Source organism: Cervus canadensis, chromosome 11, assembly GCF_019320065.1.
Source record: "Cervus canadensis isolate Bull #8, Minnesota chromosome 11, ASM1932006v1, whole genome shotgun sequence".
Classification (NCBI taxonomy): Eukaryota; Metazoa; Chordata; class Mammalia; order Artiodactyla; family Cervidae; genus Cervus; species Cervus canadensis.
The window spans coordinates 26,238,085-26,378,877 of NC_057396.1; the positions used below are offsets into that span (position 1 = coordinate 26,238,085).

At 48.9% G+C, this 140,793-nt stretch overlaps 4 protein-coding genes and 1 non-coding gene across 17 annotated transcripts in view; 2 read left to right on the forward strand and 3 right to left on the reverse strand.

The window, feature by feature from the left end:
* The window catches only part of IFT46 (intraflagellar transport 46), a 14,362-nt gene extending 7,318 nt beyond the window's left edge, over positions 1–7,044 (reverse strand). For both annotated transcript variants that reach the window (XM_043480755.1, XM_043480754.1), the window contains exons 1-5: positions 6,887–7,044; positions 5,839–5,935; positions 5,125–5,204; positions 2,055–2,191; positions 46–120 (exon numbers count right to left, since the gene is read on the reverse strand). In XM_043480755.1, coding sequence (XP_043336690.1) covers positions 46–120; positions 2,055–2,191; positions 5,125–5,169 — 257 coding nt within the window. In that variant the 5' untranslated portion in view covers positions 5,170–5,204; positions 5,839–5,935; positions 6,887–7,044. The remainder of the gene's footprint in view (positions 1–45; positions 121–2,054; positions 2,192–5,124; positions 5,205–5,838; positions 5,936–6,886) is intronic.
* An 8,846-nt stretch (positions 7,045–15,890) lies between these two features.
* ARCN1 (archain 1) lies at positions 15,891–44,618 on the forward strand. The gene is made up of 10 exons (XM_043480745.1): positions 15,891–16,051; positions 28,102–28,365; positions 28,839–29,018; positions 29,148–29,353; positions 30,173–30,337; positions 36,538–36,703; positions 39,161–39,308; positions 39,623–39,731; positions 42,288–42,492; positions 44,176–44,618. The coding sequence occupies exons 1-10, from the start codon at positions 16,049–16,051 to the stop codon at positions 44,263–44,265; spliced, it is 1,536 nt and encodes a 511-aa protein (XP_043336680.1). The 5' UTR covers positions 15,891–16,048; the 3' UTR covers positions 44,266–44,618.
* On the reverse strand, positions 39,848–39,970 carry LOC122450685. Its single transcript, XR_006272184.1, has one exon. It is a non-coding gene; the product is annotated as a small nucleolar RNA SNORA54 (small nucleolar RNA).
* A 5,909-nt stretch (positions 44,619–50,527) lies between the features above and the next one.
* On the forward strand, positions 50,528–98,371 carry PHLDB1 (pleckstrin homology like domain family B member 1). Of its 12 annotated transcripts, XM_043480731.1 has the most exons (26): positions 50,528–50,796; positions 56,499–56,579; positions 57,232–57,355; positions 58,276–58,446; positions 66,645–66,770; positions 68,458–69,803; positions 72,303–72,584; positions 73,036–73,176; positions 73,285–73,422; positions 75,962–76,090; positions 76,453–76,608; positions 78,983–79,093; positions 79,264–79,353; positions 79,892–80,035; positions 81,660–81,833; positions 82,293–82,433; positions 83,811–83,951; positions 84,117–84,219; positions 84,654–84,698; positions 85,325–85,619; positions 85,718–85,808; positions 87,205–87,351; positions 88,885–89,001; positions 89,261–89,363; positions 95,996–96,081; positions 97,001–98,371. In XM_043480731.1, the coding sequence occupies exons 2-26, from the start codon at positions 56,520–56,522 to the stop codon at positions 97,139–97,141; spliced, it is 4,602 nt and encodes a 1,533-aa protein (XP_043336666.1). In that variant the 5' UTR covers positions 50,528–50,796; positions 56,499–56,519; the 3' UTR covers positions 97,142–98,371. The 12 variants fall into 12 exon arrangements, with proteins under 12 accessions (XP_043336666.1, XP_043336668.1, XP_043336670.1 ...); XM_043480733.1 differs by lacking the exon at positions 84,654–84,698; XM_043480735.1 differs by lacking the exon at positions 81,660–81,833 and having other exon boundaries at positions 50,529–50,796.
* A 235-nt stretch (positions 98,372–98,606) lies between these two features.
* On the reverse strand, positions 98,607–110,414 carry TREH (trehalase). Its single transcript, XM_043481916.1, has 15 exons — positions 110,265–110,414; positions 103,888–103,988; positions 103,608–103,752; positions 103,439–103,526; positions 102,168–102,268; positions 101,941–102,033; positions 101,708–101,824; positions 101,491–101,613; positions 101,203–101,252; positions 100,919–101,113; positions 100,196–100,413; positions 99,830–99,941; positions 99,371–99,483; positions 99,059–99,112; positions 98,607–98,813 (listed from the first exon to the last, which is right to left on the reverse strand). The coding sequence occupies exons 1-15, from the start codon at positions 110,351–110,353 to the stop codon at positions 98,673–98,675; spliced, it is 1,740 nt and encodes a 579-aa protein (XP_043337851.1). The 5' UTR covers positions 110,354–110,414; the 3' UTR covers positions 98,607–98,672.
* Between the last annotated feature and the right edge of the window lie 30,379 nt (positions 110,415–140,793).

Genomic DNA, 140,793 nt, shown 5'->3' on the forward strand with positions numbered 1-140,793 from the left:
GGCAAGGCAGGGCTGGGGGTTATGGTGGGAGGTCCTGGTACTCACCTGCTGATGTACTGGAAGAGCTCCTTAATCTCAGCAGAAACTGGCAAATGCTCATAGTCTGCAGGATCGTACGCCCTGGGGAAAGGAAACCGCGGCTCAAGGTGGCCAGAGAAAAGTGGGGGTTGCTGAGCCCTGGGTCAGCCACAGAGCACATGACTCTAAACCTACTTTCTGCTCCACCCACATCTGCCTCTTCTGAGTGACTTGCAAGGCAACTTTAAAACTGATTATAAGTAGCTCTCAGTTATCTCTGACAAAGAAGAAAAACAGTTACAAAAAATCCAAAACATAATTTTGAAAAATTTTAGAGTGTAGCAGAAATTGTTTTCCTTTTTTCTTTTTAAATGAAGGGGATAAAGAGACAAGATAAAATGAGATCTTAATTTCTGACATGAAAATGGTTTGTCCCAAGAAAAAAAGGAGTTGCTACAAAGATGTTTTTCAGTGCTATTTATAAAAGTAAAAAATTAGAAACAAATAAAATGTCTAACACTTGATAGGTCAAGCTAAACACTGCAGTTATTGAAAGGTACTTGCATTAATACATGAAATGTATACAGTTAAAAAAAAATAGTAGAGCACATATTAATGACTATAATTAAGTAAAATGTAATGAATTGATAGGGCTTCCCAGATGGCTCAATGGGAAAGAATCCACCTGCCAATGCAGGAGATGCAGGTTCGATCCTTGGGTAAGGAAGATCCCCTGGGGAAGGAAATGGCAACCCACTCCAGTGTTCCTTCCTGGAAAATCCTATGGACAGAGGAGCCTGGAGTCCATGGGGTCACAAAAGAGTTGGACATGAATGAGTGACTAAACAACAATGAATTGACAAAGTATATAAGTGACTTGGAAAGTTATTTAAGGTTCTTCTGGGGAGAGTTGCTTAAGAAAAAAACTAAATAGATAACTTAAAGTTTACCTTTCCCCAGATTATAATTTATGGAAGCAGGATCATGAGGTAAACTGCGAAGCATGAAAAGTCAGACTGGTATTAAATACTTGCCTAATTTACTTAGTGTCTACCTGCATGTGGTTAATTAAAATGTAAATATTTTTATTTTTATTAAACTACTTCATTGAATAAGTGATGCATGCACATGATAGGAAGTAAAAGGTACAAAATGTATACAGTGGAAAGTTGTGCTCCCCTCCCAAGAGTAATCACTATTATGAGTTCCTAGTGTAGCCTAGACATAACTTGTGTAATATCTGTTTGATACACATGCTAGCACAATACAAAGACTTCTATACCTTTTTAAAATGTAACAATGTCCCTTGAAGATTGTTCTTTACCACCACATCAGAGTGTTGGCTCATACTTTTTAATGGCTAGGAAGAATTCTACTGATTTGGCTACACCATCATTTATTTAACTAGTAATTGTATTTTAAATAAATGGGCCTTAGAATTTACTTTGATTAAAACCTACCAGGGTAGGTTATGATTAATCTAGCACTAGGCCTGGAACAGGGTGAGAAGAATTTTTACTGAAGCATCATCCAGGAATATTTTGCTTCAACATGGGAGAATAGAGCCCCTATTCTCTACCTGTCCTAAAAGGATCTGAGCCTAAAATACAAATGCTCCTGCACATGGATGTTTTTCTCGATAAATAAAACTACTTTGATGTATCATTTTATCTTCTCATATATATTTAATATACAATTTATAATATAAATTTATATTTATAAATTTGTCTTCTCTTCCCTAAAATGTAAACTCCCTGGAGTCAGAGACCATCAGTTAAATTGACTCAGCAAACCCTCATGAAATCCCTGAGCCCATAGATGTTTCAGACAGTGCAAGTGACATCATAGTGACATCACAGGACTCAGGCAGTGGAGCCAGAAAAGAAGGAAAACTCATTATGTTGGGTTTCTGAGCATCTGATAACCCTAAGAAGAGGATATCAAAAGAGCTGCTAGAAGTTCACTTCTCAATGACATCCTCCTGTCCAGTGTTTTGAAGGAGGAGTTTCCCTCCTTCGCTAGGGTGCTCTCCTTACCCTTCCAGAGGGGCCCCGTGCTCTTCATCATCATCATCATCATCAGAATCAGTTTCAGATGAGTCATCATCATCATCATCATCATCATTCTCACTAAAGCCCCGCTGAGGCGTCAGCTGTGAGGTCTTCTTCTTCTCCTGAGACAAAGCAGGGTAGGCATAGAAAGCTCTCGGTTAGGAGAAATTTGGGAGAAGGAAATGGCAACCCACTCCAGTATTCTTGCCCGGAAAATCCCATTGACAGAGGAGCCTGGTGGGCCACAGTCCATGGGGTCACACGAGTCAGACATGACTTAGTGACTAAACCACCACCACCAGTGTACTTTTGCCCAATTCTCTCCTAGCGCTCTAACCAGAACCCTCCCACTTGGCACCAATTCACTGGAAAGAGAAGGAAGCCCTCCCCAGAAGGGCCATGAGAACCTTCTTCACTCCTTCTTAGCTACTGAGTCCCCACTTTCTATATCCATAGTCTAACCATCTGTGTGTGGCTTGTGTATACTTTATTTAGTACATATCTCTTTTACCTCTCACTTAGGAGATCCTGAGAACTCTGCATAAACTTTATCCGGTCAGCTTCAACTCTAAAACTGAGGGACTTCTGAAGAAGAAAGCGCCTCTAAATAGTTATTTTGGGAGGAAATAGGGGGAAGATGAAGTGGGGAAGACACATTTTAGGGGATCTTAATACTCACAAAGATCACAGGGAGGAAATCAATACTCAAAAAGATCACAGGGAGGAAATCTAGTATTTAATTTGCAAGACTGCCCAGGGTAAGCTGCTTATAACTAACGAAGAAAAATCGTACTCAACACTGTGTCTGGATTCTGACCAGCAGTTCCAGAGACTGTGGGTTTTCCTTTGCATTCAATGGGTATCTTACCTATTCATGGTCTCCCTTCCTTCCCCCACAAGTTAAATAAAATAACTGTACCTTATATCTCAAGATAGTCATGTATGGATGTGAGAGTTGGACTATAAAGAAAGCTGAGCGCTGAAGAATTGATGCTTTTGAACTGTGGTGTTGGAGAAGACTCTTGAGAGAGTCCCTTGGACTGCAAGGAGATCCAACCAGTTCATCCTAAAGGAAATCATCCTGAATATTCATTGGAAGGACTGATGCTGAAGCTGAAACTCCAATACGTTGGCCACCTGATGTGAAGATCTGACTCATTGGAAAAGACCCTGATGCTGGGAAAGACTGAAGGCAGGAGAAGGGGACGACAGAGGATGAGATGGTTGTATGGCATCACTGACTCGATGGACATGAGTTTGAGCAAACTTTGGGAGTTGGTGATGGACAGGGAAATCTGGCGTGCTGCAGTCCATGGGGTCACAAAGTCAGACACGACTGAGTGACTGAACCGAACTGAACTGATATCTCAAGATAAAAGATTCTTCTGTTCTTGGCATTTTGACCTACCTTTCTGAGCTTCTGGTTCTCAATGTAACATCCCACCCCCTCAAGCCCATGAGAAGGGGTCTGGTGGTACTTGGGCTTGCCAGGGCAGTTGGGATGGGGGTCTGTGTCTTTGCCTCTAGGGCCTGGAGCCTGTGGTATGCCTTCACTTAGGATCTGAAAGGTGGCCAACTGGCTCCCTTTAAAAATGGGTTTTCAAGCTCAGTTTCCACATGGCTTATACTGAGGTTAAGAGATATTTGATTCTAGTTTTAAAAATTATTTAATGATTCTTTTACATTAAAGTGGCTTCTGACATATAAAACTGTGTCACAGGACATCAAAAAAAACCCATACTTTTTGTTACATTTTCCTCTAAGCATAACACAGATTTATTATACATCAACAAAAATGTATTTTAACTAATATGTAACATGTGGTATAGATGACAGTTGCAGAAATTGTCTTACTGGTATACAGTTGGTAAGGATCTCCCAGTGTTCTTTACTAACTCAAAATCTGCCCAAATTATTCTTGGGTCACATGGGAAGCAGTCTGGCAAGGGAAACTTTTTAAGAATATTGTCAGCTTAAAGATTATTCAAAAGTGGATCCTTTTTGCTGATTCTGGGTGCATATTAAATTGGAAAGTGAGCCTTTAATATTGACTGTATCATGTGAAGATGAAAAAATCAGGATGAATACACAAAATTAGGAGGTCAATTTAGGAAAATTGTTCACTTTTGTCTGCTTCTTCAAAGTAGTGCTTTGCAAAATCTCTGACCAAAGGCAGAAGACTTTATATACCAGATAAAAGGTCAAAAAATTACTTTGTAGGTGAGATGTCAAACGGCACATAGTCACAAAGCAGAGCTATCTCAAAACATTACCTTTTAGACTTCCTATGAAATCCATCTCTCTCACTGTAGCTTCCTGCATTATTTCAAATATTCTCCTTCACTTGAGTCCTCAAAACTCCTATTCTTGGAGGATAATTAAAGCATAGGCATTGGACAATGTGCTAAGGCTAACCACAAGGGCTATTAAGCAGTGCACATGTGCAAATTCAAGGCCCCATCCATCTAGAGCTGTAGGCATTTTCTCATCTTTCTCTCAGAAATGGTGATTCTCTTGGTTCATAAAATAACAAGTGACATCTAGGCCTTAAGACTTTAAAATTAAAGTCTGTTTCACAAAATACTGGCAGTATCACAAGTGTTGACAATGAACAAATACCAGGACCAGTCATTTCAAACTTGCTTTATCATAAGAATTATTTGCAGTGCTTGCTCAAATATATTTACATTTTCAGGTTTTTATCTTCAAGATTCCAATTAGGTAGTGCTGGGTGGGGACTGGTAATTTTTCTTTTTTTTTTTTTTTAAGTTAAGTACCACAGTTGATTAACATGACCAGAAAAGTTTGAGAAATCCTGGACGGTGTTATATGAAATTTCTTGCCAAAAAGTCAGCTATAACAATAACCTTTATTCCTGAAGGAGAATCACAATCTTAAGGCTCTTGGCCCTTGACTGTTCTCCATGAGCTTAAAGGCACCTAACCGGTAGTGGTGAGTATTCAAGAAATATTTGCTACTGAATTGGTGTCACTTTAAATTAGCTACAAAAAATACAAAGCAGCAATTTCACAAGAAGCTTTGGATTATACTGCACCTTGTTATTTTCATCTTCATACTCATCACTGCTGTTATCAGCCATAGTCTTGTTAGAAAGATGGGAGGAACAAGGAACTCCTTAGAAGAAAAGTTTTCCAATTAGGTTATTGTTAAAATTATTTTTAAAGATATTTTTCATTTATAATATTTTATGCTCTAACCATTTTATGGAACAGAATTGATAAGAATAGCTAACTGAAAGATAGGAAACTGAATTCTAGCATGGCTCTGTCAATTCAAGATACACTTACTAATTATTATTATGCTTAAGGCATTGGGTTAGACATTATATTAATACTAACTGATTATCTGCCATTACACAAATAGCATAAAATCTGCCCTTAGTTTATTGTTGAAATAAAGTCAGTAACTAGTGAAGCAAAAGGAGTGCTGGATTTATAGTCAGAAGACTCGGTTTAAAGGACAACTCTATCATGTGGACAAAACGATTCAACCTCTCTGGGTGTCAGTAGTCCCACCTCTCAATCGGGTCAGTAATATTTGTCACTCAGGACTGTTGCAAGGATCAGTCGAAAGAACTTTATGTGGAAGAATAGGACCTAGGTCCTGGTAAATAATAGTCACCAATATGAATCTGAATCAGTTTTTTACTTTACAAGTTTTGGTTTATTTTTAATAACCAGTGATTTACAATTGCAAAACAAAACAAAAAACAACCATTTCTCTTCTTTCCTCTTTAAGCCTCTCTTACCTTTGTGTTTCGTGGTTGGAGTATAAATACTTGCAACCTCTTCAGAGTCGTTAATCTCTAAACGCTCATCATACGTCTGGTTTTCAACAATCTTGGTCTAAGCAAAAGGAAGTATGACTACATAGCTCCTATCACAGGACATTAAGCACTCTCTGGAGAGGTGGATTCCAAACAAGCAATGGTTCCTCTTCCTTACCCAAGACATCAGTTTTACCTGAAACCTCTACCCCACAGGTGGCTTAGACATAAAGAATCTGCCTGCCAATGCAGGAGACACCAGGTTCGATCCCTGGGTCAGGAAGCTCCCCCGGAGGAAGGCATGGCAACCCACTCCAGTATTCTTGCCTGGAGAATCCCATGGACAGAGAAGCCCAGCGGGCCACAGTCCACGGGGTCGCGAAGAGTCGGACACGACTGAGCGACTAACACTTCCACTTCCACTTTAATCCCCATTCAAACTCTCAAGGCTTCTTGGCCCCAAGTCACGCAGTTAAATCACTTTGCTGCAGCCCTTATTTAGGGACTGCTGGCAGGCTGCCTGAGGAACCAGGGAATCGAGGAGAGAAACGACAGCTAGTGTCTGCAGCAGGTACCCAAAGCTGCTAAATACGCGCGCGAGGGTAATACAGCATCCCTCTGTAGATAATGGCTCTCTCCTCGGGTCCGGTCAGTGTCCCAATGCTGCCGGCGTTTCTCAGGGGAGCCTGTGGAGGCTCTAGAAACAGTTCTGTCTCTCGGGTTACCTGAGGGGGAGAGGCGTTCCGCGAAGCGAGGGTAAACTCGGCTCTTGGTCCCATCCAAAAATCCCGAAAGCCATCACCCTTATCCCCACCATCCCACCCTTGTCTTGTAGGTCGGATCCCACTGAAGTTTGTCGGGGAGTAAAGGAAACAAAGATTGGCGAAGGCGAGAAGGAAGAGGAGAGAGAATACTTGTCAAGAAGACGGGAAGAGGTACAGGAGGTTGGGGAGAGGGAACGGGAGTCCTTCCTATTCCTCTTGGGAAGGAGAAAGAGAGTTCTCTTTCTACTAGAGTGAGTACGAATTACCTGTAGCCCCTCTGAATCCGTCTCCTCTATATGGAAAGAACCCCAGCCTAGGACTGGGGTCTCACTCTAATCTGAGGCCTTGCCACTTCTGCTTGCGAGAGAGCCACGGCTTCTACTCGGAGCAACTGGCCTGTTGTCAGTTGCTAACGAAAAAAAATAAAGAAAAGAAAAATCGCGAGACTTTCCTCCACTCTCGTGAGATCTTCTCCACTCCAGCGCGTTACGTCTCTTCCAGCGAAGGCTCCAAGGAGGATCCAGAGGGGTTCGGATCCTGTTTGGCTCGAGTTTCAAAAAATACGTCTGTGGCGGCATCTAGCGTCCGGGAGCGGCAAAGCTGACGGATGAATTTCGGTTCGTTTAGAGTTAGCCTTCCCATCCGGAGATAAGGTGTGTATTTTCTTCCCAGATCAAGGATCACTGGGCTGCAATTCCTACTAAATCAGTTCAGCCAGAGTTTAGGCAAACTCGGAAGTTTGCTTAAATTCCCACGACACTTTGTACGACCTTTTATAGCATTTGTATTACATAATAGTCCTTTCTTTCCCTCCATTGTTTCCCATGGCATGGGACATACTTAGAGTACTAACAAATTATTTATCTGAGACTCAAATTTAACTCATTCTCTTTCATTTTTATCTCACGAAGACTGGACTTCATTAGGGCAGGTCTGTGTCTAATTACTTTTTAAGCTTTTCATAGCGTCAGTGCATTGCCTAGATTCAGTTCAGTCAGTTCAGTCGCTCAGCCGCGTCTGACTCTTTGAGACCCCATGAACTGCAGTACGCCAGGCCTCCCTGTCCATCACCAACTCCCTGAATTGACCCAAACTCATGTCCGTTGAATCGGTAATGCAGTCCAAACATCTATCCTCTGTCTTCCCCTTCTCCTCCTGCCCTCAATCTTTCCCAGCATCAAGGTCTTTTTCAATGAGTCAGCTCTTCATCAGACAGCCAAAGTATTGGAGTTTCAGCTTCCACATCAGTCCGTTCAATGAAGGAAGGACTGATCTCCTTTAGGATGGACTGGTTGGATCTCCTCACAGTCCAAGGGACTCTCAAGAGTCTTCTCCAACACCACAGTTCAAAAGTACCAATTTTTCGGCACTCAGCTTTCTTTATAGTCCAACTCTCACATCCATACATGGCTACTGGAAGAACCATAGCCTTGACTAGACGGACCTTTGCTGACAAAGTAATGTCTCTGTTTTTTAATATGCTACCTAGCTTGGTCATAACTTTTCTTCCAAGGAGTAAGTGTCTTTTAATTTCATGGCTGCAATCACCATCTGCAGTGATTTTGGAGCGGCCAAAAATAAAATCAGCCACTGTTTCCACTGTTTCTCCATCTATTTGCCATGAAGTGATGGGACCAGATGCCATGATCTTAGTTTTCTGCATGTTGAGCTTTAAGCCAACTTTTTCACTCTCCTCTTTCACTTTCATCAAGAAGCTCTTTAGTTCTTTGCTTTCTGCCAGAAGGGTGTTGTCATCTGCATATCTGAGGTTATTGATATTTCTCCCAGCAATCTTGATTTCACCTTGTGCATCATCCAACCCAGCATCTCTCATGATGTACTCTGCATAGAAGTTAAATAAGCAGGGTGACAATATCCAGCCTTGATGTACTCCTTTTCCTATTTGGAACCAGTCTGTTGTTCCATGTCCAGTTCTAACTGTTGCTTCCTGACCTGCATACAGGTTTCTCAACAGGCAGTTCAGGTGGTCTGGTAGTCCCATCTCTTTCAGAATTTTCCGCAGTTTATTGTGATCCACACAGTCAAAGGCTTTGGCGTAGTCAATAAAGCAGGAATAGATGTTTTTCTGGAACTCTCTTGCTTTTTTGATTAGGTTCTTTCAAAATGCTCATTGAGTGGATGAATGAAGGAATGAGTGAATGAAAATGTAAGGAACAAGTATTTTAAAATTACAGACATAGTTAATTTGGGGAGTCAGGGGGAGAGAAACAATAATTTTGGAAATTTTTTCATGAAAACTTGCCAGAGAAAAGCAAAAGGTGATTTTCCTTTGAAAAGGAAAACCAGAGACACCTCTTCTGAGACACTTCTGGTTAAAAAACAAACTGCAAAACAAAGAAATATTTTGTCATGTTATGGCTAACAATAATGGGTATGTATTGTTGAGCACTTAGTATATAGGAACACTTAGAGTAGATAATCTTATTTATTAAGATGTTCTCTAACTTCATAACTTTATGAGGTAAGTGTTACTGCCAATATATAGATCAGGTAATTGAAGCTTAGGAGAATTTATTTATTTATTTATTTTAGCTTAGGAGAATTTAAAAAACTTGCCTGAAGTCACCCAGGCTGTAAGGGTGAAAATGGATCAGTCTCATTCCCAAGTCTCTGCCTTTAATCATTGTGGTGTACTGCCTCTGAGCTGCTCCTCAGGATGCATGCTTACACAGGTGCTTCTATTCTGCAGTTTCAGCTAATTTCATATTTTCAAAGAACCAGGATCTATTGATTTTTGTGAACTTCAGCGGTCTATATTAAAGGCCCCTGGAAGTTGCCATTTAAAGCAATAATTCTAGGCAGAATTTTTACTTTTTTAAGTTAAGAATTGGTTCACCTTTTTTAGTCACAGACATAGAGAAAGGACTTGTGGTTGCCAAGGGGAAGGAGAGTGGAGAAGGGATGAATTGGGAGTCTGGGATTAGCAGATGCAAACTATTTTATATAGAATGGAAAAATAGCAAAGTCTACTCCGTAACACAGTGACCTGTATTCAATGTCCTGTAATAAGCCGTAATGAAAAAGAATATATATACATATCTGTGTCACTTTGGTGTACATTGGAAATTAAAACATTGTCTATCAACTATACTTCAATAAAATAAAATAAAGTTTTTTAAAGAATGTGCTCATCTTTAAAAAAAAATCATGTGCTTTTACCTAAAGATTACTGTTTGATATAGTTTTCACTCCAATCCCAAAGAAAAGCAATGGCAAAGAATGCTCGAACTACCGCACAATTGCACTCATCTCACACGCTAGTAAAGTAATGCTCAAAATTCTCCAAGCCAGGCTTCAGCAATACGTGAACCATGAACTTCCAGATGTTCAAGTTGGTTTTAGAAAAGGCAGAGGAACCAGAGATCAAATTGCCAACATTCGCTGGATCATCAAAAGAGCAAGGGAGTTCCAGAAAAACATCTGCTTTATTGATTATGCCAAAGCCTTTGACTGTGTGGATCACAATAAACTGTGGAAAATTCTGAAGGAGATGGGAATACCAGACCACCTGACCTGCCTCTTGAGAAACCTGTATGCAGGTCGGGAAGCAACAGTTAGAACTGGACGTGTAAAGTGCTTATAGTGCAGGTAATAAAAAAAAAAAAAGAACTGGACAAGGAACAACAGACTGGTTCCAAATAGGAAAAGGAGTACGTCAAGGCTGGATATTGTCACCCTGCTTATTTAACTTCTATGCAGAGTACATCATGAGAGATGCTGGGTTGGATGATGCACAAGGTGAAATCAAGATTGCTGGGAGAAATATCAATAACCTCAGATATGCAGATGACAACACCCTTCTGGCAGAAAGCAAAGAACTAAGCTTCTTGATGAAAGTGAAAGAGGAGAGTGAAAAAGTTAGCTTAAAGCTCAACACACAGAAAACTAAGATCATGGCATCTGGTCCCGTCACTTCATGGCAAATAGATGGAGAAACAGTGGAAACAGTGGCTGATTTTATTTTTGGCCGCTCCAAAATCACTGCAGATGGTGATTGCAGCCATGAAATTAAAAGACACTCCTTGGAAGGAAAGTAATGACCAAGCTAGGTAGCATATTAAAAAACAGAGACATTACTTTGTCAACAAAGGTCTGTCTAGTCAAGGCTATGATTTTTCCAGTAGTCATGTATGGATGTGATAGTTGGACTGTGAAGAAAGCTGAGTGCCGAAAAATTGGTACTTTTGAACTGTGGTGTTGGAGAAGACTCTTGAGAGTCCCTTGGACTGTGAGGAGATCCAACCAGTCCATCGTAAAGGAGATCAGTCCTGACTGTTCACTGGAAGGACTGATGTTGAAGCTGAAACTCCAATACTTTGGCTGTCTGATGAAGAGCTGACTCATTGAAAAAGACCCTGATGCTGGGAAAGATTGAGGGCAGGAAGAGAAGGGGAAGACAGAGGATGAGATGGTTGGATGGCATCACCGACTCAATGGACATGGGTTTGGGTAAATTCCAGGAGTTGATGATGGACAGGGAGACCTGGCGTACTGCAGTTCATGGGGTCTCAAAGAGTCGGACATGACTGAGCGACTGAACTGAACTGATATACCCTGCCAGACATTTAAAGTTTAAAAGTTTTTGTTTTGTGCTCACTTCGGCAGCACATATACTAAAAAATAAAAGTTTTTGTTTTGTTAAGATTCTACTAGAAAGCCATTGGAAATGGAATTGAAATGAGTAAGAGTGAGAATTCTGAAATGTAGTATTCAAGGGTGCAGGCTGTGAAGATGAGCACCCTTCGTTGGAATCCTGGCTTGGCTACTTTCTAGTCCTGAGACCTGTGGTAAAATGTACCTCTCTGTACCTTGGTTTCCCCACTTGCAAAAGGGAAGTATTAAATGGTACATATCTCAGAGAATTCTTGTGAGGATTAAGTGAGATAATCTGTGTGAAGATTTTGAAGTAAGCCTGGTACATTGTAAGTGTTCAATAAACATTAAGGAATACACAGGAGATGTAGAGAGACCGTGTGACATAATGAGAAAAATTGAGTTTGAATCCTGGCTCTACCACTTGCTGGCTGAATGAATTTGGGCAGATGCTTAACTTCTTTGATCCTCAGTGTCCTTATCGGGATTGTTGTTTACAAGGCTTAGAGATAATTCGTGTAAAGTACCTGATACAAAATAAACATCCAATAAAATTATTGTAGCAATAATGAATAAAGAGTTAAGCTACTAACATGGTGCAAAATAATACAGGGAAGAACCACTGAATCACTTATACTCTGTAAAGTATGGCATTTGTCATGGAAGAACACCAATACAATCAGAAGGCCAGATTTGAATCTTGTTTCTTTTATAGAACTAGAACTTTAGGTAGTTTCTTAAACTTGTCATTTTCTTCATTTATAAAATGGACATAAGCACAGTAACTGCCCTGCTTTCTACACATTTTTTTAAAAAAGATATAATTTACCATAAAAATCACCTTTTTAATGTGAACAATTCAGTTGTGTTTAGCGTATTCTCAAAGTTGTGTCACCACCACTTCTATCTAATTCTTGAAATTTTTCATCACTCTAAAAAACAAACCTTGGGACTTCACTGGCAGCCCAGTGGTTAAGACTCCATGCCTCCAAAGCAGGGGACACAGGTTCTATCCCTGGTGGGGGAACTAAGATCCTCCATGCCTCTCAGTTCAGTTCAGTCGCTCAGTCGTGTCCGACTCTTTGCGACCCCATGAATTGCAGCACGCCAGGCCTCCCTGTCCATCACCAACTCCAGGAGTTTACTCAAACTCATGCCCATCGAGTCGGTGATGCCATCCAGCCATCTCATTCTCTGTCGTCCCCTTCTCCTCCTGCTCCCAATCCCTCCCAGCATCAGGGTCTTTTCCAATGAGTCAGCTCTTCACATGAGGTGGCTAAAGTACTGGAGTTTCAGCTTCAGCATCAGTCCTTCCAATGAACACCCAGGACTGATCTCCTTTAGGATGGACTGGTTGGATCTCCTTGCAGTCCAAGGGACTCTCAAGAGTCTTCTCCAATACCACAGTTCAAAAGCATCAATTTTTTGGCGCTCAGCTTTCTTCACAGTCCAACGCTCACATCCATACATGACCACTGGAAAAACCATAGCCCTGACCAGATGGACCTTGGTTGGCAAAGTAATGTCTCTGCTTTTTAATATGCTATCGAGGTTGGTCATAACTTTCTTCCCAAGGAGTAAGCATCTTTTAATTTCATGGCTGCAATCACCATCTGCAGTGATTTTGGAGCCCCCCAAAATAGTCTGACACTGTTTCCACTGTCTCCCCATCTATTTGCCATGAGGTGATGGGACCACATGCCATGATCTTAGTTTTCTGAATGTTAAGCTTTAAGCCAACTTTTTCACTCTCCTCTTTCACTTTCATCAAGAGGCTTTTTAGTTCCTCTTCACTTTCTGCCATAAAGGTGGTGTCATCTGCATATCTGAGGTTATTGATATTTCTCCCGGCAATCTTGATTCCAGTTTGTGCTTCTTCCCGCTCAGCATTTCTCATGATGTACTCTGCATATAAGTTAAATAAGCAGAGTGACAATATTCAGCCTTGACGTACTCCTTTTCCTATTTGGAACCAGTCTGTTGTTCCATGTCCAGTTCTAACTGTTGCTTCCTGACCTGCATACAGGTTTCTCAAGAGGCAGGTCAGGTGGTCTGGTATTCCCATCTCTTTCAGAATTTTCCACAGTTTATTATGATCCACACAGTCGAAGGCTTTGGCATAGTCAATAAAGCAAAAATAGATGTTTTTCTGGAACTCTCTTGCTTTTTCAATGATCCAGTGGATATTGGCAATTTGATCTCTGGTTCCTCTGCCTTTTCTAAATCCAGCTTGAACATCTGAAAGTTCTAGGTTCACATACTGCTGAAGCCTGGCTTGGAGAATTTTGAGCATTACTTTACTAGCGTGTGAGATGAGTGCAATTGTGTGGTAGTTTGAGCATTCTTTGGGATTGCCTTTCTTAGGGATTGGAATGAAAACTGACCTTTTCCAGTCCTGTGGCCACTGCTGAGTTTTCCAAATTTGCTGGCATATTGAGTGCAGCACTTTCACAGCGTCATCTTTCAGGATTTGAGATAGCTCAACTGGAATTCCATCACCTCCACTAGCTTTGTTCGTAGTGATGCTTTCTAAGGCCCACTTGACTTCACATTCCAGGATGTCTGGCTTTAGGTGAGTGATCACACCACTGTGATTATCTGGGTCGTGAAGATCTTTTTTGTACAGTTCTTCTGTGTATTCTTGCTTCTTCTGTGTGTTCTATACCTCTTCTTAATATCTTCTGCTTCTGTTAGGTCCACACCATTTCTGTCCTTTATCGAACCCATCTTTGCATGAAATGTTCCCTTGGTATCTCTAATTTTCTTCAAGAGATCTCTAGTCTTTCCCATTCTGTTGTTTTCCTCTATTTCTTTGCATTGATTGCTGAGGAAGGCTTTCTTATCTCTCCTTGCTATTCTTTGGAACTCTGCATTCAAATGGGAATATCTTTCCTTTTCTCCTTTGCCTTTAGCTTCTCTTCTTTTCACAGCTCTTTGTAAGGCCTCCTCAGACAACCATTTTGCCTTTTTGCATTTCTTTTCCATGGGGATGGTCTTGATCCCTGTCTCCTGTACAATGCCAGGAACCTCCATCCATAGTTCATCAGGCTCTCTGTCTATCAGATCTAGTCCCTTAAATCTATTTCTCACTTCCACTGTATAGTCATAAGGGATTTTATTTAGGTCATACCTGAATGGTCTAGTGGTTTTCCCTACTTTCTTCAATTTAAGTCTGAATTTGGCAATAAGGAGTTCATGATCTGAGCCACAGTCAGCTCCTGGTCTTGTTTTTGCTGACTGTATAGAGCTTCTCCATCTTTGGCTGCAAAGAATATAATCAGTCTGATTTCGGTGTTGACCATCTGGTGATGTCCATGTGTAGTCTTCTCTTGTGTTGTTGGAAGAGGGTGTTTGCTATGACCAGTGCGTGCGTTCTCCCATGCCTCTAGGCACAGTCAAAAAAAAAAAAAAAAGGAGCAAAAACCAAATCTCATTCTCTGTTTGTCTCCTTCTCCAGTACCTTGCAGCCCTACTTTCTGTCTCTATGTATTTCTATGTTCTGAAGAATTCATATAAACTGAGTCATGTAAGATGTGGTTTTTTGTAACTGGCATTTTTCACTTAACATGATATTTTCTATGTTCATCCATGTTGTTCCATATATCAATACTTCATTCCTTTTTTTGACTAACATTCCATTGTGTAGATATACTACATTTTGTATTCACTCATCAATTGATGGGACTGTCTCCATTTTTTTTACTACTATGAATAATGCTTGTATGAACATTAGAGTACAAATTTGTGTGTGGACATATACTTTTTTTTTTTTTTGGTTGTGCTGGGTGTTCATTGCTGCTGTGAGTGGGCTTTCTCTAGCTGTGGAAAGCAGGGGCTACTCTTTGTTGGAGTGCCCAGGCTTCTCATTGCAGTGCTTCTCTTATTCTGGAGCACAGGCTGTAGTTGCCCTATGGGGGCTCTAGAGAAGGCTCAGGAGTTGCAGTGCATGGGCTTAGTTGCTCTGCAGCTTGTGGTATCTTTCTGGACCAGGTATCAAACCCATGTCCCCTGCATTGACAGGTGAATTCTTTGGATATGTGCTTTTAATTTTCTTGGATATATACCTAGGAGTGGTATTGCTGGATCCCACAGTAACACTATGTTTAATTTTTTGAGGAACTGCCAAACTGTTTCTCAAAGCAGCAGCACTAGTTCATGCTTCCACCAGCAGTGTATAAGGGTTTAATTTTCCCACATTCTCATCAACACTTATTATTGCAACCATCCTAATGGATGTGAAGTGGGGTTCTCTAAAGATTAAAAATGTTGAGAATCTTTTTACGTGCCTACTGGTCATTTATATACCTTTTTTAGAGAAATGGTTATTTTAGCCATTTAAAAATCGGATTAGTTGTCTTTCCATTGTTGAATTTTATGAGTTCTTTGTATATTCTGGCTACTAGTCCCTTATGAACACCAGTTATCGTGTATATCAAATGATACGGTCTCTTTGAGAGGTTTATAAACTGCAAGAGATGTCGCAAATTAACCAAAAGCGCTGACGAACACGGAAGGAAGAGAAGCCTACGGCTCCACGCAGGAGGTCGAGCCCCCAAGCCGCCCGGGCACAACCTGCGTTGCAACCCGGCGCCCACAGTCTCTCCACCCCACGGCGCCCCGCCCCCCGCCCTTTGACCCGCGCCGTTTCCGGTTGGAGACGTGGCTCGAGGCCGCCATCTTGGTAAGAGGCGAGTCGGCGGCGCTCCTGTCAGGGGGCAGCAGGTCCGGAGCGGCCGGTCCTCCCCTTCCCCCGATCCCAGCCCTAGCCGCAGTGGAGCCGGAGCGCGCGGGTGCGCCCCACCACCGCCGTCACCATGGTAAGACCCGAGCCGGGCTTAACTCCCGCGCCCGGCCTTGCTCGACCGTTCTCCCTGCCGCCGGCCTGTGCTGGGGCTAGAGGAGCCCCGCCCCAAGGGCCGGGAGCCGGATACTTCCTCGGGGCTCTGGGGGCTTCTCTACCCTGTGCTCGACTCCCCAGGAGATCCGAGGGACCTGACTGCAGTCCCTCTATCGTCGCGCCCACACCCCTCCCCCGCCATCTGCTAGGCACCCTCCACTGCCGGGTTCCGGGCCCCAAAGTGGGCCCGGGGTTTTTGCTCTGCAAGAACCTACCTTTTAGTGATGTGTCTTGGACCCCACGCTGCGGACCTGGCCTCTGGTGTCCAGCAGGTTCAGTGGGTGCCTCGGCGCCCCAAGCTGGGCTTCTGTCAGGGGTTCGCTTCGTTCTGTAATCAACTCATCTCTCATCCCCGGTGTTCCGTAGGCCGTGGATGTTTGAAATCTAAATCATTAGTGTTGAGGACTTTTTCTTTAGTTTGTTCGAAAAAGAGAAATAGAGGAAAGTGCATAGGGAGGCACAGAACAGGAAAGAGTAACTTCTGACAGTGATCTGGCACTAATTGTGGGACCCTGCTACCCGCATCTGTAGATCTTAGGTGTGTCCATTTGTCGGTGTGATTGGGTATACTCCGTGTATACAGCACTGGGAAGATGCGAGCCAGTTACGCACACAGGTTTTCTGTCTTCTAGGAGCTTATAGCTCAGGTGAAGTGCGGATGTGGCATATCGGAATCAGACGTCTCAGAGGAGTGAGAAGGGGGTTATTCTTTGGGACCTGTTACTTGCCTTCACTTGAATTATCTCCGTTCTCGTCTGTGGTGGTGGTGGTTTAGTGGCTGAGTTGACTCTTTTGTGATCACATGGACTACTGGGTTCCTCTATCCAGGCAAGAATACTGGAATGGGTTGCCATTTTCTTATCCCATCCCATCTGTTGTAGAGAAGGTTAAAATTAATGTTTGTGAGAGATGAAACAAAACATAGTGCTTACTCCACTGCATCTGGCTTCATCGCTATGATTTGTGAATATTTATGAAAGCATCTTCCTACACACTTCAGAGATGACAATATAATTTGGTGCCAGTTATACTAAGTTCTGTTCACAGCCTTTTTAGATGAAAACTTGGTTGGTGAGGAGATTCAGGCTTGGGCTTTAAATCGCTGAACAGTTTTCTTCAGCTTCAGGCGTATAAATTGCATCAAGCAGGTTTGTCTCATAAAACTTTTATGTTGGACATAAAATTTCCAAAATCTCCTTTCTTTATTTCCACTAGGAGGCTTAGTATTCGGGTAGTGATTTTAAAACGACTTTCTTTTTACATCTTGGATGTACATGTAATGGATTTCAGAGTATATTATAACATTAAAAGCAAAATTAAAGGCTTTATTATATAAACCAAATGTAGATAATCTTAACAAATACCTAGTTTGTTGAAAAGTTCTTGGGAACGTCATGCTGTTTTTTTTCCCTAGTAATATTTTTAATTCATCAATAAGCAGAGAGCCCATAGGGCCCTAGGTGTTGAGTGGTAAACATGAAAACATAAATTTTGCATATTATTTGGACACTGCATATGCATACAGTTGTGTCGCATTTAAATATGCCTATAGTTCTGAATTATTTGGAACTTGGCAGGATCCAGATACCTACAGATTTGTGTACTCTGGAGAACAGCTTATCTCAGTACATTCTGCACTGTTGAGTCTTAAAGGCATTATTAAGTATTTTTCTGTGTGATATTTATGGGTTCCGTTCCTTTACAAAGAGATCCCTGGACAAAGAAATGTCCAAATAGGGTAACATTTTGCAAAGATTTCTTGAATCTAAAAGCTGTATCCAAAGTTCTAAAAGTTGATCTATAATAAAATTTTCAAACATGCAGGAAAGTTGAGAGCTTTACAGTGAACACCCATGTAACCACCAGCTAGTCTGTAATTAACATTTCACTATTTTTGCTTTATCACACATCTAATTATTCATCCATCCTGTGGTCATCATTTTTTTTTTTTAATGCATTTTAGGGGCTTCTCTGGTGGTCCAGTGGCTAAGACTCCACACACCCAATGCAGGGGGCCTGGGTTTGATCCCTGGTCAAGGAACTCGATCCCACATGCTGCAATTAAGAGCTCATACAGCCAAATAAATAAATACATACATTTTAAATGCACTTTAAAATAAATTGTAGATATCAGTATGTAAATGTTAGTTTTTGAATAGTAAATTTCCTTTAGCTTTAGTGACTGAACTTGGTGCAAAATGTCCTACACTGCAAAGTCCTAGTAGAGAAATAAAATGAACAAATGGAAAAACAAATGATTTATGATGACTTTGTTATAAAATCAAGTACAAAAAAAGATATTTTTTAAAAATCTTTTTTCTAGTTTTCATCAAGTTAATGAGAACGTGTTCTTATTTTCTTAACATTTGTCAGGTATCGTCAGTTTTTTTCCTTAATAAACTTATATTTGAATGAACTTGATATTAAGTCTCATTGTAGCCCTAATCTGTGAAGACTTTACTTATCTACAGAGTGCTATTCTTTTCTTATTTACTAAGTATGGGGAGTGAGTAAATTTATTGTAGTGATCTCATTAAATATCAGTGATCCCAGTATGTTCAGTTCCCAAGAATCATTAGTTATTAGAAAGCTAGTTTTGGGTTTCTATGTCTGAGATTGGGGCCTGGGACAGCGGGCACTGAAATCCTACATAGTAATAACAGTTCCCAGTTAGGGGGTTATTTTTTTCTTTTTCATATGCAATACAGCAGCTGCACACCTGTTGTATTCTTCATGTATCTTTTTGATTGTTGTTTCAGAGGAGAACAAAGAATGAAAATAATGTCTTGAGTTTCTGTTGATTTGCCACCTTGTTTATTGTCCAAATAGGAAGTACACTGCAGAAACTGAGAACAATGTCCCTTTATTTTTATACTCTACTACAAGTTTTTTGTTTTAGAACAGGAACTTGGTGATGAGCTTAAAACTCTCACTGAGTAACTTCAAGTTTTGGTTCTATTTTGTGCTCTATGTTTTATTGTAATCTCCCCCGATTTGATATTATCTGTAATCACTTCATGCAAGCAAGAAAGACAAAATGATCCTGTATGACAGTTGTAGAAACTAGCCATAATATGATCATAAATTATATAGAGATCATCATTACAGTGAATTACAAAGAACAGAGTTACCGGCTAATTGTGAAAGTGAGGAATACTGAAGCATTTAAGGGTTCAAGGAAGTCTTTGACTTTTTTCTTTAGGGAATTGTTCATATTTTTCCTGTTATTTTTGGACCTCTATTGCTAGTGGAGATGAAGGGATGATATGGCAGCTATCTGACACACATATTCTATAAACATATATATGATTTGTTTTGGTTAGGCAGTTTGCCTTTTGGCAGCTTAATATTAATGCAAAACATGGTTCCAAAGTAGTTATCACTGGAGTGGTGGGTGTGAAATGGAGGCATTGCAAATTTTCTGTTGCTATAATTTTCAGATGCTTAGAGTTACAGTATCATAAAGATGCAAAGGCACTTTCACATAAACTAACCTTTATTTTGGGCTTCCCTGGTGGTTCAGAAGGCCGATAATCCACCTGCAATGCGGGAGACCTGGATTCGATCCCCAGGTTTGGGAAGATACCCTGGAGAAGGGAATGGCTACCCACTCCAGTATTCTGGCCTGGAGAATTCCATGGACAGAGAAGCCTGGCAGGCTACAGTCCATGGGGTCACAAAAAGTTGGACACGACTGAGTGACTTTCACTTCACTTCACTTCAACCTCTATTTTAGGTGTATTTCAAGAAGCAATTAAGTGACATCCAACGTAATATAATTAGTGGTAGAGGCAGAACAGAAATCTAATTATCCAGCTTTCTTTACTCAAAGAACTTGGATAGGAGAGTGTTGTTATTTAATCCAAAAACAAATGATGATATATTCAAAGTATTTTAAGTATATTAAGAGAAAAGTTGTCTAACAAAGTTTAACCTATTGGGGAATTCTATTTTTTAAAACAATCCTGAGGAGATCATCTCCAAAACTCTGGGCCCAGAGGGACTCCCTTGGTGATCCAGTGGCTAAAACTCTGTGCTCTGGATGCAGGGGGCCTGGGTTTGATCCCTAGTCAGGGAACTAGATCCCACATGTTGCAACTAAGATCTCGCATGTTGCAAGGAAAATTAAAAAAAAAAAAAATCCCTTGTCAGCTAAGACTTGGCACAGGCAAATAAATAAATACTAAAAAAAAAAAAAAAAAAAAGCAAGAACTCTTGAAAGTTTGTTTTAGGTCTAGATGCTCTTTTCCAAAAATGTAAAAAACGAGTAAAATAACTGTATAGAGAATCATACTATTCACTGTTTCCCAAAGAAAATCAGGTCAAATTACAGTAGGAAAAATTAACCTACCTTTTAGTATATACTGTTTTAATAATTGGTAAACACTGATGTGAAGAGAAAATTATTTCAAGGCATTTAAGAAGATGAATGTTGACTTAGAATAGGTTCAATTTATCTTGTTGACCATACCTTCCAACCAAGTTATTAACTGCTGCGTTAACATGAATAATAGTGAATAGAAACCTATGTCAACTTTGTGGAAACTGTGATTGTGATGTCATGTGTGTTTTGAAGTTGAGAGTCATACTCAGTCTTGGGCACTTGGGTCCTGCTTTGGGAGCCTTATTTGCTGTGTCTGAACAATGGAATGACTCAAAGAGAGGACCTACTATTTTACCCTACTGTTCCTTCATCTTTACATACTCAAGTTTCCTGATTGATCAAAGCATAATTTAAGTAGTGTTTCTTCCATCAAATCTTCATGATCTTGTGAGCTAGAAGTAATCTCTTCTTCCTCTGAATTCCCATAGTGCATTATTTTACACATTCTGCCTAGTTTGTGTCTTATCCCTGCTAGGCTTCTGCTGCCCTTTTTTCCGAGGTGTAATTACATAGAGCATATTTTCATGTTTACAGTATAATAATTTGATATTTGTATGTATTGTGAAATGATCATCAAAATAAGTCTAGTTAATACCACCATACATAGTTAGAAAATAACTTATTTTTCTTGAGATAAGAACTTTTGAGATCTTACTAGATTTCTTAAGAATGCTAGTCCTACTGATTTCCTCACTGTATTCCCAGAGAGCATCTAGTAAGTATAGTAGGTATCCAATAAATAATTTTTTAGTTAATTCTTATAGTAATATAGCCAAAATGGAGATTGCCAGTACCTGTAATTAGCCTTTGACCATGCCCAGTTGATAAAGCAAAGTGAATGGATTGCCACCCTCCATAGCATACATCTTTCTGGTCATAGGTTGTCTTTAATTTCTTTTTCCCTTTAATGTTGCCTTGATGTTAATTTTTACCTAAACTCTTATCTGTATGGTATGGAGGTCTTTTGAATTCTAGCTGCCTGAGAACTACCCTGAAGCCTATAAACATTGTTTCTAATAGAGTTACTGTTATTAGATATATTAGATATGGGCTTTGCAGTTAAGCAGCATATTTATATAGGTCTGAAGGTTTGGTCTGAGCAATCCTTCTCTGGGTAGATTTTTTACTTCAAGTGTTTAAATTGTGCTGTGCTTAGTATTTCTACTGTGGCTTATTTTATTCTTCAAAACATTGTAAAATTCTCGGGTGGGGGAATCATACTTTCTAGGACTGTGATTCTCAGCCTTTTTTTGGTGAGGAGGGCCTTTGTAAGTATTAAATTTATAATGTGCTCCCATTTATTAGTAGTATTTCTCACTGCATAAAGTGATTTCTCTATGGATCATCTGAGAATTACTACTCTAGAGGTTCTATGAATTTTCTGACATTAAAGGTAAAATTTTTTAGGGAATGTGTGTCCATTTTTAATCTGTTAAAATATTGCCAAATCCATAAAGGTAAAAATCCATTGCTTTGAAATGACAAAGTTTTTAATAAGATTACTTTCTTGGCAAGTTTATTATTAATAATGATGCTGCTTTACCTTTTGAGTATATGTGGTATAAGTTGTATAGTGCTCTGGCTTACAGTTTTATTATACTCATTTGGTCCTCATAATAACTTGTGAGATTGTCAGATGATGCTCCATTTTCTAAGGGAAGAAACTGAGGCTGAGAGGTTGAAACATAACTTAAATCAGACAGATAGTAAACTAGGATCCAGATCGTCTCACTTCTACTCTTTTAACTTTCCTGGTATATTAACTTGATTCTTTGCAAATTTAGAACACTATTTCTAATTCACATAGTCTTTGGGAAAAGAAGAAACCAATGTGAGATCATCTCAAATATAAGGAAATTCTTCATTTTCCTGATGAGAATATTAAGGAAACCTTTTTGGAGTATATAAACTTTTAGGACTGTAGCACAAATATTTAAAGTATTTAAAAATTTACTGATGTTCTTAAAGTATTTAATAATTTACTTAAATATACTGTTAATTTTTTAATTATTTTTTTGTCTTTTGTTTTTGTTTTTTTCCGTTTATTTTTATTAGTTGGAGGCTAATTACTTTACAGTATTGTAGTGGTTTTTGCCATACATTGACATGAATCAGCCATGGATTTACATGTGTTCCCCATCCTGAACCCCCCTCCCACCTCCCTCCCCATCCCATCCCTCTGGGTCATCCCAGTGCACCAGCCCCGAGCACTTGTCTCATGCATCCAACCTGGACTGGCGATCTGTTTCACAACTGTTGATTTTTTTTTTTTTTTTTTACAACTGTTGATTTTTAAATTGAAAAATAATTCATTTTTTTCTGTTCTTATGTTCATGAAACTGTTTATCCAAATTCTTCACAGGCATCATTGTCACTAGGTGTGCTTTTTGAATTACAGTTTTCTATAACTTTTATACATACAATTTTTAATATTAGCACTTTTTTAATCCATATATCATATTGATACTTTTGGAAACTTTATTATGAGTCATAAAAACCCATTTGTATTACAGTAGAGCAGTTGATTTTAAAAGAAATATTTATTGGGAATTCCTTAGCAGTCCAGTGGCTGGGACTCTGAGCTTTCACTGCCAAGAGCCCAGGTTCAGTCCCTGATTGGTGAACTATTTTAAAATCCCGCAAACCACATAGTACAGAAAAAGAAAAAAAAAATCATTACTGACATCCAGCACATGAAATTGTGAGTTCTGATCCTCAGGATAATTTATAAATCAGATGACCTTTTATTAGTACATGTAAAACTAGCACAGTTTGAGACGGAGGATAAAATCTACCCTACACAATTCATTTAGATGTTCAATGTAAACTAATTGAGAGAAAATTTTTAATATGAAAGACTGCAGAAGAATTTGAATCTATACAGCTGTTTTTTTTTATGATAAATATTCCTTGTTTAAAAAATACTTTTAATGGATATGTCATACCTTAAATTTATCAATAGTTTCTTAATGTCATTAACTGTTCATTCCCTGTTCGTATTTTCCCATTTGTCTTATAATTTTTTTAAACAGTTGTTTGAATCAGGATTCAAATAAGATTATACATTGTGATTGGTTAACATGTCTCTTAAGTCTCTTTTAATCTATGGGTTTGCCCTCCATTCCTTTTTTTATTGAGATATAATTCACATACCATAAAATTCAGCCTTTTTAAGTGTATAATTAATTGATTTTTAGTATACTCACATAGGTTTTGCAGCCATCATCCATAAGGTTAGAATATTTTCATAATCCCCCCCAAAAATCCCATACTAATTATCAGTCACTTTCCATTTCCCCTTTCCCAGCCCCTGGTAACCATTGATCTACTTTCTTTCTCTGAATTTGTTTATTCTGAATGTTTCATGTAAATGGAATCATGTGAGATGCCTTTTGTATCTGGTTTCTTTCATTTAGTGTAATATTTTCAAAGTTCATCCATACTATAGCATATTCTTCATTCCTTTTTATAGCTGAATAATAGTCCATTGTTTAGATGTATCACATTCTGTTTATCCATTCATAGGTTGGTGGATATTTGGGTTTTCACTGTTTATTTACTTATTTAAATACACAGATTTTTAGTTTTTTTGGCTCTGCCTTGTGACTTCCAGGATCTTTGTTCCCTGACCAGGGATGGAACATGGGTCATGGCAGTGAAAGTGCCAAATCCTAACCACTGGACTGCTGGGGAATTCCTGGTTTTCACTTTTTATTATGTATTAGGTATTTTGAATAATGCTGCTATGAACATGTGTACAAATTTTTATGTGACATAGCTCTTTTATGAGGGCTCATATTGGGACAGAAATCTTACTTTATTTGGATATATGTGTCATATAAATAAAATATGACACAATCAAAGACATACCTGCTTATCACTCATAAACTAAAGCAGCAACTACCTTTTCTTTTTTCTTTTTCTGCCAGAAATATGCAGATGGTTGAAACATGAACCTCATGTGATAAAAACTAATGTGAAAGCAAATTTTTGAGTATATTTGGTTTTATTCTTCTAAACAAGTCTAAGTCTCTTGCCTGGTGATAATTTTAGGTCAGTTTCTTCTCCTTCAAGATTAAGGTATTACTATGTGTATACCAGGGCTTCCCTGGTAGCTCAGCTGGTAAAGAATCCGCCTGCAATGCAGGAGACCCCGGTTCAATTCCTGGGTCAGGAGGATCCCTTAGAGAAGGCTATCCACTTCAGTATTCTTGGGCTTCCCTGGGGGCTCAGATGGTAAAGACTCTGCCTGCAATGCAGGAGAACTGGGTTCTATCCCTGGATCAGGAAGATCCCCTGAGGAGGACATGGCAACCCACTCCAGTATTCTTGCCTGGAGAATCCCTGTAGACAGAGGAGCCCGGTGGGCTACAGTCCATGGGGTTACAAGGAGTCGGACATGACTGAACGACTAAGCACACGTGTGTACCAAGAATTAGAGGAGTCCTTGCCCTTTTTTGAAGAAATCTTTCTTTATTTCACACTATTAAAGACATGAATGGGGACAGTGTGGGGAATATAGTCTATAATTATGTAATATTTTTGTATGGTAACAGATGGTGACTAGGTTATCATGGTGAACATTTTAAAATGTATAGAAATATGGAAGAACTATGTTGTATACGAGAAATCAGCGTAGTGTTGTAGGTCAGTTATACTTTAAAAATAGCCAATACAATATTGTAAAGCAATTATCCTCCAATTAAAAATAAATAAATTTAATCTTATTGTTAAAAAAACAAACTCATAGAAAAGAGATCAGATTTGTGGTCACCAGTGGCAGGGACTGGTTGGCGGCGGGGGGTGGGGAGGGAGATTGGATGAAGGTAGTCAAAAAAAGTGCAAACTTCCAGTTATAAGCTAAGTAAGTACTGGACATGCAGTGTACAATATGATCAATATAACTAACAGTGCTGTATCTTATATATATGAAAGTTGTTAAAAGAATAACATCACAAGGGAAAAAAGTTTTTTTTCTATTTGTTTTTGGCCATGCCAGGCAGCTTACAGGATCTTAGTTCCCTGAGTAGGGATCAATTTGGGTCCTTCACGGTGAAAGTGCCGAGTTCTAACCACTGGACCATGAGGGAATTCCCTTTTTTATATTTTTTTAATGTTGTACCTGTATGAGATGATGGATGTTCACCAAACTTATGATGTGTATAAGTCAAATCATTATGCTGTACACCTTAAACTTTCAGTGCTGTATGTCAATTATATTTCAGTTAAACTGGAAGAAAAAAGTAAAATTAAAGGCATGAAATCACCATATACACTTAAAATACCTTGTAACTTTATATGTGAATTCTACCTCAATAAAGCTGAATTTAAAAAAAAATTCTATAGCAACAACAGCAACAAAATAATAAAGACATGGAGTGGAAGATTTCTTTGAAAAGAATGGGTCATAACCTTGTTGCATTTTTATTCTTTTTGGGGAATCTTTTACTCCCCTCAGTATATCTTCTTGCCTCTTGCCTGGGTGGTAACAGCAACCTCCCAAGTAGTTGTGATGGTGAATGATACATTTCTTAAGTACAAAACTATTTATTTATTTTAAAAGATTATAAGTATTTTGGGGAAAGATGACTGTTCTGGGACTTTTAAGCTAGCTTATTTACCACTTTTGAAGTAATCAACTGTAATTTTTATACTCTACTTTTCCATATGTCTAAAATATCATCTTATATTTTTAAATATAAGATATAAAATATATTTTTTATATTTTACAGATATAAAAATATATTTTAGACATACAGGGGCTATTTTAGGGGCTTCCCCGGTTATCTCAGCTGGTAAAGAATCCACCTGTGATGCAGAAAACCCTAGTTCGATTCCTGGGTGGGGCAGATCCCCTGGGGAAGGGACAGACTATGCACTCCAGTATTCTTGGGCTTCCCTGGTGGCTCAGACAGTAAAGAATCCGCCTGCAATGTGGGAGACACTCCAGTATTCTTGCCTAGAGAATTCCCATGGACAGAGGAGCCTGGCGGACTGCAGTTCCTGGGGTCGCAAAGAGTCAGGCGTGGCTGAGTGACTAAGCACACGTATTTTTAAAGGGATATAGTTTACAAAGCAAGATTCTTCCTGAAAGTATTTATTTATGAGGTAGAACTACTTAAAAAAAAAAAACAAACTTTTGAATTCTATACTACATAACTTTATGCCAGCATAATTAAGGTAAGTTTCAACATAGAATTGATAGATTCAGTAGCATAAAATTGTATTACTCTCTTATATGTGTGTCTTTCTAAACTTGCAGTTGTTATTTGGGAAATAGAGCAGTTGATAGGATTTATTCTTGAGATTTCATGTGAGAAAATTTGCACAGTGTTCATGGGAAGTAAATCAATCAGTAAAAATAAAGATCTGTTTGGTAGAGGAAAGTTATTTGTGCAAGATATAGGTCAAACAGTTTTCACTATAAATTGTTTTTACCTAACTGCTTGGACATTAAGTGTGATGGTAATTATCTCCCAAATACCCTGATGACCTATTCTTGATGAATAAGGACATTATGTTCTCCTGTAATCACTGTAAAATATATTCATGTTTTGAAACTAAAAGAATATCTACTCAAATTGACTAACTTGTGTTTTTTCGAGCTGCTCACCTGTAGAGGAAAGATTTCTGTAAAACTGAGGAGCCTGACCAATAGAATGTTGGTATTTCAGAAGTTGTATCCTACTTTTGAGGCTTCCAATATGTGTAAATAGTCTTTCTATTACTTGTCCTTATAAACTTCTGGGTTCCTGCAATGAAGAGACTGTTAACACTGCACTTAATTTTCTTAATACTCTGCTAATGACGTTTGGTTGTATCTTCTTTGGTGCTTTGTTTTGTTTAACGAAATGCCAGACTCTGAAAAAAAGGCTGTTGGTCTTGATCATTGCCCAGTGTCAAAACCTGTGTGAAACATTGAGCCACTTAGTTTTTCATTTTACAGATTGTGTGTCTGTAGGTAAGTTAGTGTGGGTTAATCAAAGAGCAGAAGATAAATTTAAACTCACTAGATTGGTTCCGTATTTTAGGTAAAAATGAAAGGAAAGTTTTGGGGCCTTGTATAAGTATTCAGCCTGCCTGATCAGACCTCTGTAGAAATTTCTGTTTTTCCTTGAAAAAGTTTAAGCTATTTATGGGTCTGCCAAAGCAGAGAGCAACCCAGTTTTGAGTCACAAGTGAGTGAAGTTGCTTAGTCGTGTCCAACTCTTTGCGACCCCATGGACTGTTGCCTACCAGGCTCCTCTGTCTGTGGAATTTTCCAGGCAAGAATACTGGAGTGGGTTGCCATTTCACAGAGGACCCATTAATAATGTGTGTAGACTTAGAAAAAATTATTTCTTTACTAAGTTTTTCTCTAGGTGTGTTACTGAAAAATAGGAGTAATAGCTTCATTTTCCTATACTTCACCTTTATCTTATGAATGACATAGTATAATTAAAAGAGCAATGAAGTAGAGTCTGAAAGTCAGCATTCTAGTAGTAGTTATATCACTAAATAACTGAGAGTGGCATCCTGCGGATCTGAGGATGTTGAGAAAACACATGTAATAAAATGATTAGTACCTATTTACATATTCCTTGCAGGTGCTGTTGGCAGCAGCGGTCTGTACAAAAGCAGGAAAAGCTATTGTTTCTCGACAGTTTGTAGAGATGACTCGAACTCGGATTGAGGGCTTGTTAGCAGCTTTTCCAAAGCTCATGAACACTGGAAAACAGCATACATTTGTGGAAACAGAGAGTGTCAGATATGTTTACCAGCCTATGGAGAAATTGTACATGGTACTGATCACTACCAAAAACAGCAACATCTTAGAAGATCTGGAGACCCTAAGGCTCTTCTCAAGAGTGGTAAGAGTCCTGTAATACTGGGTTAAGGTTTTTGGATTTTAAGTTTTTTGTGTGAAACTATTTTCCCCCAAAGCATCTGATGCTTATTATTTTGCGTGTTCTATGCACCTAGTCCCTGTCCCAGCATCTTATGTCACATCTCCTTTTACTGGATTCCTAAGACTGTAAATACTACAAAGGAGAGTATGAAAATTGCTCTTTTGTTTCCCAGTTCTCTAGCAGTGACTATAACCTGCCCTTGTGGTTCTGACACTTGTTTGGCCATATTTTTAGATAATAATCTTCTGATGAGATTTGTTGATGTAGCCACAAACATACAAAGGCTTATGCCAAAGACTTGCTTAAAGAGTAGTGAAAGGAGCTAGTAAAGCGATTCAGGCATACTGAAATTTATGTATTTTACAGGATAAGAATTGGAAAGCATAACTGCTGACACATTCTAAATATTTCTTTTCCATTGTTCCCATGATTAGATTCCTGAATATTGCCGAGCCTTAGAAGAGAATGAAATATCTGAGCACTGTTTTGATCTGATTTTTGCATTTGATGAAATTGTTGCCTTGGGATACCGGGAGAATGTTAACCTGGCACAGATCAGAACCTTCACAGAAATGGATTCCCATGAGGAGAAGGTGTTCAGAGCAGTCAGAGAGGTAAACAGGGTCTTCTTTGAGACTGCTGGTTTGTGTCTTTCTTTTAGGCTTCTCTGTTTGACTTTCCTTTTTTTATTTGCTAGTCTGGTCTGAACTCAAAGCTGCATCCAAGTATGTCTCTTTTTGTAGACTCAAGAGCGTGAAGCCAAGGCTGAGATGCGGCGTAAAGCAAAAGAATTGCAGCAGGCCCGAAGAGATGCAGAGAGACAGGGCAAAAAAGCACCAGGATTTGGGGGCTTTGGAAGCTCCACAGTGTCTGGAGGCAGCACGACTTCTATGATCACAGAGACCATCATTGAAACTGATAAACCAAAAGTGGCACCCGCACCAGCCAGGTATAATCTAGTGTAATCACCTAGAATACAGTTCTAGAATGGCAGATGAAGGCTATATGTGTGTATCTCAGAGCAATCTGATTTCTAGGCAAACTATAAATAACGAGTGCCTTGATAAAGTAAGAGTAATATTAAATTTGGCTGCATATTGATAATATGGGGATAAGGGAGAAATCTGATTGTGGTGTTTTTCCTTTTGTGTGAAAGAGAGTTCTTTTACAGATTTTACCATGAAGCTCAGTTTCCTATGAGAGTTGCCTTATATTGGAAGAGAAGTTATTTAACTGTTTAAGGGACACATACTTTTAATCTAGTGTTCATAAATGGATTTCAGGGAGAATCTAAACTACCTAAAATTATATGAAAAAGTTTGTTTGTACATATTTATCTGGATAGAAGGTACAAAGTTTTCCTCAGGTCACACATGCTTATCAAAGTATACCTTTGGTCTTTGGTTACTTGAACCTTATGTGGTTCTTCTCTTTGTTTGTTTTTTGGTCATGCCCCTATAGCATGCAAGATCTTAGTTTCCCAACTAGGGAGTGAACCTGTGCCTTGCACTGGAAGCACAGAATCCTAACCACTGGACCACCAGAGAATCTCTGAAACTTACATGTTAATAGTAATCCATCTGCCAGTTCGAACAAGAAATAGTTTAGTGGTCCACTAAACACTAGGAAACTTTAGTTTTTCCCTTGAGGTATTCACATTTCTCTTAAAGAACAGCTTTAGGGAAAGCTTTAGTGATAGGGAACTATTAGTTTTTAACTGTTTAAATCATATGTGTATTTTTTCTTATTTTTGCATTCTTCCACTTAGACCTTCAGGCCCTAGCAAGGCTCTGAAACTGGGAGCTAAAGGAAAGGAAGTAGATAACTTCGTTGACAAATTGAAATCTGAAGGTGAAAATATCATATCCTCCAATATGGGCAAGCGTACCTCTGAAGCAACCAAAGTGCATGCTCCACCCATTAATATGGAGAGGTGAGTGGTAACTTTTTCAGTAGGAACAGACCACATGGTGTTAAAAATTTTTTTATCTCAATACTTTATAAATTCTTTTTGTGTTTTTTAATCTTTCCAGATTTAAAAGACTTAAGAGTATATTCTAAACAGCAGGGTTCTACTGTATATTATCACACAGGGAACTACATTCAGTATCCTTTGATAAACCATAATGGAAAGGAATATGAAAGAATAAATACATATGTATACCTGAGTCACTTTGCTGTACAGTAGACATTAAACACAACATTGTAAATCAGCTACACTTCAGTAAAATTTTAGGTGTTAACATGAGCTATTCCCCCTCTGCCCTCTTCGAACCATAATGGGGGACTCTTAGCCATCTGTTTTCTGTTTAGAACTTAACCTTTCTACCAACTCTGTGGTGGTTAAATTAAACAAAAAATAATTTTTCTTCATGCTTAGTTTATACTTTGTCTCTTAAAATGGACTTGAATTAGAATACTAGAACAATGATTAGCTCTGTACTATATTTTGGCATGTCTTTCTCTAATTAGGACAAAAATTATAAATATCTTTAGTAGCAAATTAATGTGTTATTTTTGCTTTTTTGTTTGTTTTGTTATTTTTCTTTTTAAGTATTTAAAGCCAGTATAGAATATTTTGATTTGTCTCTTATCTCAGGACTATGGTACTGGTTGGTAACATTTTTTTTTCCCCAATTATTTTTATTAGTTGGAGGCTAATTACTTTACAGTATTGTAGTGGTTTTTGCCATACATTGACATGAATCAGCCATGGATTTACATGTATTCCCCGTCCTGAACCCCCTTCCCACCTCCCTCCCCATCCCATCCCTCTGGGTCATCCCAGTGCACCAGCCCTGAGCACTTGTCTCATGCATCCAACCTGGACTGGTGATCTGTTTCACACTTGATAATGGTTGGTAACAGTTTTAAGTGGTAGTTACCAAGTTCACATTTTCATGACTCAGATTTCTTGTCTTGAAGCCCAGACTTTCTACTGTTACTGATGGTTTTGAGGTCAGGTGAAAAATGAGTCTCGGAGGATACCTCTATCACGTGTGCTTCAAAGAGGAGTGTTTTGTGTGTCTTATTTTATATGAAATGAACAGGGTTTTGTTGGGATAAATCTTTTAAATCACTAAAGCTCCTGTGTTATTCCTAGTGGTTGCTCTGAGGGAGACAGGTTTGATACTATTTTAATAAGATATTGGAGACTATCGTGTACTAGACAGAGCTTGAAACTCTTTTCTGAATGTTGGAATACTTCTTGAGCAAATGCTTATGAAGGTAAATGACACCATGCATTGTCTTTAAGATACAGGTCTCTGTGGTCTTGAGTCTCATGCTTTTGTTTCTGGGAAGACTTAGAGGTTGGAACAGAATAAAGTAGGACGCCAGCATAGTGTTTTAAACCACTGCAGTTCACCCAGCTAAAAACTGTTTTAGTGAGGAATATGGATAGATTGTACTTAAAAATGGCTCTTAGCAGCAGTACCTTTTATTTTATTTATTTTAAAAACTAGATTATACTATGGCTGATTCATATCAATGTATGACAAAACCCACTGAAAAAAAATAAATAAATAAAAAATAAATAAATAAAGGAGAAATTGAAAAAAAAACAACAAAAAGAAAAAAAAAAAAAAACTAGATTATACATTCATGTAGTTGTTCAAAATTCAAAAGGTTCAAAGGATGTTACACTAAAACTTCTTCCCACCCAGCCATTCACGGTTCTCTCTTCAGATGCAACTAGCATTAACTGGTTTTTGTGTGTATCTTCCAAGAGAGATAGTGTATGTATAGATGAATAAAAATATGGTGTAATTCTGTTTTTCTCTTGTTATATATAAGTGGTGATGTACTTGACACATTTCCACTTGCTTTTTTCACTGCAGTTCAGTCGCTCAGTTGTGTCCAATTCTTTGTGACCCCATGGACAGCAGCACACCAGGGCTCCCTGTCTATCACCAGCTCCCGGAGTTTACTCACACTCACGTCCATTGAGTCGGTGGCCCCATCCAATCGTCTCATCCTCTGTCGTCAACTTCTCCCTTCAGTCTTTGCCAGCATCAGGGTCTTTTAAAATGAGTCACTTCTTTGCATCATGTGGCCAAAGTATTGGAGTTTCAGCTTCAGCATCAGTCCTTCCAATGAATATTCAGGACTGATTTCTTTTAGGAATGACTGGTTGGATCTCCTTGCAGTCCAAGGGACTCTCAAGAGTCTTCTCCAACACCACAGTTCAAAAGCATCAATTCTTCAGTGGTTAGCTTTCTTTATGGTCCAACTCTCACATCCATACATGACTACTGGAAGAACCATAGCCTTGACCAGACGGACCTTTGCTGACAAAGTAATGTCTCTGCTTTTTAATATGCTGCCTAGCTTGGTCATAACTTTTCTTCCAGAGAGTAAGCATCTTTTAATTTCATGGCTGCAGTCACCATCTGCAGTGATTTTGGAGCCACCAAAAATAAAGTCAGCCACTGTTTCCACTGTTTCTCCATCTATTTGCCATGAAGTGATGGGACTGGATGTCATGATCTTAGTTTTCTGCATGTTGAGCTTTAAGCCAACTTTTTCACTCTCCTCTTTCACTTTCATCAAGAGGCTCTTTAGTTCTTTGCTTTCTGCCATAAGGGTGGTTTCATCTGCATATCTGAGGTTATTGATATTTCTCCCAGCAATCTTGATTTCACCTTGTGCATCATCCAACCCAGCATCTCTCATGATGTACTCTGCATAGAAGTTAAATAAGCAGGGTGACAATATCCAGCCTTGACGTACTCCTTTCCTTATTTGTAACCAGTCTGTTGTTCTATGTCTGGTTCTAACTGTTGCTTCTTGACCTACATACAGATTTCTCAGGAGGCAGGTAAAGTGCTCTGGTATTCCCATCTTTTGAAGAATTTTCCAGTTTGTTATGATCTACACAGTCAAAGGCTTTGGCATAATCAATAAAGCAGAAGTAGATTTTTTTCTGGTATTCTCTTGCCTTTTCTATGATCCAACTGATGTTGGCAGTTTGATCTCTGGTTCCTCTGCCTTTTCTAAATCTAGCTTGAACATCTGGAAGTTCATGGTTCACATACTGTTGAATCCTGGCTTGGAGAATTTTGAACATTATTTTACTAACATGTGAGATGAGTGCAGTTGTGCGGTAGTTTGAACATTCTTTGGCATTGCCTTTCTTTGGGGCTGGAATGAAAACTGACCTTTTCCAGTCCCGCGGCCACTGCTGAGTTTTCCAAATTTGCTGGCATATTGAGTGCAGCACTTTCACAGCATCATCTCATCTTTTAGGATTTTAAATAGCTCAGCTGGAATTCCATCACCTCCACTAGCTTTGTTTGTAGTGATGCTTCCTAAGGCTCACTTGACTTCACATTCCAGCATGTCTGGTTCTAGGTGAGTGATCACACCATCGTGGTTATCTGGATCATGAAGATATTTTTTGTATAGTTCTTTTGTGTATTCTTGCCATCTCTTCTTAATATCTTCTGCTTCTGTTAGGTCCATACCATTTCTGTCCTTTATTGTGTCCATCTTTGCATGAAATGTTCCCTTGGTACCTCTAATTTTCTTGAGGAGATCTCTAGTCTTTCCCATTCTATTGTTTTCCTCTATTCCTTTGCACTGATCACGGAGGAAGGTTTCCTGTCTCTCCTGGCTGTTCTTTGGAACTCTACATTCAAATGGGTATAGCTTTCCTTTTCTCCTTTGCCTTTAGCTTCTCTTCTTTTCACAGCTATTTGTAAGGCCTCCTCAGACAACCATTTTGCCTTTTTGAATTTCTTTTTCTTGGGGATGGTCTTGATCCCTGCCTCCTGTACAATGTCACAAACCTCCATCCATAGTTCTTCAGGCTCTCTATCAGATCTAATGCCTTGAATCTATTTGTCACTTCCACTGTATAATTGTAAGGGATTTGGTTTAGGTCATACCTGAATGGTCTAGTGGTTTGCCCTACTTTCTTCAATTTAAGTCCAAATTTGGCAATAAGGAGTTCATGATTGGAGCCACAGTCAGCGGCCAGTCTTGTTTTTGCTGATTGTATAAAGCTTCTCCATCTTTGGCTGCAAAGAATATAATCAGTCTGATTTCGGTGTTGACTATCTGGTGATGTCCATGTGTAGATCTTCTCTTGTGTTGTTGGAAGAGGGTGCTTGCTATGACCAGTGTGCTCTCTTGGCAAAACTCTGTCAGCCTTTGCCCTGCTTCATTTTGTACTCCAAGGCCAAATTTGCCTGTTACTCCAGGTTTCTCTTGACTTCCTACTTTTGCATTCCAGTCCCCTATGATGAAAAGGACATCTTTTTTGGGTGTTAATAAGGAAATTTTTGTCTTCAGTTAAGTGAAAAATTAATTGATTGCTGGGAGAAATATCAATAACAGATATGCAGATGACACCACCCTTGTGGCAGAAAGCAAAGAAGAACTAAAGAGCCTCTTGATGAAAGTGAAAGAGGAGAGTGAAAAAGCTGGCTTAAAACACTGTGTTCAGAAAACCAAGATCATGGCATCCAGTCCCATCACTTCATGGCAAATAGATAGGTAAACGATGGAAACAGTGACAGACTTTATTTTTGGGGGCTCCAAAATCATTGCAGATGGTGACTGCAGCCATGAAATTAAAAGATGCTTGCTCCTTGGAAGAAAAGCTATGACCAAGCTAGGCAGCATATTAAAAAGCAGAGACATTACTTTGCCGAAAAGGTCCGTCTAGTCAAAGCTATGGTTTTTCCAGTAGTCATATGGATGTGAGAGTTGAACTGGAAAGAAAGCTGGGCACTGAAGAATTGATGCTTTTGAACTGTGGTGTTGGAGAAGACTCTTGAGAGTCCCTTGGACTGCAAGGAGATCCAACCAGTCAGTCCTAAAGGAAATTAGTCCTGAATATTCATTGAAAGGACTGATGCTGAAACTCCAATACTTTGGCCACATGATGGAAAGAAGTGACTCATTTTAAAAGACCCTGATGCTGGGAAAGATTGAAGGCAGGAGGAGAAGTGGATGGCAGAGGATGAGATGGTTGGATGGCATATCCGACTCAATGGACATGAGTTTGAGCAAGCTCCGGGAGTTGGTGTTGGACAGGGAAGCCTGTTGTGCTGCAGTCAAGAGTTGGACACGACTGAGCAACTGAACTGAACTGATAAATTTATGAAGTTATTAACAGAACTGTGGTTATGTGAGAGAATATCCTATTCTCACAAAGTATATTCTGAAAAATGTTTAGGGGTAAGGGGCCATGATGTATATGATCTGTGTGTAAATGGTTCAGGAGAAAAAGTAAAATATAGTTATATAGAGCATGCAAATGATCAAACAAAGGGGATAAAATGTTAGCAATAGAAAAAAAGGATATACATATATTTGTGTTACCATTTTATTTTATTTTTTTCTTTTTTGGCCACACCGTGTAACATGTGAGAACTTAGTTCCCTGATCAGGGATCGAACTCCCACTCTATAGTGGAAGTGCAGCGTCTTAACCAGTGGACCACCAGAAAAGTCCCTGATTTTTAAATTTTTGACATTATTTTCAAATAAAGAATTTTGTCAGTTTCTCTTTTTCTTGTAATTTCCCAGTATTCATTTTTGTTGACATACTTTTATGTATTTAAGTTGTCCTAGTGATAGACATTTGTTTCTAAACTTTTGCTATTGCAGTTTTTCAGTGAATAACATACAACATTGTTTTTCACAGGTGTAGACTTATATGTTGGATGAAGAATCACTAAACCAAAGGATATAATGCTTTATTTTATTTTCTATAGTGATAAAGTATTCTTTTCCTTTTTTAAAAAATTGAAATGTAGTTGATTTACAGTGTTGTATTCACTTCTGTTGTACAGCGGAGTGACTCAGTTATGCATATACAGATATAGGAATTCTTTTCCATTATGGTTTATCCTGGGAGATTGGATATAGTTCCCTGTGCTATACAGCAAGATCTTGCTTTTTATCCATTCTAAATGTAATAGTTTGGCATACAGCAACAAAGACCCAAAGCAATCAGAAACAAATTTTTTAAAAAATGTAATAGTTTGTATAATGCTGTACATTTTGATACATATGGCCACAACACCTTAAAATAAGTTGCTGATGGCTAATGAGCATTAAACCCCAGAGAAAGGGAATTCTGGTTTTTACCTTTCTGAACAAATTTATTTTTCTTTCTCTACAGTGTGCACATGAAGATTGAGGAAAAGATCACATTAACCTGTGGCCGAGATGGAGGATTACAGAACATGGAGCTGCACGGCATGATCATGCTTAGAATCTCAGATGATAAGTTTGGCCGAATTCGTCTTCATGTGGAAAATGAAGACAAGAAAGGAGTACAGCTACAGGTGCCTAGAGGCTTTTAATAAGGGATTATTAAGGCTTTTGTCTACTTAGCACAGTCTTTTTCAGCTGGAGCTCCTGTATGAGCCATAGAACACAGATGATTATTTATTTTATGTAACTAGTACCGTTCTAGATGCATAGAAAGAAAGTTAATCTGTTATCTACAGTGGATGCCTTGAGTCAATAAATGCCTTCCCAAGCCAGTTGTGAGTGACTGACAGCAACTGTATTAGTATGGCCTTTTAATATTGAAAATGAGTGAAAGGTCATTTTGAAATCTAATAAATGACTTCATACTCACTAACAGAGGTACAGAGAGATGCTTATCTGTTACTATTATGCAAAAGTAAATTCATTTAGGATTTTGCTTGAAGTATAGTTAAAGAAACAACAAGTTTTGAAACTTAATGGGCAGGTATTTTATTAAAACAAATTATGACACTGTTTACGCATTCTGCTACTCTATAAACTGCCAGTGCTTGTTTTGTTAGCTGAAGGACAGTATCTAATGGTATATTCGAAATGTACATAAAATTCTTAAAAATAAGTATGTTCTATCTATGTGACTTCTTTCTAAGAAATCTTTATAACACTTGTTCTTGTTACATTTTATTTACTTATTTTCAAACATTTTATTTACTGATTGATGGTTTGGCTGAGTCTTTGTTGCTGCATAGGCTACTCTCAGCTATGGTGTGCAGGCTTCTCACTGCAGGGGCTTCTTTTGCTTCAGAGCACAGGCTCTAGGCCCACTGGCTTCAGTAGTTGAGGCTTCCAGACTCTAGAAAACAGGCTCAGTAGTTGTAGCTCATGGGCTTAGTTGCTTCATGGCATGTGGGATCTTCCCAAATCAGGGACTGATCACCTGAATTCGCAGGTGGATTCTTTACCACTGAGCCACGGGAAGTCCTGTCTTATTTTATGTTTAAAAATTTTTGGCTTTGCTGTGTGGCACATGGGATCTTAGTTCCCGGACCAGGGATCAAACCCACCTCCTCTCCATTAGAAGTGTGGAGTCTTAACCACTGGACCACCAAAGAAGATTGTTGTATTTTATTTAGATAGTTGATCTTACATCTCTTGTCACAAGAACAAAACCTTTTTAGAGAAGAAGGTGATTTTGTCTACTTTTTTCCCTCCCTCATAGTTCAGTTCAGCTCAGCTCAGTTGTGTCCGACTCTTTGCGACCCCATGGACTGCAGCACACCAGGCTTCCCTGTCCATCACCAACTCCCGGAGCTTGTCCAGACTCATGTCCATCAAGTCAGTGATGCCATCCAACCATCTCATCCTCTGCCGTCCACTTCTCCTCCTGCCTTTAGTCTTTCCCAGCATCAGGGTCTTTTCAAATGAGTCACTTCTTCAAATCAGGTGGCCAAAGTATTGGAGTTTCAGCATCAATCCTTCCAGTGAATATTCAGGACTGATTTCCTTTAGGAATGACTGGTTTGATCTCCTTGCAGTCCAAGAGACTCTCAAGAGTCTTTTCCAACACCACAGTTCAAAAGCATAACCAACACACAGTTGTCTTTTGGAAGTAGTGCTTATATTATTTGACAGTAGCATTGCTGGCTCGTAAAGTGTATGTAGTCGTCAATCCAGAAGTTTCTTCTTTTTCCTTTTTTCCCCTGAATATGATTTCTTTAATAAAGATTAGTCCATCTTATTTGGCCTGAGTTTGAACAACTTTAGCTCTCTACACAAAATTGCAAGTAAACTTTGCACAGAGCTTTCTTGACTGAGTGACTTCACTTTCACTTTTCACTTTTATGCGTTGGAGAAGGAAGTGGCAACCCACTCCAGTGTTCTTGTCTGGAGAATCCCAGGGATGGGGTTGCACAGTCTTGGACACGACTGAAGTGACTTAGCACCTCACCGTAAGGTGAGGACTGCTGTGTGACACAGACAGCTGATCAACCTCTGACTCTGCTCTTCTATTTGGCACGCTTGGCCCCACCATGACGCTGCTCCCCTTGAAATATTTTTTTTTTTCCCTTGAAGTATTTTTGTAAAGGACTTGGCTGATGGTCTTTTGACTTTTTCAGTTACAAAATTACTAACTTGTTACAAACAAAATGGGTTAGAGTAAAAATTACTTTATTGCTATTTTTAAAATGTCTTAAATCTTTAAAAGTCATTCAGGGACCTCCCTGGTGGTTCAGTAGTTAAGATTGCACCTTCCAACCAGGGGATGTGGGTTTAATCCCTGGTCGAGGAACTAAGATCCCATATGCTGTGGGGTTGCTAAACCTGCTCACCAAAGTGAAGACCCAGAGCAGACAAAATTTTTTAAAAGTCTTTGAAGAAGGGAAATCTTTCTTCAAAATCAAAAATAATTGGAATTTTTTAGGCACCCTATTTTAGATGTTTAGATTATGGGCCATGTAAGACCAAAAGGAATTTATTTCCTGTCTTGTCATGTCTGAACCTCAGAAATTTTCTTTCCTTTATCATTTCAGACCCATCCAAATGTGGATAAAAAACTTTTCACTGCAGAATCTCTAATTGGTTTGAAGAATCCAGAGAAGTCATTTCCAGTCAACAGTGATGTAGGGGTGCTAAAGTGGAGACTACAGACCACAGAAGAATCTTTTATTCCACTGACAAGTAAGTGCCTCTGGCCAGTCCTACTAAGCTAGCTTGCATTGAGAATTAGAAATAGCCCTGACTTGGGCACTCTTACCCTTATTGCCATAATTCTTTTTGACAAAATGACCTTTTAAAATGGACTGTATTTTAATGATTAGATTTAATTTTTAATATCTTTAATTTTGAAACCATTTTTTTTTTTTTTGAAACCATTGTTTTTAATAGTTTACATTAGAAAGTTTTAAGGCTGGTATCAGTTTTGATTTGCTGTCTTAACTTTGCTTCATTCTTTTCCTAATGTTCTAGTATACTTGCTTTGCTTTTGTCTTCAGTTAATTGCTGGCCCTCAGAAAGTGGAAATGGTTGTGATGTCAACATAGAATATGAGCTACAAGAAGATAATTTAGAACTGAATGATGTGGTGATCACCATTCCACTCCCGTAAGTTCCCCACATAATTGCTTTTTCTATAGTGAGCTTATAAAACTAGTCTTTTTTTTTTTTTTTTTTTTTTTTTTTTTTCTTTTTTTTTTTTTTTTTCTTTTTTTTATTTTTCACTTTGTCTCCAAGACCTTAAACCGAGAGCCTCCAGGCAGTCAGTCACATGGTGCTGGAGCTGCTATGGCACTGGAATGGAACCCACCAGCCACAGGCAGACCAGAAGGTCACGAACAGTGCTCAAAACTAGTCTTTTAGAACTCAATTTTGGAGGCAACACTTAGCTGACTATCCCTGCTAAGATATATAAGATACAAAGGCCAGTTGTGAAAGAAACCTGGTAGAAAAGACTGCATACTTACTGTGTGATTCCATGTATAAGACATTCTGAAAAGGTAATACTCTTGAGACAGAGATCAGGCACTTGATTGCAGAGGAGCACAAGGAAACTTTGGAGATGATGGAAATGTTCTGTGACTTGATTGTAATGTGCTTACAAGATAGATTTGTCAAGATGCATCCAGCTGTGCACTTTTAAAGGAGTGCATATTACTGACTTTAAAGCCAAACATACAAAGCTGGTTGTAGTTCTGAAGATGTTTTCAGATGTTGGTCTTCAGTTTGTTCCTGTAGTAATGAAGGTTTCCAGAAGGAGGAGCCAGTTCTCTGTTTTGTTTTGCAGCTCTTAAATAAGAAATTGAGTCTGTCAGACAGAGTTCTTCTTTTTATCACCTTCTTTGCTAAGTTACCAGCTAAAGATGAGAGTATGATTTCAGGGTACTATTCTTGGTGAAATAAGGTATTTGCATTCGTTTCCGGAAATTTTCTAACAACTTCATTGAGGTATGGTTGACATGCAATAAACTACATATGTTTAAATTGTACAGTCGGTTAAGTATTGACCTATATGCACCTGTGAAACCATGATCACAATTAAAATAACAAAAATCCATCACCCCCAGAAGTTTAGTTCCAGTAAGCTTTTGATGTGTGTTTAAATGGCATACTTTCTAGGATCACCTAGAAATACCCTACTTTATCTCCTCACTAGCATTTCCAGTTACTGAACTATTATTATTTCACCATTGAATCCCTGCTCCTCTCCTCTGCCTCTCAGCATCCCCATGATTAAGTATAGGGCTTAATAATGAATACCTAGTAAGTATATTCTTAGTGTGTTTTTACTATTAAGTTGCTCAGTTATTATTACAGAGAAGATGGTTCTAATTTAATATGCAGTTTGGTCAAATTAATTTGAATTAAAATTAAATTGTAGTTTGATTCAGGTTTTAACATGGCCAGGTCTGGTTTTAGTCATTCTTATTTCCATTTTTTAAAACATTTATTACCAGTGTCCCCTTTAATGGGCTAATCATCTTAATTCTTCACAGCTTGGTTGTTATTTCAGAACAATAGATGTCTGCCTTGAACCATCCTGAGACTTGGGCGTTGGTGACAGGTGTGGGTTTTATTTTGTCAAGATTTATTTTGCTAGACTATTTTTAGGATGCCACAAGTTTTAGGCCTCTCCATCTACCCTATAATTGTGGTTATGGTGGTTTCCTGTGTCTTAGTTCAATTTTGCAACAGTCTCCAGAAGAGACCCTTGGACAGCACTTTACCCTTTTGTCTAGAACTGATCAAATTAGAGCTCAGAACCAGAATGGGAACAAGGGCAAAGGGAAGAAACATATATACAACTGGGAGCATAAAAGAGTTAATGCTGTTATCTCACCCTTATCAAAAGTCTTTTTGGTCTCCCTTATTTACCGAACCCCTAATGCAAACATTGGATGTCACTGGTGAATTAAAAGGTGGTAAATTTAGAACCTGTAGGAGTAGGTGACACCGCCTGTCAGCCGTGTGTGGGGGTGTGAAACACATCCTAACTAGCCCTGCTTCTCCTGCAGATTTAGGACAGCTGTGTGTCTCTCTTTCCCATCATGCTCACGTTTTGCCCAGGGGCAATTGTTCTTTCACTTACCGAATAAAAGTTCACTTCCTGGATTGTAAATCAAATAAACCCGCTGGCATCAACTACAGTAAGTTTTGAAACATTCTGAAATCTTTTGAAAATATTCTCTCAGAGGTCCAAATTCATTTCCATTCTAAATAACCATAGGCATTTTAAGTTCTCCTCCACTGTTATTATCAACCTGTTTTCCCCCTCATTGGCATCTGTAAAGAGAACAACACTATTAAAATTCTTTCTTGACAATGCAGCAAACCATTAGTGCAGGATTTTTTGAAATATATCCCACTTCACACATTTGTCAGTCTCAGTTCCCTGCCAGCTCCAGATCTAGTCCGTAAGTTGAAACGGCTCATGACTGTGTGCCAATTACTTACGGTTGTATATATCTGTACCTACAAAAAGGGATGAGTGAAACCCTTAGCCAATGTAAGGGTCCTTGAGGTTATTAAGGAGTCTAATTTTTTCTAGGACTGTATAAAAGCAGGCAGAATTTGAGAAGCATAATCAAATTTGGGGCTAGTTTTCCTTGGCAGAGTTTTTCTAACTCTGGACAGCTAACTTGACATGGGTGTTTCTTGTGGCAGATCTGGTGTTGGTGCTCCAGTGATCGGTGAGATTGATGGCGAGTATCGACATGACAGTCGACGAAATACCTTGGAGTGGTGCCTGCCAGTGATTGATGCCAAAAATAAGAGTGGCAGCCTTGAGTTCAGCATTGCTGGGCAGCCCAATGACTTCTTCCCTGTTCAAGTTTCCTTCATCTCCAAAAAAAATTACTGTAACATACAGGTATTCCCTTTTAATAGAGATCTTACACGGGGAAGGTGGTAGAACAGATGACTTCAGAGACAGAGCAGAAAAATCAGAAAAAACTATGTCCCCCATGGATTCCATTGCTGTCTCATTTTATTGCATACATGCTCAGTTGCTTCAGTCATGTCCAACTCTTTGCAGCCCTTTGGACTATAGCCCACCAGGCTCTTCTGTCCATGGGATTCTCCAGGCAGGAATACTGGAGTGGGTTGCTGTGCCCTCCTTCATGAGATCTTCCCGACCCAGGGATCAAACACAAGTCTCCTGCATTGCAGGCAGATTCTTTAATGCTGAGCCACAGTCTTGGTCAAATTCTTCACCTGCTTTATTTCAGTTTTTTTCTCTAGATCAGATAAAGAAATTGAATGTGACTATGTATAAAAGTATTATGGGTGTGCAGGAGTCATATCTCCTAGTTGCCTGTTTTTTCAGTAATCCCATGTTATCTTAGAATCCATTTACCAAAGCATTCAGCACATGACTTAGTAATGCCTTTTGTAGTATTGTCACTTGATTTGAACCCAAAGACAGCTTCCCATCATTAATATGGATCATTATAAGCCATTTCTGCTGTAAACTTTGTCCTTTAGGTAGACAAAACAGTGGAAATTTGTGAACTGTTCTTTATTTATTTGTTTAGGCTGCACCACATGGCTTGCAGGATGTTAGTTTCTCAACCAGGGATTGAACCCAGGCCCGTGGCAGTGAAAGTGCCGAATCCTAACCACAGGACTGCCAGGGAATTCCCTTTAAACTGTTTAGGTCATTATTTTTAACTCTTAGGTCATCATTTTTAACTCCTTGTTTTTCTAGTTTTTGAAATTGCATTACAAGCACTGAGTTTATATTGTCATCTTCACCTCTGACTTGTTGATTTGCACTCTTACCTTTCCAGATGGTCTCTGTCTCGCCTCTAAGTGCTTGGGAAGTTATAATTTCCTCTGTCAGATGTTTTCCTCTGTCAGTTTTCTCTCTCCCCTGCCCCCACTCAGTTATTGGCTCAACCCCATCAGTATTGGAGCACATTGTTGAACCCGAGACATTTTCCTCCTAGGGACCGTTTGAAGAACAGGACAGTATAAATTGCTCTATCAGAACTTCATTAGAAAATGTGAGTCAGTGGTTCAAGTTTTGTGTTGGTGCCATTACAGGCACCATTGTTACAGGTAATTCATTAAACTGGATGTTTATTATTAATAAAAAGAAATCTCATTAGAACGACCCAGCCATATCTGGAAAATAAGTATGATAGAGTAGCTTAGTGAGACTTTGAGAGCACTTTTAACAAGTAATGTTGAGTTGTTAAAATATTGCCTTTTGGGTCAAAATGTTAATTGATCATCCTTATAGAATTTCTGTGACCTAATGGGTTTTATAGGGCAGGGCCTGGGCAGTGGCGGCTTACTCTGGACCTTTTACTTAATGCCATTCTACATGTCATCCCAAGAGTTGTGTTTTCTGTCAAAGAACAGATTAATCATGTTGATGGGGAGGAGTGATGGTGTGAGCTGCAGTTGTGAATTGAACTTTTTAGTATTTCTGAGTTAAACTTTTAATATTGCTTTTGTGAATTTGATCTGTTCTGTACTGAGAATTTAGCCAGCACCTTGAAGACCCGCTGTTCTTCTGCTTTACCTTACTCTTTCTTTGTTTTCCTAGGTTACCAAAGTGACCCAGGTAGATGGAAACAGCCCTGTAAGGTTTTCCACAGAGACCACTTTCCTAGTGGATAAGTATGAAATTCTGTAATACCAAGAAGGAACCGAAAAGGAAAATTTTCAAATGAAGAAGCCAGCAGTGGCTGAAGAGTTTTTCCAAACCCACAAGCCATTGGAGACCCTTTTTTTTTCCAAATACAGTGCACGATTCTCTGAGCGCAAGGACCCTCAGCTCCCCCTCAGTGTTTCAGTGTCACAGAGACATTCTTTGGCAAAGCAATGGCACACCATACAGGGAAAGGCTGCTGATTTCTTTGGCAGATTTCCTGGCCAGCAGGAAAGCAAGCTCTCCAGAGAATGCCCCCAGTTAATCGTTCTTTCCCTTTGCCTAAGTTGTTCTTTTATTTGAATCCTTAAATATATTATATTTCATACTTTGTTTTTTTTTTTTTTTTCATACTTTGTTTTTAAAAAGTATTCTCTGCGGAAGATTTTAATCTTTCATACTTCTTTACCTTCAGTTTTTTTCTTTTGTATATCCAATCAAGCCCTGGGGTCATCTGCATATAGGCATTGTATCTGGCACTCCCGTAACAGGTTGATCTAATCCAGTCTTGATTTTTGGACTATACAAGTGAACTGCTTGAGGGGTATGAGGTCTGCACATTAAAAGATAAGGTTGTCTTATGTCCTCTTCCTATATCTAGTCATCCCTCCATTCCTTTGCCAAGCCATTTTCCTTTCAGGTTTGTCGCTCTGCTTTAGAACACTACTGTGAATCCTATTGTGTCAATAATAAAGACAGCTGAGAAGCAGCTTTCAGATGGCATAGCCCCCCACTTCAAAGTGTCCTGGAGGAGAACGGTCATGTCCAGTTAGGGATTTCACACCCGCAGGTAATCATGTCTGCTGCTGGTGCTACCCATCCTTCCGTTCTCCACATTTTGGGTACTTCAGCTAATACATGATAGCTCATGGTCTTTGTAATCCATTCACATTCCTGAGATTCACCACCTCCCTCTTCCTGAATGTTCTCTATATGTCATCAGTTTTTTCCTTTCCATCTGAAATAAGGTTATGATTTTGGAGGCTGAACCCTCAGTGAGTCTTTGTGCCAGTGCCGTTGGCCCTAAACTGTCAAGGAGACTCCAGTTTCACCACCAGATTTTTAGCCTTTCAAGATGCAGCTGATTATATTGCTGTATAGGAATTGTTGATAATACTCCTTTCTAGCCTCCTCAACATTTTTTTCAGCAGCCTATCCTTCCCATCTCTGAAATCCTTCCTTTTTCTCCCCTAAGCCTTTTCTGTTGAGTGTCATCATGTAGCGGTTGTTTCTCAGCCCCCCATCCATTATTTCTTCAGTGGAGAAGACTGCATCAGCCAGCCTTGCGTTGTCTTTTAATCTAGTATTGCACTGGGGATCGGTAGAGTTGTTGCCAGGCTGCAGCCACAGGCGGGGGTGGGTGGGTGGGAGAGATGGATGACAGTAGACGCCCTCCTGCACTCTCAGCTGGTTGGAGAGTACCACTCCACTCTGAACATTTGGCCTTCCCTGCAAAGAGTGTACTGTACTTGAAGAAAGCAGTCACACACAAATGGCCATGGATGGAATTGTTTGCCAAAGAAATTTCTGGCCTTTCCCTTCCCCTTAATCGCATCAGGGAAGAATCCTTATTTCTAGCTTGGTTTCCACATAAGGTTTTTTGAGGAAGGGGACTGGGACAAGAAATCTGTCATGTAGTTACGTAGACAAGGAATCTTATGAATTCAGTTTTGTTTGAGAGTTGCTTGTCCATATGATTTTTTAAAAGTGAGATTTAGTTTCACAAAAACTTTTTTTTCTGAAATTACTTTTGGGGTAATATTTAAAATGAGAGACATTTTGTAACCCTGTAAAATACATAGGGAATATAACATTCCAGTGTACACACAGAAGACAGATTCTTTAATCAAATAAAGAGTATTATAAAATGAATGTTTTTAGACTGTTGACCCTCTCATCCTTTGGTGTCGTCTTGGTGATTCAGAATGATGTAATGGGATCTAAGATTAAAAATTAATGATATGTTTCTTTTAAGAGGAAATAATCTCTAAGAGTATTCATTGCCTTCTCTCCCTATAACAAGTATTATACCTCCTTGTGTATTTTTCTGCATTTGAGAACAGACACATACACATGTACTCCTCACAGTGTAGCTTTTGAATTTGATGACACTATGGGCTTTTGATCCTGATTTTGTCAGGGGCAGTTGTAGAATCAGAAAAATGAAGCTTCATCTTGAAGGAGTAACCATAGGTGGTGATACCTTGGTGCATTCTCTTCCCCATTAGACAAACAGTGGTAAGAAGTAAGTGATGCAGGCATGAGTGATGAATGCCTTGGATAATGCCTCCGAAAAGGCTGCTTCCTTACCCTCTATTTAAGTTTAAAACTATAGAATGTCACCAAATTGGAAGGCAAATCTCTGATGAATAATAAGTTTCTGGGATGAATAAGTTTTTATTTTAATGGTGAGAGGTAAGATTTTGAATTTTTTTTTAACTTAGAACTAGCAAGTATCTTGTCTAATGTTTCTAAAGTGTAGCTTGGCTCCCTGAGGCTGTAACGTTAATCCAGTGAAATGAAGCACACCAAACCCACACCACACCCTCTGGCAGCTGATACCTCCATGGTGTCAGGTGGACTTTTTGTTGGCTTCTTATGAGGGAGACTAGCAAAATAATTACATCTGACTGAGCATTCTGTTTGATGTAGGAGGTTTGTGGTTCCTGCTCTGGGTTCATTAATTCCACATAGAGGAGATAGGGAGGGAGGTGAGTTCCTTTTAAGAAAAGGTCTGTCATTCATCTACTCAGTATCAAACCCCAAATTAATCAGCCCATGCATCGCTGCAGGAAACATTGCCCTCAGTTGAAATCGTACACACTAGGTAGCCTCAGATTTCCAGAGTCGATAGAGAATAGCTTTTTAAAAAGTTATGTGGGACTTTTTTGGCAGTCCGGTGGTTAAGACTCTGCCCTTCCACTGCAGGGGCTGCGGGTTCGATCCCTGGTTGGTGAGCTAAGATCCAAAAAAAAAAGGAAAAAGTTTATATCTGCAGGGCTCATGGGAGGAAGAGAGGAAAATAGAAAGTGCCCATCCTCAAGAAGGTTGAACTGGAAGCAACAGCTGTACCTCCTTAAAAGTGTAGCTTTCTTGCTAAAGCAGACACATCAACTGCAACTAGGGATTCTCAGTGTGGGTCTCTAAGGGTGAGGGCTTTGGTCTGGCAGGTTTTAAAGGAAAAATTAAGCAAAAATGCAGAATTGACTCCCCTGGACTACGCACAACTATCATTGCAACCGTCCTTTCTCTGCATTCCCTCTTTTTGCCCCCTTTGGTAAATATACCTGCAGCTGTAGAGCTTCTCTGAAACTCCTAGAAGATCCACAAGTAGGTTGGCTGCTGTGTCCTGCTCCTAACCCAAGAGCAGACAACATCTCTACAAGAGTCAGTTTCACCTCTCACCCTAGGGAGTTAGTGATTGATGAGGAGACAAGCCTTTAGGAAGTTTAGACTACTTTTCCAAACTGAGCTGTCCCCTCTCAACACAAGAGGTCAAGCAACCAGGCAGTTTTTAGAAGCTTAGGCCACTCCCCTATCCCCTACTCCCACTGGCCAGAAAGGAAAGATTTTTTGCTTTGCTGTTCATAGGGCAGGGGTTATGGGAAGTTCCCATAGGTGTAACTCTGAGATCAGGTTGATGTGCTATTTGGGAAAGAAGTGTTACAAATTCAAAGCCTGGAGAGAAATGGAAATAGGTCTTGTTTCCCATTTTTTGCCTGAATGAATCCTTGTTCATTTCTGCTCATAGGAAGGTCCAGAGCCATGGAAGGTAGATAAGTCCAGTCTTCCATCCTACACAAAATTTCCACTCAGCTTGGAAGTATCTTAGCTGTGAATAGAAGTGTGGATTGCGTAATTTCAAAAACAGGCTGAGAAGAGAGTTTCTGCTCTTTTCAGCTACTGAAGAAAGGTTTGAACTTTCTCCCCAAATTGGATGCAGTGAGGAGTTAGTTACTTGGCATCATCTGTGCCACCACACCTACACTAATGATGCCTGAGTTCAGGATCCAAAGATGCCAGAAGGGATGGCTTCCTGGGGTGGGGTGTGTATCTACAGGGATTGCTTGCTGTAATGAGCAATAATAACCTCTTTCTGAGGCTGGAGGGAGTACAATTTGAGAGGAGGGACAGCTGGGAAATGTGCTGTGGCTAGGACAGGGTGGGTGTGGAAATCGACTGCTAACATTCATAACCAAGTGCAGAGGGCCTTCAAAAATCCACTCTTCCACACCCAGCCTTTGCCCTCTCCCCCTGCTTCCACCTCGGAAAGTCTGAAGCATGCTTGGAAAGCTGCTTTCTGCTTTCTTCTCTCTTCCTCCCCCTTTCTGAGCTCCCAGCTGCTCGACCTCTTGCGTAACTGTGCGAGAGGACTGAGTCTTTCTGATGGGCTCCAGATGTGGAGCGGGGTGGGGGTGGAGGGTGGGGATGGTAGGTCTGAAGTCCCCTGAGCACTCCAACTGTGGGAACACGGGGCCTGGACACAGCGGGAGCAAGGACACTGCACAGAGCCTTTGTCCTGGGCTCAGCGGACTGCTGGGCTGGGAGGACAGCAGTTGGGTGATGTTTCAACCCCCTGCTTTAGCATCAGCTGCCTCTGTGGCAGGCTTGATTATTCCCCCAAATTCCTCCTGACCAGACAGTAAGGAAGAGTTGCATTTCTGAAGCACAGTTAAGTGAAAAGTCTGTGAGGCACCCCAATCTGAGCCTCTTCCCTCAAATCCTGGGTCTTGGCACATAAGATACAACAAGTTTGGGGTTTGTTTCCTTTTCTTTTTATTTAACAGAATAGCCTGAAAATTACTGTTGTGATCTGCTTCATGAAAGGTGGTTAAAGTTAAAATACTTTTATGATCTGCAAAAGGTATGAAGAAAGAATAAGAGGCTTCCACTCTCAACACTGCTCCCCCACCCCTGGACAGATCCTGGGGTTTCCTGATACCCATGGCACATGCTGAATGAAGCCTGATAGATTGACTTCTGTTAGCTACAGCAGGTAGCTGCAAAGAGCCATCCACCCCTCCTGCTTCCAGTCCCGTTGGTTCCAGCCTTCAGCTGGGGGTGGGGAGGGTCCCCCTGCTAGTGCTGGCCCTGTCAATGAGTGACCAAAGGTTCCTGCAGTTCAGCTTCCTGCTGTTCCTGGGTTAAACAGGGAGGGTGCACAGTAAAAGCACTGAATCAGAACAAGATTTGTCCACCACAAATTATTTTCTGCTGTCCTCTGCTCACTGGAATGCCTTGGGGGCTTTCTGCTTCCTGTCCTTCAGGGAGGAAGAGTCTCAGGGGTCCATCCAGTGCAGGTTTAAAAGACCCAGTCTAGTTGAGTTCAGATCCCTAGGTCCTCCCCCATCAGTCTCCTGGGGCAAGAGCTGGCTTTACAAGGTAAGGATCGGCTGTCAGCTTGGATTTCGGGTGGTGGTTGAAAAGGAGAATGACCTTCTCCCAGGCTGTTTCCAGGCTTCTCTAAGGTTCTCAGGTCCTCCCCACCCACTTCTTCCTTAATAAACCCTTACTCCTACAGAGACCCAAACTGCTACAGGATGCTATGCTCAACCACTTTGAGCACCAGTTTGCCTCCCAACTGTAATCCCGCAGGTTGTGGTGGGGGTGGAGTGACAGGGGGGCAAGATGATAATTCCATTCGGTTTTCCTGTGCTTTCCAGTTTGCGCGGCATTTTACCATGCCTTCTTTCTACCTTTAGAAATATCTGTGACGCCCTATCTGGACGGTTATTAACCCCATTTTCAGTTCGTCCTGGCGGAGGGGCTTGGAGTAGGATGAGAAGGGGCGACAGAGGGTAGATAGACCTGGATACCTTCAGCAGATATTCGGAGATGTTAGGAACATGCACGGCTGCGACCACGAAGTTCACTGGGATCTGATGGAGGATTCAGGCATCTAAACTGAAAAAAAGGGTAGGGGGCGGACTAGAGAGAAACGGGAAAAAACCTCCGAAGAGCCTTAAGGCCTAGGGGTGGAGGGTGGTCCAGGAGAGTCCGAAGGGGAGGGCGAGTGGGGACAGGGTGTGCACGCGGTGGTGGTGGTGGTGGAGAGCCCAGCTGCGGAGATGAACAAAGCGCGCGCTGTGCGGGCGTGGGGGGAGGCGCCGCTCTGGGAAAGGCTGGGTGGGGGGACCTTGGGCTCCAGTCCCACAAGGGCGTCTCCTCCGGCTGGCCAGGCGGACGGGACAGGGGGACGGGGCGGGGACTAGCGGGGTTGGGGGGGGCGGTAGGAAGGCGGGACCCACTTGCTCTCCTCCTACTCAGCGGGCTTCCAGGGAAAAGCAAGAGTGTCCTTCGGAGCCTGGGGCCGCGGCTGCCGAGCTGGGCGAAAGACCCGGTGTGCCCCTCTCCCCTCGAGGTGAGGGCGCTCCCTCCCGCGACGCCTGCGGGTCCCGCTCGCTGCGCGGCTGGGACGGGATAAGAGGAAGTCCCGGGGACCTGGCGAGAGCCCTCAGACCGGCCCTGGGCTGGAAGATCCCGGAAGAAGCCGGTAGGGGAAGAGGGGCGCCGCAGGTGAGTGCGTGGGGACGCGGGGTCTTTGTGCCGAGCGGGCTCCGCTGCTCTCCCGGGAGCGGCTTGCTCCTGCCCTCCCGAGCCGCTGCCGGCGCCGCCGCCAGAGGGGGCCCTTGCGCTCCGCCCCACCGCGGCCGCCCGCCGCCCGCCGTCCCGGGGGGAACGCGGATCCTTGTCCCAGGACTTTCCTGCGGGAGACTGGGCGACACTCGCGGGGTCTCGTCCGCCGGCTCCTCTCACCTCCCCTCTCCCGCCGACAGAAGGACTGAGAGCCCTGCGCCAGGACAGCGGGGTCCCCTGGGGGCATCTCAGCTGCCGTCCCGGGCTGGGCCGCCTTGATGGGACAGGAAAGGGATACGGAGTCGGGCTCGGAGGCAGTGCTGTCCGGAAGGGACAGCTGGGTGTGTTCAGGGGATGGGTGGCACATCTGGGGCCTCCTGGGCCCTGCCTGGGCCCCGCGTCTTTAGGGGTCCGGGAGGCTGGAGGGGGGCACCGTGGGGGCCGTGAGTCTCCGGCCCTTGCCACGCCCGCACAGTCCAGATTCGACTCCCTTGCGGAGTTCCCCCGTGCCGGGGCTGAGCCAGGTCATCCGGGCTCCTCGGGGAAGGGGAAGCGCGCGGGCGGGGGCGGTGGGGGACTGGGAGGGGCCCCGGGGTTGCCGAGGCTTCCACGGACGCTTCCGCCGAGGCGCGCGCGAGCGGAGGCTGGGCCGGGAGACGCAGCGGCCCGGTGGGGGACCCAGGGCGCCGGGGCGGAGCTGCATTCTGGGCCCGTTAGCTCAGCGGTCCCGGAGGCTCCGGGGACTGACTCATCCGGCCGGTTACACACAAACATAACCCCCCCCCCACCACCACCACCACCACGTCAGGCATCCCACGCGCAGACACACTCGGCGCCCCAGCCGACATCACCCACGCACCCTTTCCACCGCGCACGCCACGCGGACACGCCCGTCTCTCTGCCGTGACACGTGTGGGACCCAACACACACCTAGACCTCTACCCACTCCGCGCACACGCCAAGCACCCTCAGCCCTCTCAGGAAGCCCACATCCACACCTGCAGCCCCCGCGCACACGCAGCCCGCGATTCACACACCCACCTGCCGCTCACTCCCATCACACACTCAGTCCGCACACACGAATCCCACGCGCGCGGCCCCCTTCCGCAGCCGCCCGCGGGGAGCCGGCGGTGTCTGGGGGCCGCGCCTTTCCCGGACCGCGCAAACAAGCGGCCCCTTCTCCCGGCCCGGCCAAAGAAAGGCCGCTTGTCCGGCGTCAGCGGCGGGCGGGGCGGCCCAACACTGCAGCCTTGTCCCACCTGGCGGCCCTGGGGAGGGCGGCGAGGGGCAGCAGGGAGCCCTCCGTGCGGAGGCACCCCACCTCCACTCCGCACACAAATAAAATCACAGCCCCAAACTACACTCGCGCCTCGTCCCACCGCCTGCTCCAGCCCTGGCTGCCAGCCTACAGTCTCTGTCTACAGCTGGGTCCCCAGGCCAGCCCTCCGGACCCCTCTTTCACTCCAGAGCCTCACCTCCCGTCCCCACGCCGGTCTCCTCCTCCACGGCCCTGGGTACCTTCGATTGCTCCCCCGTGCCGTCACCCCCTTACCTTGAGCACTCGTCTGTCCCCAGTCTCCCCCATCTCCTTCGTCCCCCAGTCCTTCTTCTTCTGGTCCCTGTCTCTCCTCCCCCCACCCCCCGCCTCCGCCTCCCCTGCGTCCCCCGGACTCCATCCTGTTTCCACCTTCTTCCCCTCCTCCCCATCCTCTGCCCTCAGTCTTCTCTCCCCAGCCCTCCTTTTCCCTCACTCTTCAGTCTCCCTCTTTTATTTTTCTCTGCAAACCCTTCATCTTCCCTCCCGTCCCACCCTTCCGCAGACCCCCGATTTCCCGTCTCGTAAAGTTCTCTGAGGGCTTCCCAGATGGCGCTAGTGGTGAAGAACCTGCCTGCCAATGATAGAGATGTTAAGAGACGTGGGTTCGATCCCGGGTCGGGAAGATCCCCTAGAGGAAGAAATGGAAACCACTCCAGTATTCTTGCCTGGAAAGTCCTGTAGACAGAGGAGCCTGACGGGCTGCAGTCCATGGGATCGCAGAGTCGGACACTACTGAGCGACTAACAGTCAAGTTCTCTGCGTCCTTTCCCCTACGTCCTCCCCGGCCCCTGCCCGGCTCAGGCGCCCCGCCCACTGTGCTCCCGGCCTCAGTTTCCTTCCCTTCCGGCCCCTTCCTCTGCCAGCGGCCCTTCCTCGAGGGCAGACGCGTGCCGAAAGAATCCCAACTCGGCCTCGCTCCTGGGCCGTGCGACGCCTGGACCCTGGGCCGGCCTCCGGCCTTTCTTCTGGGGCCCGATTTGGAGGCTGGACTTCCTCCAATCCCTGTTGGTTCTGGAACTTCCCAGTCTCTCTCCAGGGCCTCCCGCGCCCCTCGTTAGGGGACCGACCGAGTCCCCCGAAGCGGTGACTCCCCCCACGCGGGCAGAGAGCTGGGGTCCAGGTAGGGCAAGGGATCCCCGGTGGTCTGGATGCCCGGGCGTTCGCGCTGGGCCGGGAGGCCGCGGGGCCCGGCGCGGGGTCACCTGCCAGAGCCCTGGCCTCGCCCACGCGGGGCTCTCTAGACATCCAGGCCTCTGCCACCTTGCGCCCAAGGAGGCGGTTGGGCGTCTCAGCTCGCAGTGGGAGACCGCTACCGAGAGCCGGGGTTGACCGCGGCGCTTCCCCAGCCCCTCCTCCCAGAGAGCCGGACACGCACCGCAACGGCCTTTTTTTGGCAGCGGGCGGGCCGGATTTCCCAGGACCGCGGCGGAGGCCGGAGGGGTGAATCGGCTGGGTATAATTACAGCCCCGGGCAGTGGGCAGCCTGGTGGGACGAAGCAGGTCGGCCGCTGGGGCCGCTGGAGGGCGCCCCGGCGCAGCGCGCTTGGCTCTCCCCGCCCGGGGAGCGGCGGGAAGAGAGAGCGCCCCCCGGTGGCGGCTCTCCGGGCAGCGGTGCAGCCCCTGGGTCAGAGCACCGCCCCCGGGCTGGGACGCGTCGGTCTGGTGTATCTCCACTTCACCTGGATTGAGTTTCGGACCTGGAGCCACGGCCTCGCGCCTCCCAGACTCTACATCTTTTCTTATCTTCTCCGTCTCTCCCTACACCTCTCTCCTTATCTCTTCCTGTTCTTTCACCTCCTTATTCCCTTCTCTCCTCTCCTCCAATCACTCTTTTCCCCCATCAACCTCGTTCTTTTACAGGATTTATCGCCACTTAAAATCCGTGGTGTAAATAAGTGAACACACTCATTGCTCCCTTACAGCGTGATGGTGACAAACTTGACAGATGAAGAAACTGAAGCCCAGAAAAGTGAAGTGACTTAAGTTCAGGAAGCTCATACTAGTAATTGGCATATTTACAGTGCTTTGCACTTCACAGTGTCATTTGACATAATATCTGAATCTCTAGGGCTTTCCTTGTGGCTCAGCTGGTAAGGAATCTGCATGTAATGCGGGAGACCTGGGTTCCATCCCTGGGTTGGGAAGATCCCCTGGAGAAGGAAATGGCAACCCACTCCAGTACTCTTGCTTGCAAAATCCCATGGATGGAGAAGCCTGGTAGGCTACAGTCTATGGGGTCGCAAAGAGTCGTGGGACATGACTGAATGACTTCATTTCACTTCACTTCACCCACTCTGGTATTCTTGCCTGGAGAATTCCATGGATTGTATAGTCCATGGGGTTGCAAAGAGTTGGACAGGACTGAGCAACTTTCACTTTCTGAATTTCTAAGACAATCATCTTTTAAAAAAAAAACCAAACTAATAGTTTTATTGAGGAATGATGTTCATACCATAAATTCACTTAAGTGTACATTCAATATTTTTAGTATATTTACAGATCTGGGCAAACCATCATCACAAATAAGTTTTAGAACATTTCTATCATGTCCCCCAAATCTGCCCATTTTTATAGCCCATTAGATGGTCCCTCTGACAGGTCTAATTGGTTCACCTATTCCACCCCTAGCCCCAGGCAAGCAGTAATCCAGACAATATTATTTTTAAATATAAATCATTATTCCAGTTTTATAGAGAATGATTGACACTCAGAGAAGTTAAATAACATGTCTAAGTTTCTCTCAGTTAATAAATAAGAAAGTCAAGATTAGAATTTAAGGCTCTTGCATCCCAGTCTAAAGCTCTTTCCGCTACCCAGTGGTGCCTTTCCTTCACCATTGTTCATTGTTTTGTTTTTCTCACCCCCTCTTTTATATACGCTTATATCCCCAACTCACTGTCTTGCCTCTCCTCCCTCAGAAAGCTGAAGGACTTCCCTCAGTTGAAAGAAGCAGTAGTGCCATCTTTGTCCCTGGAAATTCTCCCCCCCAACCCGCCCCCCGCCAGATCTCCTGGGAAGGTGCCAGGCCGGCTAGCGCCTTGCTGTAGGTTAACGGCCTTTGCCTTCCCTCTTCCCAGGCAGACTTGGGGTGGGCCTTAGGCCCCCGTTCCAGCTTCTCTTCCTCCAGCTTGGGTGGAAATGGTGACGGAGACGATGCATGCCAGGTCCGGAAGGGTGGAAGCTGGGAGGGTAAAATTAGTAACACTATTGCTAAGACCTTTGGGCCCCACTGCCAGGGTCAGACACTCCTTGGAATGCTGGCTCCTGCCCCACTTCCTCTCCAAGTCTCTTAGAAGATGGCTGGAAGAGAAAGTGGAAGGGAACCCTGCCTTCCTGGGTCTCCCTCCCTCCCTGTGATCACACTCTCTTCAGCTTCCCCAGTAACATTGCAGCAGTCAATAGGAAGTTTCTCACCTCAGCAAGTTGGCCAAGGGATGGGCACGTAGGCACAGATTAGAACACAAAGCTCCTTCCTCACAGTTCTCAGGTGCCAACGCTGTGAGCCATGGAGGGAGGGATGGGGAAGGCTCTGGAGCTCTGGAATCTGTTTTACCTCTGGTTCTAAGGACTTCAGCTCCCTACGGTACCAAATCAGGTTGAGAACCCAAGAGTCCTATATTCTCAGTGTTAGTCACCACTGGGGGTTTTATTTTTTATTTTTGCTGATTGTGGGGGTGGGGGTGGGTAAGATGCTTTCTGGGGAGGAGAGGATGCAGGAATTGAGACAGAGATGGCAGTAATCGTGGCATTTCCCCCTCGTGTCTCCTTTAAGAAAACATCCTTCTGAGACCCCTGGGGAAAGAGACGGGGAGAGGCTGTGGAAAGGAGCGCCCGCTCAGCCCTGCCACCTGCCTGGGGCCCCCTGTCTACCAGTGTCCCTGGAGGGGCTGCCTTGAGCTAGCTTTCCTCTCTAAGGTAGATTTTCCCCACCTTCTTATGGCTTCTGATGCCCGAGCGTCCTCAACTGCCAAGGCCTGGGTCCTGGCTGTCAGAGGCAAGAGAGAGACCATATGGTCTGGGCCCTATAGGACTTTTGGGGGGGGCGCTCTGTGTGTGTGTTTGGGGGGGGGGGTCAGGGCCGATGTGGTGGGGTAGCATCCACGCTGACCTGTGTTTTGGGTGAAGACGTGGCACCGCCCCCTCCCCCCCGCATGGCCCCCACCACCCCCCAAGCTCCTGAACTGCCTCCAGGTCTCCTTCAGCAGGAGCTTGCTGGGAGCCGCCGTGCCATTGCTCCTGCCTTTAGAACACTGCTGCAGAACCCACTCCTTGCTCCTTTCTGCCCTGGCCTCCTCGCCTCACCTGTTTTCTGCTGTGTCCACAGGAGCTCTGGGGCCCCAAGAACATGGACACTCTCAATAGGAACCAGGTGGGCCCTGGATGTAAGACCCCGGCCCTGGTGCAGGTGAGCAAGGTGGGGGCCATGGGGCAAGAGGGCGGTCTGGTGAGGACAGGTCAGCTCCTCTCCTTCCCTGTGGTCCCAGCTCAAGGGTGATAGCCACACTACCTCCATGCTCTTCTCCAGGTCCCAAGCCTATTCACAGCTAAGTCTTTAGCTGAATTAGGTTAATTGGTTCACCCAGAAAATACCCTTTGAAAGTCAGGAAGTGGTTTACAGTTCAACTTCGGAGCTGTAGCTGTTTCCGCCCTGCCCTTTCTTGTAATTCAGTTTAACAGGGGCAAGCTGTGGCCAAGTGGATTGCCATGGACAAGTCTACAGGGATGAGTCTTGACTGGTCCCCTCTATAGTAACTGCCCCCCCAACTCTTAGCAAGCACCTCCCAGCTCTCCTTACTTTCTCCTTGTTTCTGTCCTAATAGATAAAAGGGGCAGTTAAACCAAGACGCGAGATAAATCCAGTGGGACGAGTTAGTGGCCTAGATTCAGATCTAATTACAATTTAATGGAATACCGCTCTGCACAAGATTTTGTACACCTACAGAGCCCTTTAGAGAGGGTAGGTGCTGGAGAGAGTGCTGGTGTGACTGGGACTAGGGTGGTATGGTGCCCGCCTGAAATCTCTCATGATGCTCATCCCCTACCTCCACCACCTACAGAAAGGACCCTTGGACCTGATCGAAACAGGCAAAGGGCTGAAAGTGCAGACGGACAAACCCCATCTGGTGAGCCTGGGCAGCGGGCGGCTCAGCACAGCCATCACCCTTCTGCCGCTGGAAGAAGGTGAGTCTGGGGTGCATCCTGCCTGCCACCCCTCCATCCTTACAGACATTCCTGCTTGGGAATCCAGGCATGCATGCAGGGGCCCCTCTTGCTACCTGCTGACAGTGTTCACCTCCCCCAAATGGGAGGCCATGTCACAACACCCCCCCCACCCCGCCCCCCAGCTTGCTTCCCTTGTCTGTGCCTCCCCAGACTAATCTGGCTCCATGACCAGGATTAAAGATCAGCTTAGAAATCAGGAGGAGAGCCCTGAAATAGGAGAACGCATGGCTCTTGGCAACCAGTGTGGCCAAGAAGAAAGGGGACTCCGCTCCAGGGCCATGCCTGGAGAGGGAGAAGGCGCTGGTGGAGCTGGAGAGATGGGCAAGATGGGCCTGGGGCAGACCTCCGAGTCAGGCCCTGGCACAGCCCCCTCCACCTTGCAGCTTCTGCCCTTCCTGTCTCCTCTCCTGGCTGCACTTGTTGCCCGGGTGATACTACATTCCCCACATTCTCCAAATACCAGTCCAGGAGCTCTCTCCCTCCAGGGGCTGGGGAGAGGGGGGGTGTGAGGAGGGCAAGGGTTGCAGGTGGCAGAAGGGAGGGAGAGGAGAGGGGAGGGGAGGGAGAGCTGGAAGAAAAGATGGGGGAGGCTAGGGAAGGAGAGAAAGGTCCTGGGGAGGGGGGCTTGGGGGGACTAAGGAAATTCTGCAGAAGAAGCTCCTACTAAGTTTGCAGATCCTCTGTGCCCTCTGGGCCTTCCTGTTTCTGGGGCCGAGACAGGCTCCTACCCCTCACTGTCTCCACCAGGCTCAGGGGCCCCACGGGGCGGGCAGTGATTCTTCCTGGAGTAGGAGATGGCAGTCCCACTGTGGCCCTCCCAGCCCCTCCCTGCCTCCTCCACCTGGACCGGCCCTCTGACACTTGCCTCCTGTCTTCAGGGAGGACCGTGATTGGCTCTGCGGCCAGGGACATCTCACTGCAGGGTCCAGGCCTGGCTCCGGAGCACTGCTACATCGAGAACCTGCGGGGCACCCTCACCCTCTACCCCTGCGGCAATGCCTGCACTATTGATGGGCTCCCGGTCCGGCAGCCCACTCGGCTCACTCAGGGTAAGGTCTGACTGCCCTGAAGCCAGGGAGCTTCTGTTTAAAAGCTTGTGTGTGACAGGTGGAGGGGAAGTCTGCTGTTTTGGTTGCCATGGTAACTGCCTGAGTGGCCAAGTTGGGGGTGGGGTGCTCAGGTGCATCTGGATCAGGTGCGTTTCAAAACCCCCGACAGCAACCCTACTTCTCACACTGTGGTGGGAAGAGAGAGAAGAGGTTGCGCTGCCTGCTCTCAGAGGACACGGGGAGCTGTGCAGTGGTCGCTAATGGTTGTTAGGGGAGAAGAGCTGGAGCAGCAACGAGGGGAACAATGGCATGGTTCCACAATGCCAAGAGGCAGGTGTTCTAGAAAGCTGTTGAGGTTAGGGAGAGCAGGACAAGGGAGATGGGACAAGGGCAAAAAAATCTGAGGGCACGCTCACTCCTGTTAAAACACTGTTGACGACAGCGTCTGGGTCACGAATGTCCTTACCACTCTGTTTCCCAAAGGAACAGGTCTCTCTGTTGTATAAGGGAGCTCTAAAAACTGGGCCTCCAGTTACTATGGTGATGAGGCAGGTAAGGAAGGGCTTGGCCCAGGTAGCACCCTGATAGACCAGGTGTGTTTGCCCTGGGCATCAGTGTATACAGTGAAGCATCATATTAGGGGGATGTGAAAAGTGGGCTTGGTAGCCGTAAAGGATGGGAGCTTTGGACTAAGCCTGGCTCTAAGTAGGAGGACCAATGCCCTGGCAGTGTTTTCTGGGGACTCTTACCTCTTACTGGGCTTCCCAGATGGCTCAGTGGTAAAGAATGTCCACCTGCCAATGCAAGAGATACCGGAGACGTGGGTTCCATCCCTGGGTCAGGAAGATCCCCTGGAGGAGGAAATGGCAACCCACTCTAGGATTCTTGCCTGAGAAATCCCATGGATGGAGGAGCCTGGTGGGCCACAGTCCATAGGGTCGCAAAGAGTCAGACATGACTGAGCCGCTAAGCACAGGCACACCTCTGACTGGTTGGAAGCTCCTTGGCAGTGGGAATCCCACCCGCTCCACTGTTTCCCTCTCTCCTGCTCTTCACACCCCTGGGGTCTCTCCCTTCAAGGCTGACCCAGAAGACCCAGCCTGCCTGCCCTTGGGGGTGTGTGAGGAGGGGACAGCTGACTCCACCACCAGCAGCAAACAGGCCCGCGTCTCTTCCAGAGGGCCTGTTATCTCTCCCTCTTATCTGACTCCAGCTAAGGGGGGGCCCCCATAAATTGGGGGTTTGGCTGTGCTGCCATCTGGCTGCAGACCGTCCTCCTCTTCCATTTCCAAGACAGCATCTTCCCCAAGATTTGGGTACATGAGAGCGAGACAGCAGAGCAGCAAGGAGAGGCAGGGGCAGCGTTCAGAGAAGGCCGGAGCAAGAGCCCACCCCCAAATCCCTCATGTTCCTAGGCAAGAACACTCTGCCCCTGTGTGCTGTCACGAATGGACGAGGGTGGAGGAACCCATGCTCTGCAGGTCTCTCCCGCCCGGCCTTTCCAGGGCAGCATTTAGCTCTGTGGGAAGAGGGAGGGCCTGGGCTGAGATGGAATTCTCAGGCATTTCCTGTGGCCCAAGTGACCCTCAACTCTTCCCCAGCCAGAAGCCCACCCTGCCAAGTATGTACCCTCCCACTCTCTCCTGACCCTAAACCCCCTTCCCTCTCCCTGCCTCCCACCCCACAGCCGCCTTGTCTAGGCTAGCCTGTCTCAGAAGCTTGGCAGCCTGGGGAGGGGTAGGCAGAGGCACAAAGGAACGGGTGTTCTTCTCCCCAGCACTGCCCCTCCCCTGGGCTCCAGGAGCTGAGGGTTTCCTTGTCTCATCTCTGGAGCAAGGCCCCAAGCCCAGCCCTGCCTGGCCCCACTCCGGACATTCTTGGGAGTGCGTTTCCCTGGAAACTGGGTGGCTCGGGGTGCAAGTGCTATCTCTGTGTGTCTGTGTGACTGGAGTGTGTTTATGTGTCTCCGGATGTGTTTGTGACTCTGGACTTGTGTATCTCTGTGTTTGTGTATTTCCTTGTGTTTATGGATCACAGTGTTCAAGTAGGGGGCAGGGTGAACTCAGGGCTGGTGGTACCAAACCGTCCACGGGTGTGCTCCTGTGAAGACAGGAGAACTCACTGACCACCGGCCTATCTGTGGGCATATGTGCAAGAGAACCATTTTCCCTGTCTTGTTCCCTGATCCAGTCTTGGTGTGTGTGGGGGACCCCCTCTTTGAAAAACCAGAGGACTACCCTAGAAATAACAAGGAGCCCTCTCTGGCTGGGCTGGTCCTTGGCTGCATCATTCTGGGCACTGTGCCCAGCCATAGGCAACTTGGAGAGGCACACGTCATAACGAGGAGAGTGGCAGTGACAGGCTCTTCGAGCAGGAATATGCCTGGGCCAGGGGCGGGGTGGGGGGGAAGCTGGCAGAAAACAGATGCCAACGACAACTTGAGCGAAAGCTATGGCCGTGGGGCCCTGATGGGAGGGAACTGGGAAGATCCTGCTTCCAGTCTTGTCCCCAGGTACCTTGGGACATCCCAGGCGGCCCTCTCTCTACAGAGCAAGAGGTGGATGGAGCTGGGAAGAGGACCAAGGAAATGAGGAGGAATCTCAATCTGGGTCAAGGCTGCCCCACCCTGAGACCACAGTGCCAGACCACATGAAAGATCCGGGAGGAGACCCAGTAGGGAAGGACCCAGAAAGCCACGCAGCTCGGGGCCCAGGCTGTCTAGACAGAAGGTCCCCTACCCTCTCGGAGCCATTCGCTGCCAGCCCCTGCCTTTGAGCCTCCTCCGAGTCTCCTTCGCTCCCCAGGCCCCTTGCTGGTGGGTAGGGGCTTCTGGGAGGGCCAGCCAGGAGGCTCCCTGGAATGGGGCTGGAGCCAGGATTCCTGAGTAACACAGCTGCCTCCCTCTGGGATCCAGGACGATGGACCGCTTCCTCTTCCACCCAGCTGTCAGTTAGCCCTTCTGTGAAATGGGAGGGAAGCCTCGGCTGTCCTCTGTGATGAGACTGATAAAGATCTCGACTGATAAAACTCAAAGGAAGGAGAGAAAAAGCAAAAGCTCCTAGCTCCCCACTTGTGTGTGCCTGCCTGCTGCCCTGCTTCTCCCTGGCAGTGTCCTCTGGGTCTGTCTGGGTCTGTCCAGCTGGCCGTCACAGTTTCCAGACCGATGAATCACATTTCCTGAGAAGGTTTTTTTAAGCCTCCCCCTATTTTGCATTTGACCCTATATGGTTTTCCTTTTTCCTTCAGAAGGGGAATGAGCTGCCTGTGCACATGTGAGTGTGTGCATGCGTGTACATGCATGTGTGTGTGTGTGTGTGTGTATGTGTGTGTGTAGTATGGCAGTGTGGGTAGGTGTTCAGCGAGGGTGGAAAAATTGTTTGATTGTTTCTCTAAGGAGGTTGACTTTTTTTTTTAAGTCATGGAAGGAAATGGCTTTTTAAAAATATTTCTTTATTGGGACTTCCCTTGTGGTCTGGTGGCTAAAACTTTGTGCAGGGGTCTGGGGTTTGATCCCTGGTCAGAGAACTAGATCCGGTGTGCTGCAACTAACACCTGGTGCAGTCAAATAAATAAATAAAAATATTTTAAAAATATTTATTTATGTGGCTACTAATGGCAACCCACTCCAGTACTCTTGTCTGAAAAATCCCATGGACGGAGAAGCCTGGTAGCCTACAGTCCATGGGGTCTCAAAGAGTCGGACACGACTGACTTCACTTCACTTTCACTCCAGGTCTTAGTTGCTGCATTCGGAATCTAGTCCCCTGACCAGGGATTGAACCTAGGCCCCCTGCATTGGGAATGTGGTGTCTTAGCCACTGGACCACCAGGGAAGTCCCAGGAGGTGGACTTTTGATTTCAGAGTCTCTCTAAGGCTGAGTGAAGGGCTATCTGTGGCTGAGTGAGTGTGGAACCAAGAGAGGGACTGGTGCCTGAGGGGTTGTATGCTGGAGAATAAATGTGTATGAGACACATTAACTGGGGTGTCTGTGTGATTCAGAGCGTGAGTGGTATCTGGCTGGGCAGGTGTTGGTGTGTATTTGAGAGAAGTGTGTGGGACTGTGTGAGCTCTGAGCGTACAGAGGACGTCTGAGAGAACACAGCACGTGCCTTAAGGTTCTGGTGTCCAGAGGCCAGGTCCTGGAATGTGAGGAATTTTCTGGGACTGAGGCTGGGTGGTGAGTACCTGCCTGGCCCAGAACCTCAGCATGGTCCCAGGGTCTTCAGAGGTGGGTGGCACTCTTTCCAGATGGGAAGGTACCTCCTTGGGGTGGGCCAGCTCTGCTGGAGCTCTTTGCACACTTGGTTGTGGTTGGGAAGGGGTGAGTTGGCTTCTGGAACCCAAGGAAATAGGCTAACTTGGAAGAGCCAGTGCCTGGGTCCAGTTTGGGTCATGGGGTAAGGTGAACTGCTGGGAGTGTGGGGAGTGGGGGCCAGAGGGGCAGAGGAAGAGGTGTATAGTGTGGAGACAGGAGCTAGACTCAAGACTGTTCACAGAGCCCTGCCTCGCCCTGAACTCCCACTTGTCACAGTGGTAGACTGAGGGCCACAGCTGGACCCAGTGACCCGGCTGGATTCCTGGGACTTTCACTCTTCTCTCTAATATATTGTGTACCCCATGGTCTGCAGCACGCCATAATTCCCTGTCCTTCACTATCTCCCGGAGTCTGCTCAAACTCATGTCCATCCAGTCGATGAGCCATCCAACCATCTCATCCTCTGTTGCCCCCTTCTCCTCTCCTCCTGCCCTCCATCTTTCCCAGCATCGGGGTCTTTTCCAGGGAGTCAGCTCTTTACATCAGGTGGTCAGAGTACTGGAGCTTCAGCATCAGTCCTTCCACTGGGTATTCAGGGTTGATTTCCTTTAGGATTGACTGGCTTGCGGCTTCTCTCTAATACATGGAGCCGTGGAATGTCAGAGCTTAACCTCTGCTGTCACGGAGGCCAGCCTGCCCACGCTGACCTGGGGGCTGGCCTGGCCCCTGCCCGGCGTCTGGTGACTTCTCACCTCAGAGGGCTCTCAGTGAGACCCCCGCTTCTCCTCACTTCTGCCTCCTGGCTGCTCACCCTCTGGCCTCTGTGTCTGTCCCTCCCCTTTCCTTCTCTCTGTCCTCCCGCGCGAACGCTTCCTCCCCGCCGCACTTCTGCCCCTGCCCCGGGCTGCGGGACCCCGGGCGGGCTCGGTCGGCGCGTCCCCCGCCGCGCCCCGCCCCGCGCCCTCCATCCCGCTCCCCTCCGCTCCTCCATCACTTCCTCTTCCCCTCCTCCTCTCCTTTGTCCCTCCCTCCTGGCTCCCTTCCCCCGCCGCCGGTGGCCGGCCCGCCCCTCCCCGGGCATTGGTGGCTGCTCGCCGCCTCGCTGCCTCGCCGCTCCGAGCCGGGAGCCGGCGGCGGGAGGTCGGCCCGCCCCCTCAAAGGCCCGGGGCGGGCCGGGGACCTGCAGGGCCGGGCCAGCGGGGGCGAGCCGTGCGGAGGTCCGAATTCGGTGGTGAGTCCTCAGCCCCCGGGCCGCCGCAGCCCCGGCAGCCCGGCGCGGAGCCGCTCGGGCTGGGAGGGGCGTGGAGGGGGTGGGGAGGCCTGCCAGGAGCGGGATCGGGTCCCCGGCCGCACTTTGGGAGCCTGAGGCTGCGAGACTCGGGTGTGTGTGTGTCAGAGAGAGAGAGAGAGAGCGAGCCCTGAACGTATCCAAGTGGGGCGTCTGGGTTCGGGGCCACTCCTCAGCGGGGCAGACTTCACCTTTCCCAACCCGCGCTCGGTGGTCCCCTCCGTGGGACCTGCCTCTCCACGGGGTAGAGGGTTCCCGGTTAGGACTAGGGGAGCCTGGCTTATGGCGAAGAGGGGTCTCTGATGGAAGGAGCCAAGGCCCTTTCTCCCGTCTTCCCCACACCCAGCCTCCTTTCGGTCAGTTCATTCTGTTTGTGTGGCCAGCAGGGCATTGACTGTCGCTCTGAGTGTGTGAGCCTGCTTGTCTCTGGGTGAGTCTGTGTGTTTCTGAGTGTGTAGGTGTGTTTGTGTGCAGCGTGCATCTCTCAGAGAAAGGACCCACCCTCTCCTTGGCCCCGTTTTTTCCACTCCAGATGTGCAGCTCCTTTACCCACCTGCACACAGCTGGGCCTTGAGCCCTTTTGGGGAGGGGGGACAGGAACGCAACTTTGCCTGGATGAGGAGGGGTTCTGGGGTTTCCTGCGTGGGCTGACCTTTGGCGGTGCCAGGCAGCAGTGAGCAGAGAGGAGGTTTCTTCCCAGAAACAGGCTGGCCAGGCCCCTGGAGGCACGGGACAAGAGCAGGGGCAATGCCTGGGGCCCCTGAGTGCAAATAGAAAGTTAATTTGGGCAGGAGCTGGGCTACAATCAGTCCTGCTGCCCTCCTGCCCGCTCTATTAATACAGATCCAGCTCTGCTGCCTGGCATCACCTATTTATAGCCCGGGAGGCAGCATGGCCACACCCCTTGTATAGAGGAGGGTGAGGGGCAGAGGAAGGGACAGGGGACTCACAGCTAGAGGAGCCAGAGCTGAGGGTTCCTACCTGCCTACAGCCTCCTTGGGTGGGCCTGGCACTGATGGGCTGGAATCTACCCAGACTCCCCAGTCCTTCCCAGTCTGGACTGTGTGGTCAGGCTCCTGAGCTGCCCCCCTCTACCCCACCCCCCCAGCCCCCCAGTCAACCTAGGGTTGAGTAGGTCTGTCTAGACCCTGTGAACTCATCATTAATTAGCTTGTTAAATGGCTGGAAGGAGGGGGATGGGAATGGCAGGGTTCTGTCTGAAACAGCTGTGGTTGTAATTAGGTGGACGGTGTGGCTGGCTAATATTTATTCCGGTTATAATCACTCTGTGATCAGCTCCTCTGATTGGTGGCTTGGCAGGGAAGGCTCCCTCCTTTCCTAACCACCCATCAGCCTTTAGAATTGTTTGTGCCCGCCTGCCTGGGAGGGCCGGTGGGTATACCAATGTAGTGGGTGGTTTTGTCTACTATGTTATCTGCTGTGGGCTTCTCAGACTGCCAGCCCCCCATCCATGGCAATATCCAGGGTTCCCCCCAACAGGCTGCTGAGCTTCTCAGTGGGGGGCCTGCCAAGGTACCCCACGTGGCCCGGGATGCCCCATGCCCCTGTGGCCTACCTGAGTTGAACTGTCTCAGCGTCCAGGAATGTAGAATTCCTTGCCAGTCTTAGCTCAGACTGGCATGAAGCTTGGGGTGCCAGGTGGCAGCAGATTGGGTAGACAGGAGCCTGGGGCCAGGGGCCAAGGATGTGGACAGATTGGAAGGGTGGGTGGTAGAGAGCACAGGTCTCTGTTTTCTCCCAACGGAGCATCTTCTTCGCTCCAGCCCCTGGTGTGGCGGGAAGAGGAATTCTGCCAGACAGGCTTAGGTGCTGTGGGCACACCTGTCGCCGTGCACACTCCCAGTGCCCCTGGCTACGTTTTCTGACTCCCCTATGCCCTCCCCCTTCTATGCACTCGCACTTCCTGGGCAGGACTGGGCTTGTGTCTACTGCCTGGGAATGTGCTTGGCTGAGGCTGGGCCCATTGGCCTAGGCTTGGCTACACTGCAGGAGAGTCCATGGAGCGGAACAATGTCAGGCCACAGAATGCTTCGACAGGGAGAAAGAGGGTAGCAGTCGCTCTCGACGGTCAGAAAGGGTGGCCGGGGCACCTGACGGATCCATGGTGTGTTTCCCCGTCTCCTATCTCAGAGCTTGTTTGTGATCCTGGAAGTCAGATCTCGAACTGACCCTTCCACCCAAGGGGCAGATAGATGGATCACGAGTCCAGGTTGGGTTGGGGTACGTGGGGGTCTGTGTTCTCTGGAGAACCTTCTCCATTGACAGAGCACTGGCATACACTGTCTCTTTTAACTCTGCAAGGCAGTGGTATTGTCCTCATTTTTCTGCTGAGAGAATTAGACTCAGGGAGGTGAAATGACTTTCCCCGAAGATCTCACAGGTGGTAATGAAGGACTAGGACTTACAAGCCAGGGCTCTTTCCATTCGGCCGTGTGCTATGGGGCCGTGTGCTGTGGAGCCGGGCTGGGGCCTCAGGCACGGGCTGAGTCAGGGGTGGACCATGTGGCCGCTGGGAGTGCAGGTGGGGATGGCTCTTCGGAGTCTGGGGTGAGCCTGCCGGTGCTGCGGGTGGAAGGCTGCCTCAGCCTTGCCCTGCCCTGCCCTGCCCCTCTGAGCGTGTGCTTTCTCTGCAGGCTGCATGTTGTGCCTGGGTCAGTCCACCTTCCTCCGCTTTAACCACCCAGCTGAAGCCAAGTGGATGAAGAGCATGATCCCGGCAGGGGGCCGGGCCCCTGGCCCCCACTACGGTCCTGGCCCAGGTAGGTACCCAGTTGGGGCAGGTGGCTGGTTTGGTGGCACCCCGTGGACAGTCCTCCCCCCTGCCCACTCCAGCCATACGTGTAGTGTCAGGGTGGGACAGTACTCATGATCTGGGCTTGCTGCCACCTGCCATGGGCCACTGGGGGAGAGTGCCAGGCAGTCTGGCCACGGGGAGAGATCCAAGAAGTGCTGCTTGGCTGGAACTAGGGAGAATCACGTGCCTGAGGGATGGGGGTGCTCTGCCAGCCTGTGTCCCACTGCCCTGGACGGTGCCACCTCAGTGTCCGGGACCCTGACCCTCTTATGTCACCACCAGGGATCCTCACCCTTGAGGGTGGCCTGAGGGGGCAGAAGGAAGCATCAGACTGAGATGCTGTAAGCTCGAGGCGGGGGGGCCCCACCTGCTTGTGATCGTGTCTTTGGGCTCTGCCCCGCCCCCAGGCCATGCCAGGCCATGCCAGCTGATGACTCAGTGGGGCAGCTGCACTTTGTGTGTGAATTACTGATCCCTAGAGGAGAGTCGGTGATTGTCCCAGGGAACCAGCACAGCCCCCGCCTCAGCCCAGCTGCCTTGGGGGTGGGGTGCAGACCAGGAGGCTGCCCTAGGCCTGCCACCCCAGCCTTTGCACAGGCTTGCAGATGGCTGTGGGGTGACAGGGGTCATCATGGTACTGGGACAGGTGGACGTCTGTGTCAGGTACATCGAGCGGGCTGGCATCAGTGGTTTCAATGGATTGCCTGGGGATCTGAGGAAAGATCATGGTCACTGGGATCACCGGTATCCATGGCAACCCCTCTGCCTTGGTCCCACACAGTCCCCATAATTTTGGACCAGACTCAGGCTTACAGAGGCTTTCCCTTCTCCTCCGCCTCCTGTATACTAGACTCTTGGGAGCTCAGAAGCCTGGGTTTCCAGTCCACTCCCTGGGTAGCTCTACCCTACCTTAAATTATCATGCCACTCTCTCAGCTGTTTGGGGCAGTGGTTCCAGAGACTCCTGCTTGGTTGATGAGGGCTGGGGCAGGACAAAAGCAGGCTCCTGCTGGCGTGGCTTAATGGTCTAATTGGAGGCCCTGAGCTGCACCTAGTTGCTAACCAGCCTGGCTTTCAGGAACTGGCCTTCAGGGCCAGGCCCCTCCCTTGCCTCTGATTGGATAAAGTGCTACTGTACACACTGTCACCCAGCCCTGGAGGCTATGTATGTGTGTGTGTTTTTTTTTCCTGGGTCTCTGCTGCGTGTTGGGAGGCGCTAATGTCCTAATAAACGGGGACCCCTTGGAACTTCTGGCCTGCTCCCTAGCATGGCCCCCTGCTCTTTGTAAAATGCGTGCCTGCCCTTTCTGAAGGAGAGGTCAAGGAGGTTGGGGAAACCAAGGCAGGGAGGAACCTAGAGGTGCCCATCACTGTTGCCAGCTCTGTCCTAAGTCATAAAATGTTAGAGCCAGAGGAGCATTCTTCCTGTACAGAAGGCAAAACCAAGAGCAGGCGACTTGGGGAAGGTGGTGCAGCAGCAGGTCAGGGGCAGAGCTGGCCCCAGGACTGAGAACTGCCGGCTGGTTTTCCAGGGCCCTGGCAGCCCCGCCCTGCTAGCAGGAGGTGGGGAGCTCCGGCTCTTGTGTATATGCAGCTCCCTAGGGCCCAGGAGGTGAAGATGGGGCCTGAGGCTGTTTGCATTTCCCTTCACAGAATCCGAAAGCCTGGTGAACGGGAACCACACCCCTCAGCCTGCAACCCGGGGACCCTCCGCCTGTGGCAGCCACAGTTCCCTGGTGAGCTCTATTGAGAAGGACCTGCAGGAAATCATGGACTCACTGGTGCTAGAGGAGCCTGGAGCTGCTGGCAAGAAGCCTGCCGCCACATCCCCACTGTCACCAATGGCCAATGGCGGGCGCTACCTGCTGTCCCCCCCAACCAGCCCCGGCGCCATGTCTGTGGGCTCCAGCTATGAGAACACCTCTCCGGCCTTCTCTCCACTCTCCTCGCCAGCCAGCAGTGGGAGCTGTGCCAGCCACTCACCCAGCGGGCAGGAACCAGCACCTTCCCTGCCCCCCCTGGTGCCCGCCCGGTCCTCCAGCTACCATCTGGCCCTGCAGCCCCCACAGTCCCGACCGAGCGGCGCTCGCCCCTCCGAGAGCCCCCGGCTGGGCAGGAAGGGGGGTCACGAGAGGCCTCCCAGCCCTGGTCTCCGAGGTCTGCTGACAGACAGCCCTGCAGCTACTGTCCTGGCCGAGGCCCGCAGAGCCACCGAGAGCCCCCGGCCGGGTGGGCAGCTGCCCGTGGTGGCGATCAGCCTTAGTGAATACCCTGCTTCCGGTGCCCGGGGCCCGCCCACCAGCATTCCCGGCAGCCCCAAGTTCCAGCCGCCAGTCCCTGCACCCCGAAATAAGATTGGCACGCTCCAGGACCGCCCTCCCAGCCCTTTCCGGGAGCCGCCAGGCGCTGAGCGGGTGCTGACCACCAGCCCCTCACGCCAGCTGGTGGGCCGAACATTTTCGGATGGCTCAGCCACCCGCACCCTGCAGCCTCCAGAGAGCCCCCGCCTTGGCCGGCGGGGCCTGGACAGCATGAGAGAACTGCCTCCCTTGAGCCCATCTCTGTCCCGCAGGGCTCTCTCCCCCATGCCCGCCCGGACCGCCCCAGATCCCAAACTAACCAGGGACGTGGCAGAGAGCCCCCGCTCCCGGCGCTGGGCAGCCCACGGGGCTTCACCGGAGGACTTCTCCCTGACACTGGGGGCCCGGGGCCGTAGGACACGGAGCCCCTCGCCCACACTCGGGGAGTCCCTAGCACCCCGCAAGGGCAGCTTCAGCGGCAGACTGAGCCCAGCTTACAGTCTGGGCTCCTTGACAGGGGCTTCACCCCGCCAGAGCCCCCGCGCCCAGAGGAAGCTCTCCAGCGGGGACCTGCGGGTGCCCATCACCCGGGAGCGGAAAAACAGCATCACGGAGATCAGTGACAATGAGGATGACCTCCTGGAGTACCACCGGCGGCAGCGCCAAGAGCGGCTTCGGGAGCAGGAGATGGAGAGGCTGGTGAGCCATGCCAGGGAGGCTGCGGGCATCACGACAGGCGCTCTGCCAGGGTGTGGGTGGGCCAGCTGGCAAGGAGGGAGGGGCGCGTGGACAGAGCCTGGGCTTCCCAGGCTTCTCCACTTCCAGGGTACACCACAGTGACCTGGATGCCAAGGCTCTGGTCCCCTGAAGCCCTTCCTTTGAAGTCTCGAAGGCCTTATTTCAAATGCATGCTAACTTTGCATTTATTCTGTAACACAGTGTTTGTTTTCATGTATAAATTAACATTTCACATGATTAATTGGAATACAGGGAAGCTCTAGGAAAACACACCATGTTTAGGATGAGGCTTGTACCTCTCAGTTTGAGAACACAGGGCTTAATGATTAGAAGGTTGAAGCCCAGAGAGGGGAGTGGATTTGTTCAAGGTCACACAGCACGTCCTGGCAGAACTGGACTTGAACCCATACCTCCTGTCTTTCTCTCCTGTCTTCTCCAGGCTTTTCTTTAAAAAAGCCTCTGGTCCTTCTTTCTGGCTTCCCTTTGTTGTTGTGGTTGTTTAGTCGCTCAGTCAGGTCAGACTCTTTATGACCCCATGGACTGCAGCCTGCCAGACTACCTGTCCATGGAATTTTCCAGGCAAAAATACTGGAGTGGGTTGCCATTTGTTTCTCTTTGGCCTCTCTCAATGGGTGGGAGCTGCTCACCTTGGCCTATGCAGGATCATCTGGAGATGGGGGGAGAAGGAGAAAACACGACAGGCAGCCCCGGCTGATCCGTGACCAGTCTGTGTGATAGTAATTGTGTGTGTGCGCGCGCATACACACGCACGCATGGGTGTATTTGGGGGCTGGGTGTGGCTCTGGGCAGCTGTCCTGGAGATGGCATCTGAGCTGGGTGGGGGCTGGGATTCCCCAGATAGCGCAGGGAGCTTGGGGGCTCTGGCTGGTGTCTATACCCTGGAGCACATGCACAGGGAAATAGCTTCTGCGTCTTTCCCTTGTGAGCAGGAAAGCAGGGTCCCTGGGGGCCCCGGGACCCAAGGATTGGTTTAAGGAGGAGAGTCAGAACAGAGGAGGTTTGTCTGGAGCCCTTTTGGAAGGAGGAGGCTGGGACAGCTTTGGGTGAGGTGAGGGTGTGAGACAGTGTGTGTGTATTGGGGGGGGTGGTTGGGGAAGGATGAGGCAGGGCCCCCAGTCTCTTCCACGGCTGTATCTTCTATGTTTTTGCCTTGGCCTAGACAAGAATGCTTGACCCGCCCTGGGGTCTCATCCTGGAGGGGGGACAATGAACCTGGAGCAGGCAGTGTGGTGGGCCCAGCCTCCCTCAACTCCACTCAGCCTTCCCACCACCGCCCCCACCCCACCCCCAGGTGCCTCACCAGCCCTGACCTGCCCCACCTGCCACTTTAAATCTCAGAGGCTGCCTGCCCTGCTCCTCCCACCTCAACCAGGCTGCTTATCTGTGTCCTGGGGCAGGGGCAGGGGCACTGGCCCAGCCTCCTGGGTGCTGAGACTCTGTTCCTGGTTTTGGTGCCATGGAACTGGGCAAGCAGCAGGAAGGAAGCTGGGTAAGAGCCTGGGGCGGGGGGTCCTGACCAAACCGTGGTGAGAAACACCAGAGGTGGTGGGACGCCAGGGAGTCAAGGGAGCCTGGGGGGGAGGCTCCACGTCTGGGGTGTAATGAGGGGAGCCGGGGCATGCCTGTACTGTCCTGTCTTCACCTCCAAGGCCCCTGGGAGGTGTCTGGGTGGGCTTTGTATAGGGACAGGGTGGATGGAGGAGTGGCTGGGCCAGGGACCCGCTATGCCGGCAGAGAGCCGAGAGCTGCCAGCAGGTGACGGGGAGCTGGCAGACGGGAGTGAGGACCGCAGCTCAGGCCTCTGGGGCAGGGTGAGCCGGTGTCAGGTCGCCGTGGGCCCCCGAGTCTGTGTTCCGGCCCCGTCTGTGTGGGCGCCCACCCGTCTGTGTGCTAGGCTGTGTTTATCCAAGTGAGTGTGTGCCAGTGTGCGTCCGTGCGTGTCAGGGCTGGTGTCTGTGTGTGCCTGCCTGTTACTGCCGGCCGGGGCTCGTGCTGTGTCCTCGTGTGTCAGCGCTGCTGTGCTGGGGTGTCTCTGTGGGTCCCTGTGTCAGCGTGAGCACCTGAAGTGTTTACCTGTATTCTCACCGTGGTCTTTAGTGAGAACGTGCTCACCAGCGTACACTCCTGAATGTGTCTCTCTGTGTCCACGGGGACACCCACCTTGGGACAGGATGAGAAGGGAGAGGAGACAGGAAGGCAGGAGGCGCTGGTCACCTGGGCAGGGGGCACAGAGCCTGGCTCCCCTTGCCTGCCTCGGGGGCACCTGCCCTCCCTCCGTCAGCCTCCCCAGACCTCGGGGGGCAGGGCCCTCCTGACTTGATTCTGAGTCCGAGCCCCTGGTGTCTGCGTCCTTGCTCCTGACGAGATGCCAGACCTGGGTCTAGGCAGCCTCCTGGCCCCAGGACCGTCCACTCATGCCTGCTCTGCCCGCCCTTCCAGGAACGCCAGCGCCTGGAGACCATCCTGAACCTGTGCGCCGAGTACAGCCGGGCAGATGGGGAACCCGAGGCCGGGGAGCTGCCCAGCATAGGGGAGGCAGCCGCAGCCTTGGCCCTGGCCGGCCGGAGGCCCTCACGAGGCCTCGCGGTGGGCCCTGGGGCCCCGGGCCGCAGCGGCGAGGAGCCTGGAGGTGCCGCCCAGCGCCTGTGGGAGAGTGTGGAGCGCTCGGATGAGGAGAATCTCAAGGAGGAATGCAGTAGCACTGAGAGCACCCAGCAGGAGGTGGGGGCCAGCCGCCGGGCCTCGGCCGGGCGCAGGGCCAGGGCCAGGGCCAGGGCTGCGCGCGGGGCCGGGGGCCGGGGCCAAGCGGGCAGGCGTGGGTGGGGACCTCGCCCTGCTAGTGGGCAGTAACAGAAGTTTGGGACACCCAGGAATGAGAGGTGTAGAAATGAGGAGGCAAGGAACAGGGGGAGGTGCTGATGAGTTTCCCAAGCTATAAATATGCTTTATGACCTACCTTTTCCTCGGGGCCCCACCCAGGCCTGGCTCTCGGCAGTGAGTCGTTATTCCTTGCAGCCGAGAGAGCCGTGTTGCTCTCCTTGTAGGGAGGGGAATTTCCTCCTCTCAGTCCAGCTGCTCCTTCTGAGTGTCCTGAGACACAGTGATCCATTTTCTTAGTCTCGTCCTGGGAGGCTCTAGGCTCCCCCAAGCTGATGGCCCCCCTCCCCTCCAGCACGAGGATGCCCCCGGCGCCAAGCTCCAGGGAGAGGTGCTGGCCCTGGAAGAGGAGCGGGCTCAGGTGCTGGGGCGAGTAGAGCAGCTCAAAGTCCGGGTGAAGGAGCTGGAACAGCAGCTGCAGGAGTCGGCCCGAGAGGTGAGAGCAAGGGCCCTGGGCGGGACTCCTCCCAGGCTTGGTGATCACCCCAAGCGTGGCCTGAGCTGCCCTGAGTGGCCTTGACATGGACCCTGCTGTGGCCTGCAGGCTGAAATGGAGCGGGCGCTGCTGCAGGGGGAGAGGGAGGCTGAGCGGGCGCTGCTGCAGAAAGAGCAGAAGGCGGTGGACCAGCTACAGGAGAAGCTGATGACCTTGGAGACGAGCATCCAGAAGGAGAGGGACAAGGTAACCCACAACCTGGCCTGGCTCTGTGCTGGGCGCCAGCGGCCTGGGAGAGGAGGAGAAGTGCCCTTCACCCCTTACCTCATCGTCCATCCCGCAGGGGCAGGGGGCCTTGTCCTCGGTGGAAAGTACCAGCGTGGAGGGTGCTGCCAGGGTCTGGGCTGGTGTCTGGGGTCTCCTCTGCCTGGGTTTCTGTTCTTCCTCTGGGTGCCTGGGTGCCTGCCATTCTGGGCCCTCCGTGCCCCTTCTTGGAAGTGTCGAAGCCCCTTCTTGGGTGGTGAGCACTGCCCAGGGGACCGGTGCTGGGGAGTGATTCAGGTCCAGTCCCTGCATTGGAGGACATCCCCTCCAAGCAGAGCTCTGGGACTCGGGACGTGAACTTTGGGAGATGGCCCTCGAGTCTCTGCTTTCCCTGAGCCTTCAGGATCTGCAGCCTCCCATCCCAGGGGGTCCCAGCTCCTGCCCCTGCCCCTTTCAGATTTCCTGCCAGCCTGCAGGGGCCGCTCCGTCCCACAGGGGCCATGCCAGCCACTCCCAAGATGCCCAACAACGTGCCAAAAGCTCCGAAGTGGAGAGGGGCCACCTCTTTCTGGACTTGACAGTATTTTTCCAAGAATTAATTTTCCTTCTGGATTTTTTGGAGAGTGTCTTCCTCCTGCCTCTCAATTTTGAAGCTCTTAAAAATTCTTTGACCCTCCCATCCTTTTTTATTTTTTTATTTTTTGAGCTTTGGCTCTGGCCCCCAAAACCACACTCCCAAATTCTGTGCCAAATTAACTCCACGCTTACCAACCAGGCCTGCACTAACGCCCTCTCTAATCACTGTCCTGGGCTCTCCGCATGCCCCTAACTGCCAGTACCACCCACCCAGGCAGGGCTGAGCCGTGCCTGCTTTTGCACTAACTCCATGGGCACCTGTGTGCCCTTGGCCTCTCCCGTCTAATGTTGCCTCCTTCCTTTCTTGGTGTGGGACCCCAGGGTTTTGATCAGAAAGGAACGGACAGCAGGTGCAGCTGAATTTTCTCAAGGGGGCATTGGCAGGAGGGGTCCAAGACTGGGGGAGGTTGGCTTGGCTGAGGAGCCTCTCAGCCTGAAGACCTCCTCTCAGTTGGAAAAGCCAGGGTGTGGCCTCCATAGCCTGTTGGCAGTTTCCTACACAGAGGAGAGGCAGGCTGAGCTCCAGCCATCGTCTGCCTTCCCTTCTGAGCACAGGGGTAAGGAGGTCAGTGGTGGTGGCATGGCCGGGGAAGGCGTGGACAGGGTCTCTCTGCCACCCAGTGGCTACCCTTCTGAGTTTTCCTCTGGGGCTTCCCAAATGCAGATACTCCAACCAGAGGGTGGGAAGAAGGGGTAGGCCTCTTCCCTATAGGGCATCGTAGGCTGAATCCAAGCCTGGGGAAGTGCTTGGATCTCAGAAACTGGCCTGATCATGTCCCCCTCTCCTGGATGGGGATGGGGACCTCATGGGACGGAGGGGTGGGTAGAAGAAACATGAGGACTCCGGGGTGATGCTCAGCATTTTAGCAGGAACCTGCCTAGCCTCATTTCTCATTGCACTGGCATTGCCTGGAGGTGTGGACTTTGTCTTCTCTTTGGGCCCAATTATTGAGGTGGTGGTGGTGATGGAGATAGATGGTGGTGGCCATGGTGATGGCAATGGGGAAGGTTCCCTCAGCAGCCCCCGCTCCTTGCCCCCGCCCCCGCCCCAGCCCTTGGCCCCACTCTGGCTTTGGAATCTGAAATCACCGTCTCTCCTCTGCCTGACCTTCAGAGGGGGTGACTCACCAGCCCCCCCTTCATTCCCCTTCCCGCCCTCAGAGGTGTCATCTCACCCCAGACAGAGCCATCCACCTCCTCTCTGTACCCACTCCTGGGGCTCCTATTACCATGGCGACGGCCGAACTAATTGCAACCCTCGTCCTGCTGAAGTTCAGGCTGCAGTGCCAGCACCCCACCCCCACCCTGGGCAGGAGTGGGGGAGGCCAAAGGGGTTGGGTTGGGGTCCCCTCCGCTGCACTGCCCTAGCTTTAACATCCTCGGCTCGCAATTCACACCCAACCCCTGGATTTAACCTTTACCAATTCTACCCTTTTTTTCCAGGGCTAAATTTTGGTCTCTGGGCAGTGGGAGAAGGGGGCGGAGGGGCGGGGGGGCGCAGGAGCTGGAGGCTCCGGGTTTGTGATGTGGAACCAGCTTTGGCTTTGAGCGGTTTGGAGAGGAAACAGAGGGCCTCTTCGTAGGACCCACCCCCAAACCTCTCTAGTGAGGGGATTACAAGAGACCAACATTTCTGCCCGGACCCACACCCTTGCTTCGGACACCGTCGCCTGCACCTGAGTCCCGTCTCGCACCCCGGCTCCTCGCCTTTCCCAGTCGGCACCTCCTCCTCCTTTTGGCTCTCTCCTCTTTCGGTCCTGCTGCTTCTCTGCTCCCGCCCGCTCGCCCCGCGCCCCGCCCCGCGCCCCCGCGGCCCCGGGCCGGAGTTGAGGAGTGTGTGTTCTGTTTCTCCCCTGTGCCCGCCCCCTCCGCCTCCGGCGACCAGGAGAGGGCGGAGCTGGCCGCGGGACGGAGGCACCTGGAGGCCCGCCAGGCGCTCTACGCCGAGCTCCAGACGCAGCTCGATAACTGCCCCGAGTCAGTGCGGGAACAGTTACAGGAGCAGCTGAGAAGGGTCAGTTTCACCAAGCCCCCCTCCCCGCCCCCGAGGGCCGCCCGCCCGGAAGAGAGGAGCGGTGGGCCGGGAGCGCCCGGGCCCTGCAGTACCTGCCGGACGCCAGGGTCGGTGCTGTGGCTTGGAGGGGACAGGGAAGGATGGGGGGATTGGGGATGGAGGTTCTCCTTTCTGCTGCTGCAGGCCGCGCTGCCCGGGAAAGCGGCAGGGCCTAGCGGAGGAAAGGGGGCAGGGTGGGGGCAGGGCCCCTCCTCCGTTTCCCCGGGTCCGGCCCCCAGAGCTCTCGCCTCTGTGGCCTGGCCTTCCAGGCGCAGAGTGGGATCGTGAGCACCACCCGACCCCCTTTGTCACTGTCATTCAAGGAGGCCGAGGCCCTGGAGACAGAGACGAAGCTCTTCGAGGACTTGGAGTTCCAGCAGCTGGAGCGGGAGAGCCGCGTGGAGGAGGAGCGCGAGCTGGCGGGCCAGGGGCTGCTCCGGAGCAAAGCCGAACTGCTCCGCAGCATCGCCAAGAGGAAGGTGCGCCCGCCCCATCCCTGGCAGTGCCGGCTCGACCTCACCTGGCTGAGCCTGGGTCTCTTCATCTGTAAAACAGGAACAATAACAGGCTGTTGTGAGCATTAAAGGAGATGATGTATGTGGAAACAGCATAGGCTGTGATCATAGTAAGCTCTCGAGGAACAACAATAGACATTGTTTAGAAGCTGTGACACCCCCGGTCCTCTAGTGGAAAGTGGATGGGGCTCACATTCGGAGCTGGGCACTGGCTGGCCCGGGAAGTGAGAGATGCAGATGGAGGACGAGGAGGAGGTGGGTGAAGAGGACGCTTGCCCCTTGTGGAGCTCTCTGTCTGATGGAAGTGCTGGGACACAGACCTGAGATCTGGATATTAGAGCCAGCCCGGGGTCCTAGAAAGGCATCACTTCAGTTCCAGCCACAGCTCAGGCCTGGCTCAGCTGAGCTGTGAAACAAGGGGATTGGGCATTGCATCCATTCTGGTCTAGTCTGATGCTTCAGATGCTATAAAATCAGCTCCTGATCTCAACAAGACCGGGACACGGTGATGGGGTGAGGATGTATTAAGCAAGAGTTAGTGGGTGAGGAGAAGGGATCGGGTGGACCAGGTGTGTTTGCATACATATGTGTGCATGTGCACTTTGCCAGGCTGGAAGGAGTAGGTGGGAGGTGAATGCAGTGAGACTGGGGAAGGGTGTCAAAAAGTGGGGCTTGATGGCTAGTCTGAGTTTAGTGGTAAGTGGGGGAGTCAGTGAACTTCCCCCTGAGTCCAGATCTGTTGCTTCTCTCCCTGAGCTGCTCTGCTTTACAAATACATTTACCTATCAGTGAAATGAGCATAAGGGCACCTGCCTCATAAGAGAGTTAAGTGAAGTAACACATGCAAAGCAAAGCATTTAGCAGTGTTCTTGGGTCCTGACAGGTTCTCAGTAAATGGCGGATCTTGCCCGATTACCACTTGGTCTGCTTCAGTCTCCTTGGACTGACCCCAGATTTAGTACAGCTCCCTTCTTCCCTCCCTTCTCTCCTATATCTTGCTCTTAATGGTGCTAGTTTAAGGCCTCCTCTTTCAGGAAGACCTCCTGGGATAAACACAGCTCATTTGCACTAGCCCCCATCCTTCTCTCTCACTTAATATCTTTTCATTCCCTTTTAGCATGCAATTGTTAAGCCAGGCACTACACTAAGCCCTGTTGGGGATATGGAGACAGAAAAGACACAGAGCCTGTCCTTGGATCATACAGCTGGGGTGGGATCATACAGCTGGTGGTGTTGAGAGATATATATTCACAGGTAGCAGTAATCCAAGGCAAAGAGTGATAGGGAATAATTTGAGCATAGAACAAGGAGCAAAGAAATTGAGTGATAATCAAGGGAGATGTTGGAGAGAAGATAGTGTTAGGTCTGGTCTTGGAGGAGAAGTAAGCTCCTGATTGGTGGAGAAGACAGGACAGCATTCCTGGCAAAAGGCACCGTATAAGAAAGGCCCGGGAGTGTACACCCAAACAGCTGATGGTACAACAGGGCCAAGCTGAGGCACGCCAAAGGCTCAGGGTGGGAGGGAGGCTGGAAAGTCGGTCCAGGTCCAGGAGCCCTTGAGTGCTGGCTGAGGGGTTTGTGCTTTATCCTGTGAGTAGTGAAGAGTCGCTGAAAGATTTTGAGAAGCGTGACCTACCCTTATTCATGGATTTAAAGAAAATTATTCAAGTAATATACATTCTGGGCTTTCCTGGTGACTCAGGCATAAAGAATCTGCCTACAAGGCAGGAGATACAGGTTCGATCCCTGGGTCAGGAAGATCCCCTGGAGAAGGGGCTGGAAACCCACTCCATTATTCTTGCCTGGAGAATTCCATGGACAGAGGAGCCTGGCGGGCTACAGTCCATGGGGTTGCAAAGAGTTGGACACGACTGAGCAACTAACACACAATATACATTCCCAAAAGTCTAGGAAATTCAGACAAGCAAACAAGCAAGCCCTTTCAAAGGCCATTTTAGGAAGCTGTTTGTGGCAGTGTAGGGTGGATCAGAAAGGTGAGAGAGTGGAAACAAGGGGCTGGTGAAAGGTCGAGGCCGGGAAAGCAGAGGGCCTGGCTTGGCGTGGTGCCAGTGGGTTGAGGACAGGGGTCAGGTGGAGGACCATTCAGCATTTCCAGGATTCAGGACCTGTTGACTTTGGAGGTGGGGGCATGAGGGGTTTAGGAACTTCAGTTCTGGCTGGTGTGCCTGGTGGCCCAGGGCTCCCTGATCGAGGGGTGAGAGAAGGAGCTGACCACAGCAGCCTGCGTTTTCTGGGGGTGAGAGGCTGAGCGGAAGTGCTGGTTGATTCCCTTCACCCAAGCTTGGGCTGCCTCACCCATTGTTCCCATCCTCTCCAGGAGCGCCTGGCAGTCCTGGACAGTCAGGCTGGGCAGATCCGGTCCCAGGCTGTGCAGGAGTCAGAACGCCTTGCCAGAGATAAGAATGCCGCCCTGCAGCTGCTGCAGAAGGTAGCCCCGTCAGACTGGGAGTGAGGGGGGAGGAGGGTCGGGGAGGGGCTGGGGGAGTGGGAGGTGAGTGCAGGGTGCTGGGTGGAGACTGGCCAGCCGTGTGGGATCCCCCTTTATTTGGGGCTTCTTGCTTCATTCCCACTCCTGATTCTGCCGCTTTGGACTTGCAGGAGAAGGAGAAACTGGCTATGCTGGAAAGAAGATACCACTCGCTCACAGGTGGCCGGCCTTTCCCAAAGACCACGTCCACCCTCAAAGAGGTAACGTGGTTGGGTCAGCCCGAGCCTCATGAGCCCAAGGGTCTCCTGGGAGGTTCTGGAGAAACATGTGGCACCTTCACCCCAGTGGCTGAGGTCTAGTGTGGGGACACTTTCCTGAACTGGAAAGATGTAGCAGGAATGGCCCTGAGGTCCGGTATCGGATCCTCCATGGCTACCAGCTGGCTGCCTTTCAGCTTCCTCTCTGGCTCCCAGGAGCCTGCTGATCTTAACATTTTGGGTGGGGAAGATGGCAGCTCAGGATGGGGCCGGGCAGACCCAATTTGAGGGGGAGTGTAGGGATCTCGGGGTCCTGATCTTGGAGCTCCCTGGGCTTCTGTCTAGAGCTGGGCTGTGGGCTCAGACGTGGGCATTGAGGCTCCTTCAGCTGTTCTTCCCTGAGTCTTTGCACGCCTGGCGTGTGAGGTCCCACCAGGACATGCCTGGTTTTCTGCCTCACTGCACAAGCAAGTTAGGCCTCGGGTGGGGTGGCTGGGCTGAGTGTGAGGGATGAGGCCCCTCACCTGTACCCTCTCTGTAGGCCTACCTGCTCATCTCTGAGTCCTCAGAGGTGGGGCTGGGGATGGCAGCTCTGGGCCCCTTCCCAGAGTCTTCTCAGGCTGGGGCCTTCTCTGTTCCCTTAACCCCACCTGCTTCTACTCAGCTCTGCCTCAAAGCGCAAGAGGTAATCACAGATCACTGCCTGTCTGCCTGCTTGATGAGCTTCTGCCCTCGACTCCTCCCACCAGCCCCGCTGAAGGGCAAGTGGCAGTAATCCTTTGTCCGGCCAGTGGTTCCATAGGTGGCTGGGCAGCTCATGCAAAAGTCAGAGCATCAATTTGCATATCAATTTGCATATATTCTGCATGCCATTCATCAGTTCCCACAACACACTGGACCTTCCAGCTCACTTCCCTGTTCTGTGACCTCTGGAGGACAGTCTGCCTCTGGAGCTAGACCAGGGTGGGCTCCCCTGGGTGGGGCAGGCTTAGGATCCCGGGCTTTGATTCCGCATGCATTTTGGGTGCCTGCTGTGTCCTCCAGACCTGGACAAACTCAGGATTCTAAGGATATGCTCAGGGAATATGACAGTGCCTGTCTTTCCACCCCACGATCTACTGTGTGAGCATCTTTCCAAGTCCTAACCTTTGGGCAGTGGGCACGCTTATCTGCCGGGGCTTTTAGCCGCTCCCTGCTCAGGTCTCTTTCTCAGGGTCCACCTTGCTCAGGCGCTCGTGGTGCCTCCACCCCCACCCTTCCAGCTCCTGGAGCTCCAGCAGGTGGGGTGTGAGAGGCCCATGGGAATGGTGTGGCTGGTGCTCAGTAGTGCATGTGTATGCCCCACTGGGGATGCCCAAGGTGTTGGAGACAGAAGGGTGCTCTGGGAGCTGCGTCCTGATCCCTGGTGGGCTCATGACTTCTTCACCTGCCCCTCGCCAAGGGCAAACCCAGGAATGGGCGATCAGGGGGCCCATTCAGGGCCTATCCAGGCCCTGCAGCAGGGCCTGGATGTCAGGGCAGCCTCATAAGTGAAGGTCAAGAAGAGCCTTCCCTGCAAGTCCCAGTGGTCAGGACTCTCGCTGCCGAGGCCATGGGTTCAATCCCTGGCTGGGGAACTAATATTCCACAAGCTGTGCAGTGTGGCCAAAAAAAAAAAAAAAGCCTTCAGATAGTTCTGCCTGCCCTTTTCTGCCCTCCCTCCAACCCCCCTGACAGCCCTCTGTGGCCACAGCGAGCTCCCCACCCCTGCTTTGGATTTTGTGTTGAATGGCGTGATGTGTGGTGGCTGGTGCCTGGTGGAGTCCTGTTAACCTGTTCTCTGCCCGTCCCTCCCCTTGCACCGGGCGCCCTAGGAGTATGTGAGCCTGGCAGAGGTTCTCCACCTGTGCTCCCGCTTGGACCCCCATGCTTCTGCCACTTCCCCCAGCGCACTCGCTCAACCCCTGCCCGACAGTGAGGTACCAGCCACCGAGTGAGCCCACCTGTACCCGCGGGCCTGCTCGTGGGTGCCCTGCATCGCCCCAGGGTGTGGGGCAGTGGGTGGGCAGCAGGGTCTGTTTTCAGCAGTGACGGAGAAGGGCCGCTGGCGTAAGGGGAGCTGGGAGCGGTTCCCACTCTTGCGTTCTCAGCTCCTGAGGGCTCAAGGAGGGAAGGCCTTCCACTCTAGCGTGAGGGCCTCCTGCTGAGAGGACCCTGGCTTTCCCGGGCTCTGCAGGCCTCCCCGGCTCCTACCCTTGGGCAGGGCCATTTCTTGGGTTCCAGTCACATTAACCTTTTGTATTCCCTCCCGTGTCCGGCCTTCCCCCAAGTACGTGACGCTTGAGCAGCTAAAGGCGATGTGGGGCAGCTCCCTGGTGCCCCCGGCCCCCGCGCCGGGCCTGCCTCCCTGGGCCCCTGCCTCCCAGGACCTGGTTCCCACCTCCTGCCTTCCTCTCGCGCTGCCCTCTTCCTCCTCCTTCGCTTCTGTCACGCCTTCGCCCCAGGTTGGTGGTCTGTGCCCCCGCCGCCCGTGCAGCCCACTCGCGGCGTGGCTCTGTGTGTGCTTCCCCCCCATGCCATGGTGCCTCCACCTGCGGCCGGCCCCAGGGGAGCGCTGTGTGCCGGGCGGGCTGTGGCCGGCTGGCCTCGTGGTTGGCGTAGTCCGTGCCTGTGGTCTGGGAGCTGTGCCCTGTTTCTCTTTGCCTTTAGCGCGTTCATGGCAACTGTGTTCTCACTGTGTTTTCTTCTCTTTATGCTTTCCTTTCTCCCGTCCTCCCTGTTTCCCTTCCCTTCCTGTCTCCCCGATAATGGCCTGCCTTGACCCGTCCTCCGACCTTGCCCTTTCTTCGCCCTTTCCTTCCTCCTCCTCCTCCCTCCGCTCCCCTCGTTTCTTGATTTCCTGACCTCTTTCTCTCCATCCTTGCCCTCCCGTCCCCTGTCCTCCTCCCCCGTGCCCCCTCCAGATGGAGAAGCTGCTGCTCCCCGCTGTAGACTTAGAGCAGTGGTACCAGGAGCTGATGGCCGGGCTGGGGACGGGCCCTGCTGCCGCCTCCCCTCGCTCCTCCCCCCCGCCTCTGCCCGCCAAAGCTTCCCGCCAGCTGCAGGTAACCCGTCCCTCACTGCCCAGCCCTGCTCCTCTCTGCTCTGGGTACCTCCTGCCGACCCTTCAGCCGCACAGATGGCGGGGGACTAATCTAGCCAGTGCAGCAGGGGCCTCTGGACCCTGAGCGGGCGGCCGTCCTGACCCTCAGGGCATGGAGGGCCAGCCTCCTGAATCCGAGGGTGATGTGCTGGATGATCCGACGGAAGGGGGCTTGGGGAGTGGCGGTGCCTCGTGCGGCACTCAACACCCCCACTCTGCCCTGGGCAGCTCTCACCCCGGAGCTTCTCGCTTAGTCCTCACATGCTCCTGAGCCTGTTGCCCCTGGCGCTTGTGTATCCTGGGAGAGTCGCCTGTCTTTGTTCTCCTGGTCTCCCCAGGGATGACTCTCCAAGGCAGGAGAGAGTGGGTCAGAGCCTCTCAGGTGACGGCCCTGAGTTCATGCCCTGGACTCAGAGTCGCTGTGAGGGGCATGGGTCTGCTGGAGCCCCAAGCAAGCTGCTGACCGTGGTGTGGAGCAGGGTATTCGGGTAGTCTTCTGCTCTAGGCTCTACTCCACTGACCGGCCGTGGTGCCTGAACAACCCCCTACCCCTGCCCACTCAAGATTCGTTCCTAGAGTGAAGACTTGGCACCTCGAGGACCGATCTCAGCTGAAATTCCATGTTCCCTTTAGGAGTCGTTGGCATGGCCTTTCTATTTTGTGCCCAGCTGGGTTGAGGTTTCTACATGTTTTGATTCACGTAATCTCTACCACAGGCCTTTGAGGTAGATAACGAGAACTCTCATTTCACAGATCAAACACTTGGGCCCAGAGCAGATAAGTAATCTCTCCAAGGTCACACAACTAGGAAGTGGCGGGGGAAACGCTGAGAGTCAGGGTTCCTGACTCCAAAGACTATGTCACCAAACATGAGTGCCGAGAGGGAGGCTGGCAGTTATTTAGTCTAGCCCTGCCCCCTCCTCTTGCAGATAAGGAGGCCGAGGCCCAGAGTGGGGAGGTGTGTGGCCCAAGGTCACCTAGCCCGTTACTTGGCAGAGCTGGGACCAGAGGGAGCCCTGGCCTCCAGTCGGCCTCCTGTAAGACTCAGCCCGTCGGTGCTAACTCCTCACGTGGGTCGACTTACACGGTCCTTTCTACGATGCGGGGTTGGACCAGGGACGGACCCAAGGAGGAACAGCCTGGAAAAGAGGCTTGGCAGCTGCTGGGAATGTCTGCCTGCTGGGCTGGCCCCGGAGGCTCAGTGCTGTGGTCAGCAAGAGACCGAGGCCTCAGGGGCCTGGTGCAGGGCACCTTGGGTCCCAGCCTGCTCGGTGCCGTGGGAGTGGTGGTGGGCAGGGGAGCCAGAGGTCCCTCAGCAGACACCACCTCCCCCTTCCAGGTTTACCGCTCCAAGATGGATGGCGAGGCCACCAGCCCCCTGCCACGCACCCGCAGTGGGCCGCTCCCCTCCTCCTCTGGCTCATCTTCCTCCTCCTCCCAGCTCAGCGTGGCTACCTTGGGCCGCAGCCCCTCACCCAAGGTCTGAGAACAGTGGGTGGGCTGCGTGTGGGGCAGGGTGGTGGTGGTGGTCGGGGGGGTTTGGAGACGGCCACACTGGGGAGGGACCGCAGCCTCCCACGAAGCCTTGTGGGTGGTGGGTGTTTTCTGAGCCTCGGGTCCCAGTGCCCCGTTTCCTCCCCCGCAGAGCACTCTGCTCGCCCAGAATGGCACCAGCAGCCTTCCTCGCAACCTGGCAGCCACCCTGCAGGACATCGAGACCAAGCGCCAGCTGGCCCTGCAGCAGAAGGGTGAGTGGCCACCGCGCCAGCCCACTTGCTGTCCCAGGGGCCCTGGACCTCCACCACATGTTCCCTTTATGTGGAGAGCAAAAGGGATCTGGACTAGAGACCTAAGGAAGAGAGACTCCTGAAGGTTTATCCAAAGGCTAAGGGGCAGGGGACTCAGGGTAGCTGGGCTGTGGCATCTTTCCTAGAGAGCCCAGCAAGTAAGGGGAATGCTTGTTGACCTCAGTAGGGCTAGACGTTGCCCTGTCTGGAGGCATGGGGTTGGGCCTGATGACCTCCACGAGTGCTTCCCTAACGTATTAGTTCGTGGGAACACCCAGGAGTGCTGGTTGCTCGTATGCATTTTGGTTGTTTCGAAAGCCCATGTCTGTGCCTCTCTCTCCTCTCATCCCCTCTGTGTCTCTGCCCTGCCCTCTGCCCGGGGCCCCCCACTCCAGTCGAGTCGCTTCCTGCCGAGCCCCTCCCAACCGACGACCCAGCAGGTAGAGCGTTGGTCACCGAGGGCATTGCTTTGGCCAGGCAGCCCCCGCCCGGGCCTCCGCATGATGGATTCTGCCCAGGCCCCCTCTGCCCGCGGGCAAGACCCCCAGGCTGAGCTGGGCTGGGGTGTCGGGTTGGCCTCGCGAGCTCTCTTCTGCTGCAGCGGAGCTCCGCCTATCTCCCCTCCCTCCTTTCCTGTGAGCTCCTGCTTCTGCATTGCCGCGGGGTGTGCACTGATGTGGGTGCTCGGGCTGCCGGCACCCCTTCCTCCTCCCAGCAGCAGGGTTGGGAGCATGCGCCCTGCCCACCTGTTCAGGCCTGGGTTGTGAGCTGGAGCCACCGGGCCATCGTGCCCCCAGGGCGCCCCCCGGGCAGGTTCAGGGCCCCGTGTGGACTCAGCATGCAGTGAGGATGCCGAAGCCAGACCACACGGCTGTGGCCACTTGTGCGGGCGATGAAGCCAGGGCAGCCGGACCCAGAGCTGCGGGGGCTTCGGGGAAGCTGGTGGGGGGCGAGGGGGCTGCTCTGTGTTACCTCTCCCCGCTCGCCACCTCCCTCTGTAGCGCTGCCAGCATCCTGCTGGCTGGGTGGGGTGCCCACCGTGACATCCCCCGTCCCCCGCACGCAGGGCAGCAGGTGATCGAGGAGCAGCGGCGGCGGCTGGCGGAGCTGAAGCAGAAGGCGGCGGCGGAGGCGCAGTGCCAGTGGGAGGCCCTGCACGGGGCGGCGCCCTTTCCCACTGGGCCCGCGGGCTTCCCCCCGCTCATGCACCACTCCATCCTGCATCACCTGCCGGCCTCGCGGGAGCGAGGCGAGGAGGGTGAGCACGCCTACGACACGCTGAGCCTGGAGAGCTCCGACAGCATGGAGACCAGCATCTCCACGGGGGGCAACTCAGTCTGCTCCCCCGACAACATGTCCAGGTACCCGGGCCCCGGCCACTGACGGGCGCGGCCTTGGTCCTCCCCACCCCGGGGCCTCCACCTCCACCAGCTGCCTCCTCCCCCCCTTCCCTCCCCAGCACCAGTGGCCTGGACATGGGGAAGATTGAGGAAATGGAGAAGATGCTGAAAGAAGCTCATGCAGAGAAGAGCCGGCTGATGGAGTCGAGGGTGAGGCAGACCTGGGCCCTGGGGCTGCCCTCTGCCCGCCGGGGGCCTCCGCCCCTCCCGAGGCCCCTTCCCCACATTGTTCTCACCACAGTCCCCTGAGGAAGAGAGTGTTTTCCAAGCCTGGGTTCCTCAAGTGGGGGATCGGGAGGCTTGGCGAGATGACAAGTTTCATAGCCCTTAGGAAAAGGGGAGGGAGCACGGTAACCATTGTCCAGCTGTGAATTTCCTGCATGGGAACTTCCAGTCTTTGTGTGTTCACTTCAGGGGACCTTTGGCCCCCGAGAAAATTTTGATGCCTGTCTACCTGAGTGCCAGGTCACTCCTTTTGGAGATGGTCGGGAACTGGAGCTTGAAGGATGAGGACAGAGAGAAAGCAGATATCCAAGCCAGAGCAGAGGCTTTGGCTGCGGGCACGTCACGTTTCCTGCCTGTGGACCTGGGGCTGGGACACAGCCAGACTGGGGAAACTGTGCCCAGGGAGGAGGCTGAATAAGGAATCTGCTGAAGATGTTCGGTCCCTGTTATCCGGGGCGCTCTGTGTCTCTGGAGATGAGAGTGGGGCCCTGGGAGCAAGAGACCAACCGGAAGAGAAGGCCTCTGAATCTTAAACTCCCTTGAAAGGAGGGCACATTTGCAAACATCTCTTGGCAAAAGGGAAAAAAAAACCAACAGATTCTGCTAAATTTTCAGCTGGGAAGAAATGGTAGATGGGAGTTAGTAATGTGAAGGTTGTTACAGGTGATGAAGACATATAAAACATCACTCATGTACTCTGTATTTAATGATTTGTTTTAATGACTTAAAATCTTTTGATAATGGCTCTTATAAGTTCTTTTTTTTCCATAAAATTTGAAGGTCAGCTGTGACTGTTTGGAGTTTCAAAGGGCCTTCACTTAGTGATTAGGGAAGAACTGCTGAATGCATTTGATGTCAGAAAAAGTTGTTTTGATAACCCATGTCCTAGGAATTCAGATACAGATTTTAAAGCCCCCCACCCCACCCCTTTTTTCTCAATTGAGTGCTTCCATCCTGCCAGCATCAGTGATGGACATTTACTACAAGATCGCATTTAATTTTCCCTACAGTCCCAGGAGTAGGCGCTCTTGGCCGCATCTTACGGAGGAGGAAACTAGGCTTAGGGAGTTTGTCAGGGTCCGGCGCCCACAGTGGTGGTAGAACCAGGGCTTGAAGGCAGGGTGGTCTCACTTTAAGGCACTTACCCTTGTCAGCATGGTCCCTGGAGAGGAGGGTGGGCTTGGAGGACCATGGCCCCTCATACCAGGCTGCCCTCTGAGGTGGGTGACTCCTGTAGCTCTGGCCCAGCCCGAGCAGGGGAGGTGGGGGGCTTGGGGGTAAGAGGGCAGCCGTGGGCACTGAGCTGCAGGCCTGGGTGCAGGAACGGGAGATGGAGCTGAGGCGGCAGGCCCTGGAGGAGGAGCGGAGGCGGCGGGAGCAGGTTGAACGGAGGCTGCAGAGCGAGAGCGCCCGGAGGCAGCAGCTCGTGGAGAAGGAGGTCAAGATGCGGGAGAAGCAGTTCTCGCAGGTGAGCGGGTGGGGGCTTGGGGTGGGACTGTGGGGGTCCGGATGGCCCAGGGTACCCGTGCTGGGCAGTGGAGCCTATTCTCTCCAGGGAGTTTTGCCCAAGCAGGATTCTACCTGGGACTTGCTTGGCCCTGAAGAACAGGGACCCACTAGGGCCTGTGTAAGCCGGTGTGTGTGTGTGTGTGTGTGTGTATCGGGTTTGGGGGTGTGGCAGGCCACCCTGTAGAGATGAGGGTCTGCGCAGGCCTTCCAGAGGTGGGAGCCGTGTCCCGATCGGGGGACTCCCCTCAGCCTCTTTCAGGGGACTCCCCTCAGCCTCTCTCAGGGGCCTCGTGGGTCTGCCTCATGCGTCTGCCCAGCATCCCTTCTCGCATCCCCGTGCCCTCCTACGCCGAGTGCTTGGTGTCCGTCCTGGCCTCACTCCACCGGACCTTTTGGCTCCAGGCCCCACCACCAGCAGCTGAGCTCACCCTGACTTGCGGTTTACATCTCCAAAAGAGAATTGTACCAGCTTCTCCCTGGGACAAGAACCCCATCCCTACACAGAATCCAACTTGAGGGTGTTTCATTACCCGGGAGCCTTGAGCAGAGGAGTTGAAGGCAGAAGAAATTAGGTTAGGCAGGAAAATCTACCTGCATTTCTGGTCCCAGATCCTGGGCCCCCAGGAGAGCCCGTGAGACCCAGGCAGTCTGTCCCTTCCTGTGGGGTCTCCATGGGCCTCCCCAGGGGTGGGGGTCCTGCCCTGCAGTGACCGGTGATTGTAGGTCCTTGATTTCCTAATGATGCAGCGACATAAATTCTAAGGGGTAGATTGTCTGGTTTGAGAATTCAGAAATAATGAGAAACTCTGGGAGTTTGCTTGGGATCGTTGTCATATGCCTCGTTCCCCTTTCCTGTCTCTGGCCTCTCGGGGACTCAACTTCTCCACCTGCCCTGGGGCTCAGGTGTGGCTGCAGAGGCCGCCAACTTTGGGGAAGCCGGTGGAGTGGGCTCATCATTTCCGGGCACTTCTGGGAAGCTGAACATTTTGTTGCTTCTTTAAATAATCTGTAGTGTTTCCTTTTCACCTCATTCTAACATTCTTCCTAGAAATGAAGAGTAGGAAGAAAATTCCCATTGACTGAAAATTATAGATAAGTCTCAGAAATTTTGAGGTGGAACAGACCTCAGAGATTCTCTAGTTCAAAGCCCTTGTTTACACATGAGGATAAGCCCAGAGAGCGGTTGCGACCCAAACAAAGCCTCCCCCCCTCCACCCCGCCCGGGAAGACCAGGCTTCGTACTGGGCTTTTCTTCCGAGACCACATGCATTCGGGATAGGGCGGCTGTGTCCGGGAAGCTGAGGCATAGAGCCGTTCAGCAGTTTGCCCAGGCCTGGGTGGAGTCAGCACAGGTGTGCCAGGTCCCTGCTTGGGCCAAAGCCCCATGGAACCAGAGGGACAGAGTAGGGGTTCAGGACTGAAGCCGAGGGGCCTGGAAGAGGGAATGAGCGGGGAAGGAACAGCCCCTGCTCATCCTGCTCTCTGTCCCCAGGCACGACCCCTGACGCGCTACCTGCCAATCCGGAAGGAAGACTTTGACCTGAAGACCCACATCGAGTCATCAGGCCACGGCGTGGATACCTGTCTGCACGTGGTGCTCAGCAGCAAGGTACAGGCATGGGAGGCTCCTGGGGGCATGGTGGGGACCCCACGGTCAGAGGCCCCTCCTGGGTCCTCATAATAGTGGCCTCAGCTCCCGCCCTAATACCAGCGGTCTCTGTTCCGGGACAGGTGTGCTGGCTTGAAGAGATGCTAGGGACAGCCCCCCTGTGAACACAGGCACAGGTGATGGGCTGATATTGCTGCTCAGGGAAGAAGGTTTAGGGGGCTGTGCATTTGGGTCCTGCCTCACCCCTGCTTCCCACCAGGTCTGCCGTGGCTACTTGGTCAAGATGGGCGGCAAGATCAAGTCATGGAAGAAGCGCTGGTTTGTCTTTGACCGGCTCAAGCGCACCCTTTCCTATTACGTGGGTGAGTTCCCCCTAGACTGCCCCAGAGCTGGGACCCCAGGGCTCTGTCACACAGAAGCTTCCAGGTGGGGGCCCGGGCCTTGAGGTGGGTCTTGTTTTCCCCTCCCTGAAAATGTACAAGGTGTACCTGGCTTACCTCCTTTTCTTTGTTCACTGATTCATTTTTTTTCCCAGCAGTATTACTAAGCACCTAATAAGTCCCAGGCAGTATCTTAAGGTCTGATGATAAGCAAGGGGGCCACAACCCTCTTCCCTGGAGCCTGTTGCCGGGAGGCAGTGAACAAAGAATGATGGGGGTGCTGTAGGGGACCCCAGATGCTGTGGGTGCATGGAGTCCTGTGGATCCCTCTTAGGCAAGTTCCCGCAGACTCCGTGACAAGCAGCTGAGCAGTGCCCGGGGGGCAGCACCCCAGGCCATCCTGCTCCCTCAGCGCTCTGCACCCAGCCTCCAGCTTGGTTTCCCAGCCCTGGAATTCCCTCTGGACAGTTCCCACTTGGAGACTGGGATGTTGTATCATAGCCCTGTCACGACAGGCTGGGCTGTGCTGCGGAAGCAACCCCATCCTAAGATCCCAGGAGCTCAGAACCAAAGTTCTTCTTACTCCTGATCTGTGTCCGTGTTCGTCATGGGCTGGTGGGGGTCTGCCCTGTGTGGATGCTTTCTCTGCTTCAGAGCATGCCTTTCTGGAATGCTGCTGGCTGCAGTGGCAGTAAAGAGAAATCTGATTGGGTTTGCACTGGGTTAAATTCCCCAGGTGGAGTCTGTCCCCAAGTCAGTAGCGGGCCTGTTCAGCCAGTCACCCCGCCCCACCCAACCACAAAGCCAAGAGAGCCATCCTGCTCAGAGCCGGGAGGGAAAGGGCCAGAAGTGTGTGATGCTGGAGTCATGCAGCCTGGAGCACCCGGCTTCCCCCCGACCTGGTCCCCGGGCAAATGCCATCTCTTCCAGGAAGCCCTCCCCGCCCACCTGGGCCTTGGATGTGAGGAGGCAGATGGGTGCCCCCACGTTTCTGCCTAGTCTGGGAACGGACTTGGTCAGGCCTGGGAGGACAACTCCATCTTAGGCGCGCTGAGGTTGAAGTGCCCCTAGGGTGTCTAAGGTTGTGAGAAGGGTCAGGGCTAGCGGCAGAGTGAAAGTCGAAGCCACTGGAATAATAATAACGATGAGTGTAGCAGATCATACTGCACAGGCTGAGCCAATGCTGTGCTCAGCCGTCCACATGTATCATCTCATTCAATCATCATAGTAATCTCGTGAAGGAAGCACTGTTTTTACACCTGTTTTACAGATGAAGAAAATTAATCACAGAGAGGTTAAGTAACTTGCCTAAGGTCTCTCAGCAGCTGAGCTCGGACAGTTAGACTTCAGAGAAGAGGGAGAGACAGAACTGTACCCCAGGGCAGGCCCACCCTTGTGAGGGAGAAGGAGAAGGAGGCTGCAGTGATGCAGGGTGCAGGAGCCGGGATGCTGAGCTGGCGCTTGGCATGTGTGGCCTTCCTTCATGTCTGTGAAACCAGCGGGGGAGGGGAGGGGAGGGGGTGGGCGGGGCGGAAATGGGGAAGGCGGAGGAGTGGATGTGTGCCTGCCAGCATGGGGTGTCATGGAATAAAAAGTATAATTTACGGAAGAAATTGAGACACTATGGTGATGATGGATGCTGCAGAAAGGCCAAGGATAATGTGTACCCAAAGGCCATTCGATTCAACGATTGGATCTTGATGAGAGAATGGTTTCCACTGTGTGCTGGGGTGGGAGCCAGACCGCACACAATCCGGTCGAGGATAGGTGGGCGGTGAGGAAGCGGAGGCAGGAATGTGTTACTATTTCCAGTGAAGGAAGAGCCAGGAGAGAACAGAATGCTGCCATTCTCCCTGGCCTTCCTGGATCCTGCTCCCTCCTCCATGAAACCCCTCCATTCTACAGGGTCCACATCAGAACGCACTTCTGTGAAGCCCCACCTCAATGGGAGTGGTTCCTGCCCTCCTCTGGGAACTCCTGCGTTACACAGGGTCCCTCTGCCATGTGACATCAGCCCTGGGGCATAATGATGTCATGAGAGATCCACATGTATTGTGCCAGACACTGTGCTGAACCCTTGGCGTGTGTCCTCTCAGTTAACGCTCATGACCGCCGGTGACCTGTAGGTGTTCCCTTGGAGTCCTAACCATGCCCAAGTCACACAGTGGATGTGTGTCTGCTTTCTTCGACCCTAAACTGTGGGCTCCTAAGAGAAGGGTCTCTGACTTCTTTGGATCCCAGTTCCTTGAACTCATTTATTCTCCATCAATTGAGGACCTGCTGGGTACATAGCAGTCCAGATTGGAGGAGCTTGACCTCTGAACAGATGAAGGAGGGTTCATTAATGTTTTATTGTTGTTGTTCAGTCGCTAAGTTGTGTCTGACTCTTTGTGACTCCATGGACTGCAGCACACAAGGCTTCCCTGTCTTTCACTATCTCCTGGAGTTTGCTCAAATTCATGTCCATTGAGTTGGTAATGTTATCTAACCTTCTCATCCTCTGCCCCCCTCTTCTCCTATTGCCTTCAATATTTCCCAGCATCAGGGTCTTTTCCAGTGAGTCAGCTCTTTGCATCAGGTGGCCAAAAATTGGGAGTTTTAGCTTCAGCATCAGTCCTTCCAATGAGCATTCAGGGTTGATCTCCTTTAGGATTGACTTGGATCTCCTTGCTGTCCATGGGACTCTCAAGAGTCTTCTCCAACACCACAATTCAAAAGCATCAGTTCTTCAGCACTCAGCCTTCTTTATGGTCCGTGCATGACTCTTGGACTATACAGACTTTTGTTGGCAAAGTGATGTCTCCACTTTTTAATATGCTGTCTGGGTTTGCCACAGCTTTTCTTCCAAGGAGCAAGCATCTTTTAATTTCCTGGCTGCAGTCACCATCTGCAGTTATTTTGGAGCCCAAGAAAATAAAATCTGTCACTGTTTCCACTTTTTCTCTGTCTGTTTGCCATGCAGTGATGGGACTGGATGCCATAATCTTAGTTTTTTGAATGTTGAGGTTTTTTAAAAAAATTTTTATTAATTTATTTATTTTTGTGCTGGGTCTTTGATGCTGCACGGGCTTTCCTTTGATTGCAGCGAGCAGGGGCTACTTGCAAAAGTTGCACGGACTTATTGTGGTGACTTCTCTTTGTGGAGCAGGGGCTGTAGAGCGTGCAACTTCAGTAGTTGTGGCTTGCAGGCTCTAGAGCACAGGCTTTAGTTAGTTGTGGTCCAAGGGTTTAGTTGCTCTGCGGCCTGTGAAATCTTCCCAGACCAGGGATCAAACCCGTGTTTCCAGCACTGGCAGGCGGATTCTTTACCACTGAGCCACCAGGGAAGACCTGAATGTTGAGTTTTAAGCCAGCTTTTCCACTGTCTTCTTTCACCTTCAGCAAGAGGCTCTTTAGTTCCTCTTCACTTTCTGCCATTAGGGTGGTATCATCTACATATCTGAGGTTGTTGATATTTCTCCCAGCAGTCTTGATTCCAGCATGTGATTTAACCAGCCGGGCATTTCGCCTTACATACTCTGCATGTGAGTTAAATAAGCAGTGTGACAATATACAGCCTTGTCATACCCCTTTCCCAATTTTGAGCCAGTCCATTGTTCCATGTCTGGTTTTGTCACTTCTTGATCTGCATACAGGTTTCTCAGGGGACAGGTAAGGTGGTCTGCTATTCCCATTTCCTTAAGAATTTTCCGCAGTTTGTTGTGATCCACACAGTCAAAGGCTTTAGTGTAGTCAATGAAGCAGTTTTTCTGGAATTCCCTAGCTTTCTCTATGATCCATTGAATATTGGCAATTTGATCTCTGGTTCCTCTGCCTTTTCTAAACCCAGCTTTTACATCTAAAAGTTCTCGGTTCACATACTGCTGAAACCTACCTTGAAGGATTTTGAGCATTACTTTACTGGCATGTAAAATCAGTACAACTGTGCAGTAGTTTGAACATTCTTTGGCATTGCCCTTCTTTGGAATTGGAATGAAGACCTTGTCCAGTCCTGTGGCCACTGCTGAGTTTTCCAAATTTGCTGGCATATTGAGTGCAACAGTTTCACAGCATCATCTTTGAGAATTTTAAATAGCTCAACTGGAATTCTATCACCTCCACTAGCTTTGTTTGTAGTGATGCTTCCTAAGGCCCACTTGACTTCACGCTCCAGGATGTCTGCACTAGGTGAGTGACCACACCACTGTGGTTATCCAGCAGCATGCAGAATTTTTTAGTTATAGCATGTGGGATCTTATTTCCCTGACCAGGGATCAAACATGGGGCCCCTGCATGGGAAGCTCAGAGTCTTAGCTGCTGGACCACCAGGGAAGGGAAGTCTCCCAAAGGAAGATTCAGATTCAGCGCCGTAAGTCTGTACAGAGGAGAACCCCTGCTGCAGGAGCTGATCACCGTAGTGGTGACATTTGCAACAGGTGTTGAAGGTGACTTGGGAGTTTGCTAAGGGAAGGTGTTAGAGGCCATTCCAGTATCGGCAGAGCGGACCGATAAGGGCCCGAGAGAAGCCCAGCCTGGCCAGAGAGAACCGGGGTTGGTGCAGGGGAGGGAAGTGAGGCGAGGCCAGAGGGTGTGTTGGCACCGGCCAGTCGGGGGCCTTTGCCAAAGCCAAGGAGGCTGCGGGTTCCAGTGAGGGGGCTGGCAGAGAAGCCCGTGAGCTGAGGCAGCAGGATTTGATCTGCTGTAGGAAGCTCCCCGCTCCTACAGGGCAGGGAGTTAAGGGGCAGGGGTGGGAAGGGGCGGATGAGGAGGCGGCAGCCCGACCCAGGACCCCTGCCTCAGGCCTGAAAGGATGGGGGGTCGGGTGGGGTGGGAAGGTGGTGCTGCCAGCCGGCCCCGCCTGAGTTTAGTGCTCATGTGGCCTTTGCTTTGCGACGCGGGCTCACTGCCCGGAGCTGTGGTGCCCGCTCGGTGTCCGCCCCCAGACAGGGTGGCCAGGCTGTGCTTGCCCTCACCAGCGGCCTGTCCCTCCCACCCCAGTGGTCCTCTGCTCTGCGGGTTCGCCCACCTCCTTCCTGGCATCCCCGCCTCCAGATGTGGTATGTTTCTTCCATGTTTTTACTGTTTGAGTTGAATAGATAAATGCATTCATGTAGTTCAAAACTCAAAACACATAAAGAGGTTTAAATTGAGAATTATATCCCCTCTGACTACAGGTAACTACCTTTATCAATCTCTTATGTATCCTTCTAGAGTTTCTTTAAGGGAATTTAAACAAATGCAAACATATATTCTTACCCCTTTTCCTGGGTCATGAAGATCCCCTGGAGAAGGGAGTGGCAACCCACTCCAGTATTCTTGCCTGGAGAATCCCACCCACCTGGCGGGCTATAGTCCATGGGGTCACAAAGAGTTGGACATGAGTGAGTGACTAACATTTTTCTTACACAAAGGGTAACACCCAATACACTCCTTGTTTTCCTGCTATGTTATCTTAGAGGTCTATGTCAAATATATCATGTCTAGATGTTGATATCCAGATGTATTTTATAGATTTTTTAAAAATATTTTTTCTAATTTATCTAAAAACTTTAGTTTGGGTCATGGATTATTTGAAGTGTGATGTTTATTTTTTAAAAAAAAATTATTTGGCTGCACTGGGTCTTAATTGTGGCATGGGGGATCTTGTTCCCTACCAGGGATTGAACCTGGGCTCCCTGCATTGGGAGCACAGAATCATCTTCACACTGGACCACCAAGGAAGTCTTTGTAGATTTATTTCTGAATGTGTATCTATATCAGATATTCGTTATTCTATTAAACAGCTGGGTGTATTTCATCACAAGGCACACTCTACTTAGCTGCCTCCACTTGATGGATACTTGGGTTGTTTTTAATCTTCTGTGACTATAATTACTGCCACAGTGAATCTTGTCAATGTTTTCTTTCGTACATGTATGGGGCTTCCACACATGTAGCTTAGTTGGTAAAGAATCCACCTGCAATGCAGGCGACACCGGTTCAATTCCTGGGTCGGGAAGATCTGCTGGAGAAGGGATAGGGATAGGGAATACTCCAGTATTCTTGGGCTTCTCTTGTGGTTCAGCTGGTAAAGAATCCCCCTGCAATGCGGGAGACCTGGGTTTGATCCCTGGGTTGAGAAGATCCCCTGGAGAAGGGAAAAGCCACCCACTCCAGTATTCTGGCCTGGAGAATTCCATGGACTATAGTCCATGGGGTCACAAAGAGTCGGACACAACTGAGTGACTTTCACAGAGAGAGAGGTACATGTGTAAGACAAATTTTCTAAGTACTGAAAGTGGCTCAAAGGGCAAACACCTTTCTAACTTTGGTGGAAGAGGCCAAGTCATTCCTATAGGTTTACAGATTTGTATCCCCACCTGTCTGATTTATTATATTGCCTGTCTCCCCACAGACGTGTCACAGGTGTGCTGTGTGTTTATTTTTGCTGCTCTGATGGGTGAGCGGTGGTATCTCAGTGGAGTTCCGATTTGCCTCCTCTGTCATTCTGCGCGGGGCTGAACACTGACACAGAATCTGGGCTCTGTTTCCGAGTCCTGGGAGTCACCCCACTTCCCGGGTGGGACGTTCTGTGTCCGCAGAGCTTGACCTGAAGCCCCCCAGGCCTCCTGAGCCCTGCCCGTCTTCCTTTGCAGACAAGCACGAGACAAAGCTGAAGGGGGTCATCTACTTCCAGGCCATCGAGGAGGTGTACTATGACCACCTTCGCAGTGCCGCCAAGGTGAGCGCAGCCCTGGGAAGGGTGGGCCGGCGGGGCTCTGGGGGTGGAGGCCTCCAGCCTGCCCACTTAGAGGCTCGGACCCATTCCTCGTCCTCTTGTAAACTTTCTCTTCCTCTCTCCCTCTCCCAGAAGAGGTTTCTGAGCTTCACTATGGTGACTGAGGTACCCCTCCCCACATACCTCTAACCAGAACTACCGCGTATTAACGCCTCCTGGACCCCCCTGGCCCCTGACCCTTCCTTGACTCTCCCCTAAGTCCCTCCCCTCCCCGCAGGCCCGAGGGTGGAATGCAGCGGGTGCAGACAGCAGGGAGCCCCTGTGAGCTCGGGGGGAGCTCGCTGGCCTCTGGGTCCTGAGATGACAGCAGGCTGTCTTCCTCCGTGGGGGCGGGCAGTGCGGCGGGGAGGCTGCAGGGGGCCTGGGGGGCCCTAAGAGACGAGGTCTGGTGAGAGGACTTAGGGACAGGAGCTGCGGGAGGCTGGGGCCGTTTGCCTTCGTGTGGGTTGGCCTCCTTCCTGCCAGGCCAGCGATGCCTGCTCCGGTCCTCATCTCTGCTCCTCTGGGGTCCTGGGGCCCAGCACCCGGCTCGCAGCTTTTTCCATCTGCTCCTTTCTTACTGGGAGGGGACTCTGGTCATCCCTTTGCATCTGATTCTTTTGGTATTCTCTTTGTGCCCGAGGGCGTCAAGGAACAGTGTCCTCGCCTGCAGGGTATGGTCCTGCTGAGGTCTGCAGACTGCCCCAGATGTGAGGAGGGGACATCCCAGCCTGGGCTGGTGGGGACCGGGTTCCAGGCCTATGGAAGACTCAGGGCATCCTGGAGGCAGAGAAGAAGGGTGGACGGCAAGGCGGGCATGAGATGCTTCAGGCTGGGCTTCGGCGGTGGGCCCTGGCTCAGAGCTTCCTCTCTCCCTCCGCAGAGCCCGAACCCAGCCCTCACCTTCTGCGTGAAGACTCACGACCGGCTGTACTACATGGTGGCCCCGTCTGCGGAGGCCATGCGCATCTGGATGGATGTCATTGTCACGGGGGCAGAGGGCTACACTCAGTTCATGAATTGACCGAACGGGGCCCAGTCGCCTGCTGCCCCACCTGCCTCCGGACAGGAAGTTGCGCCCTGGGCTCCCTGGAGGGCGGAGCACGACGGGGGCTTTTGTACAAGAAGAGCCTCTGTGATGTTCTGTAAGGAGCTCGTCCTGTGAGTTTCTGAGCTCTGGCCCCCCCGAAAAACCAGCCAGGAGGTAAAAGTTGAGGAGGGGGCTTTGCTGCCTCCTGGGAGCCCAGAACTTGCAATAGCCTGTTAGGGTCCTGCCCCGGGGCCCCCCCAGGCTGAGGCGCCGTCACAGAGGGGGCCCCCCCCACTCTGACCTGGCACCTGCGCTCCCTGCCTGTGTTCTGTTTTCTAAAGGACACGTTATGGTACCAGAATCTGCCAAAGATCCCCTCTTGCCTCAGCCCCCATTGCAGGGGCCTTGGGGGCTGAGTAGCGCCACATCCAGAGTGGGGTAACAGCTCAGGCGGTGTAATTCTCAAACCCCGCTCTATCCCATTCTTGTGCCGCATTTGTATTTTTTATGATTTTGCTCAAGGACCAGAGACTGAGTGTCATCCTTGAGGTCCCAGCCCTAGCCCCTTTTTGCAGACCCATCACCACGGTCACCATAGTGACTGCTTCATCGCCATGGTTACATACTAATTGCCATGGCTCCGTGGCTCAGCCCACTGCTTAGCTGCGGGCCCATCTGAGGGTACGTGCCATCATCTCTCCAGCCCAGGCCCTTGGGCATCTCCTGCTGGGTATGGGGGAAGGGACCAAACACCTTCACCCTGCCCCCTGCCTGTGTCTCCAGGCCCTGATACACAGCCTGCCGGCTCCCCCCTCCAGCCCTCCCCCATACACTCGTGCCTTGCTTAGAGCCAGAAGGGACGAAGCCGGGAACTGGAGGCCAGAGGAGGAGCCATCGGATGGGAGAAGGAGCTAGAAGGGCCGTCCTCGGGGTTCTGGTATATGGCTGAGTTTCTGATGGACAGAGGGCTGTTCAGATGCTCCCTGGAGGAAGTCTTGAGCAGGAGGGGGAGCCCGAGGGTCTGGTTGCCCTCCCCTCAATGGGGATGAAATGAAGAGCAGAGGCCCAGGTCTCCAGGTGTCTGGGCTCAGCCCTTCGCGCCTTAACACTAAGCCCACCTCCCTGTCCCCCTTCCCAGCCCTGGACCATGGTTGCCAGGCCTGGGCTGGATGTTTTTCAGTATTTGTAAGCATCTCAGCAGAACAATAAAGCATTTGGACTATGTGTTTGGGAGGCCTGGTTGTGAGCGGCATGGGGTTGGGGTTCGTGGGAAAGAAGACTAGGTCTGATCCACGGTGCAGCATTTCCAGCTTATTAAATGTTCCAGGAGGGACCCAGAGCCCAACCATGACCTCCAGGTCCTTGCCCTGCCCCCGCTCCGCTATGACCAAGGACTGGGCTGGGGGAGGGGACAGGGAGGGGGTGGGCTCTCCAGGGATAAAGGATCAGGGGGCAGGACAAGGTAGGGACGCGTGTGGAGGTTGAATTGGCAGGAGCTGCAGCCAGATGGGGACCCGGAGGCCTGTCACTGTGGCAGGAGGCTGAGCAGGAGGGCGGCTGCGAGGCAGTGGGGCTCCAGGAAAGCAGTCTGCACCCCTGAGCTCAGCCGGTCCCCATAGCGGTCCAGCAGCATCAGGGCAACGCCATTGGTCCAGCCAAAGCCCTCCTGGAGAAAGGTAAGGTCCGTGGGGCAAGACCCCTGGGGCAGGCCCCCAAGTCCTCTTATGGGTTGTGGGATCCCCACCTAGAGGCCCAGGCCTCCCCAGCCCCAGGGGTACCAGGGAGCGCCAGTCGGGATCCTCCCTGGGATCCAGCCTCCACAGAAGAAGCTGAGGCCCAGAGAGGGGAGGTCATGGCCAGTTATGGGGACAGCAGAGCCCCGAAGTTCCCTGGAGGATGTGGCCCACTCACCTGAACTTCATACTCCCCTCCACCACCTGGCTGTCCACCGTTGCTGATGTCATACTGAGGACAGGAGGATGAGCTTTAAGGTCAAGCTCTGCCCAGCCCCCCAACCCCAGGCCTCTAGGGAAGCAAGAAACGGGAGCCCCTTACAGGGAGAAGCTGCCCTGGCCGGCGGCTGAGCCCTGCAGTGCCCAGGAATGACCAGCAGGTGCCGCCACCGCCCCGGGTTATACTGGGCTCGGGCTTTGCAAAGCCTGACAATTCCCCATCTCACCCTGGGCAGGAGGACCCCAGGGACAGGGCTTATGGCCAGCTCACCTTCTCATACATGGCTGACTTTTTGGAGTAGACATCAAAGTTGGTTCGGATCCAATTCTGGGCCAGCTGGAAAGCTACTTCCTGGGCTTTGGCTGAAGGAGACTTGGCCAGACCTGGACCCCACCCATGGCAGGACCTTGCATCTCCAGAGCCCCCATCCCAGGGGAAGCAGAGGCCTGAACCTTATTCTCCCAAGGATGGAAAGAGGCCCAGGTGCTAAGACCTCCTTCCTGGAACCAGAAGCCAAGCTGCTCTTAATCTAGGTTGGCTCAAGGAGAGCAGAGGGTTGGTTCCCCTGACAGGTGGGGGCAGGTGTAACTGTTTGCTGAGAGGCTGAGAGAGCAGAGAAGCTAGAGAAAGGCCTCTGCATCCTTCATTCACGCCTCCCCAGTGCCAGGGAGGCCGAGCCTCTGCCCTCGTGGTGCTGAGGTGGGGTAGGCCCCATCCCTGCCTCCCTACCTCTGATGACCAGGTCCTGTAGGGGGGCCCAGGCATTGGGGAAGTCCCATTGCTGGCCTGTCTTCTGGAGAGAGGTCGGGATTCCATACTGGTAGGTGAGGATCCGGCTGTCCTAGAAGGTTCCAGACATTATCGTGGCTGTGGGTGGGGGCTGGACAGGGAGCCAAGAGGCTGGGCCCTCCTAAAGCCAGGGGACCCCTCCTGGGCCTTCTCTTCTTGGCTCACAGCCGTCCCCTGGTGGCCGAAGTGGGACCTGCTGGTAAGACACTGGGTGGAGCCTGGGTGTGTGGCTGCCACTTGCCAGAGGTCAGGGAGCAAGCAGGTGGTCCTGCCCCGGTGTAGCAGCCCACCATGCTGCCTCCTCACCTCCAGGTATTTCAGAGCTTTATCTGCATCGTCCGAGTCAGAGAAGCAGCCAGCCCAGAGAGGAGCAAAGTTGGATGGGTAAAACTCCAGTTTCTTCTTATCGTTCTCAAGGTCATAGTCAAACCAGGCCCCTTTGCCCTCATCCCACAGGACGTCCTTCAGGGCAGCCATGCGCTGGGCTCGCAGATTTCTGTACTTCGCGGCTTCAGAGTCATTCCCTGGGGCAACACTGCCTTTAGGCTAAGCCACAGGGCCCCCCGCCTCCCAGGGGGTCTAGTTTGGCCCCCTGTTGTCCTCCCCTGGACTCAGAGGTCCCGAGAACCAAGGGGCCACACCGATGTGGAGCAGAGCCCACTGCATTTCAGGCCTCTAGCGCCGGGACTTCCCTGAGCACACGGTCCCGAGCAGCTCCCAGGCCCTGCCCCGGCCTGTCCCCAGGTTTGTCCTCACGGGGACACTGGCCGGCTGTGTGGATTCCCCTGGCTCTGAGGGGTCAAAGGGCAGGGAGAGGGGACGGAGGGGTTTGGATCTGTGGGGTAGGGTGTCCCCTCCTAGGTCCTGTCAGTGAGAAAGGGAGGGACGTGGCTGCTTTGGGGGTGTGGGGTGAGGCCGGGGAGCTGGAGGTCTGCCTGTCACGGTCCTCCTCGCAGCTGACTGCCAAGGCCGAGGCAGGCACCCGAGCTGGGCCAGCACCCTTCTTTCCTTCCCTGTGGGCACGCACACCCAGTCTGGAGTAGAAGTTGCTCATGAGCCCCTCCGCCTGGCACAGGAAGGCGTTGAGGTCAACCGGCACCAGCTTGCTGGTTCGGATGCTGCTGAGCGAACTGAGATTCGGGCCTCCCAGGAGCCAGCGTGAGGAGAAGTCCCAGCCGGACTCGGCCCCGGCCTTGAGCTCGGCCAGCAGAGTGTCCCGGTTCCCTGTGGGAACAAGGCAGCGGCAGACGGAAGGCCAGGGCCTGACACACGGCCCGGGCCCACGCTCAGCCCCTTCCCTTCCTGCTGCTCACCTTCCGGCAAGGTGGCGGCCAGCTCTGCGTCTTTGCTGTAAGACTCTGGCCTGGTGAGAAGAGAGCAGGGGGCCTGGCACTGGGCTCTAGACCCTCCATGCCTGCGCAGGAGGCCCAGCCACCCTGGCTCAGCCGTCCCGGGGGGGCCACAGCCCCAGACCGCCCAGGGCTATCAGGTCATCATCTGAGAGGTGGGACTCAGTCCCCCAGCCTCCTGCCTGGGGAAGTCCTGACACTCAAACCAGAGGGAACACACAACAGATTGAGGCTGGCCGGGTGGGTCCTCACCTGGGGCCCCCGTAAGGGACTTCATAGTGGTTCAGGATGTAGCTCTTTCCCCCGGAGCTCACAGAGATGCTCCTGTTCTTACTCCAAAAGTCTAGCTCTGAGGCCAGGGTCTCAATGTGGTCCCTGGGATGGAGACGGGCACCCTCTCAGTCCAGGCACCCCACCCCTGGAGGTCTCAGGAAGGGGGGTGCAGGGCAGCATGGGGAGGGGTTCCCACCGTAGGAAGGCGGTGTCATTGGTGTGGGCCACATAGCGGTCCATCATGAGGGTCAGAAGCGGGGGCTGGCTCCGTTGCAAGTAGTACACACGGGCCCCGTTGGGGACGTGTCCATACCTGATGAAAGGAGGCCTGCTGACTGGCCCACCCGGCTGCCAGAGCCGAGGCAAACCGGCCCCAGGCCCACGGCACCTGCTCCCCCGACCCTGGCTGGGGTGCCCACCCCGCCTTACGTCTGCACCAGGTCCAGGAAGTTCTGCAGCATGCCCTTCACCGTCTGGGGCATCTCAGAGAGGAGCAGACCCTCCATCACCCAATAGGAGTCCCTGGAGGAGGACAGACAGCTCAGGCATCGCCCACCCCATCCTCTGCCCTGCACACCTGGGCCACACCAAGACGTCTTGCTGGCACTGGGCTCCCCTCCCCACCCCTCACCCTCCTGCAACCCCTGGCTGCTCACCAGTAGTAGAACTCCACAAAGCGCCCACCGGGCACAATGAAGGGGTGTCTTGAGTAGATCAGCGAGAACTGCTCGGGGTGGCTGAGGACCTCTGGTTTCATCTGGAGTCAGGAGAGAGGACACGGGCACCCTGGGCCCATGTGGAGCGGAGGCTGGCAGCCCTGCAGCCCAGGCTTGGGCTCTGGCTCTGGCGCTGCTCAGCCGTGTGGCCTTGGTCCAGGCCAGGGCCGTGGGGAGTCTGGTCTGCTGGTCCCCACATGCCGGCCTCTAGAATCCCAGCAGGAGCAGCGGCGTGCAGGAGCCTGGAGCCCTCAGCCCCGCACCCCACTGCTCACCACCCAGCAGCCAGTATCAGCAGCCAGTTGGTGGGAGTTTCCTTGGCTCCCAGTGCCCCCTGAATCTCTGTGGCCACCGTGAAGCCAGGCCCAGAGGATCAGGGCCCCCAGTTCTGGCCCAGATGTGGATGAAACCCCCACAGCTTTCTGCAGTGAGGCGGGTGTAGATGAGCATGCCCGGGGGAGAGCACAGGAGTGTCAGCAGGGCTCACTGCTCTACATCAGGTGTTTTCTGTTCATCCCCTCCCAGCCTACACACGTGAGGGCTTTAGTGGAGAGAGGTCAGCCTGTCAGAGATTTGGAGGGAACAGAGGAAGGGGCCCAGGTTTTTCCCTTTGGGTGGGGGCTGGTGAGGACACAGCCCAAGCTGGCACATGCATGACCCTGGAGCCCCGCTCTGTGCAGGGTGCCAGGGCCCTGGGGCCAGGCGGGAGGACAGGAGCTGTGCAGCCTTGGGCAAACGGCTGCCCTCTCTGAGCCTCAGACAAGGGGGAGACAGTGCATAACAGACCGTGCTGAGCACAGGCCTGGGCCAGAATCAGGGGGAGCAATTATGGTTCCTGAGCAGAGGCCTGGCCCGAGGAGCTCAGGCAAGAGGGACCAGCAGGGGAGTGAACGGTCACCACGGGGTGTGAAGGGCAGGACGGGGCAGCTGGGGGTGGAGGATGAGCTCGGTTTGCCTGGCGGAGGCTGGGAGGGCTTCAGGGAGGAGGTGAGGAGTTAGAAGTAGATGTTGCCTTCCTGCCTCTCAGAAGCTCTTTTTGGAAAGTCCTGTTCAAGGACTGTGTTCTCAGGAAATAGGGCCCAGTGTCTTGCTAGGTCCACATCAGGTGTTTTCTGTTCACAGGTGAGGGCGTAGAGGGAACAGGAAGGGCCCCAGATGGCTCACCCCTTCCCCACCTCCATCTCCCTCTGCCAGGCCCAGGGCACTGGTACCTTCTTTCCCAGCTTCTTCCAGAGTTGGTGCAGCTGCCCTGCCCAGGCTCGCAGCTTGGGGTCCAATATCTTCTGCAGAAACTGGGGGCTGGAAGACCACCGGCCCACAGGGTTGAGGGGGGCAGCCCTGAGCAAAGGCCCCTCTCCTGTTGCGCGTCCAGGGTTGTACCTGTCTCTCCAGTCCCCGGGGGTCCATGGCTGCAGCTCTTGCCCCACTGCCCGGAAGTGTTCTTGGACGAACGCTTGCAGCTCCTGCCGGGGGATGCTGAGGTTGTGGGCCTGGGCCAGCTCGCGGAAGCGCCTCAGTACTTGGTCTGGGGGACAGGCAGCAGGAGGGGTCAGCGGGACCCCAGGGAGCCTTCCCTGATCAGAGGCCCCTGCCTGTCTGGTCTTGCCCCCTGCCTTTTGGTGGAAGGTTCAGGAGAAGGCGGGGTCCCCGGGGTTCTCACCTGGAGCTAAGGACAGAGGCATGTCCACAAACTGCTTATCATCCTGGTAGAGTTTGGCCATCTGAACTTGGTGCAGAAGCTCCCCATGGCAGTAAATCTGGCTGCAGGGAGAGTCGGGGAGGGCAATATGTCGGGTCAGCACCAACGGGGGAGAAGAAAACGGGAGTCTGGGGCGTGGTGACTGGGAGGGGCGAGGACGGTGTGTGTGCCAGGGCATGGGCACATGTGTGCCTGTACACATGTGTGGTAGGGGTTTGTGGGTGGTGGTGACATCAGGGCTGAGAGAACACGGAGGGTCCTTGTGCAGGAAAGGACCTAAACAGTTGCCTGAGCCCAGCTCTCTGGTTAATTTGAAACAGTATAGAAAACCGGGTGGACAAGAGGAGGGAGGGCGCTGTAGCTCAGAGCGTGTCCACGTCAGGAGTTGCCTGTTCATCCTCTCCCAGCTCTGCGCGCGTGAGGTGGTTTTAGTGGGAGAGAGGTCAGCCAACCAGAGATTCGGAGGGGAGGAGCAGAAGGGGCTCAGATCTGTTCTCGCCGGGTGGGGGGCTGGTGAGGAAGCAGCCCACTTTGGCACACGAGCCCGGAGCACTGTTCAGCGATTGTGGGACGGACCAGTTCTCTGTTCAGCGGCTCCATGTGGACCCAACTGGAAGGGCTTGTGGCAAAACCCTGTGAGTTATACTCAGTGGCAATAACGAAAAGTTTGAACCAGGAAATTTCCAGATGCAGTGTATGATACACACCATACGGGAGATGATCACTAGCTTGCTATCGGATATTGATGGTAACCTCCTCTATGACTGAAAAGCACAAAATATTCTTGAAACCATGAAATACCCATAATGCCTTGGGTGATGTCAGAGAAACTCTCTGATAAAGAAGGCAGTGCCCCGAGAGTTCCTTAACGATGGAAATGGTTTCTCCAGGAGCAGGCTGCTTGGGGAATGCAAGGAGGTACTTTTTGTGTTCAAGGGCAGGTAGCCTCACTTCCTGCAGGGCTGACTGGGGAAGCAACAGAGAAGCCACCAGGAGGTACCCCGTGAATAGCTTTTTATTGACCAAGCAAAAACTTGGTCATTTACTGATGGCAGTTCCAAGTGGACAGACAGTATCTTGGTTGGAAAGCCCCTGCACCCTAACTGCCTGATGGAGATCTTTGGAAAACATAAGAACAAGCCAGCCCCATGGGCTAAATCGCAAGCTGTTTCCCTTGCAGTGGGGCTTTCCTGGTGGCTCAGACAGTAAAGAGTCCACCTGCAATGCAGGAGACCTAGGTTAGATCCCCGGGTCAGGAAGACCCCCTGGAGTAGGAAATGGCGACCCACTCCAGTATTCTTGCCTGGGAAATCCCATGGAAGGAGGAGCCCAGTGGGCTACAGTCCATAGGATCATAAAGAGTCGGCCACAACTGAGTGACTAACACTTTCATTTCCCTTGCAGTGATAGAAGAATTGAATGATGAGAGCCCCTATGTTTGGCTTTATATTGACCCATAGAAATCAGTGTGTTCTATTTTAATGCAATATTCATATTCCCATATTGTTTTCCATAGGACTGTGCCACAGAAGGGCATCATTTTTATATGCCAGTTTTCCATTGCTGTTCTGTCTGACCATATGGCCAGGCCATTGGCCATTGACCGAGAGTAGGCAAAAACCCAAACACAGTGACAAATGGTATGTAACTCAGCCCACCAAGCTGATTTGGTTTTGTCTTCTTTGATGAGAGTGGCAGTCTTTCAAACAGTATGTTGTATGTTCACCTTGGAACTGCCATCCATAGACCATGCAGTTCATTGTCAGTCAATCAAGAGCTGTTCATGGGGCACCTGCCTAGGTGACGATTGAATCTGGTAGTTCCTTAGGTGGTTTCAACAACATTCCTAAGGGAAAAGAGCCTGCCTGCTCTTAAATACACTGAGTAACTCTCCGTTCCCCCAACAGCATGGTCCTGCATAAACCATTTTCATTTTCTTATGGAACTCCTCTGGGTATGTCCCTCCTTCTTAGAGCATTTTCCAATATCACCCAAGATAATATGGGCATTTCAGGTTTCAAGATTATCTTTTGACCTTCAGTCATAGGGAAGACTTTAATTAATATCTGACAGAAAACTAGTAACTGCCTCTCCAGTTGAAATTCTTTAGTCCAAAGTCTCAGCTGGGAGGTGCCCAAAGGCTCTTCCTGTAAGTCCCAGTCTGTGATCCTCAGAAGAAGGCTACAATCTATGTAGACTCAGGCAATCTTATTGGTTCTCATTTGGAACATTCAATTAATATTGCTTGAGACATGGCTTTACATGTCTTCTGCTTTATAATACTAGACAGTGGAAACATTCCCCAGTCAGGCACAATATCCACTCCTGTAATACATTCAGGTGAAATAGATGCAGTCACTTCCCAATAGAACTGTTCAAACACCAATTTTCATTCAAACTTTCATCTTGGTTGCACCAACCCTTGCATCCCTCACTGTGCACCTCTTGGAACTTCAGCAGGTTTGGGTTTTGAGGACTAGGGAGGGTAAGTGTTCCTCGTCAATCATGACATTCATTTCCATAAAACATTCAGGCGAAGGAGAAACAATCCTTTGACATAAAGCCTGTTTAAACATTCCATTTTTTTTTCATACTACCTTTCACCTTCATCCCATCGACTCTTGCATTTCTGTATTCTCTTAATCTGACTGTAGCCTCTTTTAGGTCCTCACCAGTTGCTTTTGGTACCTCAGTGCATGGGGTTCCCACGTCAGAGAATCCAGGAGTCTCCTCTACCCTCTGACCATTTTGCCCACTCCTATGTGTCAGGTTCTGGGTCCCCAGTGTGGGATAGAGCTAAGGGACTCTGACCCAGCCATCAGCCTTGATCTTGATTATATTTTGGCACCATTGCCCCAGAAGATTGGAGGTCAGGCTTCTTGTTGCTGCCTATATCTTGCAGTTTTCCAAGTTGCTCCCAGGTAGGGTGAATAAAACAGATTTGTCTAGGGCCTTTTCATTTTGGATGACCTGCAGGGGTTCCCATTGGTTCAGTCAACTTCTAAGGATGCTGCATGAAAACCTTTCTTTTGACCCTATCCACAGTCCATGGGGTCGCAAAGAGTTGAACATGACTGAGGCCACTTAGCGTGCACGCACGCGTGGCTGCTTTATTCATCCCATTTCTTGAAGAGAAATCAGTCCTTTGACTCTCCCTCTCTTCTTCCTCTTTTGTTTTGCTCCCATCAATATTTGCTTAATTTACTCCATTCTTTTTTTTTTTCAGTCATGCGGCAGGGCTTGCAGGATCTTAGTTCTCCCACCAGGGCTCGAACCCATGCCCTTGACACTGAAAGTGCAGATCCTAATTGCTGTCCTGCCAAGGAATTTCTTATTCACCCCGTTTAAAAAAATTTTATTTACTTATTTTTGGCTCTGCTGGGTCTTTGGTACTGGTTTCAGAGCATTGGCTCTAGGGCTCTCGGTCTCAGTAATTAAGGCTCACAGGCTTAGTTGTTCTGTAGCATGTGGGATCTTCCCAGACCAGGGATCAAACCTGTGTTCCTTGCATTGGTGGGTGGATTCTTAACCACTGGACCACCAGGGAAGTCCTCATCCCATTCTTAATAACTGTTTAAAGATGCCTATCCTGCTGGGACGAGACCATTGGCTCTGTCCTCTGTCTATCACATTCTCTTGGGAATCAAACTTTCTTCATTATTTGTTGTTTCAGAATAATTTTTTCCTTTGTAAATGGCTCTGGGGCTAGTGGCTGCACATCAGGGCAGCCAGAAGCAGGACCTTCCCCAACACATCCCGTTAGCAGAGGCCCTGAGACCAGAGTCTAGTTAGGACTGACCAGAATTTAAGTTTGGCTTATCTCTCACTTTCATTTTTGCTATTCTAGATGACAATAACCAAGAAATTCTTTTTTTTTATTTTTTCTTCTTATTTTGCATTTTCTTATGCATTTGGTTAGCTAATACCCCAAGAGTTGGATCCATAAGCTCTAACTTTCATTGGTAACTTTTACCTCCAGTAAGTAACTGATCACAACAAAACTGCTATTCTGAACACATGGGTGACCCTGTGGCCGTTCAGGAATCAAAAGATGCTTGTTCCCTGCCCTTTCATCTTGCAATTTCCAAACCACATGTTTTAGTGAGACAAGATCATCCTAGCAAATCACACATGTTCTGACCACAATTAAAATATTGCAATAAAATTCTGTCACTGAGAGTTAGCTTGGATGCCACCCCCAGGTCAAAGCTATAGTCCCCAACAAGATTGCCCTCACTTCTAGCACCAGTTATAAGTTCAGGGGTCCTGAACTTTCCACCACTTCTGACCACTGGCTACAAGGTCAGGGGTTCCCATGAGAGTTTGCTAAATTAATAGTGATTTACAAGAATGGTTCACAGAACTCAGTAAAGCACTGTATTGTGATTGTAATATAGTTATCCTAAGGGTACAAGTCAGGACTGGCCAAATGAAGACACATGTAGGACAAGGTCTGGGAGAGTCCTGAACAAAGAGCTTCTGTGTCCTCTCCCCATAGAATCAGGACACTTCAACCTCCTGGCACATTGAAGTGTCAACCAAAATGAGGCTGCACAGAACTTTGATGTCCAGAGTTTGGTTTTTCTTGGGGTTTCATTGCATAGGTGCGTCCCTGCATGTGTGCTAAGTCACCTCAGTCACGTCCGACTTTTTGTGATCCTTTGGACCGTAGCCCACCAGGCTCCTCTGTCCATGGGATTCTCAAGGCAAGAATACTGGAGTGGGTTGCTGTGCCCTCCTCCAGGGGATCTTTCCAACCCAGGGATCAAACCTGTGTTTCTTATGTCTCCTGCATAGGTAGGTGGGTTACCCACTGCATAAGTATGATTGATTAATCATCAACTATATGATTAAACCCAATCTTCCACCCCCTTCCTTCTCCAGAGGTCAGGAGGTCAGGCTGGTATCAGGTACCCTAAAACCCCAACCCTCTAATCACTTCATCTTCTAACATGACCTATCCTACTTTAGTCATCTTATTAGCATGACCCATCTAGGTACTCACCATGAGTCACCTCACTCATAGAAGCTATTCAAGCTTAACCTGAATACCTGCCCCTTGGGAAATTTCCAAGATCTTAAAAGTTGTATTCCAGGAACTCAGGACAAAGACTGGACAAATTCTTTGTTATACAAGTTGTTTGTGCAGTAAACAGTTTTGAGTTAACAGATCAACTATGTTCACACCCCGTACATTTCAAAGACAGTCTGATATGTGCCTAAGAGATACCCTCTAAGCTCCTGGGGCCCTACCTGATAAACTTTTGTTTACTGGGACCTTGGACCATGCCAGATATTTTATCCTATTAATGTGATTTAAGGTGGGGGCTGAGGGCCATCCATTATCATTTTGACCTTTAGAGACCTGGAGAATGAATAACTTAAGTCGCCATGAGGATACACTACGTCCCTGTAACTGATCCCCAGTTAAAATTCATGGATGCCAAGGCTCCCTGGCTGGCCATGCCTCGTGTGTGTACTAAACTATAACCATGAATATAAACATTTGGTGAGTACTAGTGGAAGATATGGGCTTCCCAGGTGGCCCAGTAGTAAAGAACCTGCCTGCCAATGCAGGAGACATGGGTTCGATCCCTGGGTTGGGAAGATCTGCTGAAGAAGATGGCAATCCACTCCTGTATTCTTGCCTGGAAAATCTCATGGACAGAAGAGTCTGGTGGGCTACAGTCCATGGGGTCGCAAAAGTCAGACACGACTTAGAGACTTAAAAACAACAACCATCACCAGTGAACGTCTATTATTACCTTTCTTGCTTGTTATGTAATAATAACCTTAATAACCTTCAGGGACCTCATTTTTCTTGTTCACTGCTGCAACCCAGGAGGCATAGCAAGAGCTCAATAAACCCATGATGAAGGGAGAGTGGCTGCCCTGTGAGTCCCAGAGGCAGGAGGGGGTCACTCATCCCCACTATTTGGAGATGGAAACTGTGGCTTTGGAAAGAGGTTTGGTCATGGAGATCAGAGGTCAAACCCAGGGGCTCCCTGCAGGTCCTTACTCCCACTCTCACATCCAAGGCAGGGAAATTGAGCAGAAAGTTTCCCAAACAACCCTGAGAACAGGCCTGCACAGTTCAAGGAGCAGCTAGAAGGGCAGGCAGAGGGAGGGAGCGCTCCCTGGGTGGCAGGCTCCTGGCCGGCGTCCAGCCGCCCACAGGCCGCCCCATCTTTTCCCGGCCCTGGGGGGGCCAGTGCCCAGCACAGAGCCTGAGACCTGATCTCTTTCCCTTCCCTCCTCTCTGGAGGGCTGACCCTGATGCTTGAGCTCTCCTCCCGGTCCTCCAGTCCTGGCCTTCCAGCTGCCTCCTCCGCTCCTACCTTTCACAGGGTGGGGGCAGGGCCTCCTGGGACCCCAGCCCCAACCCCAGCAGGAGCAGCAGACGCAGCCCCCAGGTCCTCCCCCGCATGACGGCTGTGGCTGCGGCCAAACAGGAGCTCCAGGTGCCTCCTGCTAGCCGGGGCACGGCCTGCTCGCCTCGCCCGCCAACCCGGGGCAACCAAAGTCCAGGTCTGAGGCGTGGCCACTCAGAGAGCTGGAGCACGCGGACCGCTCACCACTCCTGCTCTCAGCTCACAGGGGCCGCCCCTGCCCCCCGACTTTGTCTTTTCCTCCCCTTCTGTTTCTCAGCCTCACCTGGGTCCTCCTGCTCAGGCCCTTCCCCCAGAGGTGGGGTAAAGGTGGGGAGATGGACGAAATTTTGCCACACTTCTGTGACCCAGATGCCAGTCCCTTTCGTGGCCCCGAGGCTACCACCTCAGGGGGTTACCACATCCTTTAACATTTCAAACAGAAGGGCTCAAGATTCTGTCCCAGGTACAGTGTGAAAGCCCAGGACCCTTGCGATTATCTACCAGGGAGGCGGTGGGAGCACAGGTGGGAGGAAGACCCACCACACTGGGGACATTTGCTGCGGATGTTGGAGATGACCTAGGGGTTTGCCAAGGGAATGGGCTGGAGACCGTTCAGGTGTTGGCAGGAGCAGGGCAGCTGCGAGAAGCCCAGCCTGGCCAGAGAGAACCGGGGTTGGTGCAGGGGAGGGGAGTGGGGCGAGGCCAGAGGGTGTGTTGGCACTGGCCAGTCGGGGGCCTTTGCCAAAGCCAAGGAGGCAGCGGGTTCCAGTGAGGGGGCTGGCAGAGAAGCCCGTGAGCTGAGGCAGCAGGATTTGATCTGCTGTAGGAAGCTCCCCGCTCCTACAGGGCAGGGAGTTAAGGGGCAGGGGTGGGAAGGGGCGGGTGAGGAGGCGGCAGCCCGACCTAGGACCCCTGCCTCAGGCCTGAAAGGATGGGGGGTCGGGTGGGGTGGGAAGGTGGTGCTGCCAGCCGGCCCCGCCTGAGTTTAGTGCTCGTGTGGCCTTTGCTTTGCGACGCGGGCTCACTGCCCGGAGCTGTGGTGCTCGGTGTCCGCCCCCAGACGGGGTGGCCAGGCTGTGCTTGCCCTCGCCAGCGGCCTGTCCCTCCCACCCCAGCGATCCTCTGCTCTGCGGGTTCGCCCACCTCCTTCCTGGCATCCCCGCCTCCAGATGCTGTATGCTCCCTTCCTCCCCTGCTTCCTTCTTTCCTTCCTTGAAAGTTTTTTCTGGTCATCAAGTAGACACAGCATAAATACAAGCCATTTCAACCGTTTTTAAGCACACAATTGAATTTACATTACATTCACGATGTCTGGCAACTATCACCATTATTTATTTCCAAGCCTTTTTGTTTTTATCATCCCAAACACACACTTTATAACTTTAAGCAGTCACTCCTCAATCCTCTCTCCCCACCACCCCTGGAAACCACTATTCCACTTTCTGTCTCTGTGAATTTGCCTGTTCTAGATACTTTATGTAAGTGAAATTGTACAGTATTTGTCATTTCATTAGCACATTTTCAAAGTCAGTCTATGTTTTCGCATGTATCTGAATTTCCTTCTTTTTCTTTTAAGCTGAATAACATTTCATTGTATGTTTAGACCACATTTTCTTTTAGAGATGAATGTGTTTTGGGGAATTCCCTGGCAATCCAGTGGTTAGGACTTGAGCTTTCTCTGCCCACGGGCCAGGGTTCGATCCCTGGTTGGGGAATTAAGCTCTTAGCAGAGTTACTAAAGGAAAAACAAACAGCAACAAAAAAGTAGAGATGAGTATATTTTTTAAACATTTACTTTATTGAAGCTGATTTACAATGTTGTGTTAATTTCTGCTATACACAAAGTGAGTCAGTTATACATATAAACACACTTTTCCTTATTTTCTTCCATTTGGTTTATCACAGGATATTGAACGTATTTTTCTGCGCTATACAGTAGGAGCTTGTTGTTTCTCCGTTCTACATGTAATAGTTTGCATCTACTCATCCCAAATGCCATCCTTCCCCACTCTTGCCTCCGCCTTGGCAATCCCAAGTCAGTTCTCTATGTCTGTGAGCCTGTTTCTGTTTCCATACAGAAGTTCCTTTGTAGACCACATTTTCTTTAACCATTCGTCTGTCATGGGACGTTTGGTTTACTTTTACTTTTTGGCTATTGTGTTTAATGCTGCTATGGACATGAGCATACAAATATCTGTTCCTGTCCTGGCTTTCAGTTCTTTTGAGTATGTATCTAACAGTGGAGTTGCTGGATCGTGTGGTCAATCTATGTTTATTATTTGAGGAGATGTCAGATTGTTTTCCACTCGCTATATTCCCACCCCTGAGGCAGGATGGTCCCACTTCCTCCACATGCTCCCAGCACTTGTTACTTCTGTTTGCTGTTTGTAACAGCCACCCTAAGGGGTGTGCGGTTATGTCTCATTGTGGTTTTGATTTGTATTTCCCTAATGATTACTGATGCTGAGCATTGTTTATGTGCCTATAAGCTGTTTGTTTATCTTCTTTGGAGAAATGTTTATTCAAGTTTTTTGACCTTAAAAATTTGTAGTAAGCTTTGAAATCAGGAAGTGTTGGTTCTCTGACTGTGTTCTTTTTAAGATGGTTTTAGTTATTTAGGGTGTCTTTCAATTCCATATGAATTAGAAGATCACCTTGTCCATTCCTGCAGAAAATGCTGTTGGAATTTTGATAGGAATTGTGTTGTATCTGTAGATCCCATGAGGTATTCAGGACATCTTAACAATATTAAGCCTTCTTACTCCCAAACACTGGATGCTTCTGCATCCATGTAGATCTTATTTAGATTCAGCTATGTTTTTTAGTGTTCAGTATACAGGTCTTTCCTCTCCTTGGATAAACTTATTCCTGAGTATTTTATTCTTTAAGATGCTATTTTTAATGGGATTCCTTTTCAAGTTTCTTTTTCAGTTTGTTCTTTGCAAATGTATAGAAACTCAATTGATTTTTGTGTGTTATCTTGTACCCTGCAGCTTTATTGAACCTGCTTATTAGATCTAGTAGCTTTCCTATGGATCCTTTGGGATTTTCTATATGTAGAATCACATCATTTGTGAATAGAATATTCTTCCTTTCCAATTTGAGTGACTTCTATTCCTCCCCCTCCACCACTGTTACTCCGGTTAGAACTCTGGAGTAGTGTTGATTAGCAGTGGTAAAGTGAACATCTTTGTCTTGTTCCCTGATTTTAGGGGAAAGTTTTCAGTCTTTCACCATGAGTATGCTGCCAGATGTGGGTTTTTCATAAATTCCCTGTATTATACTGAGGAAATTACCTTCTATTTCTAGTTTTTAGGGTTTGTTTTTTTTTAAATCATGGATGGGTGCTCAGTTCAGTCACTGAGTCATGTCCGATTCTTTGCAATCCCATGGACTGCAGCATGCCAGGCCTCCCTGTCCATCACCAACTCCCAGAGCTTGCTCAGACCCATATCCTTCGAGTTGGTGATGGGTGTTGGATTTGGTCAGATGACTTTTCTTCATCAATTAATGATCATGTGGGTTTTTTCCTCCAACTTCTCTGGTGGCTCAGGGGTAAAGAATCTGCCTGCCAATGCAGGAGACACAGTTTGGATCCCTGGGCCAGGAAGATCCCCTGGAGGAGGAAATGGCAGTCCATTCCAGCATTCTTCCCTGGGAAATTCTGGTGACAGAGAAGCCTGGTGGGCTACATGCAAGTCCATGGAGATGCAAAGAGTCAGACACCACTTAGTGACTAAACAACTATTACTGTTACGTGCACTATTAATGTACTATCGGTGTTACATTGATTAAGTTTCTTATGTTGAAGCACCCTTGCATTCTTGGGGTAAATCTCACTTGCAATGATGTATAATCCTTTAAATATGCTGTTGGATTTGGTTTGCTAGTATTTTGTTGAGGGTATTGTCATCATGTGCATAAAGGATATTGGATCATAATTTTCTTGTGATATCTTTATTTGGCTTAGGCATCAGGTAATGCTGGTCTCATAGAAGGAGTTAGGAAGTGTTTTTTCCTCTTCTGTTTTTGGAAGAGTGTGAGAAAAGATTGGTGTTAATTCTTTAAATGTATGGTAGAGTTCACCACTGAAGCCCTTGTTCTTAGACTGTATTAAGGTTCTCCAGAAAAACAAACAAACCAAAAAAAGAAAAGAAAAGAAAACAGGGAGATATGAGAGGGGGAGAGAAAGAATTTATTTTAAGGAATTTGCTCGCATGATGAGGGAGGCTGGCAAGTCCAAAATCTGCAAGATAGGCCAGCAGGCTGGAGACCCAGGGAAGAGGTGCAGTTCAAGTCTACAGACTCTCTGCTGGTAGAATTCTCTCTTTTTTTGAGGAGGTTGGTCATTTTTCTATTAAGGCCTTCAAGTAATTGAGGGTAATTACCTTATGAAGCGTAATTTACTCAATGTCTACTGATTTAAAGGTTAATCTCACCTAAAAAATATATTCACAGAAACATCTAGAATAATCTTTGACTTAGTATCAGGGTACCTTGGCCAAGCTAAGTTGACACCTAAATTAATTATCACATAGAGTTTTATACGTTGGAAGGTTTTAAATTATAATCGCAAAACATAGACATTACTTTGCCGACAAAGGTCCGTCTACTCAGTTCAGTACAGTTGCTCAGTCGTGTCCACGGACTGCAGCACGCCAGGCTTCCCTGTCCATCACCAGCTCCCGGAGCTTGCTCAACTCATGTCCATCAAGTCAGTGATGCCATCCAACCATCTTATCCTCTGTCATCCCCTTCTCCTCCTGCCTTCAATCTTTCCCAGCATCAGGGTCTTTTCAAATGAGACAGTTCTTTGCATCAGGTGGCCAAAGTATTGGACCTTCAGCTTTAGCATAAGTCCTTCCAATGAATATTTAGGACTGATTTCCTTTAGGATGGACTGGTTGGATCTCCTTGCAGTCCAAGGGACTCTCAAGAGTCTTCTCCAACACCACAGTTCAAAACCATCAATTCTTTGGCGCTCAGCTTTCTTTATGGCCCAACTCTCACATCCATACACAACTACTGGAAAAACCATAGCTTTGACTAGATGGACCTTTGTCAGCAAAGTAATGTCTCTGCTTTTAATATGCTGTCTAGGTTAGCCACAGCTTTTCTTCCAAGGAGCAAGCATCTTCTAATTTCATGGCTGCAATCACCATCCGCAGTGATTTTGGAGCCCCCCAAAATAAAGTCTGTCACTGTTTCCACTGTTTCCTTATCTGTTTGTCATGAATTGATGGGACCAGATGCCATGATCTTTGTTTTTTGAATGTCTAGTCAAACTACATTTTTTCCAGTAGTCAGAATCTCTTACAGATCTCTTACAGATCCCCTTTAAGAGATGGCAACCCATTCTCCACTTGCCTGGAGAATCCCATGGACATAGGAGCCTGGAGGGCTGTAGTCCATGGGGTCGCAAAGGGTCGGACATGACTGAGCTGTAAATTTCCCTCCAAGGACTGCCTTTGCTTCATCCTATAAATTTTGGTGTTTTGTGTCCTTGTTTTATTCATTTGTAAGGATTTTCTAATTTCCCTCATATTTTCTTCTTTGATTCTTTGATTGTCTAAAAAGTATGTTATTTAATTTCCATGTTTGTGGAAGCAGTTTTTGTTTCTGTTACAGTGTTTTTATTTCAAGCATTTATTTTTAATTCTTTTTAAGAATGTCCATCTCTCTGCTTACGTGACCCATCTCATTCTTGCAGGGTTACTTCTTCCATTAGAGCCCTTAGCATATCAATCATATTGTTGTTTAGTCGCTAAGTCATGTCTCACTCTTTGAGACCCCGTGGACTGTAGCCTGCCAGGCTCCTCTATCCATGGGATTCTCCAGGCAAGAATACTGGAGTGGGTTGCCATTTCATTCTCCAGGGGATTTTCCCGACCCAGGGATCAAACCCACGTCTCTGGCATTAGCAGGTGGATTCTTTACTGCTAAGCCACCAGGGAAGCCCAGAGTTGTTTTTAAATTCCTGGTCTAATAGTTCCAACATCCTTGTTATATCTGAATCTGATTCTGGTGCTTTCTCTGTTACTTCAAACTGGTTTTTCTTTTTTCTTTTAGTATGCTTTGTAATTTTTTGTTGAAGCCTGGACATGGTGTACTGGGTAAAAGAAATCTAATAGTTACTCCTGTAGAAGTTTTGACTTGCAAGTTTTTGCTCTGGTAAGTTGTGATTCTCTGTATCCACCTGCCTCTGATTCGGGGGCTATCAATTCGCCCTGTTACTTCAATCTCTGACAGATCTGAGAGTTCTTAATTTTCAGTATTGTTAAAACAGAGTGATGACTTCCAAGTTCCTTATGTGCTGAACTAAAAACTGGAAATACTTGTTTGGTTTTTTAAAAAAATAAATTTCTGTATATTCTTTATTTGGTGCAACAGTATCATGTACTTCTTTTTAAAAAACATATAAAGGAGTATGGATGTTAACCTTTTTTATTTTATTTATTTTTTTGGGGGGGAGAGAAACGGATGAGAATTTAATACAGATCAACGTTACAAATGTAGATTGTAAGTTGTGAAAAGACCCTATGGCACTGGGGATGGACAGCAGGGTCAGGTGTCTGAGCAGCAGCTGCGCACACGGAAGGTGCACCCAGGAACATCAGGAGCCGTGGGAAGTGGTTCATGCATGTGGTCTCACTTCAGTCTCCAGGCAGGCTTGCGAGGTAGGTGTCTTATGACACCTTACATGTGGGGGTAACAGTTCCAGGGAGGTCAGCAGCAGGGAGATCACATAGTGGGCCAGCAGTAGAACTAGGACTCAAACCCCAGCCTGGCCATGTGTACAAAGCCCCCGGGCTCATCTCTGCTCCTGGATGTTAACCTTTTTTAAATTTATTTTTTAATTGAAGGATAATTGCTTTACAGAACTTTATTGTTTTCTGTCCAACATCAACATAGATGTTATCTTTTTAAAATTAAATTAATTAATTATATTTTTGGCTGCGCTGGGTCTTCATTGCTGTGCATGGCTTTCTCTAGTCACGGAGAGTGGGGGCTGCTCTCCAGTTGCGGGGTTGGACTCCTCACTGCAGTGCTTCTCTTGCTGGCTCTAGAGCATACAGGCTTCAGTAGTTGCGGTGCGCGGGCTTATTTGCCCTGCGGCGCATGGGATCTTCCCAGGCCCGGGATCCAACCCGTGTCCCCTGCATTGGCAAGCAGATTCTTAACCACTAGACCACCAGGGGAGTCCTATACTTTACTTCCTTAAGTATTTTACCTCCTTGAACATAGTTATAGTGGTCACTTTTTCACTTTTAAATCTACATTTGTTCACTCTTACAGGCAATTTCTCTTCTCTGCTTTGTGTGTGTGTGTGATACTTGTGTCTTTGCATGTCTCATAATTTTTGTTGTTGTTGTTGGGAAATGGACATTTAAGATAGCAAATCGGGGGACTGTCTCCCTTTCCCCATGCCCCCCAACCAGGGCTTGTTATTGTTATCTGTATGTGTGTGTGTGGAGTGATTGCCTAGTTTATTTTAGTGAAGGCTATTTCCCTCCCTTGGTGTTAAGCATATGTTGCTTCTAGGGGGCTCAGCTTTAATTATACCCTTAGTAACCCTGGGATGATAGTGATCTTCCTCTTTCCCGGAGCACATTCAGCTGATAAAACAACTGCTGGCTGATTGCTTTATTTTTAAAAAATCTCTAAAGAAATAAAATGATCTAGACTAATGCACTCAAATTTGAACTCCCTTAAAGGGCTAGTTTAGGAGGGCAGTGTTTGACACTGTTCTGATTCCATTTCTTAGCACTTGTGGCCCCTGGTTTCAGGGACCCCAGGCTGGGTGATTTTAAGCATTTGCAAGCATCTCAGCAAAACAATAAAGCATTTGGACTATGTGTTTGGGAGGCCTGGTTGTGAGCGGCGTGGGGTTGGGGTTCGTGGGGAAGGAGACTAGGTCTGATCCACAGTGCAGCATTTCCAGCTTATTAAATGTTCCAGGAGGGACCCAGGGCCCAACCATGACCTCCAGGTCCTTGCCCTGCCCCCGCTCCGCTATGACCAAGGACTGGGCTGGGGGAGGGGACAGGGAGGGGGTGGGCTCTCCAGGGATAAAGGATCAGGGGGCAGGACAAGGTAGGGACGCGTGTGGAGGTTGAATTGGCAGGAACTGCAGCCAGATGGGGACCCGGAGGCCTGTCACTGTGGCAGGAGGCTGAGCAGGAGGGCGGCTGCGAGGCAGTGGGGCTCCAGGAAAGCAGTCTGCACCCCTGAGCTCAGCCGGTCCCCATAGCGGTCCAGCAGCATCAGGGCAACGCCATTGGTCCAGCCAAAGCCCTCCTGGAGAAAGGTAAGGTCCGTGGGGCAAGACCCCTGGGGCAGGCCCCCAAGTCCTCTTATGGGTTGTGGGATCCCCACCTAGAGGCCCAGGCCTCCCCAGCCCCAGGGGTACCAAGGAGCACCAGTCGGTCTCCTCCCTGGTATCTAACCTCCATGGAAGAAGCTGAGGCCCAGAGAGGGGAGGTCATGGCCAGTTAAGGGCACAGCAGAGCCCCGAAGTTCCCTGGAGGATGTGGCCCACTCACCTGAACTTCATACTCCCCTCCACCACCTGGCTGTCCACCGTTGCTGACGTCATACTGAGGACAAGAGGATGAGCTTTAAGGTCAAGCCCTGCCACAGCCCCCCAACCCCAGGCCTCTAGGGAAGCAAGAAACGGGAGCCCCTTACAGGGAGAAGCTGCCCTGGCCGGCGGCTGAGCCCTGCAGTGCCCAGGAATGACCAGCAGGTGCCGCCACTGTCCCTGAACGTGCTGGGCACCGGCTTTGAGAAACCTGACAGTTAATGCCCTCATCTCGCCCTGGATGCAAGGACCCTGAGGGCCTGGGCTCAGGGCCAGTTCACCTTCTCATACATGGCTTTTTTTTTTTTTCTTTTAGTCTTTTTCTGTTTTTTGTTTAATTTTATATTGGATTATAGCTGATTAACAATGTTGTATTAGTTTCAGGTGTATAGCAAATTGATCTGGTTATCTATTCTTTTTTCAAGTTCTTTTCCCATTTGGGTTATTACAGAGTACTTAGCAGAGTTCCCCATGATATACAGTAGGTCCTTGTTGGCTATCTATTTTATCTATTTATTAAAAATTGGAGTATAACTGTTTACAATGCTGTGTTTCAGCTTACATACATCCCCTCCCTCTAGAACCTCCCTCCCACCCCCCGCCAATCCCATCCCTCTAGGTCATCACAGAGCTGAGCTCCCGGGGCCGTGCCGCAGCTTCCCACCAGCTACCTAGTTTACACACGGTCGTGTATATACGTCAATGCTTCTCCTGACTTGTCCCATCTTCTCCTTCCCTCCCTGTGTCCACAAGATCATTCTCTATGTCTGCGTCTCTATACCTGCCTTGCCAATAGGTTCATTAGTTACCATTTTTCTAGATTCCATATATATGTATTAATGTATGATATTTGTTTTTCTCTTTCTGACTTACTTTACTCTGTATGACAGACTCAGTGTTCATCCACATCACTACAAATGAGCCAATTTCATCTCTTTTTACTGTTAAGTAATATTCCGTTGTATGCATGTACAAGGTCTTCTTTATCCATGCATCTGTGGATGGACATTTAGGTTGCTTCCGTGTCTTGGCTATTGTAAACAGCACTGCAATGAACACTGGGGAGCATGTATCCTTTTGAACCATGTTTTTCTCTGGATTTATGCCCAGTAGTGGGATTGCAGGGTCATATGATAGCTATATTTCTAATTTCTTAAGGAACCTCCATACACTCACTCCAGCATTTATGGTTTGTAGGGTTTTTGATGATGGCCATTTTGGCTGGTGTGAGGTAATATCTCATTGTAGTTTTGATTCGCATTTCTCTAATAATCAGTGATGTTGAGCATCTTTTCATGTGCCCCTTGGCCTTCTGAATGTCTTCCTTTTTTGGGGGGGGGGCTGGGGCAGGTAGCTTATGGGATCCCATTTCCCAGGCAGGACGCTGCATCTCCAGAGCCCCCATCCCAGGGGAAGCAGAGGCCTGAACCTTATTCTCCCAAGGATGGAAAGAGGCCCAGGTGCTAAGACCTCCTTCCTGGAACCAGAAGCCAAGCTGCTCTTAATCTAGGTTGGCTCAAGGAGAGCAGAGGGTTGGTTCTCCTGACAGGTGGGGGCAGGTGTAACTGTTTGCTGAGAGGCTGAGAGAGCAGAGAAGCTAGAGAAAGGCCTCTGCATCCTTATTCACGCCTCCCCAGTGCCAGGGAGGCCGAGCCTCTGCCCTCGTGGTGCTGAGGTGGGGTAGGCCCCATCCCTGCCTACCTCTGATGACCAGGTCCTGCAGGGGGTCCCAGGCATTGGGGAAGTCCCATTGCTGGCCTGTCTTCTGGAGAGAGGTCGGGATTCCATACTGGTAGGTGAGGATCCGGCTGTCCTAGAAGGTTCCAGACATTATCGTGGCTGTGGGTGGGGGCTGGACAGGAAGCCAAGAGGCTGGGCCCTCCTAAAGCCAGGGGACCCCTCCTGGGCCTTCTCTTCTTGGCTCACAGCCGCCCCCTGGTGGCCGAAGTGGGACCTGCTGGTAAGACACTGGGTGGAGCCTGGGTGTGTGGCTGCCACTTGCCAGGGGTCACAGGTCAGAGTCAGGGAGCAAGCAGGTGGTCCTGCCCCGGTGTAGCAGCCCACCATGCTGCCTCCTCACCTCCAGGTATTTCAGAGCCTTATCCACATTGTCCGGGTCAGACAAGCAGCCGGCCCAGAGGAGTGAGGTAAATGCGTAAAACTCCCAAATCTTTGACGCTGAAGGCCATATTTGAACCAGTCACCTTTCTCCTGGTCTCACAGGACAGCTTTCAGGGTGACCTAGCTCAGTTTCTGTAAGTTTCAGTATTTCACAGCTTGGGAGTCATTCTCCTGGTGGCACTGGGTTTAGAAGGAGTAACCAGAGCTCCTACTCAGGCCCTACAGAAACTCTAAAAGAACTGAGCAGGAGGAGGGCAATCTACTTCTGACTCCTCACCTCCTCCCTGAAGCCCCCCCAGCCTCAGCCAGGCAAACCGAGCTCATCCTCCACCCCCAGCTGCCCCGTCCTGCCCTTCACACCCCGTGGTGACCATTCACTCCCCTGCTGGTCCCTCTTGCCTGAGCTCCTCGGGCCAGGCCTCTGCTCAGGAACCATAATTGCTCCCCCTGATTCTGGCCCAGGCCTGTGCTCAGCACGGTCTGTTATGCACTGTCTCCCCCTTGTCTGAGGCTCAGAGAGGGCAGCCGTTTGCCCAAGGCTGCACAGCTCCTGTCCTCCCGCCTGGCCCCAGGGCCCTGGCACCCTGCACAGAGCCGGGCTCCAGGGTCATGCATGTGCCGGTTTGGGCTGCGTCCTCACCAGCCCCCACCCAAAGGGAAAAACCTGGGCCCCTTCCTCTGTTCCCTCCAAATCTCTGACAGGCTGACCTCTCTCCACTAAAGCCCTCACGTGTGTAGGCTGAGAGGGGATGAACAGAAAACACCTGATGTAGAGCAGCGAGCTGCTCTGACTCCCCTGCTCTCCCCCGGGCACGCTCATCCACACCCGCCTCACTGCAGAAAGCTGTGGGGGTTTCATCCACATCTGGGCCAGAACTGGGGGCCCTGATCCTCTGGGCCTGGCTTCACGGTGGCCACAGAGATTCAGGGGGCACTGGGAGCCAAGGAAACTCCCACCAGCTGGCTGCTGATACTGGCTGCTGGGTGGTGAGCAGTGGGGTGCGGGGCTGAGGGCTCCAGGCTCCTGCACGCCGCTGCTCCTGCTGGGATTCTAGAGGCCGGCATGTGGGGACCAGCAGACCAGACTCCCCACGGCCCAGGCCTGGACCAAGGCCACACGGCTGAGCAGCGCCAGAGCCAGAGCCCAAGCCCGGGCTGCAGGGCCGCCAGCCTCCACTCCACATGGGCCCAGGGTGCCCGTGTCCTCTCTCCTGACTCCAGGTGAAGCCAGAGGTCCTCAGCCACCCCGAGCAGTTCTCGCTGATCTACTCAAGACACCCCTTCATTGTGCCCGGTGGGCGCTTTGTGGAGTTCTACTACTGGCAAATGGCCGGGGACTGCAGGGGAGAATGAGGGGTTAGCCCGGTGAATGGGGTGGGCGCCCTGACGTGGCCCGGGTGTGCAGGACAGAGGGTGGCAATGGGTGATGCCTGAGCTCTCCTCCCCCAGGGACTCTTGGGTGATGGAGGGTCTGCTCCTCTCTGAGGTGTCCACGATGGTGAAGGGCATGCTGCAGAACTGATTTCCTGCAGTGGGCACCCCTCCCCATGCTCCCCGGCAACCCCCTTCCTGAGACTCCCAGGGCGGGGTTGGGGCGGGGCGTCTGGGCTGAGATGGTGCCCAGCCCGCCTACACCCCAGGGACCACACTGACACCTTGGCCTTGGAGCTGCACTTTTTTTTTTTTTTAATTTATTCATTTGGCTGTGCTTGGTTTTAGATGTGGCATGTGGAATCTTTTGTTGGGTCATGTGAACTCTTAGTTGTGGCATGTGGGATCTAGTTCCCTGACCAGGGGTCGAACCTGGGCCCCCTGCACTGGGACCCCTTCACGGGTCCAGTCTTAGCCACTGGCCCACCAGGGAAGTCCCTAGAGTTGGACTTTTGGACTAAGAACAGGAGCATCTCCATGAGCTCCGGGAGAGGAGCTATGCCCTGTATCACTATGAAGTCCCTTATGGGGGCCCCAGGTGAGGACCCACCTGGCCAGCCTGTCAATCTGTTGTGTGTTCCCTCTGGTTTGAGTGTCAGGACTTTCCTGGGCAGGAGGGTGGGGGACTGAGTCCCACCTCTCAGATGATGACCTGATAGTTCTAGGCGATTTGGGGCGGTGGGCCCCAGGACAGCTGAGCCAGCCTCCTGCTTGGGCATGGAGGGCCTAGAGCCCCAGTGCCAGGCCCTGCCCGGCTCCAGGAGCGCCAGTGACTTAGCGCCTCCTCTCAGATCGTGTTACTGCATGCGTGAGCTCCTGCGTTCCCAGGAAAGGAGTGTTGATCCGTGCTCTGGGGGCTGGATCACATGGACCCGGATGCTCATGTATCCGGGGCCAGGCCCTGCTCTGGGCCATACCTGGGACAGGAGAGGCCCCAGAGGACAAAGGGAGCAGGCAGGACACAACTGAGACTGGGGCAGGGGCTGCAGTCTGGTAGGAGGAGAGGAGGAGGGCAGAACACCCTGGCACCTGCGTCTTTGTAGCTTGGCCACCAGCCTGCGCAACGCAGCACCGCCCCTCCACCCAGAGCCAGGCCTGGAGCGAGACAACGGAGCCTCACGTCCCCTCCCCGCCCCCACTCAAACCACAGCCACCTGTAGATCAAAACACGCCTTTTTTAAAATCCTCAGCTGCCTGAAAGATGTACATGGTTGGGGCTGGGGCTGAGACTGCACACACACGGTAGGGGGACTCCTGAGCGCCCTCAGACTTTGCACATTTCTGCATTTCTGCACATGACAGCGATTTTTGCAGAAAGGGTGTGAGGGTGCATCTGGGCCTGGCACCAGCCTGTGGCAGCTCTCTGTGGCTGCCTTTGTCCACCCAGGATGTCCAACCTCTTGTTCTCACCTCAACCACCGTGGCGGCTTCCTCTCCCCGTGAGAACAGGGACTCCCACAACGCCAGAGGACTGGCCGTCTCCCGGCCTGGCCTGGAGTTCCAGGGCCACTGCCCAGTATTAGCAAAATTCACAGGCTCCCAGGTGATCCACTCAAGTCACACACCCTTTCTCCCGCCCAGGCTCTGTAATTAAGGGTATTAGCGATGTTTGTAAGTCTCCATGAGAGAGTGTTTCAACCAGAACTGGGCCCCAGGAGCCCCTGATTGAAGCCATACAAGGCTGTGGGCTCCTGAGCGGCTCACTCTGCCGTTGCAGGTCATCTGTGTATCTCCTGAGGGCTTTGCTAGCCACAAGGGGTTGCAAACTCAAATTCCAGGACACAATTATGGGATGTAGTTGAGAGTAAGGAACTCTAACCATGCAAGGGGGAAGATGCTTGGTGGGGCTGGGATGACCAGAAAGTACATTCCTTTATAAAAATTTGATTAATTAATCACTTTGGCTGTGATGGTCTTAGTGGTGGCAAGCGAGATCTTTGCATCATGCAGGGTCTTTGTAGCCACAGAATCTCTAGTTACAGCACATGGGTTCAGTAGTTGCAGTGTGCTGGCTTAGTTGCTCTGTGGCAGCTGGGCTCTTAGTTCCCCAACCAGGAATCGAACCTGTGTCCCCTGCATTGCAAGGCAAATTCTTAACCACTAGGCCATCAGGGAAGTCCCCAGAAAACACATTCTTGTGTAACTGAGGTCTCTTCTGCTGGCTAGTGTAGGGGAATGTGGGGTCCTTGTTTGCTACATCTTCCAATTTCTCAACATAAGGTGGAGATCCATATTTTACATGAAATATTCCAATTTTTAAGTGTCTTGATGTCCCAAATTCTGACTGTACCTCCAGAAGTGCAAGCCTGTGTGTAAGTGAGGAGAAGGAAGAAGGAGACTTGAGCCCACTATAGGATTCCCTTTTCCCCATGGTATCCAGAGCCCCACTATTGAATGAGTCAGCCTGGATGCTGACTACAAGTCATGTGTTGCCCTTTACGATGTAATGTAATGTGTGTGTGTGCACACTCATGTCCGACTCTGTGACCCCTTGGACCATAGCCCACCAGGCTCCTCTGTCCATGGAATTTTCCTGGCAAGAATACTGGAGTGGGTTGCCACTTCCTTCTCCAGGAGATCTTCCTGACCCAGGGATCAAACCCACATCTCTTGTGTCTCTTGCATTAGCAGGTAGATTCTTTACCACTGCGCCACCTGGGAAGCCCTTTATAGTGAGATACTCTTAATATGTAAGGATTGAGATCCTTAATATGTAAAGGTCTCTTGCAAATCAAAAAGGAAAAGTAACATTGTCATGCTTGGAAAAAATCTACAGAGTAACTTTGGATGGTCGATAAACATGATGCTCTGTTCATTCTTTTTCTGGATCTGGTTCAGCTCTCAGCCCACAGGGACGCAGCTCCTCACTGTCCTCTGTGCTCTGACCGTCTTAGATGTTCTCAACCAGGTCTCACCACTTAACTTGTCTGTCTAGTCCTTCTTAGCACATTTACAAGCAGATGTGTCACTGGTGGGAAAGATAATACTTTAAAATATTTATTCAGCTTTGGTTTTGCAGTGAAGTGGCAGGCTATGTGGGGGACGAACCGAGACGGGGACCCTGAGAGGCAGCCCAGGCTTCTCTCAGCCCTCTCAGTAAGCCAACTCTGGCCCAAACTTGCACCCTCACTCAGTAAAAGTGCTGCTTGACCCCCCCATTCTTGGAAGGCAGCTGGCAGGGGTAGGGGTGAGTGGGAAGAGGAGAAGGGGTCTCCTTGCCTTGGTCCCAGATTATTTCTTTGAGGAAGAAATATTGGTTTCCTTCTGTACTCTTCTCTGGGTAGCGATGTGACCAGCTTTTTTTTAAGAGGTTGATTTCCCAGGCTCCCCTGCAGTAAGGGGTAACTGGGGACCCAGTTCTGACACACACAAGTGAAAGTTACTGGACGAGGCTCCTGGAAAAGCTCCTTCAGAGGAGAGAGGCTCAGCCAGCTTTGCTTTTGGCCCTCTGCCCTTCCCCCTCCTTCCTGCCTTGAACACAGATGAAGTGCTTGGATCTGCAGAAGCCACCTTGCAACCACAAGGCAGTGAACCCTGGGCTGAAATCCAGGGTCTGAAGATGGCAGAGCAGAAAGATGGAGAACCTGGCCCCTGGATGGTGCCGTGAGTCACGCAGCCCTGTGTGTGTGCTTCAATCACTCAATTGTGTCCAACTCTCTGCGACCCCATGGGCTGGAGCCTGCCAGGCTCCTCTGTCTAAGGAATTCTTCAGGCGGGAATAATGGAGTGTGTTGCCATTTCCTACTCCAGGGGACCTTCCCCACCCAGGAATTGAACCAGGGTCTCCCGCACAGTGGGCAGATTCTTTATCGTCTGAGCCACCTGGGAAGGCTTCACAGCCCTGGGCTCCCCTCAGATGAGAAAAACAAACCCCTTAGTTGTGTAAGCTGCTGGTGTCCAGATTTCTGTCCCTTTAGGCTGACTCCAGCTCTGGCAGGTCCTTCTTCTGAGGCCTTCCGGTCAGTCCTTCTCCTTCATTCCTAGCAGTGTCCTGGCCCAGCAGGGGGGCAGTGTCCCTGCCTGCCTGGCCTAACCTCAGTCCAGCTCCGTATGGAGGGGCAGGTCAGTCCAAAGAGGGTCAATCCTAGCACACCATCTTCACAGTCTTTGAACCGAGCCCCAGACCCCCTGCGTCCTCATCAGTACTTGTGCCAACAGCCCCTGGCCCCGCCACGGGCCGTGAAGCCAGGGTGCTGAGTGACTCCAGGTGAAAGTGACACTTGGAACTCCGGGGGAGCTGGCGATGTTCTATTGGCCCACGACAAGGTGTTTGGTTTACGTGATCTGTTCACCGTCGTTTGTGTTTTATGGACGTTCCCGCGTTGATCTTAATTCACAGTAAAATCATTTGAAAATTTCAGAGGCCATCAGCCAGCTGGATTTGGCCCATTTGGACAGGAGGGGGAGGGAGGGTCGGCGGTGGCTGCAGCCTGGACGGTCCGGCAGCGGAGCCAGCGAGGGGCACCTCCCGGGGAGGGGCAGGGGGAGGGGGCAGGACCTGAGCCTTCCATGGAATCGAGTGTCAGCCAGTTCATTCTCTCAGAATAGCTGCACACCTGCAGATCAGCAGTTTCTGTTGTGGTGAGACGTAGTTAAAAAAACAAATGAAAGGGCAAGCAAGGAACAAGCTGCCTCTAACACGCCGGCGCCCGGCCCCAAGACTCCCGCCACCGTCTGTCACCACCCACATGTCTTCCTCAATCAGGGCCTGCCACACGTAGGGCCCGTGACCTGCCACCCTACTCCGGCCCCCCAGGGTCACGGAGCCAAGTCTGCCTCTGAGTGGGGGTCTCAGTCACGCAGGTCTCCCCTGTACGGGCAAGTCAGGTGACCATGCTGAGCCTCAGTGTCCTGGTTTGTGAAGTGGTGCTATTACTTCTCCTGCAGGCGTGTTGTAAAAATTAGACGTGATGTGTTTTCAGGTACAGAGAGTCAGCCAAGGGCAGCGTCTGCTGTGTTCGTGAGTGGAGATGCCCTAGTTGAGTCCATCCCAGCAGCAGAGGGGCGGGAGCGGGACTGTTCTCTTCGAGGCCCCGTGCAGGCTTCACACCGTGTGGATGAGGGTCCCCGAGGGCTCGAGGAAAGGTGAGGTTAAGGTTCCCTCAGCCCCCACCCTCCCCCGGAAGACCTTGTCAGCCACTCCCCATGAGCCTGTCCTTCCAGACCCTTCAGCTCTGAGCCTTGTATGACACAAACCTGCAGTGGGCAGTAGGCCAGCAGGTGCCCAGCTGAGTGAGCATCGCCAAGAATAACTGGCGGTTGGACAAGCAAAGACCGATCTCCAGGCAACAGAAGAGGGCCGTTCTGGGGGCCTCACAGTCTGGGTAGAGTGGAGGGTGGCAGGGAGGCTGCTCAGAGCCAGCCGCCCACAGCGGCCTGCAGCCCAGCACGGGGCCGTGGAGACCCTGGACTGGAAGGCTTCAGGATTGCCCACAGAAGGCCTCCTGCGGCACTCACAGTCCAGGCTCATGGCTTGTTAATAGCTGCATTCCTCAGGCTGTCTCTCTGCCCCTCCACTCCTGGGGATTCCTGCAAGAAGGATGTGGTTTGGTCAGCCTGGAGACGATGGCCTGGAAGGATCTTCTGACACTGAAAGTTCCAGGCTCTACAAAGGAAGACATGTGGATGGCCATTAGGCACAGGAAAAAATGCTCAACATCACTAATTATTAGAGAAATGCAAATCAAAGCTATCTCACACTGGTCAAAATGGCCATCATCAAAATGTCTATGAGTGACAAATGCTGGGGAGGGTATTGGAGAAAGGGAACCCTCCTTCAGCTTCAGTGGGAATGTAAGTTGGTGCAGCCACTATGGAGAACCGTCTGGAGATTCCTCAGAAAATTAAAAGTGTAATTACCATATGACCCAACAATCCCACTCCTGGGCATATACCTGGACAAAACTATAATCAAAAAGATACATGCCTCCTAAGTTCATAGTAGCACTATTCACAATAGCCAAGATAGGGAAACCTAAATGTCTGATGAATGGATAAAGAAGATGTGGTATATATATGTGTATATATATATATAGACACACACACAATGGAATACCACCCAGCCATAAAAAAAGAACAAAATAATGCCATTTGCAGCAACATGGATGAACATAGAGATTATTACAGTAAGTGAAGTAAGTCAGAAAGAGAAAGCCAAATACCATATGATATCACTTATATGTGGATTCTAAAATATACCACAAATGAACCTGTCTACAAAACAAACAAGATTCACAGACATAGAGATCAGAAGTGTGGTTGCCAAGGGGGTGAGGTGTAGGGAGAGGGATGGACTGGGAATTTAAGGTTCATAGATGCAAACTATTACATTTAGAATGAGTAAACAAGGTCCTACTGTATAGCACAGGGAACTATATCCAATCTCCTGGGATAGACCATAATAGAAAAGAATATAAAAGAATGTATCTATGTCTATGTCTAGGAGTCATTTGCTATACACTAGAGACTGGCACAATGTTGTAAATCAGTTATACATCAATTAAAAAGTTCTAAACTTCCAGGCTCTGCTCCACACGTGGCATATCAGCGGAGGCTGCTCTGGACATGAGGAGGGAGGAGCCAATGCCTAGGTCTGAGTCTCCAAAGAGGCGATGGGTCTGCATGGGGCAGACAGGGCTGAGTCATGACTCCTCCTTAGCAGGCACACCTGGTACCCTATTCTTCAGCTTACAAGAAACTCAAAGAGTATTGAAAAGTTGAGAGTGTAATGGCAAGAAACGCATGAATGCCTACCACCTGAGTTTGCCCTATTTTCTTCTTTGTTTTTAGAGCTGAAACAGGTCCCTGCTTGCATTCCTGACCCTCCCAGGCATCGCTGCTCTTATGAATTTGCAGTTTCCTATTCTCATGCACGCCTTCATACTTTTGCTGTATGTATCAACAGACTACGTGTAGTATTAGCTTTGCATGTTACTTTTCATTGTGGTAAAACACATAAAATAAAATTTCCCATTGAACATGCTCCCCATGGTTTATTGCATGGTTCACTGGCACCAAGAACATTCCCATTGTTGTGTAACTTCCCCACTGTCCAGCTCTAGAGATTCCTAATGTTCCAAAACTGAAACTCTGTGTTCATTAGTCAATAAGGTTCCAATTCCCTCCTCCCCCATAACTCCTGGAAACCATCATTTTACTTTCTATCACAATGAATTTATGGTTCTTGGTATGAATAGAATCATATAATATTTTTCCTTTTGTGTCTGATTTATCTCACCTAGCATAGCATCTTCAAGGTTCCTGTATATTGTAGCATGTGTCAGAATTTCTTTCCTTTTAAAGGCTGAGTAATATTCTATTGCATATGTCAGCCAAGTTTTGTTTATTCATTAACTGATGGACATTTGGGTTGTTTCCACCTTTTGGCAACTGTGAATAATGCAATTGAACACAGGTATATAAGTATCTGTTCAAGTACTTGCTTTCAGTTCTTTTGGAGACGTACACAAAAATGGAATTGTTGGATCATATGGTAATTCTGTGTTTAATTGTTTGAGGAACCCCAGTACTGCTTTGCATGTTTTAAAATCTTATGTACTGTGTATGGAGGGTATTGTACTGTGTCATTTAGCAGTTTGTTGCTTTTTTTTTTTTCTTTTTTCTGTGGTGCTTGTATGTTTCTGAATTTCAGCCATATTAATACATAGATCTAATCTGATAATCTGTGTCTTTTAACTTACAAGTTTAAGTATTGTCATTACTTGGACTTATTTTTACAATCTTATTTTGTGCTCCTCAATTTTCTCATGGGTTTTTCCTTTTCGTTTTTCTCGTTTCCTATATCGATCAAATTTAGTGAGTCTCTTATTTTTTTATTTGTTTTATTTTTTGACTGCACCACTTGGTAGGCAGGACCTTAGTTCACCAACTAGGGTGCTCCCTGCATTGGCAGGCAGATTCCTAACCACTGGACCATCAGGGAAATCAGAGCCTCTTTTGTTATTTTTTCTACTTTTATTCCTTCCTTCTTTCATTCATTTTCTTGGAAATTGTAGGTTTCATTCCTACTCCTTAGGGCTTCTCTCCCCTTCTTTTCACATGTACACTGATTTTAGTTAATTAGGAACATGACCGTCCCCTGATGGGGGAAGGGCCCTTGGAATACTTTGATCACCTCCTCCACCTTGCATAGTACCATCCAGCATTATAGGTCTGCCTTAGTTTTCACACCTCCAACTCACTGCCATCACAGTTGCAGTTTTCCACAGTTGGTGCTTATATCCATTTACCCACATGTTTACAAGAGTGTATTTGCTCTTCATTGCTTTTTTAAAAAATTCAAGTGTAGTTAATTTATAATGTGTTAGTTTCAAGTTTCAAAGTGATTCAGTTACATATATATATATAATTTTTTTCTTTTTCAGATTCTTTTCCATTATAGGTTATTATAAGACATTGAGTATAGTTCCCTGTGCTATGCAGTAGGTCCTTGTTGTTGTTCTTCACTGCTTTTGTATGTCTCACACCTTCTGAGTTCCATTTCCTTTCTCTTAAAATAAATGTGTTGGCAGCCCTAACCTGGTGACGTTATGGTACAGTCTTTTCAGTCTTCATCTGAAAAGGTCTTTATTTCATTCTCACTCCTTGTGTTGGATTGTTAGCAAAGGTGGCCACCAAATGTGGCCATCACAACCATCCCTGTGATGCCCATGTCACTCCCCCCAAGGAGATGGAGTTTATTTCCCCTGCCCTTAAACATGGGCTGGTCTTGTGACTTGCTTTGATCAGTGGAATGTGGAAGTAACACCGTGCCAGGTCCAGCCTTAGGTCATAAGAAGACTGACTGATTCCACTTTCACCCAGTTGGGATCCAGCCACCATGAAGCTAAGCCCGATTGCCCCACTGAAGAGAGAGAGGGGGCCTGGAGGATGAAAGATGAGAAGAGGCCAGAGAGTCATCTGTCATTCCCATCCCTTCCGCTGAGGGCCATGCGTGTGAGTGAAGCTGCCTTGTTTCTTCCAGTCTCAGATGGGCCACCCTAGCCAACACCACACAGAATGTAAAATGAGCTGTTCCCCCTCTGCCAAGTTACAGAACTGTGAGCGAATCCACAGGGGTGGTTGCCTTAAGCCACTATATTATGGAGAGGTTTGCTATGCAGCAAGAGCCAACTGGAGCCCTCTTGAGTGGTATTTTAGGGGAGTTTGAACTCTAGGGTGAGTTAGTTTTTGTCAGCACTTTGAATGTAGCGTGCCTCTGACTTCCGTCTTCGGTTCTGCTGTTGAGAAGGCTGCTATGAATTGTTTTCCTGTGTAGGTAATCTGTCAGGTGATTTAAAATCATCTGTTTGTCTCCAGTGGTCTGCAGTTTCTCTAAAACATATCTGGTAGAGTCTCCTTTTTCTTTTTCCTGCCAGAAACTATGCTGATATTACTGCTTCTGCCTTCTCCTCCTCTTACTCCCACAAATATTTTTGGAGTATTATGTGCTAAATACTATTCTAAGTGTTGGGGATCAAACTGTGAACAAAAAAGAGGAAGACTCTATTCTTATATGGGGGGGAGACTCTGTTCTCAGGCACAGAGCCTGAGAATGAAGCCAGTGTGCAGAAGAGCAGAGCTGAGGTTTTGGGAAAAGCAAAACTTGAATGCATGGTTGAAACCTGCATCATGCCATACCTAAAGGCAATCCTACTCATTATATTTTCAGTAACATTAGTGATCATTGCCCTTGTTTCTTTCTCTTTTTTTAAATAAATATTTTTAATTATTTTGTTTATTTATTTACTTTTGACTACACTGGGTCTTTGTTGCTGAGCTTGGGTTTTCTCTAGTTTCGGAGAGTAGGGGCTACTCTCTAGTTGTGGTGTGAAGGCTTCTCACTGTGGGGGCTTCTCTTGCTGCAGGGCACAGGCTCCAGGGCACACGGGCTCAGTAACTGCAGCCTGTGGACCCTAAGGCACAGGCTCAATAACTGTGGTGCATAGGCTTGTTAATCGTTGCTCCTCGGCAGGTGGGATCTTCCCAGGCCAGGGATCCAGCCGGTGTCCCCTGCATTGCAAGGTGGATTCTCAACCCCTGGACCACCAGGGAAGCCCCGGCCATGGTTTCTTAAGACAGTTAAAAAAAAATTATTTAGCTGCACTGGGGCTTGGTTGCGGCACACAGGATCTTTGTTGCACTGTGGATCTTTCATTGCAGCAGACAGACGGGACTCCAGCTGTGTTGCCCTGGCTTGGTAGTTGTGGTGCTCTGACTCGGTAGTTGTGGTGCTCTGACTTGGTAATTGTGGTGCTCTGACTTGGTAGCTGTGCTTCCCTGACTCGGTAGTTGTGCTGCCCTGACTCGGTAGTTGTGCTGCCCTGACTCGGTAGCTGTGGTGTTCTGACTCAGTAGCTGTGCTACCCTGACTCAGTAGTTGTGGTACTCTGGCTCGGTAGCTGTGGTGCTCTGACTCAGTAGTTGTGCTGCTCTGGCTCGGTAGTTGTAGCACGTGGGCTTAGTTGCTCCACAGCATGTGGGATCTTAGTTCCCCCACCAGGGATCAAACTCGTATCCCCTGCATTGCAAGGCAGATTCTTAACTACTGGACCACAAGGGAAGTCCCTTAAGACAGTTTTAAATGGATTTTTATGCCATTTACAAGTGAAACGGTACTAACTGATACATATCCCAGCCCAGCCTGATCAAGATGTCCTTCCTCTGTGAAACTTTCCATTCATGTTTTCATTTAATTTATTTTAAAATTAATTAATTAAAATTTCTGTCTCTATTTGATCTTGTTCCAAAAAAGAAAAAAAAAAAAGATTTAAGTACATTTACAAAAATGGATAAAACACAGGTAGCATAGTTTAGAAGTAAGTGTTACTATTCTTATCAAACCTGAAGAGGCGTATGTTTCATTAATTCTGAAGAATTATCAACTGTTATCTCTCAATAATGCCTTGGCCATTCTCTTTTGAAATTCCTGTTAGACAAATGGTGGACCTTCTCATCTTATTCTTTGCGTCACTTAAACCTCTTTTTCATAATTTCTATTTCTTCTTCTTCCTCTGGGTAATATTCTTAGACCAGTTTCCCAATTCACTATTTTTCTCTTCATTTGTATTGAATCTGGTGTTTAGCCTATTTATTGAATTGTGTATTTCAGTTATTTTTTCATTTCTGGAAATTCTATTTGGTTCTTTTACATCTATTAATAGTATTTTATTCTTTTCTGATGCTTTCAATGCCTTACATGCATCTAGAGATTTTAATGATATCTATTGTATAATATCTTTAGTCTTCATATAACATCTCAGATGCCTGAGAGTCTAATTTTGAGGTTAAGTCTGCTGAGTCTTTCATTATGATGGCTTATTTCCCCTTCCTTTCTTTTTTCCTTTCTTTCTTTCTTTTCTTCTTTTTCTCCCTCCCTCCCCCCTCCCCCCCTTCCTTTCTCCTTCCTTTTTTGTAATTCTGGGTTGCAAGCTCATGTTCAGTGGGGCTTTATCCTTTGGGATCCTATGTGATCTGGGTTGAGAGCATGATATTCCAGAGTTACTTTGTGATTGCTTCTTTTAGGAACCCCAACAGTATCACTCACTATGAAAAGTTTTTTTTTTAATGTCATTCTCTTGTCTTGTTGCTGGATCCTATTTAAATAATCATAAAGGTAGCGTAAACTCAAGCCCCAAACAGGAAACACAGACCTATGTTTAGAAATTCTGAACAAGAGAATTTCATTTTCTACCCAGAACCCAAGCTGAGACATCCTTTTTTGCTATTTTCCTGGGCTAGGGAAGATATGCTTCCCCAGATCACCTTTTCATTGAGGCTATAACTCTCTGAGGATTATGGATCTAGATGAGGACTCAGCTCCACCTTTCTACTTCACAGCCCTTGGGTATTATTGACTACCTTGCATGGTAATTTTCTAAGTGATACGAGAACTAGAAACATGTTTTGTTCTACCAAAGTGCCTCCGAACAGGCTCCTGGAGGCTCCTGGATGGGGGCTGGTCATCAGAAAGACCAACCAAAGATGAGAAGCTTGGAAGTTTCAGCCCCACCCTCATCTTCCAGAGAGGAGGCAGGGGCTGGAAATGAAGTTAATAATTGATCATGCCTATGTGAAGATGCCTCCATAAAATCCCAATAGTACATATGGAGTTTGGAGAGCTTCCAATTGGTGAACATATGCACACTGGGAGGTTCTTTAGCAAATTAATTAAACCCACAAAGGGGGATCGTTGAACTTCAGATCAATACCAGTTAGTCAGAAGCACTGGAATCTGAAGAGAGTGTGAGTGTGTGTGTGTGTGTGATGGTGGGGCAGTCTTGTGGGACTGAGCCCTTAAGCTGTGAGACCTGATGCTATTTCTGGCTAGTGTCAGAACTGAGTTAAATTGTAAGACACTAGTGTCATGGATGGAGAAAGCAATGGCAATCCACTCCAGTACTCTTGCCTGGAGAATCCCATGGACAGAGGAGCCTGGTAGGTTGCAGTCCATGGGGTCACGAAGAGTCGGACACGACTGCATGACTTCACTTTCACTTTTCACTTTCATGCAATGGAGAAGGAAATGGCAACCCACTCCAGTGTTCTTGCCTGGAGAATCCCAGGAACGGTGGAACCTGGTGGGCTGCCGTCTATGGGGTCGCACAGAGTCGGACACGACTGAAATGACTTAGCAGCAGCGTCACAGAGGCTTGCTCCACACATTTGGTGGCCAGAAGTGTCAGAACTGATGTGTTTTATGTGAAGGTAAAAGAGACACAGAGAAGACAAATACACAGGAAGAAAAAAATCTAAGCTTTTCTTTATACTCAGAGAACAGCTTGTTGGTTTTGAGAGGTGAGGGGGTGGGCAGTAGGCAAAACGAATGAAAGGAGTAAAAAAGTACAAACTCCCAGTTTTAAAATAAGTCATAGTGATGTAATGTATGGTATAGTGATCATAGTTTATAATACTGTATATTTGAAAGTTGGTAACAGCGTAGATCTTAGAAGCTCTCATCACAAGAAAAAAATTGTATCTACATGTTACGTAGAGGGTTCTAGGGTTACCTAGACTTACTCTGATGCTCGTTTCTCAATATATATATATATTGATTCATTATGCTGTATGCCTAAAACTAATATAATGCTATAGGTCAGCTCTATCTCAGTAAAGAAAAAAGGATCTTTGTTACATTTTATCCAACATTTTAGGCAATCATTATGGGAGGGTTTTTGATATTTTCAGAAACAGAAGTCTAGATTTTTCTTTTTAACTCCATTGTCTGGGATTCCATTTTTATTTATTAAATTTTTTTTTTAATTTATTTGGCTGCCCTGGGTTAGGTTGCGGCATGCAGGATAGTTTTAGTTGCTGTATGTGAACATTTTGTTGCAGCAGGTGGGATCTAGTTCCCTGACCAGGGATTGAATCGGGGTCTTCTGTATTGGGAGCACAGAGTCTTAGCCACCAAGGAAGCCCCTCCATTTTAAAAAAGTAATGAAAAATATTACTCTCACTTACTGATATTCTTCTCTTTAAAAATAACTTGTTACATGTTCATTGTGGGAAATTTAGAAGCATTTAAATAAACAAAATGAAAATATGCTCTAAGACGACCATTTTGGGCCAATATTTTGGTATTTGTTCTTTCAGGTTTTTTCCCGAGCAGATGTCAACATCTCATTTTCTAAATCAAAATGGGATCATGCTATACATATTATTTTATAATGTGCTTTTTTTTTCATGTAACAACACATCATGTGTGTTAGTTTTCTACTGCTGTGTAATAAGTCACCACAAAGTTGGTGGCTTAAAACAATACACAGTATCTCATAGTTTCTGTAAGTCATAAGTTTGGGCACAGCTTACCTGCGTTACCTGTTTCAGGTGTCGGCAGGGGCTATGATCTAAATAGAGGCTCAAGTGGAGAAACAGTCCTTTCCCAGTTTATTCGGATTGCTGGCTGAATTCATCTCTTTAAGCTTGTGGAGTCTCTGTCTTTTGCTGGTCGTCCGTTTGGGTGACACTCAGCTTGCCACAATACGGAAGCTTCGAAACCAGCACTGGAGAGTCTCTGACCTTGAGACAGTCTAGATCCTCTTTCAAAGCCTTTCAACCGATTAAGTCAGGCTCACCCATCCACAATAACTTCCCTCTGACTACAGTAAGTCTCCTACCTATGAACCTTCAAGTTATGAATTTTCAAACATGCGAACATGCATTCACATGTCCCAGCACGTAAGTTCGCTCACGTGTCTGGTGTACCATGTCAAGGGCGTGCAACAGCTACAAGTAGTTGAGCCTTTGCATGCTTTCCTGAGCAGTACTGCAGAGAGTACAGCAATGAGGTAACTTTATTTCAAGCCCAGGATGTCTGGAAGCAAGCATAGATCGGCAGTAATGTAGCTGGTACTGCTGAAATTTTCGAGGTACTGTACTGCAAGATTAAAAATATTCTCTCCATTTTTTCATGTTTGTTTTTAATGTATCATTAGTGTGAAAAGTTTTATAAACCCATTACAGTACAATATAGCTGATTGTGTTAGGCTAACTTTGTTGGCCTTATAAACAAATTAGACTTACGAATGTGCTTTCAGGAAGGAACTCATTCATATATAGGGGACTTACTGTACTCCAGGTGGCTCAGCGGCAAAGAATCCACCTGCCAATGCAGGAGACACAGGAGTCGCGAGCTCAACCCCAGGGTTGGGAAGATCTACTGGGGTAGAAAATGGCAACCTACTCCAGTATTCTTGCCTAAGAAATTCCATGGACAGAGGAGCCTGGCAGGCCATAGTCCATGGGGCTGCAGAAACACACACAACTGAGCATGCACACACATGCTATACTTCAAAATCAACTCATTTAGGACATTAATTACCAATGCAAACCCCCTTCATCTTTGTCACATTCTATTGGCTACAAGCAAGTCACAGGGTAGGATTTATGAGGTCCCCCCCTAGGGTCTGTCCACCACAATGTATTTATTGTTCCATATCATTATGTATTCTATTAACACTTCCATGTAATGTTAACAGCCTCACTACATTCTATTATATGGATGGACCATGAGTTCATCAATGCTTTATCATCAGACACTGAAAAAACGTAAACACTGATGAAGTTTATTCTTTTTTCCTATTACAAACAATGCTAGAGAGAATGTCTTTATACTAATATCACTATAAACAGTAGTATTATTTCCTCAGAATAAATTCCTCCACATGGAATTGCAGGGTCAAAGGACTCACAGAAGGTTAGGCTTCGGAGGCAATGAGCCCACTTGTAGTACAGGACAGTCCTCACGCTGTGAAGTGAAGCGGCCTCGGTTAGAGGTGGTGATGGCCATGGTGAGGAACTCATTCTCACTTGGAAGTCGAATAATGCCCACGCTCTGAAAAGTGTGTGCTCGTGGTTGCACAACCTGCCCTGGAGAAGGTGGGGAAGAGTTTGTGTCTACGGTCTTACACATTCAGGTGTCTTGACTGTAGGTGAAGCTGAGACCAAGAGCTCCCCTGTCACAGCTGCAGTCGCCACTGTCCCTGAGCACAGCTCACATCTGCCCGCGGCCCTTGGTTTGTGTGTGTTCATCCAGAATGAGTGACTTCCAGTGGGTGTGAGCTGGCCTCTCAGTCTCCCTCATCCCACCTGTCCCAGAGACGAGCCCAAATATAATAACTTTCCAGCAGCGTGGAAAGCACCCAGGCATCATGGTGCCTTAAACAATTTGGACTCCTTAAGCTTAAACAATTTGGACTCCTTCTTTAAGAAAAGGAATCAAAAAAAAAAAAAAAAAAGAAAAGGAATCAAATTATGAATGCAAAACTAGGCACAGAGCTGTAGAGAGGCCCTGGGTTTATGTGTCATGACTTGGCAGGAAACCCACCCCTGTTGGCCACAACTAAGGGAGCTCTGCCTAGAGTTCGCTGTTTATTTCCAAACAAATTAGATATGTTTCCTCCTTGCCTTTTGTGATGTATCGACATTTAAGAATGGAGCAGGACTTTAATAAAATAGTCATTTGGAGCAAAATTTCTGTAGTTTAACCCTCTCTACTGAAATCACTGACATGCATGACAGGCACACACAAGATATCAAGCCCCACTATTTTTGTTTGCAGTGCAGAGTCTGGTGCGATGGGGAGGGTGATTCTTCTAGCATTTATTGAGTCTGCACCAGGCACTGTGGTGCCTGCACCAGGCGATTTCTTTGTCTTATTTCACCCTTTTGCTTGTCATGGCTCAGACACTTCTAGGGGGCTCAAAGCAGTTCCCATTTAAGGGCAGAAAATGCCAGAACACCACAAGTTGATGTTCAAACACAAAACTGTTAGCAGAGTAGTTGTGGCATAAAACCCACTGCATCAGTCAGTCTCCCAACAGGAAACAGATGGCACATTCAAAATAGGATAATTTGAGGAGGGTTTATTTAAAAAAAAAAAAAAAGACGTGGGTATTGGGGAACCACAAGGATAGGGCAGTAACCCAAGTTTAGGAGCAGCCAGGCATGGCCATCATGAGGCTGAAAGTGGGTGGGGGAGAGATGTGCCTCAAGGCTGTGGTGAGAGAAGACATGGTCATTGGTTGAGCGACACAGCCAGCTCAAGGAGAGGGAATAAGTAACCTGACCACATTCTTATTTTCTCTCTCTCTCTCTCTGATCTCCTGTTGGGCTCCGCCAGGATGCTGAAGACACAGGATGTGGACCACACAGATCAGCCTCCTGGGTCGGAGGGCAGGGTGAAGGGGATGTGGGGGTGGGGTGACAGGGGGTGTCTGGAGGGGCAGACAAAAGATAAATGGCACAGTCCACCCCTTTGGCCCTCAGCATCCACTCTAGACCTTTGTCCACAGGAAAATTTTGTTTCCCCAACACAAAGGACTCATAAAGTCCCATCAGCTACTGTATCATGTTGGGGATATGCCAGTTAGTTATGCTTCCATCTGAAACCACTGGTGTTCTTCAGATAAGGTAAGAAAAAGAAACAGTTGTAGTTCATCAAATGTGGCTGCTACATTCCCATCTCTATAGCTGACCCCAAGACCAAGGTAATGTTAGCTGCCTTCTTACACCTTCCATTCTGTTCTCCTTAACCTCTGCCAGCATGTTTCTGGACAGGGTTTTTTTCTTTTCTTTTCTTTTTTGGCCTCATGAAATGTGAGATCTTAGTTCTCCAACCAGGGGTTGAACTGGAACCCCCTGCATTAGAAGCGTGGAGTCTTAATCCCACTGGACCACCAGGGAAGTCCCGAAAGGGGCCATTCTCATCTCCAGCCCTTGGTTCTTGGACCCATGCAACTTGTCTATGGGGAAATGGCCCAATATATTGGCACCAGTTTAGGCATATACTGTATCTCGTAGGATGGCACCCCAGTCATGCAGGGTGCTGTCTCAGCAGGTAATTCCACCAACCCATCAAGGCAGAGTCTTCCAGGGTGCTGAGTGAGACCAGGAGTGAATCCTGAGTCTCACTGCAATCAACAAACAAAGTGGCAGTTGGTGTAAACCTCCTGTAAGTTATCAGAACCATAGTTATAAAGCAACACAATCATGTCAAATGAAGAAAAATGTACAACCTAAAAGTTGTAAGTTGTGTTTTGCTAGGGGACCTTGCTGAGGACCATAGCCTCTCAGATAGTTTGGAGGAACTGCTCCAAAGAGGTAAGAGAGGAGGAAGGATATATAGGAGATTTTGCTGAAACAAACAAATGTGCAGTCAAGCATTTAAAGATTACAGTTAATCACAGAAAACAGGCATCTCAAGTTAATGGTTTTAGTGCTTTTCTCTGTATGGAAAGATGCAAGAGTCTGGGTTCATAGAAATTATTCCTTATGCATCATAACTATCTAGGGCCATGTATGGTCAGGCCACTCCAGATGGCTGTTTTCCTGCTGTCTGTACATCTCCTGCTTGACCAGACCCTGCTTCACTCACATGGCTATCCAATCCTCTAATTACAGAGCTTAATCAGTAACTGTCAACATGCTTGCCCCCTGCCCCAGCCGCTGGTTTCTCTGGTAACTGATGAGCCGACCTTACGGCAATTTCCCCTATAAATGGTAGCCTCCGTCTCCCTGGGGTCGTGAAGGTCCTGGTAGTTCCCACCGACCGTACACAAAGAGGGTGTCACTCCAGGACCTTTTGCTTCAAAAGTATAAGATCCCCTATCCAATAACCCACTGATGTCTCTGTCACTGTTTCTGGGTTCTTTGGTCTCCAGGCTGGGCAATTCTTATACAAGGTTTCCAAGCCTGCTATATGGAGCCCAAGAGACAGGTCAGCCAGGAGGCCAAGGAAACTCCCTGGAGCCCTGACATGTCTGGAAATGAGGACAGGGAGCAGAAAGTTGCGGGGACAATCCCAAGTTGACTCTCCACTAGCACGTGGGGCCCTGTGGCAGCTGACTGCCATGAGAGACGTGT

Bases quoted from the DNA above. Each gene is read 5' to 3' on its own strand.
- ARCN1 (XM_043480745.1), top strand. The intron at 29,354-30,172 runs GTATAATCTAGT...TCTTCCACTTAG, and splicing joins GTGGCACCCGCACCAGCCAG to ACCTTCAGGCCCTAGCAAGG. The intron at 36,704-39,160 runs GTGCCTAGAGGC...TTATCATTTCAG, and splicing joins AGAAAGGAGTACAGCTACAG to ACCCATCCAAATGTGGATAA.
- PHLDB1 (XM_043480731.1), top strand. From the start codon at position 56,520: ATGGACACTCTCAATAGGAACCAGGTGGGCCCTGGATGTAAGACCCCG. The intron at 82,434-83,810 runs GTAACCCGTCCC...TCCCCCTTCCAG, and splicing joins AAGCTTCCCGCCAGCTGCAG to GTTTACCGCTCCAAGATGGA. The intron at 87,352-88,884 runs GTGAGCGGGTGG...CTCTGTCCCCAG, and splicing joins GGGAGAAGCAGTTCTCGCAG to GCACGACCCCTGACGCGCTA.
- TREH (XM_043481916.1), bottom strand. From the start codon at position 110,353: ATGCGGGGGAGGACCTGGGGGCTGCGTCTGCTGCTCCTGCTGGGGTTG. The intron at 101,614-101,707 runs GTGGGAACCCCT...TCTCCATCCCAG, and splicing joins AATGACACCGCCTTCCTACG to GGACCACATTGAGACCCTGG. The intron at 98,814-99,058 runs GTGAGTGGGCCA...ACCTTTCTCCAG, and splicing joins GAGGGGAGTATGAAGTTCAG to GAGGGCTTTGGCTGGACCAA.